The following is a 126,422-nucleotide window of genomic DNA, read 5'->3' on the forward strand; positions in this document are numbered from 1 at the left end:
TACAGGGATGCTGTTTGGGCATGGCTAAGTATTATTCCTTAGTCCCTACACTATATATATATAATGGTGAAGTTGAGGAGATACAAGGGAATTTAATTAAGAATTAACAAAAGAAGGCATTACATTTTGCACTAGTGCTTTCACTGTATTAGATCTTCAGGTGATAGTAGCTGTATTTAATTGAGTGATGTCACAAATTGTGATCCAATATATATATGTATCATATTTGGGTTCTATTCCAACAGCTGGGTGTGGAAGATAATGCCACGCATTGTGGAATAGAATATTCCTTTGAAGATAAGCTGTTGGTTATGAGATGTAGGGGAACCTTTTTACCTAAAATATGTCTCCTTTTTCTGTTTGGCCTGTTGAATTTGGATATGATATGATTGGTGAAGCAGGTTATTAAAGAGGATAAACAAAGAGGTGGGTGGAGTCCTGTGGATTGGAGCAGAATTTTTTCATATGTTTACATTTTTCAATAATTTTTGTTAAAAGTCCCCACATCATCTTCACGATTTTTTATCAGTTTACATTTCCTTGTTATATTTCATCATTTCATGTATTGTAGTAGGTGCTTATTGACAGTACTTCATACTATAATTATCTGAAGATACATTTCTACTGCCTACTTAAAACTCGATGTAGGACCTTACGGTCACTGCTGTAGAAACTGTAGTAACACAGGCCATATAAGTCAGAAGAACTGCTTCTACTTTTGGTACTTTCCCATTCGTAAAGAAATTTTATTTTGTAGTTGCATGATGTTTCATGAAGAAACAAAACCAAACCCCCAATAAAAGTTTGGTATATAATAGACTAGTTTGCATATCATATGCAAATTTATGGTTATCCCCACATGTGGACTATTGAATCTAGCTCAAAATGACCTTACTTCAAAAACGGTCCTATTGTAAAAACAGCCATAGTGAAGATGGCCCTACTATTTAAAACAACAATATATGCAACTTTCACTCAAAAAGCAAAGAGAAAATGAAATAAAATTCATTTTGATATAGTTGAAATTCACTTATCCAAGAAATATTCAAGACAATATTGTGTGTTGGTATTGATATAAAGGTTGTTGATATTGATTTTGTTGTAAACCTGCCACCATTTCGATCTTTGACGAACTAAAGTCGGAAATATTCTAGACATTTCTGTGAGAGGTCAGTATTTTATAGACATGTATACATTCTATTAGACTATGCAGTGAGCCCTTGAATGACTATACACATGCATTCTTCCTGTGATATATATATATGTATATGCGGCATCACGCTTTACCTGTGAAAACTCTTACAGCACCTGTACATTTTAGTATGTAGGTAGGTCATGTAGTGTTTTTATAATAGCCTTCTGACCTTCATACAACATTGGTTTATGTTTTAAGTGGGACCCACTCTATCATTTTTACTTGTTCTGATATCCTCTCCCAAGTGTTTCTCAATAGATACTACTCAGACTATCCAAAATAGCACTTTGAACATTAACCTCTTCCAAAAACCAAAGGTTTGCTCTTAAAACAATATTAATTTATTAGATTCAGTAGCAACTATCAGCAGTAAGTTACTGACCAATTATCATTGCCCTGTGCCTCTTTAGTTATTATGGAGAATTTGTTTAAACACCATTCTTTTTCAAAGCTTTGATGCACAATTACCAAGGCACCTTACATGTAATACAAGAAGATTTTTAAAGCTTGTGACCCAAAATGATATTTCTGAACTTTGACTCCTATCAGTAACAGGAAGCTGACCCTTCAAACACAATGAAGTTCATATGAAAGATTTTTAATGGTAATTTATAGGATATATTCAAAGGTAAATGCAATTGACTGCACTGTTTGTGATTTGTAGCAATTTAAGTTAAAAACAGATACAATGTCATGATGTCTATAATCTGGTCCAAAATTGATAGGGAAGTCTATAGATACAAGGTTCCGTGTTAGGAAGTACTCTGAAACATGACTAAAAGTGTGTCATACCAAACAATATAATTTTATCAACAGACAACCATTAGTAAATGTATTGCACGATATATCACAACACAGGGGCCATATGCTTAAATATCTACAAATGTGAGGCTAGCAGAGGTGACTTGGTGGACAACTCATTACTGTGCCACGATGTGAATAATGCACATGCTTTTATAAAACAAAAAGGGCAAAAGTCATATTGAACACAAAACTACAGACATTATCATATAAAAAGGAAATGCCCACTATGACATTAACTACTTGTATGTAAACAAAAAGAATATCTTCAACAACAAATGAACATAAATACATATACCTTTAAACAATAATGATCAACATAAATGGTTTGAGTCTCCCCATATATGTGATTCTTACATATATCTTACATTGGAAAATATCAATTTTGGATCATCATTTTAAATAATGGCTCATTTCTGTCTTGACTGGTGACCGGTTGACTATACAGAATGAAATGAGATCTATAAGAACATATTTAGACAAAAAATTGTATTGGAACAGGAAAAAACAAAGATAAGCTTTACCAGCGGGACTGAAACCTTGGTCAATGGGACAGTGATAATAATGATAATAAAAACCACTTACATTAACAACATTGTATGTAATACTTGTAAGTATATGTCCACTTCTGGACACTGGAGGACAACTTGTCATTGGATGTCTCTAAAGAAGGGGTATATGTACCAGAAGTAACCACGGAAAGTACATGAAACTTGTCAGAATTTTTTTTAGAAAAACTTGTTTACAGCAGCAGACCATATAAGTGAAACATGCCTTTTCCTTCTTACCTTACATCACCCACAAACTGAATCCACAGTGATGTGATACATAGTTTTTAGATTAAGAATTATGAATTAGTGGTATCGGATGGCTGTGTTTTGACTTGATGCAGATTCTATGTATGATCTGATGATAACATCACTGCTTGATCTGGCATCACAATAGGGAAGATAAATTTGTGAAAAGGAGGTGTTTTGCATCTACTGAAAGGCAGTTCATAACATTGAGTCACTCATGCATATAGCAATCTTCATTTTATACACAAAAACAACTCCATATTCATTTATGGCCTGATAGAATGAATTTTAATTAAAAAGAGTTGAATTTCATTCTTGTATTAAAGAAATTTAACAATGTTTCTTTTTAATTAATGTCACACAAATCCTGGTGCCTTTTCACACTCCTGCCAGTCTAACACAAGCCTGACATTTATGACTGGATCCGTGTGTCATTTGTGGAAACTGTGGCCAATTCTCTAGGTTAAATCATCAATATCTTATTTCAAGATTTTCCCTGAGATAGTTTTGACGGCTTAAAGTTAATTTTGCACCAAATACCACAAAAGTAACCCTACAAAGTGTTTAGACATGAGAAGTTGATTATTACAGCTTCGGTAGAAGTAGATTTTTTCTGTACTTTACCGCTGGCAATGGCACATGACAATAGCAGAGCAGATGTTTTACACTCAAAATGGCTTTTGATTCAAATGTACTTGTCAAGTGTTGAAGGAAAAGATTTCTCTCTAGGAACAAGGAGTGGAGACTTTTCTAGGGAGGATAACGCTAATGGTAACTATGTTAAATGGTTGAAGTGTTAATGGTTTCTGTAGAGGACCTAACCATTGATAACCATGTCAAATGATTGAAGTGTTAATGGTTTCCGTAGAGGATATTGTAGTAGCCATGTCAGATGGTTGAAGTGTTAATGGTTTCTGTAGAAGACATAACCAATGATAACCATGTCAAATGATTGAAGTGTTAATGGTTTCTGTAGAGGATATTGTAGTTACCATGTCAAATGATTGAAGTGTTAATGGTTTTTGAGAGGATATTGTAGTAGCCATGTCAGATGGTTGAAGTGTTAATGGTTTCTGTAGAAGACATAACCAATGATAACCATGTCAAATGATTGAAGTGTTAATGGTTTCTGTAGAGGATATTGTAGTTACCATGTCAAATGATTGAAGTGTTAATGGTTTTTGAGAGGATATTGTAGTAGCCATGTCAGATGGTTGAAGTGTTAATGGTTTCTGTAGAAGACATAACCAATGATAACCATGTCAAATGATTGAAGTGTTAATGGTTTCTGTAGAGGATATTGTAGTTACCATGTCAAATGATTGAAGTGTTATGGTTTCTGTAGAAGACATAACCAATGATAACCATGTCAAATGGTTGAAGCGTTAATGGTTTCTGTAGGGAACCAATGATAACCATGTCAAATGACTGAAGTGTTAATAGAATCTGTAGGGGATATTGACAATGATAACCATGTCAAATGGTTGAGGCGTTAATGGTTTCTGTAGGGAAACAATGATAACCATGTCAAATGGTTGAAGCGTTAATGGTTTCTGTAGGAGATATTGACAATGATAACCATGTCAAATGGTTGAAGTGTTAATGGTTTCTGTAGGGAACCAATGATAACCATGTCAAATGGTTGAATTGTTAATGGTTTCTGTAGGGAACCAATGATAACCATGTCAAATGGTTGAAGCGTTAATGGTTTCTGTAGGGGACATTGACAATGATAACCATGTCAAATGGTTGAAGTGTTAATGGTTTCTGTAGGGAACCAATGATAACCATGTCAAATGGTTGAAGTGTTAATGGTTTCTGTAGGGAACCAATGATAACCATGTCAAATGGTTGAAGCGTTAATGGTTTCTGTAGGGGACATTGACAATGATAACCAAGTGAAATGGTTGAACAGCAGTGACAACATTGATATATGTATATAGCTTACTTATAATTATTACTTTTAATCCAATCTAAGGTGTAAATGTTATAATTGAATACAGCACAACTTTTCTTAAGGATTGTGTGGGAGGTATTGTCTACCTTACAGAATGTATCACTAGCAGTTTTAACTTCTTTTGATGTTGGTGATCCTAAAAATATTTATGGAGAGAATATAAAACATGGCCTTTTTTGTCAAAATAAATGTGCTATTGGTAATTTTTATCACATAAAATTTTCTGTGAAAGTTTTCAAAGTTAACAATTAGATATATATGAAACTAGAAAACAAATTGGTATATCAATGGCAGCAACAAAAGCTGAGTTAGTCATTCATTCTAAGTAAATCAGTGTGAAACATGTGATAGATACCGACAGAGAGACAATTTCACACTTCTATCTGTGATTTTGGTAGTGTGATAAATTTGTTTAAATTAGAAGTGTGTTAAAGAATCCTAAATATATGGTATAGTGGTAGTGTGACACCTCTTTATCATCACTGGCAGTATATAAGTCTGCCTTATATTGGTATTTAACATGCATGTTGATGTGATGTTGTTTTCTCCAGGATGTCACTCTGATCTGAGTGAAATGGCGTGGCACAGTAATTCTAGACCAGCCTATCCACACCAGGATGATCTACTGACATCAAGCTCATGTACATATAGTACAGTCTCTGATACCTCGGATCTGGCATCAACTGTAACCAGGGAGAGTTCCAGGGAGACCTCAAGTGAAACCTCAGACTCCAATATGCCAGACACACAGAAATTGCTTGGTTAGTATAACAAAGATTTATAATTATTGGGTTGATTAAGTATGGCTAGTAACCTGTTCTGTGATTTACTGTGATGTCATATATGTGACTTGGCTTATCTTCTAGGTCAGGACTGGTACCCAGGAGATGTGATATAGGGTGTGGCTAGACTTGTCCTGTAGGTCAGGACTAGTACCCAGGAGATGTGATATAGGGTGTGGCTAGACTTGTCCTTTAGGTCAGGACTGGTACCCAGGAGATGTGATATAGGGTGTGACTAGACTTGTCCTGTAGGTCAGGACTGGTACCCAGGAGATGTGATATAGGGTGTGGCTAGACTTGTCCTTTAGGTCAGGACTAGTATCCAGGAGATGTGATATAGGGTGTGACTAGACCTGTTTGTTTTATTTTGTTCACTTTCAATTTGATGTGTTTTAGAGCTTCAATTTGGTTGTTTTTTCTTCAGTCTCATGGATTCTTGAATAAAAAGCTCTTCATTTCTGATAGGGCAGTTGTATGTTTTTAACAGGTTGCAGCAAGAGAATAGTAAATCTACTCAGGTGTGCTTTAAAGGCCCCCTAGGCCTCTTCTTTATTTCTAAAATTTAATAAAATTTCGCATGAAGAAATCATTTATAAATTGCAAATAAATCTTTTAGAACTCAAATCAGTGTCAACTACTATGTTGGTGATATTGGCATTGATTAGTTTCATAGACCATGTAAACCTGTTAAATGAACATCAATATTTAATTGACTGACATATTGATAATTGCTGAAACATTTTCAAGTTATATTAGAAAGAGATAAGTGAAAAAATGTACTTGTAATGGTGTTGGACTAGGGTGAAACAGCCCAGTGCCTGTATATATTGTGTTGACCAATAGAGCGTGAGGCGAAAATTGTCCAATGAGAAGATTTGTTACACTCAGTTAGCCCCCAACCACACAAATTCAATTATCTTCTCTCAAAGGTGTTTTCAATAAAATGGCTATACAATGTGTCAGTGGCATAATATTTATTTCCCAAAATTGTAGGTAGTAATTTCGCAGTATGATTAAAATTTTATCAAAGTGTCCAACTGTGACTTCCATCAAATGAACTGTGGATTTAATGTAAACAAGGAATGCTTGTGACTGGTGTAATCAAATTCCTCGCAATCAGATGAAAAAGGTGTTCAGTCATCTGTGTAAGCATTGGCATACAAGACTGGAGCAGGTGCTTGTACTGATCTTGACTGTCCACATATCGACCAGGGGCAAAAGACACTGATGTCTGTCTCCACATTAACCAGGGAGAAAAGTGCCCTTGTGATATACATGACAGACACACATCGTTAATTTCTGTCTCCACACCAACCTTTCATTGATTTTTAAGCATTTAAACTCACCCAAAGAACTGTTCTGTTAAATTTTCAACCAATCTGTCAGATATTTGGTATGCTATATCATCCTGATGTGCAGCACTGTTTCTTTTTATCATTTAGGTTTCAAAATATTAGAGAAGTTATTTCCCTTTGTTCTTTTATATCATTTTGATCTCGTCTGAATCTGAAAATCTCTTTTCTTAGTTATCAATTGATGTCCTGGTAAACGTTGCTGTAATGATAGGATGTATGTTTTTCAGCAACATTTTGATCTTGTCTGAATCTGGAAATCTCTTTTCTTAGTTATCAATTGATGTCCTGGTAGACGTTGCTGTAATGGTAGGATGTATGTTTTTCAGCAACATTTTGATCTTGTCTGAATCTGGAAATCTCTTTTCTTAGTTATCTATTGATGTCCTGGTAGGCTTTACTATAATGGTAGGATGTGTGTTTCTCAGCAACATTTTGATCTTGTCTGAATCTGGAAATCTCTTTTCTTATTTTTCAATTGATGTCCTGGCAAACTTTGCTATAATGGTAGGATGTGTGTTTCTCAGCAACATTTTGATTGGATATATTGTTATACTTCCCTAGTGTTAATGAATTCTATACAGATATTTACATTCTTACTCAAAATGGATGGATATTTCTTAAAACTTTACAAATAGGTTTTCCTTCATTATTATGTAAATGTTTCATAAAAAGACTGATCACAAGATGAAAAGTCTTTCTAAAGGAAAGTATCTGGTGGACTCAGGGCTGTATCTCTAAATGAAAGTATCTGGTGGACTCAGGGCTGTATCTCTAAATGAAAGTATCTGGTGGACTCAGGGCTGTTTCTCTAAATGAAAGTATCTGGTGGACTCAGGGCTGTATCTCTAAAGGAAAGTATCTGGTGGACTCAGGGCTGTATCTCTAAAGGAAAGTATCTGGTAGACTCAGGGCTGTATCTCTAAATGTGAGTATCTGGTGGACTCAGGGTTGTATCTCTATAGGAAAGTATCTGGTGGACTCAGGGCTGTATCTCTAAATGAAAGTATCTGGTGGACTCAGGGCTGTATCTCTAAATGAAAGTATCTGGTGGACTCAGGGCTGTTTCTCTAAATGAAAGTATCTGGTGGACTAAGGGCTGTATCTCTAAAGGAAAGTATCTGGTGGACTCAGGGTTGTATCTCTAAATGAAAGTATCTGGTGGACTCAGGGCTGTATCTCTAAATGAAAGTATCTGGTGGACTCAGGGCTGTATCTCTAAAGGAAGAAGCTAGTAGACTCCAGGCTGCTTGCAGTCATTGTTAAATCAATAAAAAATTTAACCAAATGTTGTAGTTAACGTTGTCAGTAAGTAACCTTAGTTTAGATAGAATCATATACTTGTCTATATATTTACACTATATGCTTCTTTACACGGTGTCTGTGATGACATGGTTATAATTTTATAGAGAATTAAACCTGCATGTATACATCAGTAATTATTAAAACATAGTTTGTTAAACATCTCAATTTTAGTAAAAAGATGACTTAACTATAAAAATTCCATTTTTAACACCAGAATCACTCCCCATGAATGAATGTAATAAAATCCGTGATGAGAATTGGTGAAGTGTAATGGCTTATGTCGTTGTTTCATTATTAGAAGGGTTAACTCGAGTCGGGTGGTAAGCTTTTTTACGGTTAAATGGTATACGTTTGGAGAAGGGTTGAGTGGACGATCGTAAAGGAGTATACTACAATAGACAATTTCTATTGTCCATGGGTATGTGATTATGACACCAACAGGGGTTATACTGGAGCTTATCAGCAGGTCATGATCTACCTGGAACAAATACTTGTCGCCTGGAACCTGTGTTCCTACACTTGACTATATTAAGGCACCGTTGGGTGAGGTATAAACTGCTGCAGTGTAGGAACTGTAAGGACCACCTCAGGCTAATGTTTGATACGACAGCAGAGGAAAAAATATGGCTTTAAAGTTTCCATTTGAATGGTAGTGCGGTTGATTGAAGATGGTGTGAGTTTATGTACAGGCTGGCATGGACGGAGAATCACCAGCCGGTCTGTCTCCTCTGTGTTAATTAACCAAGTCTTACCTACCACAGCAGTCTGACCAGTGGTCATTACTGGACTTTACAGGTGTGATCAATTGTGATCAGACATTGTAGGGATTGCCTATACTCTGACGTCCAGGTATTTCTGACAATCAGTGCTTGTATTGTTACAGTCGTTGATACACCTGCTGTTACACCTGTTCTACAAGGATTTGCTCTTTGGTAATGTGATAGCTGTTCTGTATTAAGAAATATTTTTCATGCCAAATCTAGACTGTGTAACAATAGGAATTTGAGTAACTTGCCTTCAAAAACTTTTTTATTGTAAAGTTTTGTTTCTTTTCAATTAACAAGAACCCCATTTGATGAGTTGAAGGAGGACTGTTTATTTTCCGTGATGTTATTGTATGATATTTACAAAAAATAGGAGAGAAGATTGATGGAGGTGTAGCAACAGCCAGGGCTCATGTGACCTGGCCCTGTACATTCTCCACTCTCAACATTCAAATTATATATCTCACATCTGAGGTGATCTACATCTCAGTAGAGAGAAAAGGCCATGAGTGGCAGACATGACAATAAAACAAGCTAACTTTGCCTCTATGACGGAACCAACAGAGCAGTAAAAGGAAGCTCTTGAATGGCGGGCAGTGACTTTTTCTTGATTTATGGCAAATGGACAGTCATTCATAAATGTTTTATTATTGAAAGTGTCTGCAGCTTTTGATGTGTTGTGTGACACTACACTGGAATTTTTGGTTCTGTGACAGGTACAGAGTGTCTTCTGATGTGTTGTGTGACACTGCACTGGAATTTTTGGTTCTGTGACAGGTACAGTGTGTCTTCTGATGTGTTGTGTGACACTACACTGGACTTTTTGGTTCTGTGACAGGTACAGTGTGTCTTCTGATGTGTTGTGTGACACTACACTGGTTCTGTGACAGGTACAGTGTGTCTTCTGATGTGTTGTGTGACACTACACTGGTTCTGTGACAGGTACAGTGTGGCTTCTGATGTGTTGTGTGACACTACACTGTACCTGTTGGATTTGTGACAGACGAACCATGTTTTACTTATATGGCCCATGAAGGTATGGTCAGAATATTTAGATATTTGTACCTGTTTAGATTGTGTCTCAAGACTACAACACGATTACTGGACAACGAGGATGTATTATGTTAAATACAAGGAATGAAATCACATGGAATTTAAATCATGACATCAAAAAGTAAGTATGTCAGATAAATAACATAACAAGTATTAAGTATGATGGAGCTGTATTATACAGTATTTCAAACTACAACAAACATAGCTGAGCTATCTCTTAACTGATCTATGGTGTATTCATTGTTGGAGCTGAAACTTTCAATCAGTTCTGTAACTTAACAGAAGATTTGTGGAATTGATGCCGCTGGCTTATTCAAATGACAAATAAGTAACAACAGTGTGTATAAGTCTACCCTGAGTGTATAAGTCTACCCTTTATCAGGGAAAGTCTACCCTGAGTGTATAAGTCTACCCTGAGTGTATAAGTCTACCCTTTATCAGGGAAAGTCTACCCTGAGTGTATAAGTCTACCCTGAGTGTATAAGTCTACCCTGTATCTGGGAAAGTCTACCCTAAATCAGGGAAAGTCTACCCTATATCAGGAAAAGTCTACCCTGAGTTTATAAGTCTACCCTGAGTGTATAAGTCTACCCTGTATCTGGGAAAGTCTACCCTGAGTATATAAGTCTACTCTGAGTGTATAAGTCTACCCTATATCAGGGAAAGTCTACCCTAAATCAGGGAAAGTCTACCATATATCAGGAAAAGTCTACCCTGAGTTTATAAGTCTACCCTATATCAGGGAAAGTCTACCCTATATCAGGGAAAGTCTACCCTGAGTGTATAAGTCTACCCTGAGTGTATAAGTCTACCCTGTATCAGGGAAAGTCTCACCTGAGTGTATAAGTCTACCCTGAGTGTATAAGTCTACCCTATATCAGGGAAAGTCTACCCTATATCAGGGAAAGTCTACCCTGAGTGTATAAGTCTACCCTGAGTGTATAAGTCTACCCTGTATCAGGGAAAGTCTCACCTGAGTGTATAAGTCTACCCTGAGTGTATAAGTCTACCCTATATCAGGGAAAGTCTACCCTGAGTGTACAAGTCTACCCTATATCAGGGAAAGTCTCACCTGAGTGTATAAGTCAACCCTGTATCAGGGAAAGTCTCACCTGAGTGTATAAGTATACTGCTAACTATTACTCTATAAGTGTATGACAGTGTTTTGTGAAACCTGTTGTATCTGACACTCTAGTTTATATCAACACCCTTGTTTTTATCTATGTAATTTTGATATTGCATTATACTATCTGTCTAACAAGATCAGGTTTGTTTATATAGGTGTATATACTATAACAAGGTGATATTACTTACCTGTGTGAAAAACTTTAATCAGTTTAAAAACTTACACAAGATTTTCTTCTTGTTATACCACATGACATAATACTTAACAAGGTAAAGCTCCAGAGCTTACAGGTCAAGCCTGACCGGGTGGTCGTATCAGTGCCACGGTAGTGGACTCTAGCCAGGGTAGAATACAGACTCGGTCCTCTAATCCTATAACCAATAACTCCTGCTATCACAAAGTTATTCAAATTGTGTCGACTGGAATTTGATTTTGTATTATACTCAATAATAAGAGAACAAAAGAATATTAAATGCAGTCAGTGTAAAGTTGTGTGGGTTGTGTAGTACGGTGTGGGGCTCCCCTGTGTGGTCACAGCAGGCCTTCCCTCTACTCTAGATGTGGACAAATGGGATATGGAGCCAGGTAAATTAATATTTCATTAAACATGTATCTCAATTTTGTTGTTTGGTGGTAGAGGACACTTGAGTACCTGTGTGAGTTGAGAATTCCTGTTACAGTTTAGTACTTGATTGTCGATGGGAGGGGGTTGGAGCTGTAAAGGGTTATTTTCATCACCAGCACAGCTCTTTGTTGGAACACACACAAATCTCTTTTGTATGGGTCACTTTTCCTTCACAAAGCATTTTTTTGTGGTAATGTCAGTTAGGTCACTGATGTCTGTAGGATACCTGGGGTTTCAATTTAATTTGGGGATGTGTTTCATCACAAGTTATTGTCAGCAGATTCTGGTTTTTGTTGAGAGTTTCGAGCAGAGAGAGAATTGTAACACTTCACAAGTTATTGTCAGCAGATTCAGGTATTTTTGGGGACCTTGAGCAGAGAAAGATGTGTTACTCTTTGTATCAGATCCAAGTTTTAATCACAAGTTAGGATCAGTGAGAGATGTGTTACTCTTTGTAAGTATCAGATCCAAGTTTTAATCACAAGTTAGGATCAGTGAGAGATGTGTTACTCTTTGTATCAGATCCAAGTTTTAATCACAAGTTAGGATCAGTGAGAGATGTGTTACTCTTTGTAAGTATCAGATCCAAGTTTTAATCACAAGTTAGGATCAGTGAGAGATGTGTTACTCTTTGTATCAGATCCAAGTTTTAATCACAAGTTAGGGTCAGTGAGAGATGTGTAACTTCACCTGGTGTAGACAGCAGATTCAGGTTTTTGTTGGGATTTTGAAAGAGAAATGTGTTTTACAATGTTGTTGTCAACAGACAGGTTTTTTGTGGGGAGTTTAGAACAGAGAGAACTGTGTTATACATGGAGAGTTGTTGTTAAACAGACGTAAGATTTTTGTAGGTAGTTTAGAGAGAGAACAGTGTTATACATGGAGAGTTGCTGTTAACAGACGTAAGATTTTTGTAGGTAGTTTAGAGAGAGAACAGTGTTATACATGGAGAGTTGCTGTTAACAGACGTAAGATTTTTGTAGGAAGTTTAGAGAAAACTGTGTTATACATGGAGATTTGCTGTTAACAAACGTAAGATTTTTGTAGGAAGTTTAGAGAAAACTGTGTTATACATGGAGAGTTGCTGTTAACAAACGTAAGATTTTTGTAGGAAGTTTAGAGAAAACTGTGTTATACATGGAGAGTTGCTGTTAACAGACGTAAGATTTTTGTAGGAAGTTTAGAGAAAACTGTGTTATACATGGAGAGTTGCTGTTAACAGACATAAGATTTTTGTAGGAAGTTTAGAAAAAACTGTGTTATACATGGAGAGTTGCTGTTGTAGGAAGTTTAGAGAAAACTGTGTTATACATGGAGAGTTGCTGTTAACAAACGTAAGATTTTTGTAGGAAGTTTAGAGAAAACTGTGTTATACATGGAGAGTTGCTGTTAACAGACGTAAGATTTTTGTAGGAAGTTTAGAGAAAACTGTGTTATACATGGAGAGTTGTTGTTGTAGGAAGTTTAGAGAAAACTGTGTTATACATGGAGAGTTGCTGTTAACAGACGTAAGATTTTTGTAGGAAGTTTAGAGAAAACTGTGTTATACATGGAGAGTTGCTGTTGTAGGTAGTTTAGAGAGAGAACTGTGTTATACATGGAGAGTTGCTGTTGTAGGAAGTTTAGAGAAAACTGTGTTATACATGGAGAGTTGCTGTTGTAGGAAGTTTAGAGAAAACTGTGTTATACACATATTGTTGTCAAACAGACTCAGGTTTTTCAAGATTTAGCTTGAACTGATGCTCATGTGTGCAGGTTTACCTATATGTTAGGAGACGCTTACCTCTGTCACACAATTTAAAATTCAGTTCTGTCAATCTTGGTTCAGTTAAATCAGAGCAGCATGTGGTTATCTTAATCAAACCTAGACCTATAATAGGTCATGTGACTGTCAACCTCTGGTGGTCTCCTCAGTTACCTCCCTTTTATTTATCAACATAGATGTTTAAAGTACTAACCCCCGATTTAAATACCTTGTCTCAACACTGGTAATGTTGTAATTGATCGTAAGTTAGAATCTTTACCCTCTACTCAAGTCACACATTGATGGTTCTGTTAGGAGGATAGAGTTTTCCTCTGGAGGTCTCTTGTCTGTATTGTAAATAAATATCTCCCTCATAGATAAAAGAGTACAAGTGTCTTAGAATTCTGTCTTGAGTAATATAAGATTAACATGTAAGTCTTAAGTATACTGTACCTACTTTTCAACACAACAGAATTGTATTTCTCCCTAAAAAGCAAAATTGTTCTTGTCATCAATTGATATTACAACGAAGATCGTTCTCGTTTGGTACCTTGAGGTATCCCCTGTCTTAGTACATCATAGCTGGAAACCTGTCTTGTTATAGTACATCATAGCTGGACACCTGTCTTGTTTTAGTACATCACAGCTGGACACCTGTCTTGTTTTAGTACATCATAGCTGGACACCTGTCTTGTTATAGTACATCATAGCTGGACACCTGTCTTGTTTTAGTACATCATAGCTGGACACCTGGGTTGTTTCAGTACATCATAGCTGGACACCTGTCTTGTTATAGTACATCATAGCTGGACACCTGTCTTGTTTTAGTACATCATAGCTGGACACCTGTCTTGTTTTAGTACATCATAGCTGGACACCTGTCTTGTTTTTGTACATCATAGCTGGACACCTGTCTTGTATTAGTACATCATAGCTGGACACCTATCTTGTTTTAGTACATCATAGCTGGACACCTGTCTTGTTTTAGTACATCATAGCTGGACACCTGTCTTGTTTTAGTACATCATAGATAGACACCTGTCTTGTTTTAGTACATCATAGATAGACATCTGTCTTGTTTTAGTACATAATAGCTGGATACCTGTCTTGTTTTAGTACATCATAGCTGGACACCTGTCTTGTTTTAGTACATCATAGCTGGACACCTGTCTTGTTTTAGTACATCATAGCTGGACACCTGTCTTGTATTAGTACATAATAGCTGGACACCTGTCTTGTTTTAGTACATCATAGCTGGACACCTGTCTTGTTTTAGTACATCATAGCTGGATACCTGTCTTGGTTTAGTGCATTATAATAGCTGGACACCTGTCTTGTTTTAGTACATCATAGCTGGACACCTGTCTTGTTTAAGTACATCATAGCTGGACACCTGTCTTGTTTTAGTACATCATAGCTGGACACCTATCTTGTTTTAGTACATCATAGCTGGACACCTGTCTCGTTTTAGTACAATCTGTATGTGAGTGTTAGGTCTCATGACAGAAATCTCATTGTGGTTAATACAAAGTTTGATGCATATATCATTTTATCGCTCAGAAAATCAATTGTCGTAGAATATTTTCCGCTGTTCCAGATACACACTTGAAGTCAAAGTTGCTCGATAAATATACACATGTGGGAATTTAAATAGGATTTGATCTATTTCTATACCTGAAAGAAAGTTCACTTGATCCTGAAATATTTAAACAATATCTGATGGCTTCTGGATTTTAGAGGAAGGCAGGTTTGCCTTGTCCTAAATAAATGTCTCCTGCGGCAATAGATTATATTCCAAACTGTAAAGGTCTCAAGCCCCATCCTGTATTGTTGTACTGTAAACTATAAACATTACTGTGTGTACATTGTAGTGTCAATTTGTGTATAAAAGGGAAATCCTTTATAATCAACAGAATACACTTGTATTCAGCTCCCCTAACTATCAATTAATCATGTGAAAAGAATTACAAACAGTTTAGAAATAGAAGTTTTTATTACACAAATGTATTTTAAAATATTTGGACAATACATATGTAAGGAGAAGGCCAGGTGTGTGTAATTGTGTACTCCTCACAACATGCTCTATGGCTCATTCTATGAAATTACAGAAAAGTTTAAAAAGTCACCAGCCCTTTATTATTCCCCTAGACGACAGTCTTATTTCTAGCAATAAAACCACCAAGTTTCAAACACATACAAAAATTAGCAAGAAATGAGAATTCATACCCATTGATTTTTGTGACACTGGAAAGGTTGAAAAGAATACCTTGAACAGTATGTGGGTAACTATTACTATATATTTTAGTGTGATAAAGTTTTATAATTATGTATGATAAATGTATTTATGAAGAAAGCTGAAAATACATATATGTATACAATGTAGCAGCTGACTGTCACTGTTGTACTGTTGTGACTGCCACTGTTATCAGTACAGAAGGGGAAATGTTTCTCAGCCTTCTGTGTGACATGGTGAGGGTCCTGTGTATCCTGGTGTGTATGTATGTGTGACATGGTGAGGGTCCTGAGTATCCTAGTGTGTACAGTATGTGTGACATGGTGAGGGTCCTGTGTATCCTAGTGTGTACAGTATGTGTGACATGGTGAGGGTTCTGTGTATCCTAGTGTGTACAGTATGTGTGACATGGAGAGGGGCCTGTGTATCCTAGTGTGTACAGTATGTGTGACAAGGTGAGGGGCCTGTGTATCCTAGTGTGTACAGTATGTGTGACATGGTGAGGGTCCTGTGTATCCTAGTGTGTACAGTATGTGTGACATGGTGAGGGTCCTGTGTATCCTAGTTTGTACAGTATGTGTGACAAGGTGAGGGGCCTGTGTATCCTAGTGTGTACAGTATGTGTGACATGGTGAGGGTCCTGTGTATCCTAGTGTGTACAGTATGTGTGACATGGTGAGGGTCCTGTGTATCCTAGTTTGTACAGTATGTGTGACATGGTGAGGGTCCTGTGTATCCTAGTGTGTACAGTATGTGTGACATGGTGAGGGTTCTGTGTATCCTAGTGTGTACAGTATGTGTGACATGGAGAGGGGCCTGTGTATCCTAGTGTGTACAGTATGTGTGACAAGGTGAGGGGCCTGTGTATCCTAGTGTGTACAGTATGTGTGACATGGTGAGAGTCCTGTGTATCCTAGTGTGTACAGTATGTGTGACATGGTGAGGGTCCTGTGTATCCTAGTTTGTACAGTATGTGTGACAAGGTGAGGGGCCTGTGTATCCTAGTGTGTACAGTATGTGTGACATGGTGAGGGTCCTGTGTATCCTAGTGTGTACAGTATGTGTGACATGGTGAGGGTCCTGTGTATCCTAGTTTGTACAGTATGTGTGACATGGTGAGGGGCCTGTGTATCCTAGTGTGTACAGTATGTGTGACATGGTGAGGGGCCTGTGTATCCTAGTGTGTACAGTATGTGTGACATGGTGAGGGTCCTGTGTATCCTAGTGTGTACAGTATGTGTGACATGGTGAGGGTCCTGTGTATCCTAGTGTGTACAGTATGTGTGACATGGTGAGGGGCCTGTGTATCCTAGTGTGTACAGTATGTGTGACATGGTGAGAGTCCTGTGTATCCTAGTGTGTACAGTATGTGTGACATGGTGAGGGTCCTGTGTATCCTAGTGTGTACAGTATGTGTGACATGGTGAGGGGCCTGTGTATCCTAGTGTGTACAGTATGTGTGACATGGTGAGGGGCCTGTATATCCTAGTGTGTACAGTATGTGTGACATGGTGAGGGGCCTGTGTATCCTAGTGTGTACAGTATGTGTGACATGGTGAGGGGCCTGTGTATCCTAGTGTGTACAGTATGTGTGACATTGTGAGGGTCCTGTGTATCCTAGTGTGTACAGTATGTGTGACATGGTGAGGGTCCTGTGTATCCTAGTGTGTACAGTATGTGTGACATGGTGAGGGGCCTGTGTATCCTAGTGTGTACAGTATGTGTGACATGGTGAGGGTCCTGTGTATCCTAGTGTGTACAGTATGTGTGACATGGTGAGGGGCCTGTGTATCCTAGTGTGAAAAGTATGTGTGACATGGTGAGGGTCCTGTGTATCCTAGTGTGTACAGTATGTGTGACATGGTGAGGGTCCTGTGTATCCTAGTTTGTACAGTATGTGTGACAAGGTCAGGGGCCTGTGTATCCTAGTGTGTACAGTATGTGTGACATGGTGAGGGTCCTGTGTATCCTAGTGTGTACAGTATGTGTGACATGGTGAGGGTCCTGTGTATCCTAGTGTGTACAGTATGTGTGACATGGTGAGGGTCCTGTGTATCCTAGTGTGTACAGTATGTGTGACATGGTGAGAGTCCTGTGTATCCTAGTGTGTACAATATGTGTGACATGGTGAGAGTCCTGTGTATCCTAGTGTGTACAGTATGTGTGACATGGTGAGGGGCCTGTGTATCCTAGTGTGTACAGTATGTGTGACATGGTGAGGGGCCTGTGTATCCTAGTGTGTACAGTATGTGTGACATGGTGAGGGGCCTGTGTATCCTAGTGTGTACAGTATGTGTGACATGGTGAGGGGCCTGTGTATCCTAGTGTGTACAGTATGTGTGACATTGTGAGGGGCCTGTGTATCCTAGTGTGTACAGTATGTGTGACATGGTGAGGGTCCTGTGTATCCTAGTGTGTACAGTATGTGTGACATGGTGAGGGTCCTGTGTATCCTAGTGTGTACAGTATGTGTGACATGGTGAGGGGCCTGTGTATCCTAGTGTGTACAGTATGTGTGACATGGTGAGGGTCCTGTGTATCCTAGTGTGTACAGTATGTGTGACATGGTGAGGGGCCTGTGTATCCTAGTGTGCACAGTATGTGTGACATGGTGAGGGGCCTGTGTATCCTAGTGTGTACAGTATGTGTGACATGTTGAGGGGCCTGTGTATCCTAGTGTGTACAGTATGTGTGACAAGGTCAGGGGCCTGTGTATCCTAGTGTGTACAGTATGTGTGATTTGCATACCTTTAATCAGTGTGTATCCATTGACAATTTCTTTGGCTGGCCAGTGTGTTAAATACAGATATATAAATACCACACGTTTTGTCTATACAGGGAAAAGTATCCTATTGTGTAAGGTGATTATTTCTGTATTTAGGATCCTATTAACATTTGATTGAGTACCACAGGGTAGATGATATGTAGAGTATGATTAATGAGTAGCTAACATGATTTATAACATGTGTGTAAATACTTTTGTTATAGTATACAATGATCCTGTACAAAAACACCTTTGGAGAGAGGCCACAATTGATATTATTAAATTCTATAGAGAGACCCCTGTTTCATTTTACATTAAACCTGTACAGAAACCTGTAAAAAACCCTTTGTAGAGAGGTCACAATTAATATCATTATGAGACTCTGGAGATAGACTGATGTTTAATGTATAAATTAGCCTGTATAGAAAGACCACTATTTACAGTATCGTATAATAACTCTGTAGAAAGACCACTATTTTTGGTTACAATAAACCTGTAAAGAAACACCACCATGAACATGTGTAATTACATCACCTTTTCTGATACAATTAACCTGTGCAGTGAGACCACCTCTAATAATACAATTGACTTTTCTAGAGAGACCACCTTAAATTATACCATAAACATGTATAATGAGACTACCTTTAATGATATAATAAACCTGACTCAAGAGAGTCACAGATATATAGCTGACTCAAGATAGTCACAGATATATAGCTGACCTTAGAGTGTCACAGATATATAGCTGACCATAAAGTGTCACAGATATATAGCTGACTCTAGATTGTCACAGATATATAGCTGACTCAAGAGTGTCACAGATATATAGCTGACCTTAGAGTGTCACAGATATATAGCTGACCCTAGACTGTCACAGATATATAACTGACTCTAGAGTGTCACAGATATATATCTGGACCTAGAGTGTCACAGATATACAACTGACCCTAGAGTGTCACAGATATATAGCTGACTCTAGAGTGTCACAGATATATAGCTGACTCTAGATTGTCACAGATATATAGCTGACTCAAGAGTGTCACAGATATATAGCTGACCCTAGAGTGTCACAGATATATAGCTGACCCTAGAGTGTCACAGATATATAGCTGACCCTAGAGTGTCACAGATATATAGCTGACCCTAGAGTGTCACAGATATATAGCTGACCCTAGAGTGTCACAGATATATAGCTGACCCTAGAGTGTCACAGATATATAACTGACTCTAGAGTGTCAAAGATATATAAATGGACCGAGAGTGTCACAGATATATAGCTGACCCTAGAGTGTCACAACAAGTACAAAATTGTCAAAAACAAACAACAAATATAGCAATAAAATGCTTAGCAATTAGACCTGTTTGATATCAAAATACTTGATGAGTGTGTGCACTTTCTGTAGAAACAGAACCAACAGGTGAAAGTGAAACCAAAAGTTGGAATGATGATGATATAGCATCAATCCTTGATGTTATAAACTTTCTACTGAAGCATTTGTAGATACTCTGTTCATTTAGCTTCATTTGTTCTTCATAACCACAAGTTAAGTTTATACCTTGAAAAAGGGAAAGTTAAAAAGAAAGGGGCGCATTTATCAAAAGGGGGCAGTGATAAAAATAAATATGGTAGCTGTCTCTAGGGTGTTATATACATATACATGGATGACCATGAATTGTATAGGTAAAGCTTTCCTGCCAATCAGTTATCGGACAGAAGAAGAGAACGTGATTATGATTGACACTGTGTCCTAAACTATTAGTGGAATTTCAGTGTGACCCATCTGTCTATTGATTAAATACTGGGTATTGTATTTTCTTTCAATCTATTTTACAGCTTGAGAGAGTATTGATTGTTAGAAGTGACGACATTGACACAATTTGTGTAAGGTAGATATCCATCAGTAATACTGTCACCATGTACATAGGTAGCAGGTTCAAATGTAATGTAAGATTCATGGTTTTCTACAAGGAATTTGCCTGAAAAATCAATATGTGAAAGAAATTTAAGTGTCCTGGGGATGTGCTGTAAAGGTAGGGTTAAACAACCTTTGTATACTAGTGTCCTGGGGATGTGCTGTAAAGGTAGGGTAAAACAACCTTTGTATACTAGTGTCCTGGGGATGTGCTGTAAAGGTAGGGTAAAACAACCTTTGTATACTAGTGTCCTAGGGATGTACTGTAAAGGTAGGGTAAAACAACCTTTGTATACTAGTGTCCTGGGGATGTGCTGTAAAGGTAGGGTAAAACAACCTTTGTATACTAGTGTCCTGGGGATGTACTGTAAAGGTAGGGTAAAACAACCTTTCTATACTAGTGTCCTGGGGATGTACTGTAAAGGTAGGGTAAAACAACCTTTGTATACTATTGTCCTAGGGATGTACTGTAAAGGTAGGGTAAAACAACCTTTGTATACTAGTGTCCTGGGGATGTGCTGTAAAGGTAGGGTAAAACAACCTTTGTATACTAGTGTCCTGGGGATGTGCTGTAAAGGTAGGGTAAAACAACCTTTGTATACTAGTGTCCTGGGGATGTACTGTAAAGGTAGGGTAAAACAACCTTTGTATACTAGTGTCCTGGGGATGTACTGTAAAGGTAGGGTAAAACAACCTTTGTATACTAGTGTCCTGAGGATGTGCTGTAAAGGTAGGGTAAAACAAACACCTGTTTAACCTTTGTATACTAGTGTCCTGGGGATGTGCTGTAAAGGTAGGGTAAAACAACCTTTGTATACTAGTGTCCTTGGGATGTGCTGTAAATATAGGGTAAAGCAAACACCTGTTTAACCTTTGTATACTAGTGTCCTGGGGATGTGCTGTAAAGGTAGGGTAAAACAACCTTTGTATACTAGTGTCCTGGGGATGTGCTGTAAAGATAGGGTAAAACAACCTTTGTATACTAGTGTCCTGGGGATGTGCTGTAAAGGTAGGGTAAAACAACCTTTGTATACTAGTGTCCTGGGGATGTGCTGTAAAGGTAGGGTAAAACAAACACCTGTTTAACCTTTGTATACTAGTGTCCTGGGGATGTGCTGTAAAGGTAGGGTAAAACAATCACAACCTTTGTATACTAGTGTCCTTAGGATGTGCTGTAAAGATAGGGTAAAACAACCTTTGTATACTAGTGTCCTGGGGATGTGCTGTAAAGATAGGGTAAAACAACCTTTGTATACTAGTGTCCTGAGGTTGTACTGTAAAGGTAGGGTAAAACTACCTTTTCAACCTTTGCTTCACTTACACAATGGATTGAATTGCACAATTGCGATTGGTCTTTAGGTGTACAATGTATCAGAAAATCTATTGGGTTATTACTGATACCTTGCAGACTGTAATAAATATCACCGACTGTGATATTGCTGAGTGTCAGGTCCCTGATGAGTCAGATGTTAGTGTTGGATCTCAGTAATTAGCTACAGATATGACAAGGTGATTGGATTCTGAAGGATTTGTCCAATGGCTATTGTGGATGAGAGGGATCCCCCTAATGGTAGGCCCTTACCTGTCGTGATGACCACTGTTGTATTGACAGGGTGGGACTGCTGGACAGGTGATAGGGAAAGTAAACAATTAGCAGTATGTCATCATTAGTGTGTAGAGTGGGTCACTGTGTGATCAGGTATGTCACAAGTGGAGACAGTATGTCAGAACAGTCAGGTAGGTTAAGATTTCAGTTCTTATCAAGTTTTTCGTATTTAAATATCTTTTTAAACTTTTTGAAAATATATATATCATTTGTAGATTAAAATATGTGAACTTAGGTCCTACTACATATGACATTCACAAGAAAAGCATACAATTTATACAATGTAGATACGTTCCCTGAGAAGTAAACTGAATCACTGATTGTAAATAAGACATCCTCCATGTCGTTAAAGTTCACAGAGACTACAGCAAATGATCTGCAATCATGCATAGTCTATTCTACAAGGAGCTATAGAGATAAATTGAACAACATTTTCCCATATTATTCAACATTTTCTAAATGTATCCATTTTGAGGAAAGATGACTCAATATTAGATGAAACCATTAAGTCACAATATGTATCTTTATGTGTGTAAGGAGGGCAGACAATTCAAGATTGTTTATTAAAGGAAACTTTATCATCAAGTTATTAGGAATCAGTATCATTAGACAATACCTGTGTCGTTAGTGTTAATTCGTTAGTGTATGTTTGTGTAAAGTCACAGGAATACTAGGTATCCTACAGGTGTGTGTGTACTGTGTGTTAAGTCAGAGGAACATTAGGTATCCTACAGGTGTGTGTTGTACTGTGTGTAAAGTCAGAGGAACATTAGGTATCCTACAGGTGTGTGTGTACTGTGTGTTAAGTCAGAGGAACATCAGGTATCCTACAGGTGTGTGTTGTACTGTGTGTAAAGTCAGAGGAACACTAGGTATCCTACAGGTGTGTGTTGTACTGTGTGTAAAGTCAGAGGAACAATAGGTATCCTACAGGTGTGTGTTGTACTGTGTGTAAAGTCAGAGGAACATTAGGTATCCTACAGGTGTGTGTTGTACTGTGTGTAAAGTCAGAGGAACATTAGGTATCCTACAGGTGTGTGTTGTACTGTGTGTAAAGTCAGAGGAACATTAGGTATCCTACAGGTGTGTGTTGTACTGTGTGTAAAGTCAGAGGAACATTAGGTATCGTACAGGTGTGTGTTGTACTGTGTGTAAAGTCAGAGGAACATTAGATATCCTACAGGTGTGTGTTGTACTGTGTGTAAAGTCAGAGGAACATTAGGTATCCTATAGGTGTGTGTTGTACTGTGTGTAAAGTCAGAGGAACACTAGGTATCCTACAGGTGTGTGTTGTACTGTGTGTAAAGTCAGAGAAATACTATGTATCCTACAGGTGTGTGTGTATTGTGTGTAAAGTCAGAGGAATACTAGTTATCCTACAGATGTGTGTGTTCCATAATCTTGTCATATCGTTATCTTACTTTCTGATTAATACAGGATGTGCATCTTAAGAATATTAATTTTTTAAAATTATTGATGATTATCATAATTGGAATATAATGTTTATGACAGTGAAATATCATCACATTATGTGCAGTGAAAATATCTGTTTCTCTTAGGGTACGGTACCAAAGAACATCAATGTGGGTAGAGACTGAAAATGTCTGTTTCTCTCAGGGTGCAGTACCAAAGAACGTCAATGTGGGTAGAGACTGAAAATGTCTGTTTCTCTCAGGGTGCAGTACCAAAGAATGTCAATGTGGGTAGAGACTGAAAATGTCTGTTTCTCTCAGGGTGCGGTACCAAAGAACGTCAATGTGGGTAGAGACTGAAAATGTCTGTTTCTCTCAGGGTGCGGTACCAAAGAACGTCAATGTGGGTAGAGACTGAAAATGTCTGTTTCTCTCAGGGTGCGGTACCAAAGAACGTCAATGTGGGTAGAGACTGAAAATGTCTGTTTCTCTCAGGGTGCAGTACCAAAGAACGTCAATGTGGGTAGAGACTGAAAATGTCTGTTTCTCTCAGGGTGCAGTACCAAAGAACGTCAATGTACACTTGATAAATAAACAACAGGTATATTTCTTCTAATGGAAATGGAAACCTTCAGATTTTGCTGTCGTGCTTCTCACTTGTAAAAAAATATCAAAGTTTCCACCATATTCAATGAAATATGACTTATTCAAAGGAGAAACAAAGATTGTCCTCTATACTAGACATGGTCAGGAAAGATTTACACATTGGACTGATATGCATGCCACACCTTATATCTTTATATACCACATTTATATTTCAACACATGTGTCTACATAAGTCATCTTGGTGTTGTTGAAGGAAGTGACTATATTGAAGCTGTATAGATAGTATTTCATGTCTCTACATCAGAATTACAAAGCAGAAATTATATTGTATCCTAGTCTTATATTTTTTTTTCTTTCTTTACAGAACAGAAATATGGTGTTGATATGAGTGTGTATTCCCAGATAGAGGATCTGACACATTTAGTAGGGCCACTTACAGAGGACAGTGTCCTAAGGTGTCTACAGGCTCGATTCTACTCCCAGCATTACCAGGTATTTACTTCCAACCATACAAGGAAAGGCCTTGACTTTCTTAAATTCCCCAAAACCCTTCCTCAACTCTCAATATAGAAGATATCTACCCTACTCCTAAACACACAGGACAAGGTCCTTAGGTGTCTACAGGCTTGATTCTACTCCCAACATAACCAGGCCCTACAAGTAAAGACAGTGACCTCCTTACCCCTACTTGGATGAATAATGCCCCCATCACATTGTGTACAGCGTTTTATGATGGAGAGACTTATGTAGACTTTTTTTCAGAATAAGGTTGGACCTGTTGTGATCTCAGTGAACAGCTATCAGCACCGACCAAGCTGCCAGGCCCTGTTGGGGCCAGTCAAGGCTAGTGCCCTTCTACAAGGGGTTGTCAGGGATGCAGTCACACAGCACGCAGACACAGGGCACTCCCAGGCCATTATTGTCAGGTAATTGACCAGTAAAACCCAGCACCTGTCGGTACCACTGAGGCTAGTGTTCAAAGGCACATCTATGTATAAACATGTATGTATAAAGTTATTAGGAAACTGTACAAAAGTACATTTAAGTGTGAACCTGTCACACAAAAGGAAACTAAGGCATCTCTAAATATTTTATGGAGCAATTATCATCATCACTGGCCTTTAAACCCGAACAGATCAAATATAACTGGTAATGTGAAAAAAACCATGCTGAATTCATGGCGAAATCTCTAGGCAACATTTACAATCATAACTGTACACGATCATCATCATCAGGTTTAATATAAAGTTATACTAAAAAAGTGTAGTTATATCTAAGATGTGAAACTTCAGAGACATTAAAGTTAAAGTTAAAAAAGGATAGAGTTGGTGAAGTTAATTTTAGAGACAGAAAAGTAAAGTTTAGCTCTCTTAAAGCTTATAATGGTGCCATTTAATCTTAACAGTTCTCTTTTTAAGTTTATAGACTTTTCCCTTATGTACCAGGGTGTGTGTGGGTGTGTGTGGGTGTGTGGGTGTGTGTGTGGGTGTGTGTGGTGGTGTGTGTGGGTGTGTGTGGGTGTGTGGGTGTGGTGGTGTGTGTGGGTGTGTGGGTGTGTGTGGTGGTGTGTGTGGGTGTGTGTGGGTGTGTGGAGTGTGGTGGTGTGTGTTGTGTGTGGTGGTGTGTGTGGTGGTATGTGTGTGTGTGGTGGTGGTGTGTGTGTGTGTGACTGTGTGGTTGTATATGTGAGTGGTGGTGTGTGTGGTGGTGTGTGTGGGTGTGTGTGGGTGTGTGGTGTGTGGGGTGTGTGGGTGTGTGTGGTGGTGGTGTGTGGGTGTGTGGTGGTGTGTGTGGGTGTGTGTGGGTGTGTGGGTGTGGTGGTGTGTGTGGGTGTGTGTGGTGGTGTGTGTGGGTGTAGGGGGGGGGTTGTAGGAACATTAATCAAGTTAATCAGGATGTAGTTTATACTATAGAAGCTTGGTTTATACTCCAGCATGCAAAAAATATAATCATTTTCTCTCTCATGCATGATTACTTCCTGATAAATACAGAGGTACTAGTTCTTACAAGTTAGTTTTAGCTAAACTTTATAGTGGTCACTATTGTAGCTGTCAGAACTGTAAACTTTGTAGTGGTCACTATTGTAGCTGTCAGAACTGTAAACTCTATAGTGGTCACTATTGTAGCTGTCAGAACTGTAAACTCTATAGTGGTCACTATTGTAGCTGTCAGAACTGTAAACTCTATAGTGGTCACTATTGTAGCTGTCAGAACTGTAAACTCTATAGTGGTCACTATTGTAGCTGTCAGAACTGTAAACTTTGTAGTGGTCACTATTGTAGCTGTCAGAACTGTAAACTTTGTAGTGGTCACTATTGTAGCTGTCAGAACTGTCTAATGGACACCCCAGCAGTAATTGTCTTCTCTGGACTGACAAGTCACTGACTGGTGAAGGCTATTACACTGTCATATCATGGCCATGTAAATGTCAAATCTTCTCTTTACATCTCGTTACGATTTAGATCTGTACAGTAAACTTCAGTCAATTTCTCCTTTCAACATCACAAATCATCTTCTTTAGACAGCCTGATATGTAGAACCCTTTGGTTTACAGAGTAAAAAAAATCCACCTGTCATATGTTCTGTGATGTTCTGATATGGTGTTTATTCAGTTTCCGTATACTAACTGTCTCACCTCTATAGTTTAGATGTACTTTAAAGAATGTTTCCTACATTAGAGTAATATTTGTGATTCCTTATTCATTCCGAGGTCATTCATATAGATAATTACTTACTGCAGATATAGGATATAGGGAACTTATTCATTGATTTCTTTTTCAATAGATTTGTGTCTATATAACTACATATGGCAAGTGAAAAAGATGCATTTACCAGCCAACTGTTTTATAGGTGTTAAATGTTCTCTTAATATTCTCTTAATATACATGAAATAGACCTTTTAGAAACATATAACACCAGACGAGGCTTTTGCAGTGAGATAGGGTGACTTGTACTTGTTCTGACCAGGAAATCTCACCTAAACATATTGAAAGACTGTTTTCATATTTTGTCAAAGTACTTTGAGATTTATGGGAAATATATACTTTAGACAGAGATAGTGTAACCATCACAATGTTGTTTACAGTGGGGAGAGTGTAACCATCACAATGTTGTTTATAGTGGGGAGAGTGTAAACATCTCAATGTTGTTTACAGTGGGGAGAGTGTAACCATCACAATGTTGTTTACAGTGGGGAGAGTGTAACCATCTCAATGTTGTTTACAGTGGGGAGAGTGTAACCATCTCAATGTTGTTTACAGTGGGGAGAGTGTAACCATCTAAATGTTGTTTATAGTGAGGAGAGTGTAACCATCTCAATGTTGTTTACAGTGGGGAGAGTGTAACCATCTCAATGTTGTTTACAGTGAGGAGAGTGTAACCATCTCAATGTTGTTTACAGTGGGGAGAGTGTAACTATCTCAATGTTGTTTACAGTGGGGAGAGTGTAACCATCTCAATGTTGTTTACAGTGGGGAGAGTGTAACTATCTCAATGTTGTTTACAGTGGGAGAGTGGAACCATCTGAATGTTGTTTACAGTGGGGAGAGTGTAACCATCTCAATGTTGTTTACAGTGGGGAGAGTGTAACCATCTCAATGTTGTTTATAGTGGGGAGAGTGTAACCATCTCAATGTTGTTTACAGTGGGGAGAGTGTAAACATCTCAATGTTGTTTACAGTGGGGAGAGTGTAACCATCACAATGTTGTTTATAGTGGGGAGAGTGTAACCATCACAATGTTGTTTACAGTGGGGAGAGTGTAACTATCTCAATGTTGTTTACAGTGGGGAGAGTGTAACCATCACAATGTTGTTTATAGTGGGGAGAGTGTAACCATCTCAATGTTGTTTACAGTGGGGAGAGTGTAACCATCTAAATGTTGTTTATAGTGGGGAGAGTGTAACCATCTAAATGTTGTTTACAGTGGGGAGAGTGTAACCATCACAATGTTGTTTATAGTGGGGAGAGTGTAACTATCTAGATGTTGTTTACAGTGGGGAGAGTGGAACCATCTCAATTTTGTTTACAGTGGGAGAGTGTAACCACCTCAATGTTGTTTACAGTGGGGAGAGTGTAACCATCACAATGTTGTTTACAGTGGGGAGAGTGTAACTATCTATAGTGGGGAGAGTGTAACCATATAAATGTTGTTTACAGTGGGGAGAGTGTAACCATCTCAATGTTGTTTACAGTGGGGAGAGTGTAACTATCTCAATGTTGTTTATAGTGGGGAGAGTGTAACCATCTCAATGTTGTTTAAAATAGGGAGAGTGTAACCATCTCAATGTTGTTTACAGTGGGGAGAGTGTAACTATCTCAATGTTGTTTACAGTGGGGAGAGTGTAACTATCTCAATGTTGTTTACAGTGGGGAGAGTGTAACTATCTCAATGTTGTTTATAGTGGGGAGAGTGTAAACATCTAAATGTTGTTTCGTTGGGAAGAATGTAACCATCTAAATGTTGTTTATATTGAGGAGAGTGTAACCATCACAATGTTGTTTACAGTGGGGAGAATGTAAGTATCTCAATGTTGTTTACAGTGGGGAGAGTGTAACTATCTAAATGTTGTTTATAGTGAGGAGAGTGTAACCATCTAAATGTTGTTTATATTGAGGAGAGTGTAACCATCTTAATGTTGTTTATAGTGGGGAGAGTGTAACTATCTCAATGTTGTTTACAGTGGGGAGAGTGTAACCATCTCAATGTTGTTTACAGTGGGGAGAGTGTAACCATCTCAATGTTGTTTACAGTGGGGAGAGTGTAACCATCACAATGTTGTTTATAGTGAGGAGAGTGTAACCATCTAAATGTTGTTTATATTGAGGAGAGTGTAACCATCTCAATGTTGTTTATAGTGGGGAGAGTGTAACTATCTCAATGTTGTTTACAGTGGGGAGAGTGGAAGTGGGAAGACATTTTGTGCAATGCAGTTACTACGTCAGCTGTTTGACATTGCTGGCGGAGGGTCAGAGACCGATACTTTCAAGCACCTGTCAGCCACCCTGACTGTTCTTCAGTCTTTGTGTTCAGCCACGACTGTCACTAACCCTGAGTGTAGCCGAGTGGTAAGTATTCAACTAAGACTTTCACCAGCCCTGAATGTAGCTGAATGGTTTTATGTCAACTTTCAGCACTGAATTGGGCTGAATAATGAGGACAATTGCAATTTTGTAAATTTTTGTAAAGAAGAATTGTGATTTAACTGACACTTATAAAGTACTGTCATAAGTTCTTTTTTTTTAATTTGTGAAGAAATGTTTACTGTACATACAACAATTTTGATATTTTGGTAATCTTTTCTTGGAAACGTCTTGATGAAACTTCTGTGTGAAAAATTCTTTAGACTTGATAGGTTTCTCTCCTCAACCTACCAAACAGAATCAACAACTAGAGATTGTATGTAACAGAGTTAATGAAAAATTTAAAATGACTGTCAGGGTCTGCTGAGATAAATGTAAACTGTTGACATTGTGTGTTGTTTCAGGGAATGTTCATCGAGAACTTTATAACAGACACTGCCATCTACAGGGCTAAGATACATGCATATCTCCTGGACAGGGTAAGTAACTCTTGATTATATTAAATACCAATAGGCCATACATTCTTCTGTTCTTTTGTTTATACCAAATCGTTAGATTTGAAAGAAACATGATACATTCATTTCAAATGATATCAAAATTCCATTGAGCATATTTTATTTGCATCATCGAGATACCGCCTTGCCACATATTAATGAGCTTCTTTGGGGACTTGTAGGCCATTTAATCACAAAAGATCTTGCATAATTGTAAGTGATATTTTACAGGAACATACAGGTGTAAATTACTCCCACTTACAAATGGTAATAGATCTGTGCATGTCTAGGTAACATTAAGTAGGAAGGTGGTGTCAGGTTACATGGAGGATTGATCAGGAGGCCATCTAAGATATTGTCAGAGGTAACTAGAGTCCTGTGCCTGAATCACTAGATGGTTGTATGGCATGCTGGGGGGTAGTTAGGCCTTGGTGTAACTTAGGAGGAAACTTCACTGGAATGTTCACCATTGTCCAGTCTGGTCATTGTATCTAGGTGCACAATAAACAGGTACAAAATGTACTCTAAAATTGCAGGGATTATAGTGTAAACTTTGAGGTACATTTCCTTTTTTTTCATTTTTTACAGGAAAGAGTGTGTAACATTCAACGCTATGAAAAAAACTACCACATATTTTATCAGATGTTGATTGGTCTCGGATCTGAAGAGAAAGGTAAAATAAGACACTTAATCAAATACCTACAAATTTTATCAATCATTCTTAATTGAGTTCTAAGAGAAGGAGAATTTGGTATTCTTCAAAGGTAATCAAAATAAATCTAAACATGCATATGAATTTTGTTAATGCTGATGGGTGAGTTATCTTCCCTTTACCAGGCTAGTCTATAGATAAACCTTCCTAGCTTTATCTCACCATATGGTTTAGATAAGGATATTCCACAGTCATGTCATGACATCACACCAACATCTGATTAAAGTCAAATTAGAAACTAAAAAATAGGAGAACCAACCAAGTTGATGACATCTAGATCACAGTGTTCTTGGATGGTGAGAAACCTTCATTTCCACATTTAAACATCAAATTGATAATACAGTGGAGTAAAGTGAACATTCAAGAGGGTATTAATGTCGCTAGAGAATCATTCATCCTGGGTGAGATCCAAACACCCCAGACACTCAGCCAGCCTTGTGTTTAGAAACAACAGTCTCCTCCTCTGGTTGACCAACCTCTATCTTGACATAAAGGGTGAACAGTTCTGTAAATCCCACAACCATAAGTAGGGATGATGTTTTAATACAGGTTGTTTGGTATCTATAAGATTATACAAAAGACATATAAGTGAATAACAGTTCTTAATAAAGATTTAGAATTAAATACAGTTGAGCAAAAAGATGAATTAAACTGCATCATACAGCTGTTAATTCTCCTTGGACTCTTTAATGATTCTAACGGCCAAAATTGTGAAGCCCAGACGGCAATTGATGAAAGCCAAAACTGATCCAAAGAAATGTCAAAATGCATTAGCCCATAATTTGATAAATCTAATAATTTTCATAAATCTGATAATTTGGAATGAATGCCAAATATACATTGTCTGTATTCTGAGCCGTGCCAATGTTTGCAGGAATCAAAACCTGGCAAACAAGGTGCAGTAAACCTCAGGGACTATAAGTCCACCAGCAGCCTAACCCATGCATTATTAAAGATTTACAGAAGACATACATGTGAATATAACCTTTCAGTTCCAATTTAGTTTTAGATACAGTAAAGCTAAATGATAATTGAACAAGGACCTAAATATTGATATCTAGGAGGCAACCGATGAAAAACAAAAGTAAAGAAATGTTAAAGATGGTGGTTATCCCTTTCGGCGCAGTAAAGTCGACATGCAGACAGGGCGCCATAGGCGACTAAAGTCGACATGCAGACAGGCCGCCGTAGGAGATTTTGGTCAACAATTTTTATATCTTTATCATATATATTTTTATAATATTTGGCACTGAGCTGTACATTGTGAGAGATATTTTGTGCTGACCTGTACATTGTGAGAGATATTTTGCGGTTAAACTTCATGCATTATAATACTACTTAGGTATCTTTGTCATGATTTAAAGATGAATTCTCTTGAATAGACATCAATCAGCTTCATCTTGTATCAAACAGCTTCATCTTGTATCAAACAGCTTCATCTTGTATCAAACAGCTTCATCTTGTATCAATCAGCTTCATCTTGTATCAAACAGCTTCATCTTGTATCAAACCAACCTCCCTTTCCTCATAACATTATTTACTGTAAAGGAACATAGGTAACACTACCGGTACCTTGTCGTCGCCCCAAGTTGTTTATTTTCCTTATAACATTGTGTACTATAGATACACAAATGTAAACCTGATTATCTCCCTTGACAGCTAAGCTGCACCTGACTGGATACTCCATTCACAACCTTCGCTACCTCAGTTCAGGAAGCACACTGCAGAATGAATTGGAGGACAAAGCACGGTTTGAAGCTTGGAAGGTAACACCAGATACAATTGATTTTTAGTGGTTATTGGTCAATCTCTGGAAAAAATTCTACTTTGTATGAAAATTAGATTTTATATTTCGAGTGACAATCGTCAATTTCCATGACATCATCACAACAATGATCAACATTATAAAACCATGATTTTTACTTTTATAGCAAGTGTTCCTTGGTTTAAAGTCAAGTAATGAAAGGTCAAGGTCATAAAGATAAAATTTTATTAAAGACGATGAAAGGCAATGTTATTCCCTGTAATTTTACTCTTTGGTGTTAGTACAGGGAATATGTACTGACTGCCTGAGCTTGTTTTAGAATATGTACTGACTGCCTGAGCTTGTTTTAGTACAGAGAATATGTCCTGACTGCCCGAGCTTGTTTTGTACAGAGAATATGTACTACTGCCTCTTGTTTTAGTACAGTACTGACTGCCTGAGCTTGTTTTAGAATATGTACTGACTGCCTAGCTTGTTTTAGAATATGTACTGACTGCCTGAGCTTGTTTTAGTACAGGGAATATGTACTGACTGCCTGAGCTTGTTTTAGTACAGGGAATATGTACTGACTGCCTGAGCTTGTTTTAGTACAGAGAATATGTCCTGACTGCCTGAGCTTGTTTTAGTACAGAGAATATGTACTGACTGCCTGAGCTTGTTTTAGTACAGAGAATATGTACTGACTGCCTGAGCTTGTTTTAGAATATGTACTGACTGCCTGAGCTTGTTTTAGAATATGTACTGACTGCCTGAGCTTGTTTTAGAATATGTCCTGACTGCCTGAGCTTGTTTTAGTACAGGGAATATGTACTGACTGCTTGAGCTTATTTTAGTACAGGGAATACGTACTGACTGCCTGAGCTTGTTTTAGAACATGTACTGACTGCCTGAGCTTGTTTTAGTACAGAGAATATGTACTGACTGCCTGAGCTTGTTTTAGTACAGGGAATATGTACTGACTGCCTGAGCTTGTTTTAGTACAGGGAATATGTACTGACTGCCTGAGCTTGTTTTAGTACAGGGAATATGTACTGACTGCCTGAGCTTGTTTTAGTACAGGGAATATGTACTGACTGCCTGAGCTTGTTTTAGAATATGTACTGACTGCCTGAGCTTGTTTTAGAATATGTCCTGACTGCCTGAGCTTGTTTTAGAATATGTACTGACTGCCTGAGCTTGTTTTAGTACAGAGAATATGTACTGACTGCCTAGCTTGTTTTAGAATATGTACTGACTGCCTGAGCTTGTTTTAGTACAGAGAATATGTACTGACTGCCTGAGCTTGTTTTAGAATATGTACTGACTGCCTGAGCTTGTTTTAGAATATGTACTGACTGCCTAGCTTGTTTTAGAATATGTACTGACTGTCTGAGCTTGTTTTAGTACAGAGAATATGTACTGAATGCCTGAGCTTGTTTTAGTACAGAGAATATGTACTGACTGCCTGAGCTTGTTTTAGTACAGAGAATATGTACTGACTGCCTGAGCTTGTTTTAGTACAGGGAATATGTACTGACTGCTTGAGCTTGTTTTAGAATATGAACTGACTGCCTGAGCTTGTTTTAGAATATGTACTGACTGCCTAGCTTGTTTTAGAATATGTACTGACTGCCTGAGCTTGTTTTAGAATATGTACTGACTGCCTGAGCTTGTTTTAGGATATGTACTGACTGCCTGAGCTTGTTTTAGGATATGTACTGACTGCCTGAGCTTGTTTTAGAATCTGAGCTTGTTTTAGAATATGTACTGACTGCCTGAGCTTGTTTTATGTACTGACTGCCTGAGCTTGTTTTAGAATATGAATATGTACTGACTGCCTGAGCTTGTTTTAGCCTGAGCAGAGAATGATGTACTGACTGCCTGAGCTTTTTTAGAGAATATGTACTGACTGCCTTAGAATATGTACTGACTGCCTGAGCTTGTTTTAGTACAGAGAATATGTACTGACTGCCTAGGTTGTTTTAGAATATGTTCTGACTGCCTGAGCTTGTACTGACTGCCTGAGCTTGTTTTAGAATCTGGGCTTGTTTTAGAATATGTCCTGACTGCCTGAGCTTGTTTTAGTACAGAGAATATGTACTGACTGCCTGAGCTTGTTTTAGAATATGTACTGACTGCCTGAGCTTGTTTTAGAATATGTACTGACTGCCTGAGCTTGTTTTAGTACAGAGAATATGTACTGACTGCCTGAGCTTGTTTTAGTACAGAGAATATGTACTGACTGCCTGAGCTTGTTTTAACTGCCTTAGAATATGTACTGACTGCCTGAGCTTGTTTTAGTACAGAGAATATGTACTGACTGCCTGAGCTTGTTTTAGAATATATCCTGACTGCCTGAGCTTGTTTTAGGATATGTACTGACTGCCTGAGCTTGTTTTAGTACAGAGAATATGTACTGACTGCCTGAGCTTGTTTTAGTACAGAGAATATGTACTGACTGCCTGAGCTTGTATTAGAATATGTACTGACTGCCTAGCTTGTTTTAGAATATGTACTGACTGTCTGAGCTTGTTTTAGTACAGAGAATATGTACTGAATGCCTGAGCTTGTTTTAGAATATGTACTGAATGCCTGAGCTTGTTTTAGAATATGTACTGACTGCCTGAGCTTGTTGTTTTAGTACTGAGAGCTTGTTTTAGAATAATATGTAGCTGACTGCCTGAGCTTGTTTTAGAATATGTACTGACTGCCTGAGCTTGTTTTAGAATATGTACTGACTGCCTGAGCTTGTTTTAGAATATGTACTGACTGCCTGAGCTTGTTTTAGTACAGAGAATATGTACTGACTGCCTGAGCTTGTTTTAGAATATGTACTGACTGCCTGAGCTTGTTTTAGTACAGAGAATATGTACTGACTGCCTAGCTTGTTTTAGAATATGTACTGACTGCCTGAGCTTGTTTTAGTACAGAGAATATGTACTGACTGCCTAGCTTGTTTTAGAATATGTACTGACTGCCTGAGCTTGTTTTAGTACAGAGAATATGTACTGACTGCCTAGCTTGTTTTAGAATATGTCCTGACTGCCTGAACTTGTTTTAGAATATGTACTGACTGCCTGAGCTTGTTTTAGAATATGTACTGACTGCCTGAGCTTGTTTTAGAATATGTACTGACTGCCTGAGCTTGTTTTTAGAATATGTCCTGACTGCCTGAGCTTGTTTTAGAATATGTACTGACTGCCTGAGCTTGTTTTAGTACAGAGAATATGTACTGACTGCCTGAGCTTGTTTTAGAATATGTACTGACTGCCTGAGCTTGTTTTAGAATATGTACTGACTGCCTGAGCTTGTTTTAGAATATGTACTGACTGCCTGAGCTTGTTTTAGTACAGAGAATATGTACTGACTGCCTGAGCTTGTTTTAGAATATGTACTGACTGCCTGAGCTTGTTTTAGAATATGTACTGACTGCATGAGCTTGTTTTATTACAGAGAATATGTACTGACTGCCTGAGCTTGTTTTAGAATATGTACTGACTGCCTGAGCTTGTTTTAGAATATGTACTGACTGCCTGAGCTTGTTTTAGAATATGTACTGACTGCCTGAGCTTGTTTTAGTACAGAGAATATGTCCTGACTGCCTGAGCTTGTTTTAGAATATGTCCTGACTGCCTGAGCTTGTTTTAGAATATGTACTGACTGCCTGAGCTTGTTTTAGAATATGTACTGACTGCCTGAGCTTGTTTAAGAATATGTACTGATTTGTTTTACAGAGTGCCCTGTCAATCTTAGGGATTCCATTCTCAGATGTTATGAGAGTGTTTTCTGCTGTCCTCCTGTTGGGAAATATTGAGTTTGTAGAAGGCACTGGTTTAGAGCTGGACCTGATTGGCAACAATGGTAAGTTTGTGGAGGGTGCAAGTCTAGAACTGGACCTGATGGGCAACATTGGTAAGTATGTGGACAGCACAAGTCTAGAACTGGACCTGGTGGGTGGTAAGTTTGTTTAGGGCAATGGTCTAGAATTGTACCTTGTGGAAGTCCAGAACTGGACCTGGTTGGCAACAATGGTAAGTATGTGGACAGCACAAGTCCAGAACTTGACCTGGTTGGCAACAATGGTAAGTATGTAGACAGCACAAGTCCAGAACTGGACCTGGTTGGCAACAATGGTAAATTTGCATACAACACTGATATACGGTGATCAGACAAATACTGCCAGATGTTGTGTAGCCTGTTTATTGTGGTTAAGTCTACACTCTGGCTTCTGTTTCAAGCTTCACTCTGATCGCTGTATTCAGTGTGTAATTAAAATGAGTTGTTTTTACTGTAAAACATTATTAGTAATCATCACATATAATTCATATGTAGTATCAACCAGGTAGTATCATTCAGGTAAAATTTGCTGTATCTTTCCTATCAGTATTTATATACATCAAAGTATCTGATGTCAGTCTAGTATTGTATGATGTTGTTGGATATTTACAGAAATCAAGGCTGTAGCTGCCCTGTTGGGAGTGTCTGGGGTTGCCCTGTACCGTGGCTTTACCACTCGGACCAGAAATTCTCGAGGACAAGTCTGCAAGTCACTGGCAGATGTCACCATGGTAAGGCAATGATCTGCTGTACACCAACTTTACTTCACACATGATTTACAAATTTCCCAGTTTATGCAAAATCACAGAAATTCATTGTTACTTATTACATAATGAATATCAGTTTTCATTGTTCAGCTTTCTGTGTTGCTTTATGATACCTACAAGCAGTTAACACCTATTATACATAAATCTGTGGTTAAATTCAGCAATGGATTCCTATGAGTCTTTGATAAAACGCTCTGGTGGTGTAGTATGTTTGAATTCTATGACTGATTCACCTTTGTAAGAAGCTATACAAACTTTTGAACAACTTTGATCAACTTTCACATTGCTAACAAAACAAAAACATAAGACACCTAATGAATTTGAAAGTTTGTTATATTATATTGTTGTTTTTTTTTCTCTTGGTATTGTGCTATAATAAGGCATCTAAAGACATTGCAGTCTGCCTACAGGTCACTGCTGACCAATGTCCTTCAAACGTCCTATGGTGATCTTGGCTGTTATGGCCAAATTAGCTATCAGCGATTGTCTCCCTTTGGGGTTTATCTGAAGACCATATATTTGAAATTTTACAGTGGTGGCTCAAAATTTGTTATATTACCAAAATTAGGAACTTTTGTAATGTAATGACATAGACAGTGAATGTTTCATCTAATGTACTGTATTTATCTAGCTATATCATTGAATCATATCTGAAAAGTATATGTGTTTACCAGGCAAATACAACGAGAGATGCCCTGAGCAAGGCCCTCTACTTCAGAACAGTGTCAGCAATATTAAAGCGTGCCAACAGCATCAGGAGACCTACCAGTAATTCTACGCTGTCAGACAGCACAGAATCTAATCTTCATCAAGGTTGGTAACTCTGTCATCCCTGTCAAGCCTTATTCAGAATAGATACGTACCATTTGTCAGACATCAAGGTTGGTAACTCTGTCATCCCTGTCAAACCTAATTCAGAATGGATACAGACCATTTGTCAGACATCAAAGAGATTGTATGAATGATCTCTCAGACATTTATTGTCACAATATTTCTTTTAATTTAACTTGTTAAGCATGGTATAATTGACATCTTTACCATACATGTATGTCTCTGTTGTAGATGCCCTAGGACTGTCTGGGGTGAGATACATGCCCTTTATACCTTACTTACCGTGTCCCTCTCTGTTATAGATACCCTTGAGCTGTCTGGGGTGAGAAACATGCCCTTTATACCTTACTTACCATGTCTGTCTCTGTTGTAGATGCCCTGGGACTGTCTGGGGTGAGAAACATGCCTCTGAGTCGGAACCCATCTCTGACAAGCAGTGTGTGTAGTAACCTGAGTAAGAAGACCAGATTAGATGGTTTCATCAGTATTGTAGATATGTTTGGATTTGAGACAGCTGAGGTAAACAGACAAATTCTTACCTATTTCGAAATGTTAAAATTATAGTAGCTGTCAAACAAGATTCATGTGTTCATCTGTATAATACTCTGATTACATGTTCAAGCCAGTTTGTTTCAAGTGACATTAAACCAGTGTTGTCTTACTTACAGTGTAATCGACTGGAACAACTCTGTATAAATCTGTGTGCAGAAACCATGCAACATTTCTACAATACCCATGTGTTCAAGAGCACCATGCAGTCTCTCAGAGAGGAAGGTGTGCAAGCTGATGTGGAAGTCACTTACTTTGACAATGAACCAATCCTAGAGCTTCTCTCATCCAAGGTAGGTCAGTGCCAAAACTCTTCTTAACAAATCCCAGAGCTCCTCTCATCCATAGTAGGTCAGTCCTGAAACCCTTCTCAGCTAATCCTAGATCTCGTCCTATGTGAAAGTGACTCATGTTTTGTCCTGATGTTGTAGAGGAGCTGTTTCCTTGGTATTGTATATTTGACACAGTGACTCATTGTTTTACTCTGATATTGTAGAGGAGTGAATTACTCAGTATTGTATATCTGGCACAGTGACTCATGTTTTACTCTGATATTGTAGAGGAATGAGTTACTCAGTATCCTATTGTATATCTGACACAGTGACTCATATTTTACTCTGATATTGTAGAGGAGTGAGTTACTCCGTATCCTATTGTATATCTGACACAGTGACTCATGTTTTACTCTGTTATTGTAGAGGAGTGAGTTACTCCGTATCCTATTGTATATATGACACAGTGACTCATGTTTTACTCTGATATTGAAGAGGAGTGAGTTACTCCGTATCCTACTGTATATATGACACAGTGACTCATATTTTACTCTGATATTGTAGAGGAGTGAGTTACTCCGTATCCTATTGTATATCTGACACAGTGACTCATGTTTTACTCTGATATTGTAGAGGAGCGGCTTAATCAATATACTGGAGACAGAATGTGCTCAGCCACGAACATCACCGGACACTTTTGTCAGCAAGGCCAAAGTCCACCATAGGATCAACAACTAGTGAGTCAATAAACACAACACAAACTACAATTATATCTGTTAAAGTGTCACTCTATCTAGTAGGGTTATCCTTTCCTGTGATTAAATAATGCATTTAATATTTCACTTCAGGTTAACTTGGCCAATGGGCCTTAAACAAATGATCCTGCTATGAGCTGCAAGACTTGTTTTCTTTTGTTTTATTTTGAACTCATCTGGTCCAAAGTGCAAAAGGGCCAAGATCCCTTTTTCTTCTCATGTCTGTTAATTATCAATCTCTGACTTTGAATGGTAAAGATGTTAAATTTAAAGTAATTAATCTGGCTATTTTTTATATATACAGACCAAACTGTTGCACACCTTGACAAACCGTTTGCATGTGATCATATTGTTTATATCTTTGTGCTCTGTTTGTAGTTTTTTTGAACCGCTACCCAAGGCATCGTGTGTGTTTGGTATCCGCCATTTTGCTGGCCGTGTGGTGTATGATGCCTCTAACTTCCTAACCAACAATCGTGACCAGCTTTCTGATGACATCATTTGTATCCTCTCCAAACAGAACTGTAACTTTGGGTTTGTGTCCCACTTGTTTGCTCGGGAGACTAAGAGCTCTAGTAGTAAGTATCGTATGTTGTATATCTGTGTCCTCCTTGATTCAGTGCCCCATAGTTCAACTACTATGTAAATCAAATTAGATACTATACCTTAGAGTGTTCAACTCTAATCTACAAAAACAAGGTAGAAAACATTGTTCAATCCATTTTTCAATCAAAAAGCATGAAATAATGAAGGATTTTGTTGAGATTGAATTTGTAACTATATGAAGTTTTTTCCACTGATTGAACATGTTTTTTTGGGGTGTAAGATTTTATGTTTATCTTAGTTTCTCGGGAACTTTAAGAACAATAGTAATTCATTAGAAATTTTAATTTCTTTGATTCAAATTTGTTGAAAGCATTAAAATTGGTGATGACTTAATTTGGAGTCATTGGCATTTGTTTTTTATCTAAGAAGATTTGTTTTGGGTACATTCAGTTAGAAATGTAGATGAATTTTGTTTTTGAAGAAGCCATTTCAGAGAACCTGAATGTTGATAGACAAACATTTCTGTAGGTTTTTCATATCCTAGATTATATCTGTATAAACATGTACTGTTGTTATGGTTACAGGTAGTGGACCAGGACCTAAAGGCATGAAACACAGAATACTGCCATCATCAGGACACTATGGGTAGGTTTTCATAATCTCTCTGTGAAATACAGAATATTGCTGTCATCAGGACACTATGGGTAGGTTTTCATAATATCTCTGTGAAACACAGAATGCTGCCATCACCAGGACACTATGGGAGGTTTTCATAATCTCTCTGTGAAACATAGAATACTGCCATCACCAGGACACTATGGGAGGTTTTCATAATCTCTCTGTGAAACATAGAATACTGCCATCACCAGGACACTATGGGAGGTTTTCATAATCTCTCTGTGAAACACAGATTACTGCTGTCATCAGGACACTATGGGTAGGTTTTCATAATCTCTCTGTGAAACACAGAATGCTGCCATCATCAGGACACTATGGGTAGGTTTTCATAATCTCTCTGTGAAACATAGAATACTGCCATCACCAGGACACTATGGGTAGGTTTTCATAATCTCTCTGTGAAACATAGAATACTGCCATCACCAGGACACTATGGGAGGTTTTCATAATCTCTCTGTGAAACAGAATACTGCCATCACCAGGACACTATGGGAGGTTTTCATAATCTCTCTGTGAAACACAGATTACTGCTGTCATCAGGACACTATGGGTAGGTTTTCATAATCTCTCTGTGAAACACAGAATACTGCCATCACCAGGACACTATGGGAGGTTTTCATAATCTCTCTGTGAAACACAGATTACTGCTGTCATCAGGACACTATGGGTAGGTTTTCATAATATCTCTGTGAAACACAGAATGCTGCCATCATCAGGACACTATGGGTAGGTTTTCATAATCTCTCTGTGAAACATAGAATACTGCCATCACCAGGACACTATGGGTAGGTTTTCATAATCTCTCTGTGAAACACAGATTACTGCTGTCATAAGGACACTATGGCTAGGTTTTCATCATCTCTCTGTGAAACACCGAATACTGCTGTCATCAGGACACTATGGGTAGGTTTTCATAATCTCTCTGTGAAACACAGAATACTGCCATCATCAGGACACTATGGGTAGGTTTTCATAATCTCTCTGTGAAACATAGAATACTGCCATCATCAGGACACTATGGGTAGGTTTTTATGCCTTGTTACTAAAATATAGGGAGCATATAGTGTTACCCAAGTCTGTCCCGTCTGTCCATTCAACCGTCTGGATTTAGTTTCCACACCATGATTCAGAATGTCTCGGTAGAATTAAATAATATTTTGGATGTATGTTTAGATAATAAATATCTAGTCCATGTTAAATTTTCACTGATTTCTGGCAATTTCTTTTAGAGTTATGGCCCTTCAAGTTTTAATTTGCACTAATGTCAAGAATATTCACTCGAGGTTTAATTTATTTTGACAGAGTTATGCCCCTTGCACTTGGTAAATTCCAAGTAATTTATAGCTTTTGCTCATTATCTCAATGCTTTTCTTCTAGTTAGATATATATTTAATAATAATATCCTATAAATATATAAACAGGTTTTCAGGGACTAGATGTTATAGTATGTAGAGTGAGTAGATGTTATAGTATGTAGAGTGAGTAGATGTTATAGTATGTAGAGTGAGTAGATGTTATAGTATGTAGAGTGAGTAGATGTTTATATGTAGAGTGAGTAGATGTAGAGTGAGTAGATGTTATAGTATGTAGAGTGAGTAGATGTTATAGTATGTAGAGTGAGTAGATGTTATAGTATGTAGAGTGAGTAGATGTTATAGTATGTAGAGTGAGTAGATGTTATAGTATGTAGAGTGAGTAGATGTTATAGTATGTAGAGTGAGTAGATGTTATAGTATGTAGAGTGAGTAGATGTTATAGTATGTAGAGTGAGTAGATGTTATAGTATGTAGAGTGAGTAGATGTTATAGTATGTAGAGTGAGTAGATGTTATAGTATGTAGAGTGAGTAGATGTTATAGTATGTAGAGTGAGTAGATGTTATATGTATGTAGATGTTATAGTAGTAGATGTTATAGTATGTAGAGTGAGTAGATGTTATAGTAGATGTTATAGTATGTAGAGTGAGTAGATGTTATAGTATGTAGAGTGAGTAGATGTTATAGTAGATGTTATAGTATGTAGAGTGAGTAGATGTTATAGTATGTAGAGTGAGTAGATGTTATAGTATGTAGAGTGAGTAGATGTTATAGTATGTAGAGTGAGTAGATGTTATAGTATGTAGAGTGAGTAGATGTTATAGTATGTAGAGTGAGTAGATGTTATAGTATGTAGAGTGAGTAGATGTTATAGTATGTAGAGTGAGTAGATGTTATAGTATGTAGAGTGAGTAGATGTTATAGTATGTAGAGTGAGTAGATGTTATAGTATGTAGAGTGAGTAGATGTTATAGTAGATGTTATAGTATGTAGAGTGAGTAGATGTTATAGTATGTAGAGTGAGTAGATGTTATAGTATGTAGAGTGAGTAGATGTAGATGTTATAGTATGTAGAGTGAGTAGATGTTATAGTATGTAGAGTGAGTAGATGTTATAGTAGAGTGAGTAGATGTTATAGTATATAGTATGTAGAGTGAGTAGATGTAGAGTGAGTAGATGTTATAGTATGTAGAGTGAGTAGATGTTATAGTATGTAGAGTGAGTAGATGTTATAGTATGTAGAGTGTAGTATGTATAGTAGATTATAGTAGATGTTATAGTATGTAGAGTGAGTAGATGTTATAGTATGTAGAGTGAGTAGATGTTATAGTATGTAGAGTGAGTAGATGTTTAGTAGTAGAGTGAGATGTTATAGTAGATGAGTAGATGTTATAGTAGATGTTATAGTATGTAGAGTGAGTAGATGTTATAGTATGTAGAGTGAGTAGATGTTATAGAATGTAGAGAGTAGAGTAGATTTTATAGTATGTAGAGTGAGTAGATGTTATAGTATGTAGAGTGAGTAGATGTTATAGATGTTAGTGAGTAGATGTAGATGTGAGTAGATGTTATAGTATGTAGAGTGAGTAGATGTTATAGTAGATGTAGAGTGAGTAGATGTTATAGTATGTAGAGTGAGTAGATGTTATAGTATGTAGAGTGAGTAGATGTTATAGTATGTAGAGTGAGTAGATGTTATAGTATGTAGAGTGAGTAGATGTTATAGTATGTAGAGTGAGTAGATGTTATAGTAGATGTTATAGTATGTAGAGTGAGTAGATGTTATAGTATGTAGAGTGAGTAGATGTTATAGTAGATGTTATAGTATGTAGAGTGAGTAGATGTTATAGTATGTAGAGTGAGTAGATGTTATAGTATGTATGTAGTAGATGAGTAGATGTTATAGTAGATGTAGAGTGAGTAGATGTTTAGTAGTAGTAGAGTGAGTAGATGTTATAGTATGTAGAGTGAGTAGATGTTATAGTATGTAGAGTGAGTTGATGTTATTGTATGTAGTTTTTGTTGTTGTAGTTTGTAGTGAGTAGATGTTATAGTATGTAGAGTGAGTAGATGTTATAGTATGTAGAGTGAGTAGATGTTATAGTATGTAGAGTGAGTAGATGTTATAGTAGATGAGTATAGTATGTAGAGTGAGTAGATGTTATAGTATGTAGAGTGAGTAGATGTTATAGTGAGTAGATGTTATAGTATGTAGAGTGAGTAGATGTTATAGTATGTAGAGTGAGTAGATGTTATAGTATGTAGAGTGAGTAGATGTTATAGTATGTAGTAGATAGTAGATGTTATATGAGTAGATGTTATAGTATGTAGAGTGAGTAGATGTTATAGTATGTAGAGTGAGTAGATGTTATAGTATGTAGAGTAGTAGATGTTAGTAGTAGATGTAGTATGTATATGTATGTAGAGTGAGTAGATGTTATAGTATGTAGAGTGAGTAGATGTTATAGTATGTAGAGTGAGTAGATGTTATAGTATGTAGAGTGAGTAGATGTTATAGTATGTAGAGTGAGTAGATGTTATAGTATGTAGAGTGAGTAGATGTTATAGTATGTAGAGTGAGTAGATGTTATAGTATGTAGAGTGAGTAGATGTTATAGTATGTAGAGTGAGTAGATGTTATAGTATGTAGAGTGAGTAGATGTTATAGTATGTAGAGTGAGTAGATGTTATAGTATGTAGAGTGAGTAGATGTTATAGTATGTAGAGTGAGTAGATGTTATAGTATGTAGAGTGAGTAGATGTTATAGTATGTAGAGTGAGTAGATGTTATAGTATGTAGAGTGAGTAGATGTTATAGTATGTAGAGTGAGTAGATGTTATAGTATGTAGAGTGAGTAGATGTTATAGTATATTTTAGAGTGAGTAGATGTTATAGTATGTAGAGTGAGTAGATGTTATAGTAGATGTTATAGTATGTAGAGTGAGTAGATGTTATAGTATGTAGAGTGAGTAGATGTTATAGTATGTAGAGTGAGTAGATGTTATAGTAGATGTTATAGTATGTAGAGTGAGTGAGTAGATAGATGTTATAGTATGTAGAGTGAGTAGATGTTATAGTATGTAGAGTGAGTAGATGTTATAGTATGTAGAGTGAGTAGAGTGAGTAGATGTTATAGTATGTAGAGTGAGTAGATGTTATAGTATGTAGAGTGAGTAGAGTGAGTAGAGTGAGTAGATGTTATAGTATGTAGAGTGAGTAGATGTTATAGTATGTAGAGTAATTAGATGTTATAGTATGTAGAGTTAGTAGATGTTATAGTATGTAGAGTGAGTAGATGTTATAGTATGTAGAGTGAGTAGATGTTATAGTATGTAGAGTGAGTAGATGTTATAGTATGTAGAGTGAGTAGATGTTGTAGTATGTAGAGTGAGTAGATGTTATAGTATGTAGAGTGAGTAGATGTTATAGTATGTAGAGTGAGTAGATGTTATAGTATGTAGAGTGAGTAGATGTTATAGTATGTAGAGTGAGTAGATGTTATAGTATGTAGAGTGAGTAGATGTTATAGTATGTATAGTGAGTAGATGTTATGTTATAGTATATGTTATAGTATTTATATTGAGTAGATGTTATAGTATGTAGTCGTTTTTTTTTTAGATGTTATAGTATGTAGAGTGAGAGTGAGTAGATGTTATAGTATGTAGAGTGAGTAGATGTTATAGTATGTAGAGTGAGTAGATGTTATAGTATGTAGAGTGAGTTGATATAATATTTTTATATCAATTAAGAGATTCCCAGCAAACTACCAGTACCAGTTTATATATGACATACAGATGACTTAGCCAGGTGCCCCAGTTTACTTAAATCACCAGCAGATTCCATTCATCAATCTTATTTCAGGCTGTTTTAGTCCTCTGATTCTGAATGTTTTAAATCAGAATTATGTTTTGTCTAATTTTGTAGATCAGAAGAAGTTCGAGGCACTCTGTCCAGTGACTTCCAGAGCAAGCTTGACAGTCTAATTAGAACCTTGGTCCACACAAAACCACACTTCATTCACTGTCTCAAGGTACTAAACATTATCAGAATAGTCTGTACTGATAGTGGGACATGGAATTATTCAATGAAATTAAAACTATGTATTCTCAGATATTGGAAATTATAAATCAAACTGTACTTATATACTTATATAGTTTAGTAATTTTGTGTGAGGTTTAATTTTATATTCACAGAGTAATGATCGCTGTGAAATGGACATGTTTGACAAGGACGTCATTCTTCGGCAGTTAAGGTCACTTCAAGTTCTGGACACCGTCCAGCTGATGGCAGGAGGTGAGTTATATGTTTATGAATATTTGCTTGAGTCTTTTATTCCACTAAGTAAGAAATGTGTTTCAGGATCTGCCAACAAATTCAAATAATGTTAGAATATAGTGTCATTGATATTGACACAAAAGTGTGGAGCTAAAGATAGCAGAGTACTAGTAGTGTGATTGTAACATTGATTTGTGTGTAGGTATTCCACACAGAATGAGGTACAAGTCCTTCAACCACCGCTACACAATCTTCCTTCACCACTGGAATCCTTACCAGACTAGTTCACAACAGGAACACTGTAAGGTAAAGGATCAAGGCTTTATCTTTATACTTCAATGCCTACAGATTGGCAATTATATGCAGTCATAGATAATGTCACATTGGTAATTCTCCTGTTACTATTTCAGTCACAGTTGACTTCACATTGGTAATTCTCCTGTTACTATTTCAGTCACAGTTGACCTCACATTGGTAATTCTCCTGTTACTATTTCAGTCACAGTTGACTTCACATTGGTAATTCTCCTGTTACTATTTCAGTCACAGTTGACTTCACATTGGTAATTTTCCTGTTACTATTTCAGTCACAGTTGACTTCACATTGGTAATTCCAATGATACTATGTCAGTTGCAGTTGAGTTCACACAGGTAATTCCCATGTTACTATTTAAGTCACAGATATCTTCATCATTGGAACATGTGGTGAAACTTATAAAGATAAAGTGCAAGTTTAACTGTAGTATTTTGCTATTTATTTATAAATACTCTACTTGGCAGGCAATACTGAACAGTTTCCTGAAGGCCATGGATGACAGTAAGCTCCCTTATGTCAGTACACAATGGACTCTGGGCAAGAAACATATCTTCTTCAGGTAGGTTACCTGTCAAAATAGTCAAAATTCAGAGACAATAAGGATGAACAAAAGTCAAATAAAAACAGTTTTACTGCTTGGAAAAAATACAGTAGTTTATAAGTTAAAAGTAACTGATGGAAAGAAAACTGAATTTAATTGAAATTTTGGGGAAACCTGTCGAACTTAAATATATTGTCACATGAGCAACTTTTATTTTGTATAGTGAAGGGACTCGACAACAGTTGGAGGCCATGAGAGCTGAGAAGTATGATAAAGCAGCATGCCGTATACAAGCCACTTGGAAGGGCTATCACCAGCGTAAACTGTGGCCAGAAAAACGGAAACATCTCCAGGCACAACAGGGCACCTCAAAGGCAACATACCCAGTACAGAGGTGAGTATAGGCACAAGGTGGTGCCCCTAAGGCTGCATACTCCATACAGAGGTGAGTATAGGCACAAGGTGGTGCCCCTAAGGCTGCATACTCCATACAGAGGTGAGTATAGGCACAAGGTGGTGCTCCTAAGGCTGCATACTCCATACAGAGGTGAGTATAGGCACAAGGTGTTGCCCCTAAGGCTGCATACTCCATACAGAGGTGAGTACAAGCACAACAGGGCACCCCTAAGGCTATATACCTTATACATAGGTGAGTACAGGCACAAGAGCAGTCAACAGTTATCTTTCTATACAAAATACATCTAAAGCAGAAGGAAGACCCAGTTTTACCAGGGCAAATCCTTTGATCAGGATTTTAAAGATTTTCCTTGATTTTGATAGACCTGCCTGAATTTTCTCGTGAATATGTTACATTTAAACAAATCCTGTTACAATACATCTGCTGTATGTGTTTACAAATTTTGTACTTACAGTTTATTTGGATTACAAATTTGAAATGTGTTCAAACAGATAGGAAGAATTCTCACATCAATCAAAACTTTCTCTGAGCATACCTTTTCATATATTTGCTGTTTTATCCCTCAGAAAAAGAAGTAAAACAAAAGACAATGGACCAAAGAAAGACCCTCGATTACTCCAGCAAGCTTCAAACTACTACAAAATAAGCCTGGTCAGTACTCAGTTATCTCCCCTTAGGTGTAATCTGTATTCAGCAGACTTTTCTGTTAATATCAGAATGTCATAGTGTTAGGTATCAAATCTTGTTAAAATAAAAAAGAAGAAAAATACCAGGTTAACAACACTATCAAATGTTCTGATTTCTCAGCTCATTAATGTTTGTCAGGCTTTGTTGTGTAAAGAAACAAAACCAGAATGGTTAGCACTTCACTTTAAAATAATTAGCTCATTTGATAAATACTTCATCACATTTACTAGGTTTAAATAAATGAGTTCATTAATCAAACAGAATGACTTTGACCCTATGCTTGAACGTTCATACTAGGAATAAAGAATTTATAGCAACTTTTTCATTGAATTTCTTTTACTGGGGTGTTCTATTTGGGATAAACACTAAATATGGCTGTTTTAGGAAGCAGCACCAGCTGTCCCCGCCACCAGGTCTTACAACGTGGCAGGAAATGTACGACTGAGCTACCCACAATTCAGAATCATGAAGGATGATTTTCCAAGTATGTACCATATTATCTGGTTTTACCATGTCACAAGGTCACATTCTCCATATCAATGGGTTTTAAAAATCCTGTTCTCTTACTGTTTCTCAAAAACGTGTTTCAATCTGACCCATGTCAGCAAATCCATCTCCAGATAATTATCATTTGAAATTTTCACTAAACCATAGCTAGCTGTGTCCAAATTTTATACAGTTTGTACCAGTCTTTGTCAGTCTGTCTGTGGACATTTTATTATTGTCAGATTGTATCATCTACATGTTTATAGATTGTGTATACTAGTATCTGTAGGGAGGTATATACTAGTATCTGTAGGGAGGTATATACTAGTATCTGTAGGGAGGTATATACTAGTATCTGTAGGGAGGTATATACTAGTATCTGTAGGGAGGTATATACTAGTATCTGTAGGGATGTATACTAGTATCTGTAGGGATGTATATACTAGTATCTGTAGGGAGGTATATACTAGTATCTGTAGGGAGGTATATACTAGTATCTGTAGGGAGGTATATACTAGTATCTGTAGGGAGGTATATACTAGTATCTGTAGGGAGGTATATACTAGTATCTGTAGGGAGGTATATACTGGTATCTGTAGGGAGGTATATACTAGTATCTGTAGGGAGGTGTATACTAGTATCTGTAGGGAGGTATATACTAGTATCTGTAGGGAGGTATATACTAGTATCTGTAGGGAGGTATATACTAGTACTAGTATCTGTAGGGAGGTATATACTAGTATCTGTAGGGAGGTATATACTAGTATCTGTAGGGAGGTATATACTAGTATCTGTAGGGAGGTATATACTAGTATCTGTAGGGAGGTATATACTAGTATCTGTAGGGAGGTATATACTAGTATCTGTAGGGAGGTATATACTAGGTATATACTAGTATCTGTAGGGAGGTATATACTAGTATCTGTAGGGAGGTATATACTAGTATCTGTAGGGAGGTATATACTAGTATCTGTAGGGAGGTATATACTAGTATCTGTAGGGAGGTATATACTAGTATCTGTAGGGAGGTATATACTAGTATCTGTAGGGAGGTATATACTAGTATCTGTAGGGAGGTATATACTAGTATCTGTAGGGAGGTATATACTAGTATCTGTAGGGAGGTATATACTAGTATCTGTAGGGATGTATATACTAGTATCTGTAGGGAGGTATATACTAGTATCTGTAGGGAGGTATATACTAGTATCTGTAGGGATGTATATACTAGTATCTGTAGGGAGGTATATACTAGTATCTGTAGGGAGGTGTATATACTAGTATCTGTAGGGATGTATATACTAGTATCTGTAGGGAGGTATATACTAGTATCTGTAGGGAGGTATATACTAGTATCTGTAGGGAGGTATATACTAGTATCTGTAGGGAGGTATATACTAGTATCTGTAGGGAGGTATATACTAGTATCTGAGGGGAGGTATATACTAGTATCTGTAGGGAGGTGTATACTAGTATCTGTAGGGATGTCTATACTAGTATCTGTAGGGAGGTGTATACTAGTATCTGTAGGGAGGTATATACTAGTATCTGTAGGGAGGTATATACTAGTATCTGTAGGGATGTATATACTAGTATCTGTAGGGAGGTATATACTAGTATCTGTAGGGAGGTATATACTAGTATCTGTAGGGAGGTATATACTAGTATCTGTAGGGAGGTATATACTAGTATCTGTAGGGAGGTATATACTAGTATCTGTAGGGAGGTGTATATACTAGTATCTGTAGGGATGTATATACTAGTATCTGTAGTATATACTAGTATCTGTAGGGAGGTATATACTAGTATCTGTAGGGAGGTATATACTAGTATCTGTAGGGAGGTATATACTAGTATCTGTAGGGAGGTATATACTAGTATCTGTAGGGAGGTATATACTAGTATCTGTAGGGAGGTATATACTAGTATCTGTAGGGAGGTATATACTAGTATCTGTAGGGAGGTGTATACTTTGGATCCTTGTTAGTTTGGGTGAGAAGAGAAAATTTCAAATGCTACAAAAGATGTGTTTTATTTAAATTACCTTACCTTTGTTATTGGTTGTAGAATTGGCCAGTGATGGTAATGTGTTATGGCGAGGTGAAGAGGTGAAAGTCATAGGTCCAGCATCAGCTAGAGGCCATCTTAAGGTGCAGCGCAAGGATGTATGTCTAGATGTGCCCTATCACTTGTTAGATTTAAAGGTGAGTAAACACACCTGTCTAATCTTACCTTGTACTTAATCACTCTTCAACCGAAGTAAGTTTTGTCCAGTTTAGTTTGCTGACCATCTTACCAGATGACAATATTTTTTATTTCTGTCATATTATTGTATTGAAGACATATTATATACATCTTTTATAGGCTTATAGGTTTTCACTGATAAAGGGTTTTTGATGATAAAGGGTTTTTGATGATAAAAGGTCTTGAATATCTTAATCAAGATAACATTTCAGTTTGGTATAACAGCTTATAATCCTGGTAAATGTTTTGTTTAACTTATATAAGAGTCATTGTTATGTAATAGTAACAGAGGTATCCTTTAATTGTGTTCAGACTGTCCCAGCTCCAGTTGGTATGGACATATGAGTAGGCACACGTAACTGTGGTACACTGAGACAAGATGGCAGCTATGTAACTGATCACCATGTACTTATCCAATAGACATGTGAGTGAAGATACCATAGTTACTGACTACAAGGTCACACCAAGGTCACACCACGGTCACACCACGGTCACAGATCACTGTGGAGATGAGATAGACATATGAGTGAACAGAGACCACGGCCAGACACCATGGTCACAGATCACTGTGGAGATGAGATAGACATATGAGTGAACAGAGACCACGGCCAGACACCATGGTCACAGATCACTGTGGAGATGAGATAGACGTATGAGTGAACAGAGACCACTGCCAGACACCATGGTCACAGATGACTGTGGAGATGAGATAGAGATATGAGTGAACGGGGACCATGGCGAGACACCATGGTCACAGATCACTGTGGAGATGAGATAGACATATGAGTGAACAGAGACCACAGCCAGACACCATGGTCACAGATCACCGTGGAGATGAGATAGACATATGAGTGAACAGAGACCACTGCCAGACACCATGGTCACAGATCACTGTGGAGATGAGATAGACATATGAGTGAACAGAGACCACAGCCAGACACCATGGTCACAGATCACTGTGGAGATGAGATAGACGTATGAGTGAACAGAGACCACTGCCAGACACCATGGTCACAGATCACTGTGGAGATGAGATAGACATATGAGTGAACAGAGACCACGGCCAGACACCATGGTCACAGATCACTGTGGAGATGAGATAGACATATGAGTGAACAGAGACCACAGCCAGACACCATGGTCACAGATCACCGTGGAGATGAGATAGACATATGAGTGAACAGAGACCACAGCCAGACACCATGGTCACAGATCACCGTGGAGATGAGATAGACATATGAGTGAACAGAGACCACGGCCAGACACCATGGTCACAGATGACTGTGGAGATGAGATAGAGATATGAGTGAACGGGGACCATGGCGAGACACCATGGTCACAGATCACTGTGGAGATGAGATAGACATATGAGTGAACAGAGACCACGGCCAGACACCATGGTCACAGATCACTGTGGAGATGAGATAGACATATGAGTGAACAGAGACCACGGCCAGACACCATGGTCACAGATCACTGTGGAGATGAGATAGACATATGAGTGAACAGAGACCACGGCCAGACACCATGGTCACAGATCACTGTGGAGATGAGATAGACATATGAGTGAACAACAATCACAGCCAGACACTATGGTCACACCACAGTTAATGTGCCAACTCTCTTTGCACATAAACTCAGCCATTTTTGTCGATTCATTGTGAACCAGGGATGCCTTTAAGCTCAACCAATTTTGAGAGCAATTTAGGATCAAACTATAGCCAGTGAAAATAATTGGATGTGTTACAGTGATAATAAGGAAAATTATACACAAGTTTTGGGATGGAGAGTAATCCTGACTTTTACCTATTGTGTCTTTCAAGTTTTAACCAAGAACAATGTTCCACAGCCAGTGGTCAACTTTGGTTTACATGGAGGCTTATACTGCCAAAGTATTTGTATACATTACAGGATTCTATGCCATATAATTATATTTATGTTGAATATGTTTTGTAACCTTGATATTGTTTCAAATATTGTGTTCAGTGTGTTGTTATAGGTAAATAGTAACAAATTAGCAGTACATTCTAACAAGGACTCAATATTATGGCATTTTTCCTGTTATTTATAGGGTTGTTCAGCAATTCAGTTTTGGAAAAAATCTCATAGCTTGTGTCATGATTGAATCAAAAGTGAGTGTTTTGTTTTGTGAAATGTTTGTTTACATGATTAAGACTATATGGGTTATTTGACATAGCTACACAGATCAAAGATTGAAGTTCTCTAACATATAGAAGATTAATCATTGATAAGTCATATGTTTTACACACAATGAGGTTCAATGGAATGCAGGTAATTTTACAAAATTACACGTTTCTTATCGTAGGGGGCCTTTGTAGGACTGTGATGAATACTATGCAACACTATAAAAATACATTGAAGCGTAAGTAACCCTACATCAGAGTGTAAGTAACCCTACATCAGAGTATAAGTAACCCCACATCAGAGTGTAAGTAACCCTACATCAGAGTATAAGTAACCCCACATTACAGTGTAAGTAACCCCACATCAGAGTGTAAGTAACCCTACATCAAAGTATAAGTAACCCCACATCAACGTGTAAGTAACCCCACATCAGAGTGTAAGTAACCCTACATCAAAGTATAAGTAACCCCACATCAACGTGTAAGTAACCCCACATCAGAGTGTAAGTAACCCCACATCAGAGTGTAAGTAACCCCACATCAATGTGTAAGTAACCCCACATTACAGTGTAAGTAACCCCACATTACAGTGTAAGTAACCCCACATTACAGTGTAAGTAACCCCACATTAGTGTAAGTAACCCCACATCAGAGTGTAAGTAACCCCACATCACAGTGTAAGTAACCCCACATCAGAGTGTAAGTAACCCCACATCAGAGTGTAAGTAACCCCACATCACAGTGTAAGTAACCCCACATCAGAGTGTAAGTAACCCCACATCAGAGTGTAAGTAACTCCACATCAATGTGTAAGTAACCCCACATTAGTGTAAGTAACCCCACATCAGAGTGTAAGTAACCCCACATCAATGTGTAAGTAACCCCACATTAGTGTAAGTAACCCCACATTAGTGTAAGTAACCCCACATCACAGTGTAAGTAACCCCACATCAGAGTGTAAGTAACCCCACATCAGAGTGTAAGTAACCCCACATCAGAGTGTAAGTAACCCTACATTACAGTGTAAGTAACCCCACATCAGAGTGTAAGTAACCCCACATCAGCATGTAAGTAACCCCACATCAGAGTGTAAGTAACCCTACATCAGAGTGTAAGTAACCCCACATCAGAGTGTAAGTAACCCCTCATCACAGTGTAAGTAACCCCACATCAGAGTGTAAGTAACCCCACATCAGAGTGTAAGTAACCCCACATCAGAGTGTAAGTAACCCCACATCACAGTGTAAGTAACCCCACATCAGAGTGTAAGTAACCCCACATCAGAGTGTAAGTAACCCCACATCACAGTGTAAGTAACCCCACATCAGAGTGTAAGTAACCCTACATCAGAGTGTAAGTAACCCCACATCAGAGTGTGAGTAATCCCACTTTAGAGTGCAAATTCAGCAGCTACAAATGTTTAGAGCTAGCTGTGGGGAGGTACCTGTGTCAGCAGTAGGGACAGTTTTGTGTAAGTTCCTGTGTCAGCAGCTAAATGTATAGGTCAGTCAGTTTGCAGGCTCTTTATGTCAACAGCAGAAAATTTAGGGTCAGCTACTGATAGGTTACTGGTTCCTCTGTCACCAACAAAAAAGTTTAGGCGCAGCTGTTGGCAGGTTTTTCTAGATCTGTCACCAACAGAAAGTTCAGGGTCAGCTACTAATAGTTTTTATGTTCCTTAGTAACAAACACAAAAGTTTTAGGTCAGTTAGTGTACAGGTTCCTTGTGTTGACAGCAAAAATAGGGCCAATTATGTGCAGGTTCCCCTGTCAACAACAAAAAATTAAGAACTAGCTATGTGCAGGTTCCCCCGTCAACAGCATGAAATTAAGAACCAGCTATGGGTGGGTTTCCCATTCAATAATAAAAAAGAGCTGGCTCATGTGCAGATAATTCTTAAGAGTCAGCTTACTGGTTATGTGTCAACAACACTATAGACTGAAAATACAATGTTGTTGAAATGTGGTATCCAATGTCTTGTTGCTAATTTATTGTATGTTTAATGATCATCTTTCCAGCTGTTTATATTATATGTTCCAGTATACAAAGATCTATAAAACAGATATTTTCTCGGTCAGTTTAATTTTCTGTTTTAAGTTTGCCGCAAAGTGGACCACAGAATGTTGTAATGAATCATTATCTGAAAAGATAAATTGAAAACAGATATATTTATTTTTACTTACAGTTCAAATTTTTACTGAAAACGTGTTTCTGTCAATGTCAGACTTTACTTATCTATAGACAGAGAGGCCTAGGAGATATTTTCTGGAGTGATAATCCTCATTTATCATGGTTGGTTTTTCCTGTGTATGGTGTTGATTTATACTGTTAAATATTGTTATGGTTTTGTTTGTTGATTTATTGTTACAATGTTGCAATATTTGTACGTACTGGGTTACCTTCCTTGTTACCGGACTGTGATACTAGTATCTAGATAAAGGTTTTATCACTGCCATAGGGACCTGTCAGACTTCAGATCTCCTACAAATACACGGTGAATTTAGTGGTGTTGTCACTCTGATTCATCATGGTTAGGAGTCTGGTGCCTCTCTTTACCTCCATTGACAAAAAAGTTTGAACTCAAAGAAGACATATTGGGGAGAGGATATCGAGAGGTCAAAGGTTACTTTATGTGCGATCATATCTTGGCTGCATACTAGAACCTGTGATTGAGATTTACCTTGATATCTGAAAGAGCTTTTTGTTAAAATTTTAAGAAATTGACAGATTTTTTTTATTAAATTATGTAAATATATCTCGTATATGATAAAACTAAAACAGCTTTAATTGATCAATGATTTGATCAAAAATGTTCTTATCTTGATCCGATTTATAATGAAATACAAAAAAAAATTCTTTTAAAACGTAATTAAAGATTCATTAGATTCTATCTATAAAACATAAAGTGAAATTAAAGATTCAAGGTAACTTTTTGTCACAGATAAAACTTTCACTACAAAAAATAAAGAGATTTTGTACAATGGACTGTTTGTTCTTTATGTGTTGTCAGTTTATTCATTTAACTTGGAAGTAAAATCTCTGTGGATGGATGTGACTCAATAAAAAAAATTAGGGTTTTCAATTTAAACTACATCCGCCCTAAATTTTTTGTTTTGTTTTTTGTGAAGTTTGTAAAAGTTAAGTTAAAGATGATGATTAGGTATAAATTGTACCATATTCCAACTTCATTCAAGAATCCTAAATAAAAGCAGTATTATAAAGACATAATCTACTGGAAGTCAACGAGATAGGAGAGTCTGATGGAAAGACATTTCTGTTTACTCAGCAAACAGGAAGCTACTTGACCTGTAAACACTTGTTTGGTACCTCAAGGGTTGTACATCATAATTTATCTCAGGTTAACTGTTACTGCCTTCTCCAGCTTTAGAGTGGTTAGGATACAAAGCGGAACTCAAATTTATCCCATGTGTCATTCCAACCATATGTACCAAGTACCGTTAACTTCAATCATTTTTACTTTATCATAATGACAATTATTTATCTCTTTCATTATGACCATCCATTTTACTTTTTCACAGTGACAATCCTCTTTACTGTTTCATAGTTATAATTATTTCTTTCTTTAATAGTGACAATCATTTTAACTTTTTCATAAAGACAATTATTGATCTCTTTCATAGTGACAATCCTTTTTACTTTTTCACTGTAACAATCGTTTTAACATTTAGATAGCGACACTAAATTATCTCTTTCCAAGTGAGTCTTTTTCATTTTTTTAGTGAGAACCATTTTAAATCTTTCGTAGTCACAATAATTATTACTCTTATACAGTGACAATCTGTCTATTTTATAGAGACAATCCTTTTTTATAGAGACAATCCTCTGTCTATTTTATAGTCTATTTTATAGTGACAATCCTCTGTCTATTTTATAGTGACAATCCTCTGTCTATTTTATAGAGACAATCTATTTCTGACAATGTCTATTTTATAGAGACAATCCTATTTCTATTTTATAGTGACAATCCTATTTCTATTTTATAGAGACAATCCTCTGTCTATTTTATAGAGACAATCCTCTGTCTATTTTATAGAGACAATCCTCTGTCTATTTTATAGAGACAAATCTATTTTATAGTGACAATCTGTCTATTTTATAGAGACAATCCTCTGTCTATTTTATAGAGACAATCCTATTTTGTCTATTTTATAGAGACAATCCTCTGTCTATTTTATAGAGACAATCCTCTGTCTATTTTGTAGAGACAATCCTCTGTCTATTTTATAGAGACAATCCTCTGTCTATTTTATAGAGACAATCCTCTGTCTATTTTATAGAGACAATCCTCTGTCTATTTTATAGAGACAATCCTCTGTCTATTTTGTAGAGACAATCCTCTGTCTATTTTATAGAGACAATCCTATGTCTATTTTATAGAGACAATCCTCTGTCTATTTTATAGAGACAATCCTCTGTCTATTTTATAGAGACAATCCTATGTCTATTTTATAGAGACAATCCTCTGTCTATTTTATAGAGACAATCCTCTGTCTATTTTATAGAGACAATCCTATGTCTATTTTATAGAGACAATCCTCTGTCTATTTTATAGAGACAATCCTCTGTCTATTTTGTAGAGACAATCCTCTGTCTATTTTATAGAGACAATCCTCTGTCTGTCAATTTTATAGTGACAATCCTCTGTCTATTTTATTATAGTAGAGACAATCCTCTGTCTATTTTATAGAGACAATCCTCTGTCTATTTTATAGAGACAATCCTCTGTCTATTTTATAGAGACAATCCTCTGTCTATTTTATAGAGACAATCCTATGTCTATTTTATAGTGACAATCCTCTGTCTATTTTATAGAGACAATCCTCTGTCTATTTTATAGTGACAATCCTATTTCTATTTTATAGTGACAATCCTCTGTCTATTTTATAGTGACAATCCTCTGTCTATTTTATAGAGACAATCCTCTGTCTATTTTATAGAGACAATCCTATTTCTATTTTATAGTGACAATCCTCTGTCTATTTTATAGAGACAATCCTATTTCTATTTTATAGTGATAATCCTCTGTCTATTTTATAGAGACAATCCTCTGTCTATTTTATAGAGACAATCCTATCTCTGTTTAATAGTGACACTCATTCTATTTCTTTGTGACGGTCATTTTTCTATTTTGTATTGACAGTTATCTGTTATAATGATGATAACTCAGAACAGTAGAACTGTCTATGTATAAAATATAAAAAATCATCTGATGGTTGGAATCTGCTGAATACTGTTGGGTTTTAATGACAAACAGCAATAAACAATGTCTTATTTTGAAAGTTTAATACAGAATAGCAGAGTTATAGGTTACATCTTCAATGCAAAATAGATACTTCTTTTCTCCAACTAAAAAATCAGCATCTTGATGAAAACATGAGTCAATCACCTCTGTGATTAATAAAGATTGACAATGAACTTTGACCTCGGCTAAACGGCTAAATCAGTTGGATACACATATACTGCCATCTATAAATCCCTGAACACTTTTTATGACAATTATTTTGAAATTTAGTCAAACTAGTGTTCATTGTCATACACCAACAGTGTGTACTAAGACCGTAAAATATCACATGATTTTTCAGAAATTTAAAAAAATGACAGCATTTTTCCACTGGCACAATAATTTTCTCAAATTTTATAAAAATATATTCCTCTCTTGACCGTTACTATTTCTTCAAAGAAGCAGAAAAATTTTCAAAGTATTCTCAATTCTCATCGACAAATTTTAAATTTTCTCACGCTATACACAAACAAGACAAAATAATGTGTCGGGGGATTTTTTTAACAAAGAAATTAAATATTGCACATCCTGTTAAGAGCCAATGTAGGATTAAAAATATAATTGAAGTAAAAGAAATGTGCCATTTTATCGTTTATTTCACATGAGCTATTTAGTGAACTTTCACCTTTAAAATTGATACAGAATCAGAAAAACTAGAACATCTCTCCAATCGAGTGTTGTTATTCATCAGATGACTAATGCATGAAACCACAAAATTTAAACAAGTTTGTCGATGCTCATGATATCCATATTGTGACAACAACTTACTCTGCTACCAAACCTACTGCTATACAATTAAGAATTCTGTGATTTTTTTAATCGCAAGAAAACCCAGATCTTGTCACGATCACTTAAAAAGGAATATCAAATTATAAAGCAGGACATAGACATGTATATGAAAAGCTGACATAATTAAATAGCCTGTTACTTTTCCTAATATAAAAGGCCCGATGTCATTATAACAACCAGTTATGGAGATTAATCAACAGTTTAAACAGTGTTTCACAAAATCACAGCAGAAGGAATGTGATAAAAAAATAATCATTAAAAGTAAGAAATATAGAATTTCCAGGTAACAGCAGCTACAAACACCAGCATGTATTATGATCTCAGCTTACAGGTAAGATGACGAGTGGCCATCAATATATTGGTTACACTATTGCTAACAACCAGAATAAAATTACTGTGAAACTGATTTGAAATAGAACATTTTAATAAATCTTTTAGAAAGATATGCCATCCAATTATTTCTCACTCATCCTAGTACATAGGTCTGCATTATAAAATATTAATTATAAGCTTTATAAAATCTGGAATGAGACAAAGGCATCCCAGAATGCCATCACAGGAAACAGGTTATTTGCATAGGCCGGACTTGTTTCAGTTCAGAATTTGTCTGATTATGTACAATGTCAACAATATCATTAAATAACAAGTTTATCAAATAAATATTATAATAAATATTAACTGTACATTGTTACATGGTCCAAATTAACAGTTTTCCTTAGACTTGTACAAGTCCTCACAATTATCTCTGTTCATAAATAACCCATAACTAAAGGAATCTAAAAGCTGAAAACAAGTGGAAAATGCTAGTGTCAGAAATTAACAAAGTCAGAGACATGGTATATTGGTCCTACATCAGTCAATAACAGGGCATTGTCAGTGTAGCATTACTAACACAGGATATTGTCAGTGTATTATCACTAACACAGGACATTGTCTGTGTAGTATTACTAACACAGCACATTGTCAGTGTAGCATTACTAACACAGCACATTGTCAGTGTAGTATTACTAACACAGGACTTGTCTGTGTAGCATTACTAACACAGGACATTGTCAGTGTAGTATTACTGACACAGGACATTGTCTGTGTAGTATTACTAACACAGGACATTGTCAGTGTAGTATTACTGACACAGCACATTGTCAGTGTAGCATTACTAACACAGCACATTGTCAGTGTAGCATTACTAACACAGCACATTGTCAGTGTAGTATTACTAACACAGGACTTGTCTGTGTAGCATTACTAACACAGGACATTGTCAGTGTAGTATCACTAACACAGGACATTGTCAGTGTAGTATTACTAACACAGGACATTGTCAGTGTAGTATCACTGACACAGGACATTGTCTGTGTAGTATTACTGACACAGGACATTGTCAGTGTAGTATTACTGACACAGCACATTGTCTGTGTAGTATTACTGACACAGGACATTGTCAGTGTAGTATTACTGACACAGCACATTGTCAGTTTAGTATTACTGACACAGGACATTGTCTGTGTAGTATTACTGACACAGCACATTTTCTGTGTAGCATTACTAACAGTATTTCTGACACAGGACATTGTCTGTGTAGTATTACTGACACAGGACATTGTCAGTGTAGTATTACTGACACAGGTCATTGTCTGTGTAGTATTACTGACACAGCATATTGTCAGTGTAGTATTACTGACACAGGACACTGTCAGTGTAGTATTACTGACACAGGACATTGTCAGTGTAGTATTACTGACACAGGACACTGTCAGTGTAGTATTACTGACACAGCATATTGTCAGTGTAGTATTACTGACACAGGACATTGTCAGTGTAGTATTACTGACACAGGACATTGTCAGTGTAGTATTACTGACACAGGACATTGTCAGTGTAGTATTACTGACACAGCATATTGTCAGTGTAGTATTACTGACACAGGACATTGTCAGTGTAGTATTACTGACACAGGACATTGTCAGTGTAGTATTACTGACACAGCATATTGTCAGTGTAGTATTACTGACACAGGACATTGTCAGTGTAGTATTACTGACACAGGACATTGTCAGTGTAGTATTACTGACACAGCACATTGTCAGTGTAGTATTACTGACACAGCACATTGTCATTGTAGTATTACTGACACAGCACATTGTCAGTGTAGTATTACTGACACAGGACATTGTCAGTGTAGTATTACTGACACAGCACATTGTCAGTGTAGTATTACTGACACAGGACATTGTCATTGTAGTATTACTGACACAGCACATTGTCATTGTAGTATTACTGACACAGCACATTGTCAGTGTAGTATTACTGACACAGGACATTGTCAGTGTAGTATTATTGACACAGCATATTGTCAGTGTAGTATTACTGACACAGGACATTGTCAGTGTAGTATTACTGACACAGGACATTGTCAGTGTAGTATTACTGACACAGCACATTGTCAGTGTAGTATTACTGACACAGCACATTGTCATTGTAGTATTACTGACACAGCACATTGTCAGTGTAGTATTACTGACACAGGACATTGTCAGTGTAGTATTACTGACACAGCACATTGTCAGTGTAGTATTACTGACACAGGACATTGTCATTGTAGTATTACTGACACAGCACATTGTCAGTGTAGTATTACTGACACAGGACATTGTCAGTGTAGTATTACTGACACAGGACATTGTCAGTGTAGTATTACTGACACAGGACATTGTCAGTGTAGTATTACTGACACAGGACATTGTCAGTGTAGTATTACTGACACAGGACATTGTCAGTGTAGTATTACTGACAAAGCATATTGTCAGTGTAGTATTACTGACACAGGACATTGTCAGTGTAGTATTACTGACACAGGACATTGTCAGTGTAGTATCACTGACACAGGACATTGTCAGTGTAGTATCACTGACACAGGACATTGTCTGTGTAGTATCACTGACACAGGACATTGTCTGTGTAGTATCACTGACACAGGACATTGTCAGTGTAGTATTACTGACACAGGACATTGTCAGTGTAGTATTACTGACACAGGACATTGTCTGTGTAGTATTACTGACACAGGACATTGTCAGTGTAGTATTACTGACACAGGACATTGTCAGTGTAGTATTACTGACACAGGACATTGTCAGTGTAGTATTACTAACACAGGACATTGTCAGTGTAGTATTACTAACACAGGACATTGTCAGTGTAGTATCACTGACACAGGACATTGTCAGTGTAGTATTAACACTGGCTGCAATTTAACTCAGTTTGACAGTATTGAAATTTACTGTTAAACATAACGATTCACAATTATGGGACTTGTACATGTCGAATTCCTGTGACAATGGTAATGATAGGTAATGTTTGATAAATACATAGAAAAATATACTTCACACAGGTATGTATGAAACAGCATCTTATAGCCATCTTGGTTATTTACAATCCTTTGTATGACAAACCATTGCACTAACAGCATTATTTAGAAGCAATTTTCCAACCATCTTCATGTACACTAAAACGTAGATGTCTATTGGTTATAACAACTATTAAACTGACGAATGATTTTTGGTCCTCATTTCAATACAATATCAGTGATAAAACAGGACTTGGTAAACAAGCACATAAAAATAGGCGACTGTAAAGATGCTGACTGCCGATGTCAGTGATTCGTGTCTATACCCAGACTAGAGTTCAGGTATTTAAAACATTGTTGTCACATGTAAAACTGTAAAGAGATTCATACCAGAATACATTCCATGTCCTGAAGAATGTAAAACCAACCACGACAAAACAGGTAAAATCTTATAAATCAGATTAAAACATAAGGTAACTGTGTTAAACAACAGTCACTTCTACAACACAACATTTCTATCAACAGAATAAAAAACAGGTCAATCTAACCTAGTTCACAAAGAACAATGTACACACTACTTCACACAGTGTGCTTTGTAATCTGACTGTAACATAGCTACTGCTTTCATACTCCATACAAACGATCAACTTCCAATACTGTGAAATCATATTTTTTGTGGGGCTCAAATTTCAAGGTTTCCTGAAAATGTATTTTTTTGTTGACACCTGATTTTGTGGTTCAGCCTTGATCACATAATTCACTAGTGCTATATATAATCCATGTTCACTTTGATCAGGTTAAAATTTGTGGACATTTTGTTGATTAAGAGTACATTCAAACTGAACCAAAATAAATTCCCCATGAAAAATAATCGTTTTAACACTTTATAAATATACTTTCATGCTCCACATAGTGACAAATGATCAACATCCATCTTCACTCTCAACACAACAACAAATAATAAACTTCAAACATACTTTATAAATACTGCTTTCATACTCCAATGAAGTGACAAATTCCTTTTTCTGTCTCCACACTCCGTACAACAACATGATAAACTTCGGAATCCATACGCCGTACAATGATGCATGATGTTTCATCAGTAATACCCACTCTCACTTGTAATACTACAGAGCATGACTTGTGCACCGTTGAAATAATCCCCATATAATTAAGATATGTGACAGTAATGACAAGATGGAAGTAATGCTGCGGTCAAAGTGGTGTTTCCATTGGATATTCATCCTCTCCAGGAACCTCACTCGTTTGCTCAGTATGTTGATCTGTAATTTTTGTCCTTTGTGCCTGCTCAGCAGGTGTGTGTGTGACTGTCACTATTGTTTGGCCACTAGCACCTGTTGTGTCTATAGCACTGGTAGATGGACCCTGCGACACAGCTGGTTGGCTTGACGAGGGGCCCTCCATATTAAGGCCCGGGGCTATGTTAGAAGGATTACTGGTACTGATGATATTTATAGCACTAATGTTTGGAACCTCTATCTGAATGTCACCACCTGTCACTACATTTCCATCATCATCTCGAGGCAGGGAGGGACGAGCATGTGAATTCTGGTCAGTGCCAACATGAGAACGATAAGTTGGGGGACGAGAGTTTGGTTGGTCCGCTCGGGATGGTGGGAATGTGATCTGTATGCCAGTTCTAACTGTGCTGGCCCGCGAGCGGTATGAGGGAGGTGGAGAGCTTGGTAAGCTATAGTCCTCCACTGGCACATCATCAAAGGTACGTGGCTGGTTCTGAGCCATTACTAACTGATGCTGAAACTCCTGCATAGACACGTTGTATGATGGTGGTGGGCGTCGATACTGGAACTCTGGGTACATCACACCTGTCAGAACATTACACAAGTTAATTAGCTGTAGAACATTGTATAATATATATCGCTAATACTAGAACTAGAGTATATTATGTATTACAATGAAACTTAAACATGAACAAAAACTTGTATAACCACTAACTTTCACCTTAAACAGGTGCTATAAGTTTCATCATCATTAACCTTATACAAACCACTTCCTGTATCACCACTAACCTTATACATCTACCTGTATCACCACTAACCCTTATACATCTACCTGTATCACTACTAACCTTATACCTGTATCACCACTAACCTTATACCTGTATCACCACTAACCTTATACCTGTATCACCACTAACCTTATACATCTACCTGTATCACCACTAACCTTATACCTGTATCACCACTAACCTTATACCTGTATCACCACTAACCTTATACATCTACCTGTATCACCACTAACCTTATACATCTACCTGTATCATCACTAACCTTATACATCTACCTGTATCACCACTAACCTTATACATCTACCTGTATCACCACTAACCTTATACATCTACCTGTATCACCACTAACCTTATACCTGTATCACCACTAACCTTATACCTGTATCACCACTAACCTTATACCTGTATCACCACTAACCTTATACCTGTATCACCACTAACCTGTTACCATCTTATACCTGTATCACCATTAACCTTATACCTGTATCACCACTAACTTATACCTGTATCACCACTAACCTTATACCTGTATCACCACTAACCTTATACATCTACCTGTATCACCACTAACCTTATACATCTACCTGTATCACCACTAACCTTATACATCTACCTGTATCACCACTAACCTTATACATCTACCTGTATCACCACTAACCTTATACCTGTATCACCACTAACCTTATACCTGTATCACCACTAACCTTACACCTGTATCACCACTAACCTTATACCTGTATCACCACTAACCTTATACCTGTATCACCACTAACCTTATACATCTACCTGTATCACCACTAACTTATACCTGTATCACCACTAACCTTATACCTGTATCACCACTAACTTTATACCTGTATCACCACTAACCTTATACAACTACCTGTATCACCACTAACCTTATTCATCTACCTGTAATACCACTAACCTTATACCTGTATCACCACTAACCTTATACCTGTATCACCACTAACCTTATACCTGTATCACCACTAACTTTATACCTGTATCACCACTAACCTTATACAACTACCTGTATCACCACTAACCTTATACATCTACCTGTAATACCACTAACCTTATACCTGTATCACCACTAACCTTATACAACTACCTGTATCACCACTAACCTTATACATCTACCTGTATCACCACTAACCTTATACCTGTATCACCACTAACCTTATACATCTACCTGTATCACCACTAACCTTATACCTGTATCACCATTAACCTTATACAACTACCTGTATCACCACTAACCTTATACATCTACCTGTATCACCACTAACCTTATACCTGTATCACCACTAACCGTATACATCTACCTGTATCATACTAACCTTATACCTGTATCACCACTACTACCTGTTATACCTGTATCACCACTAACCTTATACCTGTATCACACTACCTTATACACCTTATACTACCTGTATCACCACTAACCTTATACAACTACCTGTATCACCACTAACCTTATACATCTACCTGTATCACCACTGACCTTATACATCTACCTGTATCACCACTAACCTTATACAAGTATCACCACTAACCTTATACATCTACCTGTATCACCACTAACCTTATACATCTACCTGTATCACCACTAACCTTATACATCTACCTGTATCACCACTAACCTTATACAACTACCTGTATCACCACTAACCTTATACATCTACCTGTATCACCACTAACCTTATACATCTACCTGTATCACCACTGACCTTATACATCTACCTGTATCACCACTAACCTTATACTGTATCACCACTAACCTTATACATCTACCTGTATCACCACTAACCTTATACCTGTATCACCACTAACCTTATACATCTACCTGTATCACCACTAACCTTATACCTGTATCACCACTAACCGTATACATCTACCTGTATCACCACTAACCTTATACCTGTATCACCACTAACCTTATACCTGTATCACCACTAACCTTATACCTGTATCACCACTACCCTTATACATCTACCTGTATCACCACTAACCTTATACAACTACCTGTATCACCACTAACCTTATACATCTACCTGTATCACCACTAACCTTATACCTGTATCACCACTAACCGTATACATCTACCTGTATCACCACTAACCTTATACCTGTATCACCACTAACCTTATACCTGTATCACCACTACCCTTATACATCTACCTGTATCACCACTAACCTTATACATCTACCTGTATCACCACTAACCTTATACCTGTATCACCACTAACCGTATACATCTACCTGTATCACCACTAACCTTATACCTGTATCACCACTAACCTTATGTATCATCACCACTACCCTTATACATCTACCTGTATCACCACTAACCTTATACAAGTATCACCACTAACCTTATACATCTACCTGTATCACCACTAACCTTATACATCTACCTGTATCACCCCTAACCTTATACATCTACCTGTATCACCACTAACCTTATACAACTACCTGTATCACCACTAACCTTATACATCTACCTGTATCACCACTGACCTTATACATCTACCTGTATCACCACTAACCTTATACAAGTATCACCACTAACCTTATACATCTACCTGTATCACCACTAACCTTATACATCTACCTGTATCACCACTAACCTTATACAACTACCTGTATCACCACTAACCTTATACATCTACCTGTATCACCACTAACCTTATACATCTACCTGTATCACCACTAACCTTATACCTGTATCACCACTAACCTTATACATCTACCTGTATCACCACTAACCTTATACATCTACCTGTATCACCACTAACCTTATACATCTACCTGTATCACCACTAACCTTATACATCTACCTGTATCACCACTAACCTTATACATCTACCTGTATCACCACTAACCTTATACCTGTATCACCACTAACCTTATACATCTACCTGTATCACCACTAACCTTATACCTGTATCACCACTAACCTTATACATCTACCTGTATCACCACTAACCTTATACCTGTATCACCACTAACCTTATACCTGTATCACCACTAACCTTATACATCTACCTGTATCACCACTGACCTTATACATCTATCTGTATCACCATTGTTTTCATTCATCACTCTACCACAACATTTTTCACAGCTGACAAAGATCAATAAATCAGACATAGACAGACATGCATCATTAATTACCACTTTGAGACCAGTCTGTCACTTTTTACCTTCACTCATTCTATTTATTTTATATAATGTTGACAGGAGCAAGTGTCCATACTAACATCAAATATTTCATTTACACCTTTCTATCTTTCTTATAAGATTTTTTTCATAGGTCCATCATTTTTACTGCTGTATGTGATGGATGGTTTGTCAATACCTAGACAGGTAGGGGGCCTCAATGATCATAGCCAGAGTTACATTAATTACTTCTACACTTCACAACACAGATACTTTGATATCAACCCTTTAACATATTACTTATTTGACTCCACCAGACATTTACAACTGAATACATTTCGAAATTCTGAAAACAGGTTTTACTTGTCGGCAAATGACAGCATTTAATGGAAGGTAGACATTGTTTACTACAAATACATCAACATCGTCCAGCAAAATCTTATAACAAACAACTGACTTCTGTATGAGTAAACATGGAATAATTACATACATGCTAAGGAGTTTGACAGTGTATCAACAATTTCTTTGTCAAAATCACAAATTAAAGAAGACAGACCCATCTATCTGATCTAATCAGGCTATACTTAATTCTTTACCTGACATCCTGTTCCTACCTTAGTTACAGTACATACTCAGCAATTAGCCCTGGTGATACATACCTCCATACCATTGACCCTCCCCTCGTCGACGATGGTGACCATGGTGACGGTGTCGCCTTTCTCTGGGTTGATGACGAAAGTCTCCCAGTCCAAATAATGCATGTAAGGGTTCATGGCCCCTTGGTGTGCATTTCCATCCCACAGCCACCACAACAACAAGTAGAACACCCAATCCTGAAACAGGGAGTTATATGTTACACTACAATACAATCAAGTACCAATGCTATAGTACAAGTAACTTACATATGTCAGTAGAAGTAAGCCGATACTGCTATTGTAACAATGACCCTTCTGTATAGACATAAACATTTCGTTTACATTAAAATGTCACAGGCTCCTTATTTTGAAAGGTACTTTCACTTTCACCAAAGTGAATAATGAATTTTAAGACAAGTCTTTCTTGTTTCCCATATTTACTGGAAACTGAGGTTAACAATCTGCATCTACATTAACACTATCGTGAACAAGAGGGACCTTTCATGTTTAGATCTCTGAATAAAATTGTAACCATGATTATGTTAGTGCAACTCTTCTAAGAGATCTTTTGTTTGTGAACTGTAGCAGGTTTGTAGTTCTGCACCAGTAAAACCCTGTGTTACCACCTCTACAATACTCCAGTGATGACAGGTACAGTCCATGTATAGATTATTTTGCCAGATGAATAGTTTTACCTGTGTTAGACCAGTGTGACATGGCTTGTAGTTTACTTAGTTTGTTGACTCTATTGATTGATTGAAAAGTAAATGTGCTTTTTTTTTTTTTTTTAGAGAAGTTTTTCTCTTTAATAATCATTAAATGCTATGCTACTTTTGAAGTAAGCCTTCCTATTGGTGGCTTTACGTTGAGTGTGTGCTCTCATCGCAAAGGCACCATTCTGACCTGTACCAGGAAGTTTTGTAGCTCACTTTTAATCCTGAAGTTAATATTCTATGTAGCAGTAGTAGTTGCACTCGTGGCTTATACTCTGAGCTGCTAGGTTTATTCTTTTTATCACTGAAGAAAGCCTTGGTTTGTCTGCTGGATATAATGTATATTGCCAGCATCATTTTGGGGGTCTCCTGGTAGTAACTGGTGCTATTTCACTGAACAACATAAGGAAGGCCCATCAGATGGGAAATACAAAACCACCTATGAATCATAGAACTACACACCTCAGATCTTCACCTGTTCAACTCTTTACCTACTCTTATTGTCACACTCACAAAGAGTTTTAAACTTGGGTGAGACACTGGACCTCCTATCTGAACTACTGTGCTAGCCTTTAACATACCAGACAAGCTATAGATATCTATTATTTTGAGATGAAATCATGCAGGTTCAAGATCCAGACAATCAGCAGGAATAGTATTGTCAAAAGCTAATTAAATGCACCATCTGCCTTATGTGGATATATAATCTGGCTTACCCCTGTGTAAAGTGATCACAGAAAAGTCAAACATCTCATCTATATTCCCTAAAACCAGCCATTAAATCCTGTCTATACCCCCAAACCATGACAGCTTATAGATATCTCAAAAACCAATCTCAAGATATTATGATAATGTCTGACCTGTAAGATAATCTCCCTAGTCTACAAATCTGTTTTACACAAAGAGCTTACACAGAACTACATATCTAAATCCATTATAAATCTGTATCACAATAAACATTTTTGTTTATAGTAAACAACCCAATTCTAAGATACTGAGTTGACAAAGGGCATTACCCCTAACCAGGTAAGACAGATATATGCCAATTGATCTTATCAAACTTTGTTTACAAAAGAAAGACAACAAACAGAAAAAAACACATACCTCAATTACATTATTGGAGAGAAAATTTTAACAGTAAATTTCACGCCAGAAATTATGACTGGAGCATAAATTATCAACCATTGTGTAATTAGGATTATTCATAGAGAGTACAGGTTATGTGTTTCATTATCGTATATATTGTATAACAGGATGAAAAGTTCAGTAGTTCAATAGGAACTGTTCCCTACTAGGTTAAATTTCTGCTGAGTCAAATTTAACAATACTTTTTGAAGTAATGTTTTTCATTAATATCTGATGTATGTTACTGTTTAACAAGGAGCACGTACACCTGAGAGTTCTATGTATACACAAATATATACTGCAGTGTTTACGGTCTAAAACACAAACTTTGTGGATCAATTACAGAATAGTTTAGTGAAGAGTTTAATTTCATGAGGCTTAAATTTTGGGGTTGTCCTGGGTTGGACAAGTTCAGATATTAAATTTCGTGTATGTCACAACATCCTGTTATCTTTAATGAACGTGAATATAGCACAATCAAAACCTCTGCAAATATTACAAACTATACAGATGCTACCTCATAATACACTCTATTAAAAACCTTGCTAGGTTATATTAACTTAGATACAGAAACATGTTAACATCCTTGATATCAGCCAATACATAATTACAACATGTTACAGTGGAGCACCTTAAACATTCTAAGTGACCAGACTCTCCACCATCTGTCTCTAGGTATATACCAATTGATTTACTCTGCTATCAAATTATCAATATCTACATAAATTATTGATATCATAATTAGTTGTCAAATAAATAAGTAACACCTAGTACTTCAGAGTCAGCGAGAATGACTTGTCTGATTCTCTCAGAGACCTACATGTTCCCTATACTATTGTCTGATTCTCTCAGAGACCTACATGTTCCCTATACTATTGTCTGATTCTCTCAGAGACCTACATGTTCCCTATACTATTGTCTGATTCTCTCAGAGACCTACATGTTCCCTATACTATTGTCTGATTCTCTCAGAGACCTACATGTTCCCTATACTATTGTCTGATTCTCTCAGAGACCTACATGTTCCCTATACTATTGTCTGATTCTCTCAGAGACCTACATGTTCCCTATACTATTGTCTGATTCTCTCAGAGACCTACATGTTCCCTATACTATTGTCTGATTCTCTCAGAGACCTACATGTTCCCTATACTATTGTCTGATTCTCTCGGAGACCTACATGTTCCCTATACTATTGTCTGATTCTCTCAGAGACCTACATGTTCCGTATACTATTGTCTGATTCTCTCAGAGACCTACATGTTCCCTATACTATTGTCTGATTCTCTCAGAGACCTACATGTTCCCTATACTAATGTGTGATTCTCTCAGAGACCTACATGTTCTCTATTCTATTGTCTGATTCTCTCAGAGACCTACATGTTCTCTATTCTATAGCCTGATTCTCTCAGAGACCTACATGTTCCCTATACTAATGTCTGATTCTCTCAGAGACCTACATGTTCCCTATACTAATGTCTGATTCTCTCAGAGACCTACATGTTCCCTATACTAATGTCTGATTCTCTCAGAGACCTACATGTTCTCTATTCTATTGTCTGATTCTCTCAGAGACCTACATGTTCTCTATTCTATAGCCTGATTCTCTCAGAGACCTACATGTTCCCTATACTATTGTCTGATTCTCTCAGAGACCTACATGTTCCCTATACTATTGTCTGATTCTCTCAGAGACCTACATGTTCCCTATACTAATGTCTGATTCTCTCAGAGACCTACATGTTCCCTATACTAATGTCTGATTCTCTCAGAGACCTACATGTTCCCTATACTATTGTCTGATTCTCTCAGAGATCTACATGTTCCCTATACTATTGTCTGATTCTCTCAGAGACCTACATGTTCCCTATACTATTGTCTGATTCTCTCAGAGACCTACATGTTCCCTATACTATTGTCTGATTCTCTCAGAGACCTACATGTTCCCTATACTAATGTGTGATTCTCTCAGAGACCTACATGTTCCCTATACTAATGTCTGATTCTCTCAGAGACCTACATGTTCCCTATACTAATGTCTGATTCTCTCAGAGACCTACATGTTCTCTATTCTATTGTCTGATTCTCTCAGAGACCTAGATGTTCCCTATACTATTGTCTGATTCTCTCAGAGACCTACATGTTCCCTATACTATTGTCTGATTCTCTCAGAGACCTACATGTTCCCTATACTAATGTCTGATTCTCTCAGAGACCTACATGTTCCCTATACTATTGTCTGATTCTCTCAGAGACCTACATGTTCCCTATACTAATGTGTGATTCTCTCAGAGACCTACATGTTCCCTATACTATTGTCTGATTCTCTCAGAGACCTACATGTTCTCTATTCTATTGTCTGATTCTCTCAGAGACCTACATGTTCTCTATTCTATAGCCTGATTCTCTCAGAGACCTACATGTTCCCTATACTATTGTCTGATTCTCTCAGAGACCTACATGTTCCCTATACTATTGTCTGATTCTCTCAGAGACCTACATGTTCCCTATACTATTGTCTGATTCTCTCAGAGACCTACATGTTCCCTATACTATTGTCTGATTCTCTCAGAGACCTACATGTTCCCTATACTATTGTCTGATTCTCTCAGAGACCTACATGTTCCCTATACTAATGTCTGATTCTCTCAGAGACCTACATGTTCCCTATACTATTGTCTGATTCTCTCAGAGACCTACATGTTCCCTATACTAATGTGTGATTCTCTCAGAGACCTACATGTTCCCTATACTATTGTCTGATTCTCTCAGAGACCTACATGTTCTCTATTCTATTGTCTGATTCTCTCAGAGACCTACATGTTCTCTATTCTATAGCCTGATTCTCTCAGAGACCTACATGTTCCCTATACTATTGTCTGATTCTCTCAGAGACCTACATGTTCCCTATACTATTGTCTGATTCTCTCAGAGACCTACATGTTCCCTATACTATTGTCTGATTCTCTCAGAGACCTACATGTTCCCTATACTATTGTCTGATTCTCTCAGAGACCTACATGTTCCCTATACTATTGTCTGATTCTCTCAGAGATCTACATGTTCCCTATACTATTGTCTGATTCTCTCAGAGACCTACATGTTCCCTATACTATTGTCTGATTCTCTCAGAGACCTACATGTTCCCTATACTATTGTCTGATTCTCTCAGAGACCTACATGTTCCCTATACTAATGTCTGATTCTCTCAGAGACCTACATGTTCCCTATACTATTGTCTGATTCTCTCAGAGACCTACATGTTCCCTATTCTAATGTCTGATTCTCTCAGAGACCTACATGTTCCCTATTCTGTGTCTACAACATTGGGACATCATGCTTATATCCAGACAACATTGGGACATCACGGTTATAACCAGAAAAGATTGGGACATCACGGTTATAACCAGAATAGATTGGGACATCATGTTTATAACCAGAACAGATTGGAACATAATGTTTATAACCAGACAAGACTGGGACATAATGTTTATAACCAGACAAGATTGGAACATCATGTTTATAACCAGACAACATTGGGACATAATGTTTATAACCAGACAAGAGTGGAACATAATGTTTATAACCAGACAACATTGGGACATAATGTTTATAACCAGACAACATTGGGACATTATGTTTATAACCAGACAAGATTGGGACATCACGTTTATAACCAGACATTATTGGGACATTATGTTTATAACCAGACAATATTGGGACATAATGTTTATAATGAGACAAGATTGGGACTTTATAACGAGACAAGATTGGGACATAATGTTTATAACCAGACAAGATTGGGACATAATGTTTATAACGAGACAAGATTGGGACTTTATGTTTATAACGAGACAAGATTGGGACTTTATAACGAGACTATACGAGAACATTGCCAGTGTGTCAGTGACTGTCTACATTGTACCTGTATACTAGACAGGATCAATATGTACATCTTACTGTTTATAGATTGTATCTATGAATCTTGCAGATGACATTTCTGTATAAAGACAAGAAAGTAATGATCACAATAATGAAGAATATATTAGTCTGTTGATTTGAAATGTATACACAGTACACAAGAAAGAATGACAAAACACACCTGACAGGAATATGTTTAACTCATCATTCCATGCATATATAAACACCACACAACTCTAGACAGGTTACATACACCTCACAGTAGTGGAATATACACAGGTACTTAATGACACTAAAACTGTCTTAGTTTACTGCTGTGAAATCTTGTTTAACGTTAAAAGTACTCATCATTTAAGTGCTGAGAGATTTGTTGGTTTATGTATGACTACACATATCTACATTTTGCTTGCTGTATTAACTGCTATGAACAGCCAAAGCCTTGTCAAGGGCTCCTTGTAGTAGTAGGTGGCTACCTCACTGAACAACATATGGGAGGTCCATCAAACACCATCCAGAGCAATTATGGTTAAGTGTTGCCCTGGACACAAAAACGTACAGACTTGAACTTTTCTCTGCTTCTGAGTGAAGCAAAATGCAACAGGCAGCAGAGTGTCAAACCGTGCACCTGCACTGACCTTCACTAGAGACGACAGGTTTCTGAGTGAAACAACAGGCAGCAGAGAGTCAAACTGTGCACCTGCACTGACCTTCACTAGAGACGACTGGTTTCTGAGTGAAGCAACAGGCATCAGAGTGTCAAACCGTGCACCTGCACTGACCTTCACTAGAGACAACAGGTTTCTGAGTGAAGCAACAGGCAGTAGCGTGAGTGTCAAACCGTGCACCTGCACTGACCTTCACTAGAGACGACAGGTTTCTGAGTGAAGCAACAGGCAGCAGAGTGTCAAACCGTGCACCTGCACTGACCTTCACTAGAGACGACAGGTTTCTGAGTGAAGCAACAGGCAGCAGAGTGTCAAACCGTGCACCTGCACTGACCTTCACTAGAGATGACAGGTTTCTGAGTGAAGCAACAGGCAGTAGAGTGTCAAACCGTGCACCTGCACTGACCTTCACTAGAGACGACAGGTTTCTGAGTGAAGCAACAGGCAGTAGAGTGAATGTCAAACCGTGCACCTGCACTGACCTTCACTAGGAACAGCTTTATAAATCACAATGTAAAGGTTTGTAATCTTTACAAGGACCGACTGTGTGTTGAACTTTACATGTCTGTTCCACTTTCAACTTGTATTACACACTTATATGTAACACTTTATAGCCATTTTTCATTGATGTAATGATTAATTATCATTCCCTATAAATCAGTAGGAAGTACCTTTGATATATATATATAGTGTACTGCAGTAAGGAGATTAATGATGCTGATAAAAAAGACTTCCATCCTGAATTAAGATGTAACAAAACCTACAAAGGAAACCGATGTAAATTAGGGTCACACATCCGTTCATCAGGCGTCCTTTTTTTACTTGTGATTTGTCTGTTAGTACTGCCTACATAGATAGCTTTACACTTACATTGTCTTGTTCCCTGAGGTACTCATAGCTTCAGCAACACAAACATTTTCAAGTTAACATTGTAAATAAACTGTTTTAATGAGGTAAATTTTAAAGGAAACATCAATTTGATTCGTCTAACAAAATGGAAATATATTTATTCAGTTATATTTAGTATAATATATCCCAATAGACAGTAAAAAGTCAACAGGGACCGTCATTTTGATGCCACACCATGAATACCTGATAAGTTACATTTTTGACATTCATGCATGGAGATTATAACTAATTTCAAAAGTCACTTCATATGAAAGGATCTGATTATGACTGGAGTGCTCCCTGTGAGATTTTTTGTTCCATGTTAACCTGCCCATGTCTGGTCCTTATAGATTTGCATTTTTCTTTGTGGTCACTGTAGCCCTGTCTTTGTCTGGTCCCTGAAGACCTGCCTTTGTCTGGTCCCTGTAGACCTGTCTTTGTCAGATCCCTGAAGACCTGCCTTTGTCTCGTCCCTGTAGACCTGTCTTTGTCTCGTCCCTGTAGACCTGTCTTTGTCAGGTCCCTGAAGACCTGCCTTTGACTGGTCACTGCAGACCTACCTATGTCTGGTCCCTGTAGACCTGACTTTGACTGGTCACTGCAGACCTGCCTATGTCTGGTTCCTGTAGACCTGACTTTGACTGGTCACTATAGACCTGCCTATGTCTGCGTCCCAGTTAACATGCCTTTGTCTGGTCCCTGAAGACCTGCCTTTGACTGGTCACTGTAGACCTGCCTATGTCTGGTCCCTGAAGACCTGCCTATGTCTGTCCCTGAAGACCTGCCTTTTAATGGTCCCTGTAGACCTGACTTTGACTGGTCACTATAGACCTGCCTATGTCTGTGTCCCAGTTAACATGCCATTGTCTGGTCCCTGTAGACCTGACTTTGACTGGTCACTGCAGACCTGCCTATGTCTGGTTCCTGTAGACCTGACTTTGACTGATCCCTATGGACATGCCCTTCTGTTACATTCAAATTTCTTATGATCACTCCTCATAAATTACATGTTATAAAGAATATGCTTTATTTCTTGAGGGTATTTCTTTTCAAATGTTGATAATGACTTTATTTTCCCAACATGATGTTTGAGTGCCTAGGGAGCTGATGTTATCTTGAGAAAAGCTGTGACTGGTTTGTGTAAGTGGATAAAGGTTTGCCGGGTGATCTGTACACAAATAGCCTAGGGCTGACAGGTTAGTGTAGGTGAGCTGTATTTGCGTCAGCGTACCTGTGATCAGTGTGGAGGGATGATGTCATCTATAGTAAAGTAACTTACCTTTATACATTAAACAGAAAAATTGAAGAGAAAATTAGCCTGTCTATTAAGGATGTTTGGTGAAAATCCTGATGTAAAGGTGTACAAAGGCTGACATTAGACATTTGTAAGAAGGTGTGACATCTAATCCCTGATGAACTATGATTCTTAGATTCACAAACTTAGAATGTACAATAATGTCACAATAAATAACAAATTTCTTACACGATACATGTTCATTATGCACTGCTTTGTATTTCCTTTACTTTCACTTTACCTTTACTTTACCTTTACTTTGATCAACACTGATATTACCTAATTACATTGAAGTGTGCTAGAGCTAAATATGAGTGGAACCTTGAGGCATCAGGTAAACCTACAAGAAGGGGTGGTGACCCCAAACCTTTTTATGTCTGGTCCAGGCAATCAAACCCAAGCCATTTTAGATAAAAGGCATGTGTATAATATGTAATGTACCAGCTATATACAGACACATCAATGGGTGGTTAAGTTCTCTGAGTAATCCTTTTAATCATATCCGACTTCTGAAGAAACAGACAAAATCATACCATTTTTTGTACGTAATGACACAAATTAGAGACCCAATTACAATATGTATCTAAAAGAGGTAATTACAACAACAAAGGACTATCAACGACAACTATTATACAAAATATGGCACATTATCGGTGACAAAGCGTACAGACATCATGTACATCCTTGTAAAGGTAACACAGCTGTCATAGTATCTGTAGACCCTGTGATATAATGACATCTCTGTAGACCCTGTGATATAATGACATCTCTGTAGACCCTGTGATATAATAACATCTCTGTAGACCCTGTGATATAATAACACCTCTGTAGACCCTGTGATATAATGACATCTCTGTAGACCCTGTGATATCATAACACCTCTGTAGACCCTGTGATATAATGACACTTTTGTAGACTCTGTGATATAATGACACCTCTGTAGACCCTGTGATATAATGACATATCTGTAGACCCTGTGATATAATGACACCTCTATAGACCCTGTGGTATAATGACATCTCTGTAGACCCTGTGATATAATGACACCCCTGTAGACCCTGTGATATAATGACACCCCTGTAGGCCCTGTGATATAATGATACCTCTGTAAACCCTGTGGTATAATGACATCTCTGTAGACCCTGTGATATAATGACACCTCTGTAGACCCAGTGATATAATGACATATCTGTAGACCCTGTGATATAATGACACTTCTGTAGACCCTGTGGTATGACACCTCTGTAGACCCTGTGATATAATGACATCTCTGTAGACCCTGTGATATAATGACATCTCTGTAGACCCAGTGATATAATGACACATCTGTAGACCCTGTGATATAATGACACCTCTGTAGACCCTGTGATATAATGACACCGCTGTAGACCCTGTGATATAATGACACCTCTGTAGACCTTGTGATATAATGACACCTCTGTAGACCCTGTGGTATAATGACACCTCTATAGACCCTGTGATATAATGACATATCTGTAGACCCTGTGGTATAATGACACCTCTGTAGACCCTATGATATAATGACACCTCTGTAGACCCTGTGACTAATCCCCTTGTATATGTTATAGTTACAATCATGTGTGGACTAGTCCCCTTGTATATTTTATAGTTACAATCATGTGTGGACTAGTCCCCTTGTATATGTTATAGTTACAATCATGTGTGCACTAATCCCCTTGTATATGTTATAGTTACAATCATGTGTGGACTAGTCCCCTTGTATATTTTATAGTTACAATCATGTGTGCACTAATCCCCTTGTATATGTTATAGTTACAATCATGTGTGGACTAATCCCCTTGTATATGTTATAGTTACAATCATGTGTGCACTAATCCCCTTGTATATTTTATAGTTACAATCATGTGTGCACTAATCCCCTTGTATATTTTATAGTTACAATTATGTGTGGACTAGTCCCCTTGTATATGTTATAGTTACAATCATGTGTGGACTAATCCCCTTGTATATTTTATAGTTACAATCATGTGTGGACTAATCCCCTTGTATATGTTATAGTTACAATCATGTGTGGACTAGTCCCCTTGTATATGTTATAGTTACAATCATGTGTGGACTAGTCCCCTTGTTTATTTTGTAGTTACAATCATGTGTGCACTAATCCCTTGTATATGATATGTTATAGTTACAATCATGTGTGACTTATCCCCTTGTATATTTTATAGTTACAATCACGTATGGACTTATCCTCTTGTATATTTTGTAGTTACGATCATGTGTGGACTAATCCACTTGCATGTTTAATTCTAATAAACTATGCTTGAAATAAACTTATTTGACATCTGAAAGTATAGATCATGATTTCAAATGAATTTGGATAATTCTTGTGTTTATGACAAACAGGAGACAAGACCTTTCCAGAGCTGCATATTTTAGAATAACGACCAAAAGATATATTTTTGCCACAACTTGTAAAGAAATAAATCCAATGTCGGGTTATACTGATAATTGACAAATCAGTAAAATTTGGGTCGCAGATGGTACTAATCTTCCTCTAGTAATGAAGTCCGTTAAAATATAAAGGACATTTTAATTGTTAATTTGAGAACTCTTTTTTTCCACACAATACAATACAACATCTGCTCTAACTTCATGCAGATTGGGTTTTGTACATGTAAGTCACATAAGTGTAATTAATGTTGACAAACCATGAAAAAAATCTATTTATTCCTGCTAACTAAAGATCACAATTCCTTCCAAAAAAGTTAAAGAGCCTCTTTAGATGTCTGCCAGTTATGTTTCCGTGTATTTAATGACTCTCTCATCATAACCAAGGTTAATTAAAATACCTGGTGGAGAGTTAAACGTCTTAAAGCCTGGATCCTTGAAGCTTATCCTAGATTAACATAGGAACACCTGGGAAGCCAGGTACGACCTATTCTACTAATCCAGGTGGTCCTACTTATACAGGTCAATAGGTAAAGAATGCCAGATTGTGTATCCTAAACCTGTACTCGTATGTTTGATCAACATGTATCTATTATACAATCTGATGATATCGTAGTATAACCAGAGACAGCATCAATATATACCTATCTCTAACATACCTGATCTTCACTTAACATCCCACCTGTGTGAGACTTATGTTATAATTAAGGGTCACATAATGTCCATTAATGACAGGGTCAGCATTGGGGGGACTGACCACTCCAGTCCATTGGTTATCACAGACACAATAGGGCCATACAGGTGAATAATATATCCTCCTCTACATTCTCTAAATAATGTAAGCTTTCTTTAATTCTCAAATGTATTAAATACAGAGATCTTTAAGTAGGATCAAGTGTGATGACCTTTATATCTGACCTTTAGATGGACAGTGACCAACCACTATTATTGATTTGTGAGGTGAACATTGTATAATAGCAATGACCTCTGGTTTTCTCATTTCCTTGTAGTATTACTGAGTGAGGCTATGAGGAGCTAACATTTCTCTCAACAATATCTCTGTTTAGTTACTAACACATATGATGATTAAATGTGATCGATGAAGTAAAAATGAGAGAGAAAATCTTTAAAATATCCAAATATTAACACAAGATAAAATGATTCTATGATCATAAGCAGTCAGTTTGTTTGTGTAATTAGGCTAATTGAATTTGGCAACCAACAATGTATCTTATAATTGATTGGACACATGTGGACATACATGCTAATTTCACATGTAAATCTCTCCCATGGAACAACAGCTCTGAGTACAACCGTGGACTTTGTAGTACAACATCAGCAGATGGTCTTTCCATTTTAGTACAAAGAGAAGCCTCTAAATTCTCTAGTCCTGAACAATATGACATTCAGAGGGTACTTCTCTAAACACATAGCTACCATACCACTCATCATTATTAGGACAAACCTCCCTTTATTGATAATCTATAGAGATTCTGTTCTGATCGTGCATGTGTAAGCAGAAAACACAGTAATACACAGGTTTCTATATTCACACAGACATTTACACACTTGATTCTCATACATCTGTTGTGAAAAGTTACTGAAATTTTTATTACAATAACATAAACCTTGTCATGTCGAAAGCTGAATGACTACGTCATTACTGTCAAGTAACAAGGAAACATAATTCAAGTGAGATGATAAACACTAGTACAATAAAAGTGCTACAAATACCTGTGGTTTTATAATTAGTTTGTTAGCATTCTTAGGGCCAATCTACAACTCAGCAACTATACAAATAGGATTCTTACCTGTATATACTGCTTTATACTTAAACCCTAATATTTAAATGTTAAATCAAAACACCACCCGTGATCACTGGTTCCAGTTAATTAAATAAAACCTTCCCATTCAATACACTTTCTATAATGTACAGTTGACTGGCTGTGTAGCATTGATTACTTTAACATCTATACACCAGTTGACTGAGCCATGTTTACGTTACTATTAAACAGTCTAGACCATATTTAACCTAATTCATATTACATCATCTGCCTGTAAAATTTACCAAACTCTCCACAGGTACTGGTAAGGTTGTAAAGGTAATGACAATCCATTCCTCACCTAGATCATACCTTCTACACATTACATAATCTGTCATTTGGAGTAAAGTACACCTCTCGGTCCCTGATATAATACACTTAATTACTTTTGTCAGTTTTTCTGATCACGCATTTCAAACAGACTTCAAATTTAATGTTTACATGAATGCAGATATATGAGAGTAGCTATATACTATATGATAAATGTGACATTCACATCCCCCACCGCTGAATGACTTACCTATAAACATGATAGCCAGGAAGAGGAAGCTGTTCCCAGCAGCATGGAGTGCCGCTAAAACAATGCCAGTCACTACACAACACACCCCCAATAATGACAGGATCACCAGTATCCATCGAAATGATGTAGATGCAGCTAAGCAGTTCATACAACTTGCCTTGCAAGGCTCTTCTGTTTGTGATCCACTTCGTGACCGACTCCGGCGCCTATCCCGCGAGGGTCGTCCACCACGGTGGTGTCTTGATTGATGCCGTCCCTGGCTCTGGTGGTAGGTATAGACCCGTGGGTCAACTCCTGGTGGGACATGGCCATGAGACTGTCCATGGTGACCCGAGGGTGCATGGTGGGAAGGTACAACATGGGAGTGTAAAATGTCGGGGAGGGCCTCACGATTGGCATCTACCCCTGAGATAATGCCTGTACTGAGGTCGTGTGTACTGATATGGGTGGAACCCATCACTGCGGTGGATGTGGTCAAAGAGGAGCTAGAAACAGGTGGGTACAGCCCCTGAGTAGGGCTGACCCTCTGGTGATTATGTCCACTCTGTTCTAATGCTTGCTGCATTTGGTGATCAATAATTGCACTGATTGACCTGCGATGTTCACTAACCACCCCTGGTGACTGTGGTGCTGCTCTTGGGCCTTGTACATCATTAGAAGTGGAATTACTAGGTCTATTGTCATTTGGATTTGATGCATTATTTGTGGATTCCATTGTGTTTCGTAAGTCTCTAAAACTTTCCGACGGTAAAAAACAATTATCACTATCAACAATATCAGGGTAATTCCCAGAATTCCTTCTACCACCGTGATGGGATTGAAAGTCAGAGGAAGAACTTGAATAAGCTCCAGAGGCTTGATTGGAGGAATGAGAACTTTCACCTCTCGATGCTGTGTTTGATTCTAATTTTGGGTGATACACATCCGGTCGTTTTTCCTGACTCATATTGATAATGCCAACAACTTCAGATATGACCACAATCAATTACCATGGTCAGTATATTTAATACAAACCATGATCCTTGAGAGGTAAATAAGCTGGTCTTCTGTACTCTAGCCAGGTTGTGTCACCAATATACTGCCCTGTCAATACATAAAGATTAATCCACATCAGATTATCATGACCCCATATATTAACCACTGAATACTAGAGCAAAACATGACTTAAAGTTAGGTGTAATAAATTTTGAAATGTAATAAATCATTTTGTTCTACACCTACAAATGTTACAGTTACAGTACATATATCTGTACCTGATATCTAGAACAGCATGTGTGATTTAGTGGTTACATGTAAACAGTAACAAAAGAAAGGAAACAGACCTCTTACCTCAATTGAAAGGGTCCTTGTATGTTGACCAATACCTAATTTCCTGATAAGGGTACTTTACACAGATCCCCTCCACAGTTAAATTGCTGATTATATACTCTTGACAGGCATGTCCGTTTTTATAGTAAACGTCTTTAGAGCAAACGTAAACAAAGGTGTTGGAGCTCTGGGTGGATGAAAGCTGTCTGCTGATGTTGTCTGCCTCTGACTGGTACATATCCTCCTGATAATAGTTGGTGATCTAAATTTGTCTGTACACAGTGGTCAACAGGAAGACACTCATTAGTTCTATAAGTCTGTACATAATGTTAACACCAAGCCATATGTGTCGGACTTATCACAGCATCAGAATAACACCTCAAGCTAGACTAACAGCTGATCCAATGTCTACAGTCACACTTCACTGACTAGCCCGCCATGGCTTCATTCACTTGTAAATAAAGCACATTTCAATGAAAATTGTTGTCCTGATTGGCTGTGTAAATCGTTGCTGCAGTCTGTCTCATTTATAACAGTCCTGTCAGACTGGCTTTAGGTATCTCAACACACCACTACCCATGGCCCTGCAAAACCACAATAACAACATTTAAAGCTGAAAACCTTTCCAGCACTCAGCCTTTGTCGCTTATTGTTGTAACAGTATAACATTGTAGTATTACAGGCTTTCTTTGTCAGCATTTTACCATGTGACAATTAGGTCTACATGTAGATACAAGACACAAATTTAGCTTGTCTGCTTAAGATTGTTTATTACAGCTTTCTTCTACATCAAAGTCTTCTAAAAAAACAAATTGTTTTAGCAATTAACTAGTGTCACATTAAATCATTCTATGGTTTCTATTTGTGTCTGTCTTAACTATTTCTCGTAAGATTAGTCTCATAAAAATAAATGACAACAAATAATATCTGGAACATAGAACTATCACATCTGTGTAAACATCAAATCATGTCTGGTGTAATGTCTAAAGATTATAATGATACATATGTAATAGAGTTATTTACAAAATTACACAGAACTCCACACTCATCTTTTCCTAGCAAGGAATATAGAAACACACTTGTAACAACCCTGTAACAGACAGATATAGATCTCAAATCACAAATTTTAACAGTGTTATAGCTGAACACAACGTCTTGTATGTAAAGTATACATGTCAAATTTAGGATTGTGATTTATCCTAGGCTTTGATATACCTACCTATGTATTAAGTTACCTATGTATTATTTCAATAGTTATGTTCAACGACCTTCTTTACTCTACTTTTATCTGTACATGAATCCTTTCTACTTCTATAAGTAGGCCATAATTTGTTAATAAAGAAATTGTATGCAGGGTAAAATTATTTTCTTTCTGGTAAATTCTTATATAGAAATTGATCCTGAGTCTACGACATGATAATCCATGGCTTTACATATATACTAACTGTTCAAAGAAGCATGCTCCATCAGCTGAGAGACACAAAGTATAATCACTAATACATTGTAAGATCAAACTACACAAAAATGCTTAAAAAGTGTCTTGAGATCATTCATACATTTTAGTAAAATAGATGAAAAACTGATAATTTGCTCAAAATGAATGATGAAGGAAATATGAAGTCTACAACTGTTGTCTGGTAACTGACTTGTTTACATTATAATATTAGTCTGAGATAGAATTATTAATTCAATACAAAAATACCTGTCATTAAATTAACACAGAATAATATCCAATCCTTACTTCCTTCACCATTAAACTAACAATAAAATTTGTATAAAAAAGGACACTGGGCCTATCATGTTGAAGCAATTTGCTTTGAGGCATGACTGCCACATGTGTCCAGATGTCATGGTCAACATAATAGATGAGATAGCTGATGGTGTTTTCTCCTTTATGACTGTGCAATCCATTATCACCATTACGTCAATGACAAATCAGACATACAAAGTCATACAAGTGTTTATCATGCATGAGGAAGTACAATCTATCAAACGAGGCTAGAGTCACGTCATCTAAGTAATAATGTTTCTCATTATTTTCTTAATTAACCATCCTCAGTAAAAAGTAGGTTTTCATTACCTAGATCTGATTACCTTGTCTATTTCCTTTGAGATGTGGTGTGTTACTAGTGTGTATGCATGTGTAGTGGGACTATAACAATAACCAGCTGCAGTGCAACTCCTTTGATACTTTTTAATTGTATAGTCCTCACTCTGTTGCCTTCTCCCTCTTACACATGGATGATAAGATGTTAATTATGCATACCAAGGTAAAATATAGGTATAAGAATCAGTGACAAAATAATGTTTTAACGATGGATTACTGACATGTTAACAAGCCGGCAGTTTAAAATGTTGTATTTACTCAATTATTCATATACTTGTACATACATACTGATAGTGAGAACTTAATCATGGTCTTAAGCAAGAACTAAATCACGGTCTATCAGGTAGCACACTCATAGTCCTAACTTTGGCGTCAAAAATAAACAAAGGCCATAACTCTATATAACCTATTTCAGACATGGAACATACAGCTGGAAATAACACACAAATGTTACACTCTATTGATGTCATATACAAAATATGCCTCTGCTACAGTGACAAACTGAAGATAAAAACTTATAGATAATATGATATATCAATATCAAAGATCAGATTCTGGCATGCAACACCCAGCCATCCTCATATAACTATATCATATATTCACATACAAATTCTGGTTTTCATACTTCATAGGTACCAACACTTAGATTTGATTTAGTTACCGAAAGACAAAAATAATTTAACCAGTTGAAGAATAATGAATTCCGTTTTCAATTAATTCATTTAAAATGTTAAGAAGCAAACTTGAAAAAATAAAACCTATGATAATTCTATGGATCTACTACAGGTGAGATGCAACAAAGTCAAATTGCAAGCTTTTTAATAAATACATGGATCTGTTCTACAATGACTGCTGTATTCAAAAGTTCAACAGGCCAGAAAACATTTCTATACCTGCATCTGAATAATGAATTAAGAGTAACTGGTCATGACACTAACATTTAGCAGTAAGAATTTCCAAAAAGTGGCTATATGAGATAAACTGTGAAAAATCTGCAGCAACATTACTATATAAACTGAGAGGTTGACACATATACTAGTTTCAGTGAATTTTCCTTTAGCCATTAGGCATACTGATAGCTTTAGTTTGCTAGTTCAACTTTTCCCTTGATCACTACTATTCAGTATTTAGTGATTAACAATTCTACTTATTTACTTGATGAACTGATAAATGAAACAGTGGTTGAGGTAAATTTTCCAAGATGTAACTTTATTCTGACATTTTATAAAGGGACATGATATCTCTCATGAAGTATTCCTAAACGATTAAATCAAACAATCTGGTCGGTAGAAATTGTCATGTTAAGTTATTTAAGCCCTAAGTGATGTACGATACCTGTACTTAATCCTTCCGTTTTACAGTCAGCCACTTACCAATTCTATTCTGACAGTCATCTGATATACATAAATAAAGAACCAATTATAAACAAAATTTAACGTGTTGATTGACACAAAAAGGCAGTATTCGTTTTACATCGTCCTTTCCAACAGACAGCTATTAAAGTGTTTTTTCCTGTTCTCGCGGTTCCCTAGTATTACATGTAAACATAGATCCTGTTGCGTTTACTTACAGTAAACAATGTGCATGGCGCTAGACATCGTGCACAGGTAATCGTGCCGACAAGACAAAGCATACACAAACATTAATTACGCCCAAAAATGAATGACTGATTAAAGTATAAGAGTAATGAAAGAGATTTTAACCTACCAGCATTTCCTTTGTAGTGAGACAAGCCATAGAGCAACAACTTGGGTGCGTTTGTTTGGCACCAGCAAAAGAATAGCCCTGGTAGTTCAGAATTTTGGACTGCACGCGTTAGCCTTCGAAAGTTACGTGAGCTTCTTTAGTCCACGTCAAAACAATAGAAGTATACAGTATTTGCATTATATTCTCTTATCATATAACCTTAAACTAAACAACACAACCATATATCCGATATTGTCAAAGCTATATATATATAGTCGTAAGAACAGCTGTACTTAGCTATAGTAACCATACAAATAACTAAAGACGGCGAGCGTAAAACCAGTCAGCCTAAATTATCCTCTACATTCACAGTCGGAACACCTCAGGCAATTACGATGCAACACTGTAATCGAGGCGAGATGCTTCGAATGTCACGAAACAGTGAATTATTACCTAAAAATCTGAAGTAATCCGAAAATAATTTCGTCATCGCCAACATGGCGACGTTTCAGGCGCTGAACGTCAACTTGGTGAAATATGTATGCTCTTGTGGAAAAAATCACCCTGTTTGCAGGCTGTATTTGTGTCGACATTGTTTGAAGTTGAGATGTGGCGATTGTGTTCTCCACGAAGTAATACGATTTTACATTTATTAAGGGCATAAGCTATTTGCAATTCAGGGGTGGGGTTTGGGTTGCACATCACAACTCAACAAAAAATATTGGAAATCAATGGAAAATTTTACATTTTTTTTGCTGTTTATATGTATAATCAGAATACTAATGACAAAGATACCGGAAGGGCATGGGTTGAATCCAATATGTATCTCTAGGGGTTTTTGGGAGTGGCTGATATAAAATTTTAGTCACTAAATTATGGTAATATTTTACCGATTATGGCATGGCATCCGACTGTCCATCCGTCGTAAACTGTTATTTGTCCACATATCTTCTCCCAGACTTGGTGTCAGACTTAATAACCATGACATGAAATTGTTTTTCTGCTCTGCATCTCGTCCGAAGATATTTTTCACAGATTTCAACCGATCGTTTTCAGACTTGGTAGTGTTAAAAATGTAACAGGTCATTATTTATCTCATGCCTCTGCTTTAGTTTACTAGTCTGATGTTCAACCGATTGAGCTAAAGAGGAATTCTCTCTAGCCAAGTGGTTAGCCAATATGCTTGTGAAAGTAATGCTAAGTATTATCCCAGAGTCATTACATAGGTACCAATGTGAAAGAGGTCATTGTTTATTTCATGCCTAGGATTTGAACCCAGGACCTCTGGTTTATTATTCTTGATGCTCATCCTTTTAAGCTAAAGAGATGATCTCTTTATCTGAGAGGTGTATTACGGCTAGTAGTTTACCAGGGTTACATAATGACATGGCATTTTGGTTTGACAGTATGGAGAGAGATCTCAGTTTAAAACCAATTTCTTTCAAACTTAGTAGCTAGACTTTATAACTATGATGGGAAATCATGTTTTCCTGCACAGCAGTTGGATTCAACAAATCTTGAAGATGTATTGCCCAATATTTTTTTTACCACTTTTTCATTCAAGCATATTTTATTGATAAAAATGTGCACCTAAGGGGTTGGGTGCATGTTCTTACAACTTGCAAGGCCCTCTCCCAACATTTTAATACACAGTAATTATTTAACATTCTAATTCTGTCTGCAGATCTCCATTCTCATTTTTCAACCAATTTCTCAGAAAAATGGTAGGCTTTATAGCCATTTTGATGTTTATTAATGTCAATTTGGTTGTACAATTTTGGATGAGTCATTGCCCATTTTTATTTTTATCTTGCCTGGAAATCTTGAAATCCTAAATATTTGGCATGTGATGGATGTTTATTGTTTTCTTTTACAGTCCTCTTGTTGATATATATGCCAGACCAATGTAAAAAAGTTGACATAATGTCAGCATTCTTTTATTTAGCTGATATGAGCAAAAGTAGTTTAATGTGAAAATGGGCTGGTACATATGTGAACTGTTAAATTACAAATAAAGTCAAATGTATATGTATGCTAAAAACAAATGCAGCCATCTGAATTATGCTTGAGCAATGAATTCACAAACATAGATAAATATATGTATTTAAAAGAATTGTTAGTTCTAGTAAGTGTTAATATTGAGTTTAATGTGCTCAAACACTTGTGTAATGTTGGTGATTCCCATCAATTACAGGTGGACACACCATATTGCCCCAATTGTCTGGAGCACATGCCATCAACAGAAGCAAAGCTGAAGAAAAATAGGTATGTTCTGTGGTTTTTTTCCTTTAACATATTGTTACTTTTAGAGTAAGTTTGTTTTGTTATTTTTCTGATAATTTCATCTCTTGATGAATACTCCCCACAATGAGGAAAACAAGCACTGAATTTATTATTTTCTTTATTTTTTACACTTAAAGCAATTAGCTAGATGATAATATTTAGTTTACAGGTATTGATCTACATAAAGAGATGGTCAAAAGGCTGCCATTTTTAGGTCACTCTTGTTACTCATCACTTTGGATTGCAGCATGTATCAGTGTTTCTCAGAAAGTACTTTAAGGATGTTCTCAGACATCATATATACAGTAAACTCAGTGGGGCCATCAAAATTACTTCGTAGAAACCGAACTTCGTGAAACCCGATACAGTTCAGTTCTGACCTGGTCAATGCGTAGGCCTAATTAGTAAGTGTAATCAAGCGACAAAATGTTCTTATTTACATAATACTGTATGTAAATATAACTACCACCAAGGTAAAGTGTGAAGTTTTACTATTTATTATTTTTGTTATCTACAAACCAACATATTTACATGTATTGACAGTTATAAATAGGCTTTATGTAGTACATTAGACTCGTTCACTATAAATGTTAGCCTAGTGGCATGCATGTAACACTGTGATTTAAAATGGAAATATTTCAAACTTGGTAAGAATTATGAGTGAATGATGACGGTTTGATGGTGTGCCCAATTTGATCCTGACTGACCCCAGGGGCTGATGGGCGGGGACAAAAGGGGTCAAATTTACTTAAATTTCAAAAACCATCTTTTCAACACCCAGATAAGATCAGATAAAATGCTCTGCATGGATGGAAGCATCTTAAGGTGTTTTACCAAAATTGTGAATTTCATGGCCCCAGGGTCTCTCATTTCCCCGTGGGGAGGGGGTAAAGTTTACTATAGTTTATATAGGAAAACTAGATTTTTGAGCATAAGTTGATTAATTTTCATTGGAAATATTTCAAACTTGGTTAGAATTACGAATAAAGGATGAGGGCTTGATGGTATGCTCATTTTGATCCTGAATTTTATTACTTTGTGAACTGCAGAATATCAGTATAAATTATCATCGTCCATGTTCAGTTTGAGAAAGATTATGAGGTTAATTGGGTGCACATGCTGCCTTTCTTTTCAGGTGCAGTAACTGTTTTGACTGTCCAAGCTGTGGTCATACTATGACTACCAGGGCCACAAGTCAGGTGGTCACCAACCCCGATGACCCCAACAAGACCACTTCAAAAAAGGTCTACTACCTAGCCTGTGGTTTCTGTCGCTGGACTACCAGGGATGTAGGCATTATGGACAAACCACAAGGTACACAATACTGATGTCACAAAACTCTTTGTACAGTTAATGTATGTTTGAAATAAAGGATTGGATGTTTTTGAATGATTACTAAAATATATAAGTATATTCAAGTGTTCTTTGTATGTCAAAGGGACTACTGTATTCTTATGAATGACATTTTTCTGTTCTGTAGCCAGTGGATGCTGGGAAGCTTTGGAAAATCCAGATTCAAAAAGGGTAAGAATTTGTTGTGTTTAATTTTAAATGCTTCATTTTTATTCACCAAAAGGAAAGAATTTCTCTTTCATCAGCTACAATTCCTTTATTGTCTCCATGGATCATTGGAAGTACAGACCACCATTTAATGTTAGAACAATATCTATACAATAAAACATATTGTCTTAGTGACTGGAAGACATCATTTAATCAGTTCAGTGTGCTGTCGTGTGAATTGATATCCCTGTGTGTAACCAAGTAAATTTTCATATACTATAGTTATTATACAAACTTTGTTTGAATATTTGATCTGATTTAGAATGTGGTATTAAATTGTCATTGTAGATTTTCTCTCTTTTGGAGACCTACCAACAGCTTGCTCAGCGAGAGAAGACTGAAAAGGAAAGAAAGAAATATGTGAGGCGCCGCAGTTATCTGAACTATGCTGTAAGTGTGAGAACATGTAGTGGCTATTTATTTGGATGCTGATTAATTTGTTCCTGCCTTTATTTAAAAGATGAAGTGATAACTTGTCCATGAATTCATTGATATTTTAATGACTGTGATAAAACAGAAATATCGATAATACCTCTTTTACAACATGATCACCTGTAAATGCAAAGTATATTTTCTGTTGTGCAATGTCCCTCGTCCTTCCATGGTCAATTTTTTTTCATTTGGTGCCTTGATACACAATATTAGAATGGCTTCTGTGGATGAAGGGAGACAATCACCTTGCAATAAAACATTTTTATTTTTGTAGTGTGTGGGAAAAAATAAGTTTTTGGTTTTATGCAATGAAGAAATAATTCACTTTTAACTTGGTATACAGTTTTTCTTCAATAATCTTAATTTTTGCTGATTTTTATCAAAAAATGACAGTTCTAAGTCTGTTGTATTAATACACTTAGTTTCAGCTACATGCGCTGGAATATGTTTCATTCTCTGTGATGTTTCATCTCTACAGTATCAGTCTTTCATCAAAGAAATCAAGTTTTGATTTGATGTTTCCTGATTTATTTTCACTGTAATTATGTAATAAATTTGAAGAACTTGTACCTAATGGTGTGATTGCAGGCTAGTATGGATAAGTATGGGCTGACATCTGTAGCTGCAAAGAAGAAAGCATCAGTGGGATCCAGTATGAGGTAAATAAACAAATATATAATGGGGACCCCCCTGCTTTATTGTAGACCTCACAAGTTAGTATTAAAATGCATGAATAGCAGAGCCTTAATCAGTCGTATTACAGAGTGTACTCAAGGGTTCAAGTGGAAATGATTGTTACTCAGTATAACTCTCGTCTCAGTGCTTCTAAATAGTTTCAAGAATTCACGGGGCAGAAAAAAAGGCTATGAAATGTAAAAGGTCTACAATATGAATTTTGCAGTGAACGTTAATCACCATTTCCCAGGAGGTACTGGACAGATCCTTGTTAAGTTTTTTCTTTATTGTGTCGAAAGAATGAAAATTATCAATTCATTTGTTAAACTACTGCGTGAATTTTTATTTTATTTTCCTTTGATAAGGTACCCTCCATAGTTCTTAGTTGCGCATGAACAAGTTTGGTGCCTGATCGCCATCTTACAATAGAATTAAAGTTAATGATAAGATGTCATGCTTCCATTTTTCTGAAAGTTTAAATAGGAACAAAAATCATTCAAATTAAAAACCAATTTCATTAAAATTGGAGAGAGCATTCTCAACTCTGAAACATTGGTTCTATTGGGTTGTTTTGGTGTAGTTTTGCACCTGATCAGTAGGATGGCGACCAGGTGGTAACATTTGGTTTATTATCTACCTCATCCATAAGGCTGATCTTGCTTTATTTTCCTTTGTTGGAATGCAATTTAAATATTTTTGTTATATAAGCATTCACAGATTTTGGTAAGTGTGTCACTAAAATTTTTATCGTAACATAATCAATCCCTGATTTAGCTTACAATTTTAGTCTTTTGATGAAGTGAATATGGATCAAAAAATTTTCTATTATTTAAAACAATTTTTCTGATTAATGTCCATATGCATTTAAGCTAAAGATAAAAATTGTATGATTATTATATGACACAGTCAATCAAAATAACAGATAAACATCAGTTCCTTAAGATGCAATATAATCTCATTGAAGTTGTCATATGATAATGTTGATATCTCTGGTTATAACAAACTCTTTAGATAACATGTTGTACAGTGTATCTAGATTTAGAAAATAACACAGATGTCTGGTATCTAGATTTTTTATTAGTCACAATACATACTGATGTAACTTGGTATTCATTTAACTGTTATCACTGGCGTTGATCTGGTAGTCTAACCTTGTATAATTTGAAGCATTGTACATAAACGTTTAGTTGTTAAGTATTGCTTTTCCTGTCCTCCCAGCCAGACTGAATTAAGATTATCATTAGAATCACAATATATAACTGTCAAGCACAGCAGAAATTCTTTTCTTTCCCTTCTCTCCAAGTGAGGCTGGTATCAGATATTGTATTGTATGAACCACTCTATGTAGATGGGCAGCTATTTAGCACTGCTTTCTTCACCCTCCCATCCAGGCAGAATTTAGATGATTTTGCATAATACGAATCACTCTATATAAATGGGCAGCTGTTTCTCAGTGCTTTCCTCACCCTCCCTTTAAAAATGGACAGCTGTTAAGCACTGTTTTCATCACCCTCCCTATATAAATGGGTAGCTGTTAGCAGTGCTTTCCTCACCCTCCCTATATAAATGGGTAGCTGTTTCTCAGTGCTTTCCTCACCCTCCCTATATAAATGGGCAGCTGTTTCTCAGTGCTCTACTCTCCCTCCCTATATAAATGGGCAGCTGTTTCTCAGTGCTTTCCTCACTCTCCCTATATAAATGGGCAGCTGTTTAGCAGTGCTTTCCTCACCCTCCCTATATAAATGGGCAGCTGTTTCTCAGTGCTTTCCTCACCCTCCCTATATAAATGGACAGCTGTTTAGCAGTGCTTTCCTCACCCTCCCAAAATAAATGGGCAGCTCTGACTCAGTGCTTTCCTCACCCTCCCTATATAAATGGGTAGCTGTTTCTCAGTGCTTTCCTCACCCTCCCTATATAAATGGGCAGCTGTTTCTCAGTGCTTTCCTCACCCTCCCTATATAAATGGGTAGCTGTTTCTCAGTGCTTTCCTCACCCTCCCTATATAAATGGACAGCTGTTTAGCAGTGCTTTCCTCACCCTCCCTATATAAATGGGTAGCTGTTTAACAGTGCTTTCCTCACCCTCCCTATATAAATGGGCAGCTGTTTCTCAGTGCTCTACTCTCCCTCCCTATATAAATGGGCAGCTGTTTCTCAGTGCTTTCCTCACCCTCCCTATATAAATGGGCAGCTGTTTCTCAGTGCTTTCCTTACCCTCCCTATATAAATGGGTAGCTGTTTCTCAGTGCTTTCCTCACCCTCCCTATATAAATGGGCAGCTGTTTCTCAGTGCTTTCCTCACCCTCCCTATATAAATGGGCAGCTGTTTCTCAGTGCTTTCCTCACCCTCCCTATATAAATGGGTAGCTGTTCAGCAGTGCTTTACTCACCCTCCCTATATAAATGGGCAGCTGTTTCTCGGTGCTTTCCTCACCCTCCCTATATAAATGGGTAGCTGTTCAGCAGTGCTTTCCTCACCATCCCTATATAAATGGGCAGCTGTTTCTCAGTGCTTTCCTCACCATCCCTATATAAATGGGTAGCTGTTTCTCAGTGCTTTCCTCACCCTCCCTATATAAATGGGCAGCTGTTTCTCGGTGCTTTCCTCACCCTCCCTATATAAATGGGTAGCTGTTAGCAGTGCTTTCCTCACCCTCCCTATATAAATGGGCAGCTGTTTTTCAGTGCTTTCCTTACCCTCCCTATATAAATGGGCAGCTGTTTCTCAGTGCTTTCCTCACCCTCCCTATATAAATGGGTAGCTGTTTCTCAGTGCTTTCCTCACCCTCCCTATATAAATGGGCAGCTGTTTCTCAGTGCTTTCCTCACCATCCCTATATAAATGGGTAGCTGTTTCTCAGTGCTTTCCTCACCCTCCCTATATAAATGGGCAGCTGTTTCTCAGTGCTCTACTCTCCCTCCCTATATAAATGGGCAGCTGTTTAACAGTGCTTTCCTCACCATCCCTATATAAATGGGTAGCTGTTTCTCAGTGCTTTCCTCACCCTCCCTATAAAAATGGGCAGCTGTTTCTCAGTGCTCTACTCTCCCTCCCTATATAAATGGGCAGCTGTTTTTCAGTGCTTTCCTTACCCTCCCTATATAAATGGGCAGCTGTTTCTCAGTGCTTTCCTCACCCTCCCTATATAAATGGGTAGCTGTTTCTCAGTGCTTTCCTCACCCTCCCTATATAAATGGGTAGCTGTTTCTCAGTGCTTTCCTCACCCTCCCTATATAAATGGGCAGCTGTTTCTCAGTGCTCTACTCTCCCTCCCTATATAAATGGGCAGCTGTTTAACAGTGCTTTCATCACCCTCCCTATATAAATGGGCAGCTGTTTCTCGGTGCTTTCCTCACCCTCCCTATATAAATGGGTAGCTGTTAGCAGTGCTTTCCTCACCCTCCCTATATAAATGGGCAGCTGTTTCTCAGTGCTTTACTCTCCCTCCCTATATAAATGGGTAGCTGTTTCTCAGTGCTTTCCTTATTCTCCCTATATAAATGGGCAGCTGTTTAGCAGTGCTTTCCTCACTCTCCCAGCCAGACTGACTATAGATTATATGTTATGGAATGTACCACACTGTTTAAATGTATAGTTGTTAAGCAGTGCTGTTATATGGTACTTGGTGTTGTCCCTTTGATCTTGTTTGTGATCATTCATCAGTGTTGTGTGGAAGCTTTTGGTGTGTTTCAGTAAAACCTTTGATGTTGTTGGTTAACAAAGTGGATGTCTCATTTTTAAATGGGAAAATATGACAAAATATATATCCTAACTAATGCAAGGGTGAGAAACAGCATATTTTTATACCATTAATACATTTAGTGTCCAAATGTTTTGTACTGTTCTCTGTTGGGAATCACTCCCAAACTGTAATAAGATTCAAATTTTTAAAAAACTTTGAAAGTGAACACAACAAAGGTTTGATGAACACACTCATTCAACTGTCACTTATCTACCAACAAAAATCAAAATTGCAATGCAGTAAATAAAAAGCTCATTTATGATTGGTCAAAACTTCAAAAGATATATTATCATTGACAAAAGTTATATGATCACTAGTGAGGTTTCAGATGTCAGAGATGATAACGTACAGTCAATTGAAACAAAATGCCATAACTGTTCTATTACATTTTGGTAACCACACCAGAGCACATAATGCTCGAGGTATGTTACCATTCTATTGAAATTGTATTTTACACATACTATTCTTCACAGTATCATAAATACTGCTGCCTTGATTGTATTGTACTCTCACTCAACTTGATGGACAAATCTGATTGGCTGAAATGATTTCATGTCACAGAACACTTGCATGAGTTTTATCACTGTGGCAGAATGCATTTTGATTTGAAATGGAATAACATGTGATCAGATGTAGACTAATTAGCATCTGGTACAAACCTGAAAATGTGAAAATTTCTTCTATTTCACTGGTAAAACTGTTAAAAAAGAGTAATATACTTTAGATAAAAGAAATGGATGATAATTGTCAGTGCGGCCTCGTCATTGATGATAATTGTCAGTGCGGCCTCGTCATTGATGATAATTGTCAGTGCGGCCTCAGTGCGGCCTCGTCATTGATGATAATTGTCAGTGCGGCCTCGTCATTGATGATAATTGTCAGTGCGGCCTCGTCATTGATGATAATTGTCAGTGCGGCCTCGTCATTGATGATAATTGTCAGTGCGGCCTCGTCATTGATGATAATTGTCAGTGCGGCCTCGTCATTGATGATAATTGTCAGTGCGGCCTCGTCATTGATGATAATTGTCAGTGCGGCCTCGTCATTGATGATAATTGTTGCGGTCAGTGCGGCCTCGTCATTGATGATAATTGTCAGTGCGGCCTCGTCATTGATGATAATTGTCAGTGCGGCCTCGTCATTGATGATAATTGTCAGTGCGGCCTCAGTGCGGCCTCGTCATTGATGATAATTGTCAGTGCGGCCTCGTCATTGATGATAATTGTCAGTGCGGCCTCGTCATTGATGATAATTGTCAGTGCGGCCTCCTCAATCAATCAAAGTCTATGTTGTGTTGTATGATGTATACTGGTAATTCAAACATGTTGTAGTACCCTGAAAGAAAATGAAGAGGCTGTTATTAAGTCATTCTCCCGTTCGGAGCCTGTTGTTGACTTTGAACCCCTGCCAGAAGACATCTTCACAGAACCAGTTGTACTTGACAAAAGTAAGTATATGAAATTTTTTTTTGATTTGAGACAAAAAAAATCATGCACTTGTTCATGAGGAAGTTTTAAACTCACCTGAAAATAAACAAAATTGCTATCCAAGATGAGTGTTTAAACACCTTTAAACTTTCAATATGATGCTGCCACCATTAAGTGGTATAGTCAGGTGTTACCATGAATGACTTGTTGCTTCACATGTATGTTTTACAGCTGATATTACAGGATTGTTGTAAGTAAAACTTAAATGAGTGATGAGTACTCTGCATGGAAATAGATCTGTCATAACTATCAGAATAGTGGTATTGTTTAAACACTAAGTCTAAAAATTGGTCTTCAGATATACAGATGTTATATTGATTATCTATGGTAAATCGTTCTGGAGTAAGATTTAATTAATCAGAAAACATGTGTATATGCAATGAGAAAAGTAAATTTAGGCTGTGACAAATCATGGTGACCATTTATTTGTTCAAAAGGAAAACATAAACAAATGAGAGTATGATAGACCTTGTTTTTATCCTTACTTACAGTTGCCAGTATTGGGCAGAGACTTGCCAGTCCAGAGTTCCAACCAGAGAATGCGGGGTCTTTGTATCCACGTCACAAGCATCTACTGATCCGCAGATCACTTAGGTGTAAGGTAAGAAAGAGACACAAGGATTTCAGTAAGGTCACATGTGTGTAACAGTTGGTTTTAACTAGCCATTTCAATATCATTTCATTTGAGAATATCTCTTTGATGATAATATAATAATTATAATGATATGGCTGTTATTGAACTTAACATGGTTCATCACAGTTATATATTGAATAAGTTTAATTTTGGTCTTGTATTTCAGGAGTGTGAACACAATTTGAGCAAGCCAGAATTCAATCCACTCTCTATCAAATTTAAAATCCAATTGATCGCATTGTAAGTATCATTTATATATTAAAAGGTTTTTGTCAGGTTGAACAATATCTTTTAGGTCATCTGACCCGAATGGTCAGGATGACCTATAGCGATTGTTTTTCATCCATCATTGTGTGCCATCCACTATGAATAAACTTTCCATTTAAATTACTTCTCCTCAATAACCAGAAGCTCATGGTACTGATATTAAGCCTGTAGTATGATGGGATGAAAGAGCTACCAAGTTTGTTAATATGAATGACCTTGACCCTCTTTCAAGGTCACAAGACTCAAATATGTCAAACTCTTTAAACAACTTCTTCTCAATAACTAAAACGCCAAGAGTGCTGATATTGGGCAAGTAGCATGCTGGGATGAAGGGAAACAAAGTTTGTTTAAATGACCCACTTTCAAGGTCACAGGGGCCAAATATGCTAAACTACAACAACGGAGAATGTTATCCATTCCATTTATTTGAAAATAAAGACTTCAAACTTAGAAACAATAAAAACTTTTAAAATGTCAGTTGTTTTTGCTTTATGCTTGGACTGAAGTGCAAGTTCTAAAACTGTCCAGATACCTGAAGACCTCAGGTGACTGTTAAGACCTATGGGCTTCCTGTTTTTGTCCCAGTGTTAACTTTTTGCTTCAGACTTTAATCCATTGTTTATTTTTGCCCTATTGATAAAATGACCAAACAGGTGAAAGTTTAACTGTGATAAAAGTTTCCCTATTTTCTGTAAGTAATCGACATGGAGAGTTTACGAATAAAACTTTTTTCTAGTCGTTCCTGATAACTTGTCAGTATGTCACTTAATAACTGTACTTTGTTGTTCTCAGTCCATATTTTAGTGACATCCTAACCACTTCTCTTTATTGACCATGAGTCAATGAAGGTTTCAATGTACATTGGAGTGGGATATAATTTACAAGCTGGTGATCAGACTATAAAAAGCAGGTTAAGTTGTTGATAATCTGGAAGTAACACATGAAAGTTGATTTATCTATATTTTGTTATAGACCTGGTTAAGATGTGTAATTGTCTATGAGTATGGCCCCTTCATTTCTGATCAAGTATTTCAAAAGTTTGTTGTCTTATAAAGATGATAAAGAAGTCGTCAAAATTTCATGCAATGATTTATCCTACCTGGTTATGTTATATGAAAATGTATTCCTAAAGGGAGGATATGGTCTTCAGGAAGCTTTTGGGTGTAAACTTGATATACATGTAAGTATCTGGTAGGGATTATTGTGATGTGTTATGTAATGAGAGTAAAGGAGAACCAGTTGTAATTTGATATATTTTTATACTTACAGATTGCATGTCCCAGAGATAAGAATTTTTTCACCTACAGAACTCAAATGTAAAAAGGTATGTTGCTATAGGTATGAAGTTGATTAAAACTGATTAAAAGGCACAAAGTTATAAAATGATAAGTTAGGAAGAGCACCTGACAGTATATTTACATAAAACCACAAGAATTCTTGCTGTAAAAAGTTGTCCACATCACTTGGGATTTTATTATAGTAGAGGGGAGACAACTCTCTGCTGAAGTTGTTTCATGGTCCATATATATTTCCTCTGTAAAAAAAAAGATTTCTTTTGAAAGTAAATTGAAATTGTAAACAGGTAATGTTAAAGGATGAACAATATGTACTGTGATTTTACTCGAATACATTTAAAACAGTTTTATTCAGTAAGGTTCCTTGGATGAAAGCTGACTATATTTAGGGTCTTATGGTCGTATTTGTTAAAATAATTTTTTAATCATTAACCAAATGGCCTAGAATCATGATATTTAGCTATTGGGGCAAATATTGCTAAAGGCAATGACCTTGACTGATATTTTTAAAAATTTAAAACAGCATGGGTAATTAGTGAGATATGATATTTAAAAAAGGTAATTGCAATCCGAATGATATAATGAATTTAGAAAGGATTAAACTTGTCATTTGATTTAAACATATGTGAGTAGGATCATGAAACTTCCCTGCAGAAATTTTCATTTTTAATGTGTTTATCTCTGCATTTTTTTACTCAAATTTGTTTCCTCTGTTGATATAGGAGTGTAAGGTTGTGTTGTCTGTATGTAATCCTGCTGTTTACAACACTACCATCAGTCTTCTACCAATAAAGGATCAAGATGACTTTAGCAACTCAAAGGTAAGAAAACATTAACACACAAAGATACCCAAATATGTACATAAACACAAAAAAGTAACCAAATATGTACATAAACTGACAAAGGTACTAAAATATGTACATAAACACCCAAAGGTAACCAAATATGTACATATACACACAAAGGTAACCAAATATGTACATCAACACCCAAATATACTCAAATAGACACACAAAGGTACAGAAATATGTACATAATCACAAAGTATTTTAGTGTGTCAGAATAAGTACATTTATAGTATGTTTTTGCTCTATTCAGCAGTGATGGAAAACAGCTGTATTTTAGCATATTCATTTCTACACCAAAATTACTTTCTCATATTTCTTTAGATATTACATTTGAAGTATGAACAACTGTTTAGATATATGATATTGTTACTTGTAATGAAAAGTTAATTTTTTACCAAAATTTAAGAAATTGCTAATATTTGTTGAAGTTACATCAATGTAAAGTAAATAAATATGAGCACAAGCATATTTCCATTCATTTCAAGGTTGAACTGCCAAAGCAAGAAGTGGTTATTTCAAGCCGGGATGATGCTGCAATATATGACGATGGTAGTCAGGGACAGGAGGTGTTTAAAGATGACCCCAGGTAATAATTACACTTCTAAACATATATAAATGTTATATACCTACACTAAACACTCAGTATCAATATATGACGATGGTAATCAGGGACAGGAGGTGTTTAAAGATAACCCCAGGTAATAATTACACTTCTAAACATATAAATGTTATATACCTACACTCTCTAAACATTTTACTTCTACAAAGATTTACTTTCACTTAGCACTTCATTTCTATAGAGATCTGCCCTCACTACACACTGTAACAAAGATCTGCCCACATCAAACACTTTAACAGAGATCTGCCTTCACTAAACACTTCAACAGAGATTTGCCCTCTCTACACACTTTAACAGAGATTTGCCCTCTCTACACACTTTAACAGAGATCTACCCACATCAAACACTGTAACAAAGATCTGCCCACATCAAACACTTCAACAGAGATCTGCCTTCACTAAACACTTCAACAGAGATTTGCCCTCTCTACACACTTTAACAGAGATTTGCCCTCTCTACACACTTTAACAGAGATCTACCCACATCAAACACTGTAACAGAGATCTGCCTTCACTAAACACTTCAACAGAGATTTGCCCTCTCTACACACTTTAACAGAGATTTGCCCTCTCTACACACTTTAACAGAGATCTACCCACATCAAACACTGTAACAGAGATCTGCCTTCACTAAACACTTCAACAGAGATTTGCCCTCTCTACACACTTTAACAGAGATTTGCCCTCTCTACACACTTTAACAGAGATCTGCCCACATCAAACACTTTAACAGAGATCTGCCCACATCAAACACTTTAACAGAGATTTGCCCTCTCTACACACTTCAACATAGATTTGCCCTCTCTACACACTTTAACAAAGATCTGCCCACATCAAACACTGTAACAGAGATTTGCCCTCTCTACACACTTTAACAGAGATTTGCCCTCTTTACACACTTTAACAGAGATTTGCCCTCTCTACACACTTTAACAGAGATTTGCCCTCTCTACACACTTTAACAGAGATTTGCCCTCTCTACACACTTTAACAGAGATCTAACCTCACTAAAACTTTATCTTCTACAGAAATCTACCTGCAGTTAACACTTACCTTTTATAGATCTCTACTCTCACTTAACTTGTACAGAAATCTTACCTCTTAACTTGTACAGAAATCTACCCTCTTCAAACACTTCTACAGGAATCCACCCTCACATAACACTTAACTGGTACAGAAATCCACATTCACATAACACTTAACTGGTACAGGAATCCACCCTCACATAACACTTAACTTGTACAGAAATCTACCCTCTTTAAACACTTCTACAGGAATCCACCCTCACATAACACTTAACTTGTACAGGAATCCACCCTCACATAACACTTAACTTGTACAGGAATCCACCCTCACATAACACTTAACTGGTACAGGAATCCACCCTCACATAACACTTAACTTGTACAAGAATCCACCCTCACATAACACTTAACTTGTACAGAAATCTATCCTCTTCAAACACTTCTACTTGAATCCACCCTCACATAACACTTAACTTGTACAGGAATCCACCCTCACATAACACTAAACTTGTACAGGAATCCACCCTCACATAACACTAAACTTGTACAGGAATCCACCCTCACATAACACTTAACTTGTACAGGAATCCACCCTCACATAACACTTAACTTGTACAGGAATCCACCCTCACATAACACTAAACTTGTACAGGAATCCACCCTCACATAACACTTAACTTGTACAGGAATCCACCCTCACATAACACTTAACTTGTACAGAAGTCTATCCTCTTCAAACACTTCTACTTGAATCCACCCTCACATAACACTTAACTTGTACAGGAACACTTAACTTGTACAGGAATCCACCCTCACATAACACTTAACTTGTACAGGAATCCACCCTCACATAGCACTTAACTTGTACAAAAATCTTCCCTCTTCACACACTTCTACAGGAATCCGCCCTCACATAACACTTAACTTGTACAGAAATCTATCCTCTTCAAGCACTTCTACAGGAATCCACCCTCACATAACACTTATTAAAAGTAAACACTGAAAACAATAGATAAGATATTGCGATCCCTGATAAATCTACCACTAGAAAAGTTCTATAATACAGGGTTAACTGTCTGAATTTTTCAGCATTGTGAAGTTCAGAAGAGACAACAAGATTGGAATAATAATCAAAGTGACCCCAGGAATCGAGGATGGAGATGTCAAGGTACCCTGTTTCCTCTCTATAGTAATGTAGCTCTTACTTATATTATCAACATCTTTACTTTAACGTCAGTTTCTTGATTGCTTACTTTATGACTCACCTGATCAAAAGGACTAGTGAGCTTATGTCATGGCACAGCATCCACCGTCTGTCCTGTATCCATCAATTTTTTACTAAAAATCACTACTTGTCATGAATCGCAGGAGAGATTTAGGATTGCAAAATGGGAAATTTTGAAAGTTCTTCAAAATTTTACTCTTGTTGAATAGATGTTGTCCAAATTTTGTCTGAAGCATTCTTAGGTGAGTTGGAATCAATCTTTTATAAACATTAGGTCTCGTCACCCTGGGGTAGGAGGGGCGGGGCACTATTTGAGAAAAAGAACAAATTCTGTAAAATCCTAATCTTCCATTAAGAATATTTGGATATAACCCAAATTTTGTCTGAAGCATTCTTAGGTGGAGGGGGAACCAATCTTTAATAAACATTAGGTCTTGGCATCCTAGCCTGAGAGAGGTGGGGCTCAATAGGGGAAAAGAGCACATCATATGAAATCCTATTGTTCCTTTAGGAATGATTGGATTTCACCCAAACTTAGTCTGATGTATTCTTGTTTAGAGGGGAATCAATTTTGCGTGAAAAGTGGATCCTGGCCTTGTGGTTTTTGAGGTGCCTACTCCTGTTGTAGTAGTGATTAGATATTATCCAAGTTTGGTCTGAAACATCCTTGGGTGAAAAAAGATAAGTTTTTTTTAAAATGATCTTTCTCAGTTCCCTGGGGCTAGGGGCAAAGCCCAGTAGAGGAAATATACTAAATTCATTAAAATCCTTCTCCTCCTGTATGAATGATTGGATTTTCCCCAAATTATTGGCTGAAGTGGGATGGGAGAAGTGGGGCTGAATAATGCAAATTCTCTAGAATCCTTCTTTTGTGGGAATGCCTTGATTCTGCCCTGATTTGATCTGAAGCATACCTAGTTGAAAGGAATCAAATATTATGTATCAACTAGGAGTCTGACATCAGAGGTATGGTACCCAGTAGGGGAAACTGAAGACCTTAAAAATCCTTCTTCTCTGTGAATGCTAAATCTGACTTTCGTTGATCACAAGGCTTAAAAAAAAGGTAATTCATTCAAAACTATATATATATAGCTGAATTAGCCAGGTGAGGAATGAAGGGTGCATGGGCCTCGTGTTACAGGCTATTTTCTGGTTGAAGCATGATTACAAGAATACAGCCATTGCTCTGTATGTCTGTATATTTCTCTGTTATGTTACAGGTTGGTTTCTGGTTGAAGCATGATTACAGGAATACAGCCATTGCTCTGCCATCAGAAGGTCAGGAGCCTCAGACAGTTTGGCTTCAGCACCAAGTTCACCTCAATCTCGGTCCACTCAGAGTCACCAAGTGATAACAGATAATGTGGATACGGTCTTGTCTTGGTTCTGTGGCCTGAAGATTTCCAACTAAATCAAGCTAACAAATCGTGGTGTAACTTTATCAATGGACAGAAATCTCTGTTCCAGAAAGAGCTTATATGAACAAAGACAATGTTTTAAGTGAGCTATTGTGATCACCTTTTGGCCGTCGTCATACATCATTCATTGTGCTTTGTTAACAATTTACATTTTTTGCTTTTTCTCAATAACTGGAAGGTCCAGAGTTCTAATATTGGGACTGTAGCATGACGGGATGAAGGGCTACAAGTTTCTTCAAATTAATGACCTTGACTGACTTTCAAGGTCATATATAGGGGTCAAATATGTTAAAATTTTCAAAAGACTTCTCAATAAGTCCCAGAGATCTTGATATTGGGCTTGTAGGGATGAAGGGCTAGCAAGTTTGTTCAAATGAATGATCTTGACAAGCTTTCAAGGTCACAGGGGTCATATGGATGAGTATTTATATTCATTGTAATTGGAAATTTGTTGTCAAGGAGGTTTAATATTTGTCAGAGCCATAAGAGTTCCACTTGTTCAATTTTTTGCAGTGTCCTTTAAATCCACATCTGATACCACAATACTCTGCAGGCTTTAATCTGTATGCTAGATATTGGATAAGATAGTTCTGTTAAATTTGGTCATTCGTTAAAAATAAAAATTCAACTCAGGTGACCGTTAAGGCCTATGGGTCTCTTGTTATTTTCCATTTTCACATCAGCTTATTTATTTTGGTGAAGGCTTCATTCATAATTTGTATGTGAATATGTCTTACATAAACAATATTACTGAGAGAACATATGTTCACCTGGTATATGTCATTGTTTATTGGTGGTATGTTTTTAAAATTGATGCAAAAAACTTTTTCTGCAATCATCTGTAAAATGTGGAGCTTCTTCAAATCGACCATGTATGGGACATGAACATCTAGCCAGTTTAGGGAAGGTTCAGTATGCAGAAGTGAACAATGTTGACCTGTCCAGACTCATGTATAATTGATCTGCATGGTTACATTCTTACCTTACATGAATGCTGCACATGTCTAACTGAGTACAGAAAGAAACTCTATAGAGTAAATGTATTTTGATAAAGTTTAGAAAAAGAAACAATGATACGTGTACCGGTATACAATATGTGACTTCAGCAGTTATGGCATTACGCAAGGTCAAACATTTGATAAAGTGATGGTTTCCTTAGTATAATGAAAATACCTTTTAATACAACGCTTAATGTTTCCATTTTGTACATGTTAGAGTAACATGATCCAATGACTTTGCAGCTTTCTAGCTTTTTTTTCAATTTGTCTAAAGCCCTTACATGCTTCAGTGAAAATGAACTACAAATGACGAAAACCTACCCCTGAAACGAGGAGACTAGCTTTACTCAGGCATATTCATAGTGAGCTGTGTATGATGGATGAGTTCATTGTAGAGAGATCTATAGGATGTAGCTTATTGTAAACTTTTAATCCCTATCATTAAGTGATATACTAAGCTTGGTCATGGAGCACACCTGTTATAAAGAATCTGTGTGAAACAAAACAGAATCTGTGTGAAAGAAAACATTGTACATGTCAGTATTTTATTCCTACCAAAATGAAGACTTTGTGGAATCAAAACTATGAAACATCTAAATGAGTGATTATATGTCCATGGCTCATACAGATAGGAAGAATCCTTGAACTTGCTTGTTAAGTCATGGGAATTTCACAATACTGCTTAAAAAGTACACAAATTTATATTTCTGATGTTAAAATGAAAAACCAAGCTTAATATTTAAAAAAAAATATTCAAAGAAATCTCCAAACTTTTCAAGTATAAAGTGAGTTATTAAGTTATTACCTTCCGTAGAGCTATAATGTTCACAGAAAATTGTTGGACAGAAAATATTTATTAATCTGGTTAGAACATTAATGTGTTCATACAAGTTATATACATGTAGGTTTTGTGGAAATGAGGTGTGTCATTGCTGATGAATAAATTGAGTTCATTAATGGAATTGAATTGTTGTTTTTTGAGTATCATGGACAGCAACTGTTCAGTTGTCTTTAGCTTTTACTTTTCAGCCATCCATCATCAGTTGCTTTGCTGTTTCAGTTGCCCCAAATCCATGATCAGTCACCCATCTGTCTGTAAACAATTATTGTTATTATTTCTGAAGAAGTACTGGATGAAACTTTATCAAATTACATGTGTAAGTGCCGTTTGGTCCCTAGTTGTGTCCTATTTTTGGGACTGATCAGAAAAATTAAATGACCAACAGGTGGCCATCTTTAGTTTTGGAAATAAAAATTTATCATTATTTCTCCAGAAATATTGGATGGATCATTCTCAGATCTAATATAAGGTTCCCCTTTATCCCTAGTTGTTCATATCTGGGGACTGACCCAAAAATACAAAATGACTGACAGGTGACCACCTTGGATTTGGCAGTTAAAGATTATTATCGTTATATCTTAAATGAATTTTCAACTTTCATTTTAGAGAAAAAACAGTGGAAAGAAGAGAAAAGAATGAAAAATATCTATTTTTTAAAGCACAGAGATCCAACTATTATCAGTGCCAAGATCCATCAGAGATATGTTCTAGATACCTTGTACACTGATTCTCCAGTGTGCTTGTAGACTTGTATGCATGTACTTTCTATACTGATCCTTTTGTATACTTGTGTTTAGTCTTTTTGATACTAAGTTGACTTGCATTTTCTCTTTACAACATTTTTGACACTGATTCTTTAATATGTTTTCTCTTTTCATTACCATGGACACTGATTCTGTAATATGTTTTCTCTTTTTGTTACCATGGACACTGATTTTTTAACATGTTTTCTCTTTTTGTTACCATGGACACTGATTTTTTAACATGTTTTCTCTTTTTGTTACCATGGACACTGATTCTGTAATATGTTTTCTCTTTTTGTTACCATGGACACTGATTCTTTAACATGTTTTCTCTTTTTGTTACCATGGACACTGATTCTGTAATATGTTTTCTCTTTTTGTTACCATGGACACTGATTCTTTAACATGTTTTCTCTGTTTGTTACCATGGACACTGATTCTTTAACATGTTTTCTCTTTTTGTTACCATGGACACTGATTCTTTAACATGTTTTCTCTTTTTGTTACCATGGACACTGATTCTTTAACATGTTTTCTCTTTTTGTTACCATGGACACTGATTCTTTAACATGTTTTCTCTTTTTGTTACCATGGACACTGATTCTTTAACATGTTTTCTCTTTTTGTTACCATGGACACTGATTCTTTAAATGTTTTCTCTTTTTGTTGCCATGGACACTGATTCTTTAACATGTTTTCTCTTTTAGTTACCATGGACACTGATTCTTTAACATGTTTTCTCTTTTTGTTACCATGGACACTGATTCTTTAACATGTTTTCTATTTTTGTTACCATGGACACTGATTCTTTAACATGTTTTCTCTTTTTGTTACCATGGACACTGATTCTGTAATATGTTTTCTCTTTTTGTTACCATGGACACTGATTCTGTAATATGTTTTCTCTTTTTGTTACCATGGACACTGATTCTTTAACATGTTTTCTCTTTTTGTTACCATGGACACTGATTCTTTAACATGTTTTCTCTGTTTGTTACCATGGACACTGATTCTTTAACATGTTTTCTCTGTTTGTTACCATGGACACTGATTCTTTAACATGTTTTCTCTTTTTGTTACCATGGACACTGATTCTTTAACATGTTTTCTCTTTTTGTTACCATGGACACTGATTCTTTAATGTTTTCTCTTTTCATTACCATGGACACTGATTCTGTAATATGTTTTCTCTTTTTGTTACCATGGACACTGATTCTTTAACATGTTTTCTCTGTTTGTTACCATGGACACTGATTCTTTAACATGTTTTCTCTTTTTGTTACCATGGACACTGATTCTTTAACATGTTTTCTCTTTTTGTTACCATGGACACTGATTCTTTAACATGTTTTCTCTTTTTGTTACCATGGACACTGATTCTTTAACATGTTTTCTCTTTTCATTACCATTCTTTAATGTTTTCTCTTTTTGTTACCATGGACACTGATTCTTTAACATGTTTTCTCTTTTTGTTACCATGGACACTGATTCTTTAACATGTTTTCTCTTTTCATTACCATGTTTTCTCTTTTTGTTACCATGGACACTGATTCTTTAATGTTTTCTCTTTTCATTACCATGGACACTGATTCTTTAACATGTTTTCTCTTTTTGTTACTATGGACACTGATTCTTTAACATGTTTTCTCTTTTTGTTACCATGGACACTGATTCTGTAATATGTTTTCTCTTTTTGTTACCATGGACACTGATTCTTTAACATGTTTTCTCTTTTCATTACCATGGACACTGATTCTTTAACATGTTTTCTCTTTTCATTACCATGGACACTGATTCTTTAACATGTTTTCTGTTTTTGTTACCATGGACACTGATTCTGTAATATGTTTTCTCTTTTTGTTACCATGGACACTGATTCTTTAACATGTTTTCTCTTTTTGTTACCATGGACACTGATTCTGTAATATGTTTTCTCTTTTTGTTACCATGGACACTGATTCTTTAACATGTTTTCTCTTTTTGTTACCATGGACACTGATTCTTTAACATGTTTTCTCTTTTAGTTACCATGGACACTGATTCTTTAACATGTTTTCTCTTTTAGTTACCATGGACACTGATTCTTTAACATGTTTTCTGTTTTTGTTACCATGGACACTGATTCTTTAACATGTTTTCTCTTTTTGTTACCATGGACACTGATTCAGTAATATGTTTTCTCTTTTTGTTACCATGGACACTGATTCTTTAACATGTTTTCTCTTTTTGTTACCATGGACACTGATTCTTTAACATGTTTTCTCTTTTTGTTACCATGGACACTGATTCTTTAACATGTTTTCTCTTTTTGTTACCATGGACACTGATTCTTTAACATGTTTTCTCTTTTTGTTACCATGGACACTGATTCTTTAACATGTTTTCTCTTTTCATTACCATGGACACTGATTCTGTAATATGTTTTCTCTTTTTGTTACTATGGACACTGATTCTTTAACATGTTTTCTCTTTTCATTACCATGGACACTGATTCTTTAATTTTTTCTCTTTTCATTACCATGGACACTGATTCTGTAATATGTTTTCCCCCTTTTTGTTACCATGGACACTGATTCTCTTCGGGATGCTTGTATTTCTAGCCCACCATCTGATGATGGCATGCTGTTCAATGTGCCCTATGTCCACTGTCTATCACCCTTGCATCTGTAATCAATTTTTTCAGTACTGTTTCTTGAGAATTTCTTAAGAAGCACGAGATGGATCTCTCTCAAATTTGGTATGTAGGCTTTTTGTCCCTAGTTGTGCCCATTTGTGTTTCAAACTGATGAGAAAAACAAAATGGCTGACAGGCAGACATTTTGGATTTGGCATTTAAAGATTATTATGGCTAGCAGGCACCCATCTTGCATTTGGAAAATCAGAATTATTGCTGTTTTAATATTAAATTTGATATGTAGGTTCCACTTCGTCAGTGGTTGTGTCATTTTGATTTCGCAACTAGTCAGATAAGTAAAATGACAGTCAACCATCTTGGTTTTTGATAAAGAAAGATTGTTATAATATTTCTTGGGATGTACTGGATTGATCTTTCTTGTATAATATATGTATGCTCTTGTTGGTCTGTAATTGAATATGATGTTATTTTCTGAAAGATAAACTATGGAACTGGTGTTAATGTTTATTACCAATGCTGATGATAACCAGCTATCACTTCACAGGAGAGACATGCTGATACCAGATAATCTGAAAAACATAGCTAATGTATTAAATGATTCTACTGAAACCTAGCTAATGTATTAAATGATTCTACTGAAACATAGCTAATGTATTAAATGATTCTACTGAAACATAGCTAATGTATTAAATGATTCTACTGAAACATAGCTAATGTATTAAATGATTCTACTGAAACATAGCTAATGTATTAAATGATTCTACTGAAACATAGCTAATGTATTAAATGATTCTACTGAAACATAGCTAATGTATTAAAGAATTCTACTGAAACATAGCTAATGTATTAAAGAATTCTACTGAAACATAGCTAATGTATTAAAGAATTCTACTGAAACATAGCTAATGTATTAAAGAATTCTACTGAAACATAGCTAATGTATTAGAGAATTCTACTGAAACATAGCTAATGTATTAAATGATTCTACTGAAGCATAGCTAATTTATTAAAGAATTCTACTGAAACATAGCTAATTTATTAAATGATTCTACTGAAACATAGCTAATGTATTAAATGATTCTACTGAAACATAGCTAATGTATTAAAGAATTCTACTGAAACATAGCTAATGTATTAAAGAATTCTACTGAAACATAGCTAATGTATTAAAGAATTCTACTGAAACATAGCTAATGTATTAAAGAATTCTACTGAAACATAGCTAATGTATTAAAGAATTCTACTGAAACATAGCTAATGTATTAAATGATTCTACTGAAACCTAGCTAATGTATTAAATGATTCTACTGAAACCTAGCTAATGTATTAAAGGATTCTACTGAAACATAGCTAATATATTAAAGGATTCTACTGAAACATAGCTAATGTATTAAATGATTCCCAGAATTCAGCACGAATTACTTTTGGTATAAAATCTTTCATTTTGATGGAACCTTTGAGAGAAGCTAGAAATCTATTTTTCATTTTGCTGGAAGTTTTGAGAGAAACTAAAAATCTATTTTTCCTTTGCTGGAAGCTTTGAGAGAAACTAGAAATCTATTTTTAATTTTGCTGCAAGCTTTCGGAGAAACTAGAAATCTATTTTCGTTTTGAGAGCAACTAGAAATATATTTTTAGCCCACCATCATTCAAATCGCTCTGCGTCCGTGGTCCGTCCGTCCGTCAACAGGACAGGCAGCCATCTTGGATTTTGAGAGTAAAATCTTGTTACCGCTATTTCTGAGGAAGTACTGGATGGATCCTTCTGATATTTCATAGGTATTGGTTTCCCTTGGTCCCTAGTTGTGCATTGTACCTTTTTTGGACTGATTTAAAATCAAGGTGGCCCATAGGCAGCCATCTTGGATTTCGACAGTAATACAGCACAAGCATATTTTCTACGGTATTCCATCATATTGATTCAAGACCATGTCCATTATCAACCTGTAACTGACTGCTATCTCATAATACTTTGGGATCTTTTTCAAATGATATTTGCTAATAGGTGCTTAATAAAAATATCTTGTGCCATCATTGAGTACATTCAATGAAGACCAGTTCATGAACATTTACAACACCTGTAACAAAAAAACATAAACAAATCTTCAAGAACTGAAAACAGATCCTTAAATGGTGGGCGCCAAGATCCCACTGGGATCTCTTGTTTCATTTTTCTGCAAGCTTTGAGAGGAACTAGAAATCTATTTTCACGTTGCTGGAAGCTTTTAGAGAAACTAGAAATCTATATTTCATTTTGCTTGAAGCTTTGAGAGAAAGTAGAAATCTATTTTCCTTTTTCTGGAAGCTTTGAGAGAAAGTAGAAATCTATTTTCCTTTTTCTGGAAGCTTTAAGAGAAACTAGAAATCTATTTTTCCTTTTGCTGGAAGCTTTTGTATCAAAACAAGAGACAAACTCGGCTGCTGGTACTTCTGTAGTTTATTGCTGGCACTGGATACACGTGTGGTGTCGTCTGTCCGTCTGGTGGGCTCCCCCAAGACAGTGTGTTCTGACCTAAAGATCTCCCCCTTTTATCTTACTCTGGACCAAGCTTGTTCAGCCATCCCCTAATATGGACTCCAGTTGATTCCCCCTGCTAATTTGTTACTTGAAATAGACCCTATTAATTACTCTACCACTAGGTGGCCACTATCCGAAAGGAAAATTGCATAAGTTTGATTACCAAGGAAGTGGGGATAGTCTCTAATTAATTAACTGGCCGAAGCTGTACACCCACTGATAAGATTCTCGGGGCCCACACTACACCAATCTATGTGTATATATGCAAGAAATTATCCACACTCCTGTGAACTACCTATATGTGTTATATTGATATAGTTTGAACATTAAACGAACTATTGTTTAAGCTAACTTATTTCAACCAATCCCATATTTTCCAAGAAGAAATATACTTTCCAATTATAGTTCTTAAATTGGAATGTCACCAAATGTACCATTTTGTTTTATAATCCACACCAACATGAAACCACACCAAATAAACAAATAAACATGCTAACTGAATCACCTCAACTTATATGTATCTCCATCCCTACTAATGCTACAACAAAACAACTGGGGCCCCCTTTGTGTTAATGTCAGTCGTCAAACACGTTATCATTGAACATGAAATATTTACAATTAATATACATAATCATAAGTTAACTATTTACATTTGCAATTGTAAATGAGTATTTATATGAAAAAACGATTAAGAATTTCAATAGATAAAAAAAAATTGCTTCCAATTAAAATGTTCATGGTTCATCGCGAGATTTAAATCCAAAGTTGATAGCTTCAGTCTTGGAAGTTGGAGGATTAATTGTCCAATAGGATTTATAAATCACACATGAATATGTTATGGAAGTCCGCCAGACATCGTTCATTGTATTACTATATTACACACATAAGAAATATAAAGATAAACACACACATGAATATGTTATGGAAGTCCGCCAGACATCGTTCATTGTATTATTATTATTACACACACAGTAAATATAGATAAAGATAACATTAATCCAATCGCGATTTTCAGATAGAGTCACACAAAAGTCACAGGATCACATCGTTGTCGCGAAATTTCAATCATGGAAATGTGGGTTTCTGGATCGCCATGCTTCATTGATAATTCACTTCCGGCATGCACGAATAATTTAAAATCAATTGTTTTAAATGGAAAATGGGCTCTGGATTTTTTTTATCCATTAATTAGAGTAAACTTCCGTTTTCCGTCTCTTCCTGCCTCTTAGTGATATCACTTCCTTCCTCGCCGAAGTCGGGAAAAGGCTCCGAGTTCATACCCGTTTGTTGAAGGCCACTCCCGTTTACAACTGTCATTGTGAATAAACCGAATGCAGTTTCCTTTCAAACAGTGAATAAATTATATTCTTTTTTCGCACCTTTGTCCTTATATCTTCTCCACAAATATTTCAAAGTTCATCGTTTCAAATGGAACACTGTATCATGTTTACTGTTCCACTTATGTTTTCTTGACAAATATTCCCACGGTTTATTGTTCTTATTGAAACAATGTAATACGTTAGCTGTTCCACTTGGAACCTTTAGGTAATATGACGATTCAAAGTTCTTTGTAGCGCCCAGCATTTTAAAATTGATGGTTGTTCACCGTCGTTGTGTCGGAGGGGTCAGTTGGATGTTGATCCTCAGGTAGGAGTGAATACATCTTTAGGACGACATCCTTTGTAGGCCCCTTGGGAGCCAATTGTGCCGCAGGAGTAATGCGGCCCTCAGAGTCATCGAAGTCTCCTTCGTCAGCAGTTAGTGGTACTGGGACTGAAAGTTCGGTGACTAGTTAACCTGATTCTTTTCGCTCTCTCATGACTAGTCGATCCCTACATAATCTCCCCAAACCATATCTTTTTTACATAATTATCATAAAAATAAGTAATACTAACCCTATCAGACTCCAGTAGGGGAAATCTGTCTGAGTTCACTAATTAAGTTCGACATTGGAATATCTCTAATGGGCCTTAGTTTGTTTGGCAGTTCAATCCGTGTTAAATTTGGCAACGCTGTATGAAAAGGTTCCCACAGTCCTACCTTTGACATATTAGTAATCATAAGTATTTCTTCTAAATTTCCCTTTATCTCAAATGTACTCTGTTTCTCATAGTAGAGTAGAAGACTAAATTTTTCGTTAGCTGCGGAACACGTCTGATTTAATTTCAGAATCCCCAATGGAGGTTTTATTGTTAGCGTAGAAACCGTTCTTAAGGGTAACTGACATATACTCAACAAAAAAAGAAAAGTTTGTGCAATATTAGAAAATGGTAATGTTTTACATTACAAAATCCAAGGGGGTTACCAAAATCATTCAAGCGTGAAAGTCTGTATTAGCGAAAGAGCTGCACTAGGTTTTCTGCGACTAACTTGTATCTTCGCTTGAATTTCATAAACATTCAAACTGACAACTATTCCTTAGATCCTTAGGACTTAGAAATCACTGAATCTTGTTATCTATCAACTTTATCATTATGCCCCGGCTGTCACAAGTACAGAGAGAAAAGGCTGTAGGCATGATCCAGGCTGGGGAGTCTCGCCGTCGAGTTGCACGGCATTTTGGTTGCAGTGTTAAGACAATTTGCCAGTTGGTAAGTCGTTTAAACCAAACTGGGTCAACATCCGATCGTCCCCGAAGCGGCCGTAAAACGACCGCCAGGGATGACCGTCGTATACGATTGATACACTTGCGCAATCGATTCGTAACCGCAGTAGAGACTACAAGGACATTGTTTGGGCGTCGTGTGTCTCCCCAAACAGTCCGCAACAGGTTGAGGGCCTACCAATTGAAAGCGCGGCGTCCCTACACTGGACCCAATTTGTTGCGACGTCACCGTAATTATCGGCGTAACTGGACCCGTGTTCACCGTCGTTGGGCCTTACGACAATGGAACAATGTTCTGTTTTCAGATGAGTCCAGGTTTTGTCTGCAACACGGTGACGGAAGGCGCAGAGTGTGGAGGCGACGAGGGGAGCGTTTTGCGAACTGCTGCGTCGCAGAACGGGACCGCTTTGGCGGCGGAAGTGTAATGGTTTGGGGTGGTATTTGTCGGGGGACTCGTACCTGGCTTGTTGTGTTAAATGGCAATTGAACCGGCATTCGATATGGGAACGAAATTTTAAGACCAGTGGTTCTGCCATTCTTAAGACGCCATGGCGTTGGCGCCATTTTTCAACGGGATAACGCACCAGCGCACACCAGTCGCGTCAGCAGAACTTTCTTGCAGCAGAATAACGTACAGGTGTTAGATTGGCCATCTAAATCACCTGATTTGTCACCGATTGAGCATGTCTGGGACGTTCTTGGGCGACGCTTAAGAGAACGTCAAAATCAGCCGTAAAACTTGCAGGAGCTGGCCCAAGCCTTGATCGCTGAATGGAACAACATCTCTCCTCGAATTATCCGCCGGTTTACGAGTTCCATGCGACGACGCTGCAATGCTGTTTACTTCGCAAACGGTGGCCATACCCGTTACTAATGGTGTTACCTTTGAAATTGACCCCAACGTCCTTTACAGTCGAATAAAATCAACTGAACGCAAAGTTTTATAATGAATCATGACTGCAGTTTTATCAGGATTGATCAATTACTTTATTCGTACATGATTGGTAAGGATTTATGAAGGGGTTAATTAATCAATCACAGAATAAAGTAGTGTTACCTTTCTTTTTTTGTTTAGTATATATTATAGACAAGCGCACTGGCTCTATAGTGGTTATGACCCACACACCCTGATCAAGATACTTCACTGCGGGTACTGCATAAAAAGGTTGTACCACGGTTGTACAGGATTTTGAAATTTTGTCACCCGAGTCAAAAGCACAATTATTCATAACTCACTTAATATAGTAGGATGCACTGGGTTTCGCATCTGACAAAAAACTACATATCGACTCGCGCTCTGACTCACTTCATCGTCCGCTAGAATTTATTTATTTAATATTTTGTTTTTCGATATTCAACGCAACAGCTTCGGCTTTTAATTGCTTTTTTGCAGTCGTAGTGTTTATTTTAGAGTCGGACTTGGAGGTCATTGTTATTGGTAAAGGAAGATTGGTAACAGTAAAAATTACAAATTTCCCATTATTATCCAAAAGTGTTATCACCATTATTTTAATCATTTTCCAAAATGGTGGTACAGGTCAAGAATCGATAATATTCCGAGAGAGACATAACTGGATTATGTGGTAATTTCAGTGTTGAAGGAAATGACTGCTCTATGCCGATTAATAAGATCAGTAGATCAGTAGGTGAAATTACACTTGGGGAAATATGGCCTAACGACAGCATGTCAAGTTGTGTGCGCAAGTTTTCGGTGTAAAGTGTTACTAATTGTGGTCTATAACATATCTCTTCACAGCAATATCCAGTTGCCTATCCTACGATTTAACACATGAGCATAAGTTTGTAAACGTTTATTTAATTCTGCAAAGCTGTCGATAATGTTATTGATACCGTTGGATAAAGTCACTAACACGTCCCCTACTAACCTGAAAAGCTACTAAGTTTATTTTTACTTTGGTCAGATCTATAGAATTTACATATTTCTCTGTGTCCCTAATCCATGCCTTAAACTGTGACGGCTCCCCTGAAAAAGGTTTAATTACCTGTGCTATTCCCTGAACCCATATCGTAGAAAATATCCTGTTCAATTGCCCATTTAATTCCTGAAATAACGGTACTGGATCGACTGTGCCATTTTGAGAGTTAATTAGAATCCAACTAAAACCAGAATCACCTACCTTTCTGTGGCTGTGTTTGTTCGAAATTGCGGTCACGTGCATCAAAAATCAACTCTTGTAACAAGACAAGAGACAAATTCGGCTGCTGGTACTTCTGTAGTTTATTGCTGGCACTGGATACAGGTGTGGTGTCGTCTGTCCCCCAAGGCAGTGTATTCTAACCTAAAGATCTCCCCCCTTTTATCTTACTCTGGACCAAGCTTGTCCGGCCATCCCCTAATGTGGACTTCACTTGTTGTTAGATGATACTATTGTTGAAGTATAGCCACCTGGTGCAAGATGCAATTTTGAGATTCCCCCTGCTAATTTGTTACTTGAAATAGACCCTAATAATTACTCTACTACTAGGTAGCCACTATCCGAAAGGAAAATAGCATAAGTTTGATTACCAAGGAAGTGGGGATAGTCTCTAATTAATTAACTCCAATCTATGTGTTTATATGCAAGTAATTATCCGCACCCCTGTGAACTACCTATATGTGTTATATTGATATAGTTTGAACATTAAACGAACTATTGTTTAAGATAACTTATTTCAACCAATCCCATATGAAAATCCAGCTGTGTTACACTTTGAGAGAAGCTAGAAATCTATTTAGCAACACAAATTCAACATAATTGAAACGTTTCCCTCCAGTTTTCAGAAGTTCTCATAATATAACGATGTATGACTTTAGGAAATACTACGTCACTGATTTTGATATAACCTTAACCACTGATCTCTTGTCACGTACAGTCAAGTACAATGCACAGTGTGTATTTCCTTAAATAAGATCCCACACGAACGAAAAAGCTCAAGTCATCAGAGATTGTGCAGTGATTCCGCGGTTTATCGTCTAGACAGCTTTCTTCTTACAAGTCCTTAAGTTATACTTTCACGTCTTTGCGGTACCACTACAGACCAACTTCCGAACTATTCGTTGTTTGGTTTCATTCGCTTGGTTTATCGTCTGTCAGAAACAATGATCTCACAGACAACATGTGGAAGAGCCGTCACATGCCGCCAATATCAAACTAAACAAATAATGTCAACATGTAAAGTATCACTACATTTTGTGTCTGTTTACAGAACAGTACAATGTCACCAACTTCAGCATTTGTCCCTGAAGTATTTAGGTGACCTTCAGTTTGATAGTGCAATAACTTACATTTTCTCGACAGTGGAAAAAAAAGACGCTTCCTTTACCAGTGTCTCGCTTCCTACACGTCAGTTATTTATCGATTATCTGTCAATAGTGTTATCTGCCAATAAAAAAATTCCTTCCATGACCGTCTTGTTCTTGTCCTCAGAAAGCCATTCCGCGACGTATTTGTGCAACACTGCGCATGGTATCAGGATCCACCGCTTGAAAAACAACAATTTTTCAAATTGTCTCAAACTAAAATGAGACCCAAAAATAATTAGCTGATGTTGGAACAGCCACGCCCTCAATATCGCTGCCCCTCGCCGATGTCGTTAGTATCCTCCGAGCACTTGTTATTACTTGTATATTAAATTCTCGCTTGTTGATGTAGTTCCCCCTCTAGGTCTGGCAGCTATCTATCCTCTACCAACGTGCTGATTGACGTTTTATACAAGACAGACTACTCAAATTCCAGTCATGTTTATTGAACAATATATCCAGTTCATTACTGCCTGGCAATGGACCTTTTTATGTTTATTTTTTAAAATGCGTACGATACCCTCGAATTTAAAACGTAGAGTATATCAACCAGGAAGTAGGAAATTTAAAATTTATATATAATTTGTCTAGACGGTCAGGAAAACAGAGCACTTACGAAATTTTATGAAGGAACCGGACACTGTGTAAGTAAAGGTGAGTGATACCATACGAAATACTAGGTACTGATTTGTTCACATTTTCTTGTTCCTGAAACCCATGATATAAAAGACACGAGTGAATAGCACCTTTTGATACGAGTTTTGACCAAGTATTAACTGTATCGGGACCACTTAAGTCCCACATACTACCATTCAGCCGTGAAGGGTGCTTGTATACTTCAACATAAGGAAATAAGGTCTACGATACAGCTTTATATATACAATATACTCGGCAAGAAACCCTGACATCTAGGAAACAATCAGTAATGTTGTTCTCTTTCTTGCTTCCAAACGAAATGGAAAATGTAATACAAAACATTCAGAACATATCAACATAATTACATTATCGACAATACATTTGTACCTAGTACATCATACATATGTAATAGCACTACAAAACCAACCTTGTACTTTTTTTTCTACATTGCACACATATATATACGCAGTATACAAACATTATATTATAATGATACTATGATGTCACCACTATATATAGAGAATACACAGATGATGTATGAAAAGTGAAAAGCTTCCGGACGGTTTGTTCTCCCTTTTCTCCATGTAAAACATGTAAACACTGGAGGACAATGGATGTGTCATTGTAGTATGCTCCGATATAGTACATATATACAGGTAGATTGTTTACCTGTACTGTTCTGATATAGTACATAGATACAGGTAGATTGTTTACCTGTACTGTTCTGATATAGTACCTATATACAGGTAGATTATTTACCTGTACTGATATAGTGCCTATATACAGGTAGATTGTTTACCTGTACTGATATAGTGCCTATATACAGGTAGATTGTTTACCTGTACTGATATAGTACCTATATACAGGTAGATTGTTTACCTGTACTGATATAGTACCTATATACAGGTAGATTATTTACCTGTACTGTCCGTACTTTATCACTATAAAATAGTACATACCGTGTAGATCACAGTACATTTTGAAAACCAGTTCTTGCTTTGGTGGTTTGATATGAAATTGTTTACCAGAATACATCAAGATCCGTTACTGAAAACCTGTAATAATTTTTATAGGATACTTAATAATCTATACCGTTATAAGTATATAATGGATAATAAGCTATACCGTTATAAGTATATAATGGATAAGATCCCAATTTGAAGTTATGAAGCAACCTGGCGGTTTTCAATGATGAGAGGGAATATGTATGATATTGTTTCCAACAGACGTTCCGACTTACCTCTGGACTGAATGTATACAAGGACATATCTATCTAACTGCTGTGTAACTCTCTATATATAGCTTACTAACAAACAAAGACTGGCTGATGTCATTCGTGATCCCACACAGTTTATAAAGCTTATTTTACTCGTGACAACATGTTACCTAAAGTATAACTTTGAATCTAATGTGTATTTATCAATAGCTTTTAGCGCAGTCCAAAGTATACAACTGACAACTTACCTGTGACAGAGTCAATCAGATATACAACATATCCAATAGGTTCAATTATTGATGAAGGAAAACCATTCTATAGGACTGGAGAAAAGTATAATAGTGTTGCCTGATGTTTACTATACAATACGGCGTGACATATTACCTTTCATGATATATATTCTAAAACAGGTGTCTACCGCATGATAGTGGACCAAAGATCGCAAATGTGAGTTAGTTGGGTACATACAAGAAGTACATTATGTGTAGAAAACCCGATCGGAAATGACACATGTTTGACACAAAGAGTAGTTTCTATGTATATGAGGTCAGTAAACTAAGAATGTCCTTTCAGTGATTCTACAGGTAAATGTTAATGTGAAGTCCGTGTGGTGAGTATGCATGTAAACTAAGTGTAAGTAAGGTGATACCAAAGACTTAATTCTTTTCAAGAGCTTTAGTGTCACTTTATCTACATCTTTATGTACAAGAATTCTGTGTTATTTCATTCACACATCAAAATTGTCTATGAAATTCACTGCAAGGCGAAATACGAAAGATGTTTGTGAGAGATGTAATGAAAATGACAAACTGTCTGTTGTATCAACAATATCATTTTATGATCCATGAGAATCTGACTTATTTAACGTTCGTAACCAAGTATTTCTAGTTCTATTGATAATTAATATGACATCATGCCATTTTCCGTATATTTAACCTTTATATAAAAGTATTTGGTAAGGTAGAATCACTACGATGGTGGCCTGGTGTGATGGTGACAATAGGCTTATTGGCTTGTTTCTGATGATAGAAGTTTAATAATACTGAATAATTATACATGTATAATTTCATGTAAATTATTTTCAACGTTGAACCTGCTTGTTAATGCTTTCCTATAGACTTAAAATTGTAGAATTTCAGGAGTTACTTCCCTTTTATCGTATGTTATAATAATTTTATGCGCAACGGTTTACAAACCAAGACAACTGTGCATGGGCTATGCGTGATGTCTAGCCTTTTTTCTGTTTGACAACAACATTTCCTCCAAATATGCGGAAGATATTCCTGTATGCGATAAGAATAGAAAGAGAACGACATGTTCTATTCAGTGTCTTCAGAGCTGTAGCCAAACGGTCCGTGGTTTTATAAGGACGTTAGCATTTACTTGTTTTAGTCTATTAATTGATTAATGTTTATGGAATTTTTGCAAGTAAAATATAGGAATTCATCACTTTAATAAACGGAGAATATGATTTCCTGTGAGAAATATGAATACGTTTTGTCAAACGGTTGAAATATATAAATGATGTTTAACAGGAAAACCATGAAATTCTCATTTTATTACATAAAGTGGTGTTCAGGAAATGTTACCGTGATCTATGACATCAGAAAGGAAGCAATATGGTTAAACGACATTGCTTAGCAATCATTTTATTCTGGTAAGAATCGAGTGTTAAACTGTTCATATTCCAAACGAGCGAGATCAAGAAACGTACACGGGGAAACAATTAATTGAAAAAGCATTTGATGCAAATTTCGTTTCGTTTGCGTCCGATCCATAGAATCGGCAAATGTCAATGCATTGATCAAAAAGTACCACTCTGATTGGTAAAAACTGTACGGCAGTTATTTCTTTTATGATCACTGCTATGAATATTCCTTTATTTCAGTGACAAGATTTAATAAAAACATTTTATTACATAATTTGCTTATTATCCGGTGTTTTCGACGATACGTTATTTTTGCGTAGATGTCACTAAAAATCTTCAAGTTTTCTTTCCGTTTCTTGTGAGGTTTTATGAAACTTTAAAAATTTAACATTTTATTGCCAAGGCCAGCAAAAAAAAAAATTAAGACTCGTTTCATGCAATCTGATATGAAATCAATACTTATTTATAAGGTAGAATGTTGGCAGGGTTTATCGCCCTGTGAATGCTATATCAATGAACATCATAATGGTACCCCGTCGTATGCCTTTCAAAGCTATTCGGGATTCGTTTCCCAGCTGTGAAAACTCAACACCCAAAACAAATCGGAAAATCTCTTGAGGATGACAAGCTTAAATGCTTAAAAACCCGGCACTTGATAAAAAGGTTTATTACTTAAAGTGTACAATTTATATACGATGTGTTGACGATATTGTTATTATTATTTTATGTATGTTGTTATTAATACTTGTATTTGTGTTTTGGTTTTTGTTTTCCCTCATCGTCGTTATCGTTCCTAGACCAGAATTTGGAAGCGTAGATAGTTGTACCGCACTCGACAAGTAGAACACCCCACTAAGAGCAAAGGTAAGATGTAAAGTCTCTTTTAGGAAACATTTCAAGACAACACGGAGATGCTTAAAATTACAAAATACATTTTGCATTTAAGGAGCTCAAACCAGTTTCATTTATTCTGTTTTCAATTAGCATGAAAGTTGTTTGATTTGTTTCTTGTTTACGGCAATACGTGATTGATTGCAGGTACATCAATTAACAGATATATTACAAACCGACATTTAATGGTTATCATAAGTTTCAGTTCTGGTGTTTAATTAAACTTTGAAATAACTTTCTGTCATATCATTCCTTAAATATTATTCTGTTTTATCATTTGAATTATTCTATATCAAAATAGGAGTAATGTAATGATATACTGCTATGTTATAATTGATATTATCCACAGTAATCAGGTAAGTAATTAAATGTAATGTTTGAGGGAATCAACGAATATCATGGTGTAGAGTGTATGATATAAAAATACTGCTATGTTATAATTGATATTATCCACAGTAATCAGGTAAGTAATTAAATGTAATGTTTGAGGGAATCAACGAATATCATGGTGTAGAGTGTATGATATAGAAATACTGCTATGTTATAATTGATATTATCCACAGTAATCAGGTAAGTAATTAAATGTAATGTTTGAGGGAATCAACGAATATCATGGTGTAGAGTGTATGATATTAGAGTACATATAAATTGAACATTTATTTTGAAAATGCAGAGTCAGCTAAATTATTCAGATATATGTATATTTGTAATACTTCCCCAGTTATGTATTTATTATGAAACCAATTTGAAAATTTCCCAACTGGTTGTGATTTACGAAAATCTATTGACATATAGATAAATATGTTCTGCAGAAAATTGTGATTTTTTTATCTAAAAAAAAGTGATTTTTTTTTTCAAACTAACATTTAATTGGATTGGCGTTGACCGTAACCCTAAGGTAACTGGTCAGTCCAAGGCAGACCCTGTTTTTATGTTAGGTACAATTAGACATCAGCTTTATTAGATGTAACACAAATTTTAAAAATGTCAACATTGTTACATTTTATTACGTCTATATTAATGTTTATACAGACATAAGTATATATGGATCTGCTAGCATAGGTATAAATGAGTACATATGCAGATAGACATAATTATATCTGATTACACACAAAATTATACATAATTATACACAAATATATGTTCATACCGACATGTTATTTAGATATAATTATATATATTTATATAGGCATAATGATATGTTTATACATAACAGTGTTATATAAGATAAATAGAATTATCTCGCTGTTGATAATGAAGAGTCGCGGGTATTACTTGGGTTTTTGTTATCAAGGAAACCTATACAGTTTCTATAATCTTCTCCAATAAAAATATTCCAGATAAAATATTTTGAGGAAAATGCAACAAAATGTTTCACATATGTGAATAACCTTATACAAGTTTCTTCCTATTTCTATGTTACAAAATTTCGGCCTTTTAGTTGACAAACGTTACTAAAACATAGTACATACTATACCTTTTATACCCAGTGTTAACAGCAGCAGACCATCCAAGAAGTTGTCTATTTGTTGTCTAGTCCTAATGAACATATAGGCAATGCATCTATACTTCAGTGACACTTACAAACAACACGTTGATAGTAAGGTCTGTGTAAACATCATCAATATGTACACACAGTAATCTGGAAAGTTTCACATGTGCGGAAGTATCATAGGATCTAAATATAGCGACCTGGAATCTCCACTATAAATCTAATGTTGAATTTGCAGTTAAAGCAACATATTTCAGAGGATTTTATCCAAAGGCTTTTGCATAGTTTAACATTAGTAAGTATGGATATTTGTGATATTTTCCACATTTATTTGGACTGTCAAAGTGGTAAACAGACGACTGATATGAAATCTGTGATTCTACGACATCTGAGTAATAATTTCCCTTTTCCTCCACGGTGCGGTTTTCTGTTTCGTACATGTAGTAGTTAAATATTTCGTATAAAATGTTATATTCTATTTCTACATCCTATATTCAACATTTTTCAATATGTAACCGCAATCTTACCAGTATAACCTAGTATCGACTCATTTGTCATCTTTAACATAAATAAGAAAAGTAAATACGGTGTTTCTGTTGTATCTAGAAAGTTCTTTACCAAATGTATACATCTATATGCTTTTAATGATATGTCATATTAATCCCTATTTACCCTAGATGATACGAATAACAGGTAAGTTATTCATTTGGATAACAGGTAAGTTATTCATTTGGATAACAGGTAAGTTATTTATATGGATAACAGGTAAGTTATTCATATGGATAAAAGGTAAGTTATTCATATGGATAACAGGTAAGTGATTTATATGGATAACAGGTAAGTTATTCATATGGATAACAAGTAAGTTATTTATATGGATAACAGGTAAATTATTTATATGGATAAAAGGTAAGTTATTCATATAGATAGCAGGTTAAGTTGGACGTGTGATCTACCTCAATGTAATCACGTGATATAAATGATCAAGCTATGAAAATATAATGAACTAAATGTAACAACAATGTAAACAGTCTGAGGCCCTAAAACACGATCAAAATCACTAAATGAACACATACGGAATTTTTAGTCATGTTTATGACTGTTTTAAGATTATGTACCTTCCGCTTTGAGAACTTAATAATATGACCGTCGAAGGGAAATAACTCAAAAAAAGTTTGCACGATCTTAAAATTTTCCTTCAGGAAGTAGAAACAGCATCCTTTTAAACCAATCGCAGCTTTTCATAAACAATTTCCATTCGCTTTAAGTGGGGAATTTAGCATAGATACTGAGATACTGAACAATCGTTTTATCATATTTCAGTAAAACGTTCAAAAAGGTACTTTTTTATTTACAGGTAAAAGAAGCTTGACTAAGGAATTCCAATCAAAGGTATTTATATTCATAACATTAGATTTAACCTTAAAAAATTGTCTCGCAAACAAAAACAATCAAAATATAGATATGAACGCACATGGAAGTTATAATTTAATTGTTTCCATGACACATGTTGGATAGTCACGTTGACTCTATGTTAAATTACGGATAGAAATCAGAACATTAGAAACACAATGCTATATAAAACTGGATTACCTTCTTATTTTATTCTTCAAATACAATTGCACCACAATAATTAGTGATACTAATATAAGCCTGGTACCGATCGGTACTGTCCAGTTCTACGCGACCCAGTACTGTTCAGTTGGGCTATACCGAGCGGTGTCAGGCTGTTATTAGTATAGCTTAAATAATCTAGACAACTTAGAAGAGGGTCCACAACAAAACATCTAGATAAGTTAGAAGAGGGTACAGAACACAACATCTAGATAACTTAGAAGAGGGTACAGAACACAACATCTAGATAACTTAGAAGAGGGTACAGAACACAACATCTAGATAACTTAGAAGAGGGTCCAGAACACAACATCTAGATAACTTAGAAGAGGGTCCAGAACACAACATCTAGATAACTTAGAAGAGGGTCCAGAACACAACATCTAGATAACTTAGAAGAGGGTACAGAACACAACATCTAGATAACTTAGAAGAGGGTACAGAACACAACATCTAGATAACAGAACACAACATCTAGATAACTTAGAAGAGGGTCCAGAACACAACATCTAGATAACTTAGAAGAGGGTACAGAACACAACATCTAGATAACTTAGAAGAGGGTACAGAACACAACATCTAGATAACTTAGAAGAGGGTCCAGAACACAACATCTAGATAACTTAGAAGAGGGTCCAGAACACAACATCTAGATAACTTAGAAGAGGGTACAGAACACAACATCTAGATAACTTAGAAGAGGGTCCAGAACACAACATCTAGATAACTTAGAAGAGGGTACAGAACACAACATCTAGATAACTTAGAAGAGGGTCCAGGGTCCAGAACACAACATCTAGATAACTTAGAAGAGGGTACAGAACACAACATCTAGATAACTTAGAACAGGGTCCAGAACACAACATCTAGATAACTTAGAAGAGGGTACAGAACACAACATCTAGATAACTTAGAAGAGGGTCCAGAACACAACATCTAGATAACTTAGAAGAGGGTCCAGAACACAACATCTAGATAACTTAGAAGAGGGTACAGAACACAACATCTAGATAACTTAGAAGAGGGTCCAGAACACAACATCTAGATAACTTAGAAGAGGGTCCAGAACACAACATCTAGATAACTTAGAAGAGGGTACAGAACACAACATCTAGATAACTTAGAAGAGGGTACAGAACACAACATCTAGATAACTTAGAAGAGGGTCCAGAACACAACATCTAGATAACTTAGAAGAGGGTACAGAACACAACATCTAGATAACTTAGAAGAGGGTACAGAACACAACATCTAGATAACTTAGAAGAGGGTACAGAACA

General features: G+C 36.7%; 3 protein-coding genes across 3 annotated transcripts; 2 read left to right on the forward strand and 1 right to left on the reverse strand.

Annotated features, from left to right (window-relative positions):
• Positions 1-5,324: 5,324 nt before the first annotated feature.
• On the forward strand, positions 5,325-50,928 carry LOC132560759 (myosin-IIIb-like). The gene is made up of 24 exons (XM_060225436.1): positions 5,325-5,511; positions 24,400-24,527; positions 24,798-24,961; positions 28,927-29,101; positions 29,521-29,595; positions 30,199-30,283; positions 31,982-32,088; positions 35,801-35,927; positions 36,516-36,634; positions 37,345-37,483; positions 37,875-38,020; positions 38,170-38,343; positions 38,956-39,059; positions 39,456-39,655; positions 40,208-40,268; positions 45,542-45,647; positions 45,811-45,910; positions 46,095-46,198; positions 46,672-46,766; positions 46,972-47,142; positions 47,733-47,817; positions 48,238-48,337; positions 50,407-50,543; positions 50,896-50,928. Exons 1-24 carry the CDS (start codon positions 5,325-5,327, stop codon positions 50,926-50,928), a joined length of 2,922 nt encoding a protein of 973 aa, XP_060081419.1.
• An 11,018-nt stretch (positions 50,929-61,946) lies between these two features.
• Positions 61,947-86,542, reverse strand: LOC132560753 (uncharacterized). Its single transcript, XM_060225429.1, has 5 exons — positions 86,517-86,542; positions 82,724-83,286; positions 81,395-82,477; positions 68,040-68,213; positions 61,947-64,012 (listed from the first exon to the last, which is right to left on the reverse strand). The coding sequence occupies exons 3-5, from the start codon at positions 82,338-82,340 to the stop codon at positions 63,381-63,383; spliced, it is 1,752 nt and encodes a 583-aa protein (XP_060081412.1). The 5' UTR covers positions 82,341-82,477; positions 82,724-83,286; positions 86,517-86,542; the 3' UTR covers positions 61,947-63,380.
• A 448-nt stretch (positions 86,543-86,990) lies between these two features.
• On the forward strand, positions 86,991-105,959 carry LOC132560743 (dynactin subunit 4-like). Its single transcript, XM_060225418.1, has 14 exons — positions 86,991-87,127; positions 88,690-88,760; positions 89,914-90,092; positions 90,259-90,302; positions 90,627-90,728; positions 91,359-91,429; positions 96,519-96,634; positions 97,166-97,275; positions 97,475-97,548; positions 98,845-98,899; positions 99,593-99,691; positions 100,204-100,304; positions 102,451-102,529; positions 103,807-105,959. The coding sequence occupies exons 1-14, from the start codon at positions 86,993-86,995 to the stop codon at positions 103,936-103,938; spliced, it is 1,368 nt and encodes a 455-aa protein (XP_060081401.1). The 5' UTR covers positions 86,991-86,992; the 3' UTR covers positions 103,939-105,959.
• Positions 105,960-126,422: the final 20,463 nt, after the last annotated feature.

Source organism: Ylistrum balloti, unplaced genomic scaffold (genome assembly GCF_031769215.1).
Source record: "Ylistrum balloti isolate Yb309-2 unplaced genomic scaffold, AGI_CSIRO_Ybal_v1 Utg371108, whole genome shotgun sequence".
NCBI classification, from domain to species: Eukaryota; Metazoa; Mollusca; class Bivalvia; order Pectinida; family Pectinidae; genus Ylistrum; species Ylistrum balloti.

What these genes read in the sequence shown, in the direction of transcription:
- LOC132560759 (XM_060225436.1), top strand. Translation starts at nt 5,325, where the DNA reads ATGGCGTGGCACAGTAATTCTAGACCAGCCTATCCACACCAGGATGAT. An exon ending in AGACACACAGAAATTGCTTG is followed by an intron (nt 5,512 to 24,399) that starts GTTAGTATAACA and finishes CTTTCTTTACAG; the next exon opens with AACAGAAATATGGTGTTGAT. An exon ending in AGAATCTAATCTTCATCAAG is followed by an intron (nt 37,484 to 37,874) that starts GTTGGTAACTCT and finishes TCTCTGTTGTAG; the next exon opens with ATGCCCTGGGACTGTCTGGG.
- LOC132560753 (XM_060225429.1), bottom strand. Translation starts at nt 82,340, where the DNA reads ATGAGTCAGGAAAAACGACCGGATGTGTATCACCCAAAATTAGAATCA. An exon ending in CCTGGCTATCATGTTTATAG is followed by an intron (nt 68,214 to 81,394) that starts GTAAGTCATTCA and finishes TCCCTGTTTCAG; the next exon opens with GATTGGGTGTTCTACTTGTT. An exon ending in GGAGGGTCAATGGTATGGAG is followed by an intron (nt 64,013 to 68,039) that starts GTATGTATCACC and finishes ATGTTCTGACAG; the next exon opens with GTGTGATGTACCCAGAGTTC.
- LOC132560743 (XM_060225418.1), top strand. Translation starts at nt 86,993, where the DNA reads ATGGCGACGTTTCAGGCGCTGAACGTCAACTTGGTGAAATATGTATGC. An exon ending in AAAATCCAGATTCAAAAAGG is followed by an intron (nt 90,303 to 90,626) that starts GTAAGAATTTGT and finishes TTGTCATTGTAG; the next exon opens with ATTTTCTCTCTTTTGGAGAC. An exon ending in AAAATCCAATTGATCGCATT is followed by an intron (nt 97,549 to 98,844) that starts GTAAGTATCATT and finishes TTATACTTACAG; the next exon opens with ATTGCATGTCCCAGAGATAA.